Source organism: Acipenser ruthenus, chromosome 41 (genome assembly GCF_902713425.1).
Source record: "Acipenser ruthenus chromosome 41, fAciRut3.2 maternal haplotype, whole genome shotgun sequence".
Classification (NCBI taxonomy): domain Eukaryota; kingdom Metazoa; phylum Chordata; class Actinopteri; order Acipenseriformes; family Acipenseridae; genus Acipenser; species Acipenser ruthenus.
In genome coordinates this window covers 6,280,990-6,396,386 of record NC_081229.1, presented here as the reverse complement: position 1 = coordinate 6,396,386, position 115,397 = coordinate 6,280,990, and the positions used below count along the sequence as shown (strand labels likewise).

The following is a 115,397-nucleotide window of genomic DNA, read 5'->3' as shown; positions in this document are numbered from 1 at the left end:
TTCAGTCTGACTAGGATAGGAACAGACAGGGCTTGGTTCAGTCTGCAGTAAGACTAGGATGGGAACAGACAAGGCTCGGTTCAGTCTGACAAGGATGGGAACAGACAGGGCTTGGTTCAGTCTGCAGTAAGACTAGGATCGGAACAAACAGGGCTCGGTTCAGTCTGCAGTAAGACTAGGATGGGAACAAACAGGGTTCGGTTCAGTCTGCAGTAAGACTAGGATGGGAACAAACAGGGCTCTGTTCAGTCTGACTAGGATAGGAACAGACAGGGCTTGGTTCAGTCTGCAGTAAGACTAGGATGGGAACAGACAAGGCTCGGTTCAGTCTGACAAGGATGGGAACAGACAGGGCTTGGTTCAGTCTGCAGTAAGACTAGGATCGGAACAAACAGGGCTCGGTTCAGTCTGACTAAGATAGGAACAGACAGGGCTTGGTTCAGTCTGCAGTAAGACTAGGATGGGAACAGACTGGGATACTCCATCGACCCACTGTGTCAAGACCGCCCCCAGACCAACATCCGAAGTGTTGGTGTGGAGGAGGAATTCCTTATCAAAATCTGGTGTGATCAGGGCGGGGGCTTGGCAGAGTCATTGCTTAATGGTATCAAAGGCCCCCTGACATTCTCCTGTCCATTTAATTAAATTTGGTGCGCTCTTTTTAGTGAGGTTTACTAGGGGGTTCACTGTGGTGTACTCGGGGATGAATCGGCGGTAATAACCGGCCAACCCCAAGAGAGACCTCACCTGGGACTTGGTTTTCGGGATTGCCACATTCATCAAAGCCTGGACTTTGGTGGCGACGGGTTTCACCTGCCCATGTCCCATAATAAATCCTAAATATTGGGTTTCTTCTTTGGCAAATGCACATTTACCCAAGTTGGCTGTCAGCCGGGCTACCCTCAGAGACTGCAAGACGGCTGTGACCCTAGCCAAATGCTCCCGCCAGGTGGAGCTATAGATAACCACATCATCAATATACGCTGCTGCATATTCATGATGTGGGCGTAAAACCTGGTCCATTAGTCTCTGAAAGGCAGCGGGCACACCATGTGGCCCAAACGGCATGGTTGTGAAATGAAACAGACCATCAGGGGTAGAAAATGTAGTTTTCTCACGTGATCTGCGGGTTAAGGGGATCTGCCAGTATCCCTTTGTCAGGTCCAAAGTCGAAATGAACCTCGCCGTTCCCAGTCTGTTGTGAAGCTTGTCGACCCAAGGTATGGGATATGCATCGAACTTGGCAATAGCGTTTACCTTGTGGAAATCAACACAGAAGCGGTTGGTGCCGTCCTTTTTGGCCACTATCACAATTGGACTGCACCACTCGCCCCTGGAAGGCTCAATCACCCCAAGCTCGAGCATCGCCCGTACCTCTTTGCGAACGCCACCTCGTCGACTTTCCGGGATCCGATAGGGTCTCTCTCGCACTGTGACACCTGGGGGAGAGACAATGTCATATCCAACGAGATTAGTTCTGCCGGGCACATCAGAAAAAACATCAATGAATTCCTCAATTAACCTGCGCAGATCTCTCTGCTGATCTGGGAGTAACTGTTCCCCCATCGGAATGTTCTGTATGCTAGGAGCCTCTATACAGGGTCCAAAATCATCCTCTACCTCGCCTGGGGCTATAAATAAGGCTTCTCTTGCTTGCCAGGGCTTTAATAAATTTACATGGTAAATTTCCTGTTTGTTGCGGCGATCGGGCTGCCGAATTTCATAATTGACTTTCCCTATAGCCCGAATCACCTCATATGGTCCCTGCCATTTAGCATATAGCTTGGATTCCGACGTGGGAAGAAGCAGCATTACCTTATCTCCTGGCCGAAAGGTCCGAATCCGTGCATTTTGGTTGTAATGCTGCTGTTGCCGGTGCTGAGCCGATTTTAGATTGTCCTGGGCCAAACGACCGACCAAATCCAGGTGATCACGGAGTAGGAGCACATGCTGCACTACGTTTTTGGACGAGCCTTTGTGTTCTTCCCACCCCTCTCTCAACAGATCGAGGATGCCGCGAGGCTGTCGGCAGTACAAGAGTTCAAAGGGGGAGAACCCTGTTGAACTCTGCGGCTTCTCTCTCACTGCAAAAAGGAGGTAGGGGAGAAGCGATGACCAATGTTTCTGCTCCTGATTCACAAATCGTCTCAACATCTGCTTTAATGTTTGGTTAAAACGTTCCACCAAACCGTCCGACTGTTGATGATAAACAGATGTCCGGATGGGACGTATTTTTAACATTTTATATACCTGCTGTAGCGTTCAGGACAGAAAGTTAGTTCCATGATCAGTCAGTATCTCTTTGGGGATCCCTACTCTCGACATAACCTGCACTAGTTCTTTGGCTATTGCAGCGGCACTAGTGGACCTCAAAGGAACTGCCTCCGGGTATCGTGTTGCATAATCCACCACTACTAATATGTGCGTATACCCGGAGTCAGAAGGTAGCAAAGGGCCCACTATGTCCATTGCAATGCGCTCAAAGGGAGTGGAAATTATTGGCAGTGGGACCAAAGGGGCGGGGCGCACTCGCTGGCAGTCTGGGCATGTGCCTACATATTTCAACACATCACTATGAAGCCCTACCCAATAAAATCGAGCCAATATGCATTCCCTCATCTTGTCAGCTCCCAAGTGTCCTGCAAAGGGGATGTCATGTGCCAGCCTCATGACCTCGGGCCGACACGACGGGGGAACCATCAATTGTGTTACAGGCTGTCCTGTGCCCGTGGCAGGGTTTACCCTATACAGTAATTGCCCCTTGATAATGAAGTGCGGATATACCAGTACCCCAGTGCCTTCAACATCCTTACCTTCAGTAGACCGGACCTGTCCCCAAGCGTGCACCAGTGTGGGGTCATTTTTCTGGTCCCACACTAGGTCCGTGCTTGAGCCCCACATGTCCGGTACATTGAGAGGGGCTGGAGTCACATCTGCCCTGGATGGCCCAGTAACCTCACCTTTTCGATCACACTGCGTACCTACTCCCCTTGAGTGGTGTTTGATACCATCCGCGCTCTCTCCCACCAGTCACCAGCCTTGTTTCAGAGATGCACCTTCCCATTTTTCAATCCGTCTCTTCTTTGTTTTCCTAGGACAAAAAAGGGAAGCGAACAGGTCAGCTTGCAGGGGAAAAATCTCACCTGCTCTGTCTGCCACGTTTACGTGTGCGGTCGACCATTTCCCCGTTCCTTACCTGCTTCAGATGCCAGATAGCAAGTCGCCACGTTGCACTCCATTGCCGAGGGGCACATGCAGGCGATGTGTCCCGGTTCATGGCACCTAAAACAGATAATAGGGGCAGAAGGCACTGGGGTTAGCGATCTGTCCTGCTGCTGATAAGGCAGCGGGTCGGGGGTAGCAAATCTACCCCAGCTGGGGGCTAACTGCTGCCTCCATGTTGAGGAGGTGGGTCGGCCCATTGGGATCGGTGGTTTGGCCGGTCGGGGTCCCAGGGGAGGAGGAGGTGTTGGTGGTACTGCGGGTGCTGCTCCTCGGCTGGTGAGAGGAAGAAGAGGGGTCAGTAGTCCGGTTCTGATGGAGACCCGGGAGTCCTCAAAGTCCTCCGCCAGTTTGACGGCGGCCTCCAGGGTGTCTGGGTTGTGACGCCGTATCCAGTCCTGTGTCTCCGTGCCGACCATGGCAGAACTGCTCCAAGACCATTGCCTCGCCCATCTGTACACCGGTCTTTTGTGCAGGGCTAAGCCAGTGCACCATGTGGTCACACAGTTTCTGGGCGACCACCCTGGGACGGGTCTCCCGTGGTCCCCGGTATTCCCGGAAACGCAGCCGATGGGTTTCCCCCGTGATGTTGAGGCGTTGGAGGATGGCCCGCTTGACTAGGTCGTACTGGCTAGCCTCCTCGTCAGCCATGGCTTGGTATGCTGCCTGAGCCTCCCCGCTCAGACAGGGACCCAATTGACTGGCCCAGTACTCCTCTGGCCATTGCACAGTCGTGGCCAACTGCTCAAAGGCAACCAAGTACGCCTCGGTGTCATCTTCTGCGCCCGTGCCTTAGGGGGCGCCATCACGGGTACCGCTGGTGCCTGGCGTGCGTTCCCGAGCCCGACCCTCTCTATCAGCGCCGTGTATCTCTCCTCCCTTTGTCTCTCCTGTCTCCCGTCTCTGTTCCAGCGCTTCTAATAGCGCAGTGAGCGTGGCAACGTCCATCTCCCGTACTGACACCACGTGTGAACATGTGGGTTGCAGTGCGTAGTGAAAGTTCACGGTTCAAGTTCCTTTTTATTTCTTGAACAAAAATTAAATAATAAAGCTGGCTCTACCCAGCAAAGGGTATTTCCAGCACAAAATCGGGCTCAAATAATACAGCTGGCTCTACCCTATTGCCAGGGTTGCAGTCCCGAAATAATAAATCACAAAAACCACAAACACAACACAAACACAGACACGTCCCCGGACAGTGCATGCTCGTAGTGCAGGTGCGGTGCTGGAAACAGTGATGCTTGGTTAAATGCAGGTGCAGTGAAGTCCGGGTGAATCGCTGGCCCCAGGCTGCAGCTCCCAGATCCGTGCTTAATTATTCTGGCAATGATAAGACACACGGCTGCAAAACAAACACAAAACACTTAACTCTCGCTCCAAACAGTCCTCATTTCCTCCCATCAACCACAACAAAGGAACCAATTATGGCGTCACGTCCCCCTAAAGTACCCTCAGCCCCGCCCCCTCCGATAGTTAGTTCAATCACGTCTCCTCCAATTCATGAATGAAACTTTGCTTACCGTACTAGGGCGGGGACTCCTGGTACCGTGACGCCATCTCTTTCCTGAATGGCCGGCTTCCGACTGCCCTCGGAATGAACTGCCGAAACATTCAGTACGGGGCACACAATTCCTGCTGTACAGTGCTCTCACAGGTCGAGAGGGAGATTGTTGATTCAGATTCATTCGGTCTTTGTCACAGTGGTATAAAGTGTGGAAGCCAGCTCCCTTGTTGTACCGCCTGTGTGCAGCACATCATGTAATGCAGTAAAATTCTGAAATATAGGCGAGTGGGTATGCCATTTTGTTTGAAGTTTTGTATGTTTTTCCACTAAGCACCAAACAGTAATTAGGTGAGAGATTATGAGGCTGAAGTGTAACTTACATTGTTTGAGGGGAATGCCAGAATAGACTAAATCTTGAAGTCTATGTGGGAATACGAAATTTTCCTCTAGCTGAGACAGGAATATTATGATCAAACCAGACTGTGGCAGGTTGCAGGACAAATGACCAAAACAAATTTATGAAATTTGCCAACGACAATCCTCCTGCAGTTTTCTCACGATGTAGTGATTGATAGGAGACCACTTTAACCTCCATATATATTTAGATATCAGAGAGTGTAACTTATCCCAATAACCAGTAGGGGGGAAGTGGGAGCACTGAACTGAAGCAGTTGATTCGAGGCAGTACAGTCATTTTTATCATGGAGATGCTTGGAGCAAGCGTGGGAGGAGCGCCCACCTGTTAAAAATCTTATTAAAGTTATTAGTTGTGATGGAATGTAAAGAAGGGTACATTTCTACACCAAGATATGTAAAATGCTTGACGACTGCTATATTTGAGGGTAAGTCCCTCATTACACCATTCAAGGGCATCAGGGTAGATTTAGACCAGTTGATTTTGTACCCCGATAATAGGCTGAACTCATCGAAAATATCTAGTAGATGTGGAAGTGATTGGGAAACATTTTTAACAAATAGTAAAATATTATCAGCATAGATGGAAATGTGATGTTGCGTGTTCTTGACAGTGATAGGGGTAAAAGTAGGAGATAGGCAGACTGCTTGGGCGAGTGGATCGAGTGACAGGGCAAATAGTAGAGGGGAAAGCGGGGAGCCCTGGCAGGTCCCCCTGGAGATGAACCTGAGGAGCATCTACTGCCTGTGAAGCTCATCCGTTTCTTCATAAAGCTACTGTACATACAGTGCTGTGAATTCTTATTGCATTTTACCTAGCTAGAATTAATTTGCTGCAGCAACAATTTCTGTGTGAACAACTATAGTAATAATGGAGTTTTCTTTTGATCAAATTATTATTTATTATTTATTTCTTTCTTACCAGACACCCTTATCTTTGGCGACTTACACGTTACAAAATATCACAGTACAAAGCATCGCATTATAAAATATCACATTACAAGTTATCACATTATAAAATATTAAATTACAGAATATCATAATGCAGATAAGAGCAGTTATAAAGGTATGATAAGATCCAATTCAAGTAACAGCAAACTAAAGAATACAGTAAATAATTCTAAGTAAGAGCGAGATCAACTAAGAGCAGCTAAAACTTACAGCAAATATTATATGAGTAAAGTCCAGTAAGAACACATAGTAAGTATGACAAATGGATGAAAATGATTTCAAATAAGAGCAATTACAAAAAATGTAGATAAGGTTACCTATAAGTAAAATCAAATACAAGATACAGGAAGTGGTTATAGTTAGGAGCAGTAGTTGGATGCGGCAAGGTAAGGAGTAGTTCAGTGCCAGTACAGGCTGGATGCAAGTACTGGCACAATTGGGTGCCTCTAGTCCAGTATGGTTGAGAGTTGTGATGTTTCCAGATGTTGTCTGAACATGTGTGTTTTGAGGAGGCGTCGGAAGGTGGTCTGGAACTGAGCAGTCCTGATATTCGTGGGTAGGTCGTTCCACCGCTGAGGGGCCAGGGTGGAGAAGGAGAGGGCTCTGGAGGTGGGGGAGTGGAGGGGGGGGGGTACAGCTAGCCTGCTGGAGGTGGAGGAGCAGAGAGGGCGAGAAGGGGTGTAGGGAGAAATAATAGTCTAGAGATAGGAGGGAGCAGAAAGGTCAAGACAACGATAGGCGAGTACAAGAGTTTTGAATTGGATGCGAGCAGCAATAGGAAGCCAGTGCAGAGAGTGGAGCAGCGGTGTGGTGTGGGAGAAACGTGGAAGGGAGGAGACAAGGTGAGTAACAGAGTTTTGGATAGAGCTGGAGCGGACAGGTAGCAGAGGCAGGAAGTCCGGCCAGGAGGGAGTTGCAGTAGTCAAGGCAGGACAGTACCAGGGCCTGAACTAGGAGCTGTGTGGGGTAGTCATGAGGAAGGGGCGAATTCTGAGTATGTTGCTGATGAAGAAGCGACAGGTGCGTACCAGACTAGAGATGTGCTGACAGTAAGAGGGAGGGGTCAAGGGTGACGGTAAGGATCTTGGTGGATGAGGAAGGAGAGAGGGTGGTGGATTCAAGAATAGAGAGAGAGATCAAAAGACAAAAGACAAAATAAAAAAGCATTATTCACATTAACTGCTCGGGTACTTTCCCCAACCCTGTCTCCATCGCTAGGAATATGCTTTTCAATTGCCTGGAGATACAAGTGTGCCTTTACTAGTGCTGGGACAAATATCCAAATATTTGAATGCATATTTTTTTACATGTATTCGGATACAAAAATAAAGATGTTCATATTCGCTAGAAATGACAAAAATACCTTGCACTTATTTACCGCCTCACCAGAAATTGCCTGACAGTTCAAAAAATGACAAACGAAAAAGTGCTCTGTGTGACATGTGAGATTAATAAAAAAAAAATCACAGGATCAGCACAGCAGCTCTGGAGCCTCTATTTAAAAGTTTTAGATGGCAAAAAGTAAACAAACCAGATTATGTGTGTGCAAGCATAGTGATCTCTATGGAAAGCCATTTGGGTCAAAAAAGCGCTGTGCTGCTTTAGATCCACCTCGCATAAACAGTGCCCAACGTGCTGGAAATGTTGTGTAGTGATTTTTATATAGATTGTATATATTATATATATTTTTTGTTGTGACTTTGTTACGTGGAATGTAATGAACTAGAACCAAAACAGTGAGTTTTCCCCTTCATTTTACAACGCCATTCCCACGTGTTATTTGACGAGTTTAAAGTTACATTTCAGTTTTCGTTTGCTTGTTCAGCTACACAAAAGGCACTGCTATTAGAAAAGCACACTTCTAGTTCATTTTTATTTGCACTACTGTATTTCTTTCTTGAGCACAAATATTGGGTAAGGATTTAAAAAAGTTCATCTTAAATCCTAATGGTCCATCTTTAGTCATCACGTAATTATTACTGCTCCAGTGTTATACAATTACCACCAGTAGATTTTCTGCAAGGTGTGTATGTAAAGACAAAATATTTTTTAAATAATAAATTCAGAGTCTCCACCAGCTATATAATTTTTAACTACAATGACTGGGTGAGGGTTTAAACAGGGCAGTTTCAGCAGTTTCACCCATTCCAGGTTTTAAACAAGCTTGATTATACCCAGTGTATAGGTAACAAGTTCAGGTGATTTAATTAAACTCCCAGTGAAACCAGGAATGGATCAAACTGCTATACCACAGGATTCTTATTAAAATCTGAAATCCTCATGGTTATTAATTTGTTATTACTTCATTATTTACATATTTTTTTTACTGTGTAGTTTTTGCTCTTTGTTTTTTTCTTAGTCTGTTGATCAATCTACCAATTGTCTACCAATTAGTCTCTTACCACATGTCTTCTTGTAGATAATGAAACCGATCCCTGCAGCAGCAGCAAGACCAATCAGAATCAGAATCAGAATCACAATCCCAATCACAATCCCATTCGAGGTCCCCTCACCAGGCACGACTCCATCTTCACAAGACAAAACGCACAAAGAGGGTCAGTCAGTCACACACACTCCCTCATACAACTTTATTTTTGCACAATATTTTTGCACTTTTCCCATGCTTTTCCCATGGTTATACTACGCATTTACCATAGTTTATCATGGTCTGCTATGTTTATTAATATGCTTTACCATACCTCGCTATTCTGTACCATATTTTAACTGTGCTTTATTACACTTTGCTGTTACTATGAGAAACTTTTATAAGGGCTGTTACACCAACTGCAGTGTATGACACTGTACTGTCCAAACCTGTATGGACTGGAATACATTCACACATTCTGGGAAGTCACATGAAGAATAACACGTTTATATATTTTTGTTTACTATTTAAACTTTTTAAAATATTTTACTGGATGTTTAATTAATCAGAAATATTTTCTTCTGTGAGGATCTTGCATTTGACTTTTTGTTTCCAGGTTTAATCTTTTGTAGCATCCTGATACACTGTAGGGCAGCAGTGTGGAGTAGTGGTTAGGGCTCTGGACTCTTGACCGAAGGGTCGCGGGTTCAATCCCAGGTGGGGGAAACTGTTGCTATACCCTTGAGCAAGGTACTTTACCTAGATTGCTCCAGTAAAAACCCAACTGTATAAATGGGTAATTGTATGTAAAAATATTGTGTAAATAATAATGTAATTGTATATAAAAATAATGTGATATCTTGTAACAACTGTAAGTCGCCCTGGATAAGGGCGTCTGCTAAGAAATAAATAATAATAATAAATCACTGTAATTGGATGATGTCTGCAGAAAATAACTACATTTTAAAATGAACAAAACAGTAAAATATAATAAGTACAAATGTTTAATAGTTTAAATCGCACTGAGAATCAACGTCCCCGGTTGACAGTGACTGATAAAAGCACAGAAGCTAAACGTGATCGGTCACACACAACATTCTGAACTTGTGTTGCCTCACTTAAATTCTTTGACTAAAAGGATCAGTTCCTTCTATTTAAAATGCATTGCAACTCTAACTGTTGTCTCTTACCCCAGTGTGTAAAGAGCGGTTCTGGTAAGCTACCGTGCAGCACTTCACAGGAGTATCCCTTGCCCTCCACTGGGTCGATCTCCAAACTTGATCTCAGCTGGAAGGTGTTGTCGTTGTTAGGCAGGGCCCAAGTGGAATTCATCTCCTCACCCAGCCTCTGCTTGTCCTTGTACCAGTGAATGTGGATTGTCTTGGGGTAGAAGCCCGTAGCCATGCAGGTGAGAGTTAGGTTATTTTTATCTTTGTCTGGCTTCGCAAAAACTGTTACTGCAGGCTTGACTGTTCACCAAGAGAAAAAAAAAATCAATAACAATGTACAGGTTAGATTAACAATGTACAGGTTAGATTGCAACCCCACAGGCATACTGCCCAGGGTCCTTTGTAATAAGCACCAATCTAGAAGGCTAGGTGTTGCTGCAGGGTCAGTGTTAATTCAGGTTTTCACCTTTCTCTGGAGGTGGATCAATCTGGGAGGCTTGGTGGCACTAGTGGGTTATTATTATTTATTTTCTTAGCAGACGCCCTTATCCAGGATGACTTACAATTGTTACAAGATATCACATTATTTTTACATACAATTACATTATCATTTACACATTATTTTCACATACAATTACCCATTTATACAGTTGGGTTTTTACTGGAGCAATCTAGGTAAAGTACCTTGCTCAAGGGTACAGCAGCAGTTTCCCCCACCTGGGATTGAACCCACGACCCTCCAGTCAAGAGTCCAAAGCCCTAACCACTACTCCACACTGCTGGGTTAATGTTAAAAAGGCTCTTTTTGGTTTAACAAACTGACCCATGCTCCTAGGTCCACATACAAAAGCTCCCGTTGTTGCTGATGAATGATAATGGGAAAGATGGTGATAATAAATTTGAATTACTACACAACAGCAATCAAATTTGTTAAAAGTTTTCTTGGATTTTCACTTTGATTTCATTCTCTTCCGACTCCTGCTGCACACGAGGCCATGCTGTTGTCACGCAGGTAAGCGCACCCACCCTGTATACATGCTGGCACCTATTGCAGTGATTATACAGTAAAGATAACACACTATAGACTAGCCTTTCCCGTCCTCAGGAAGCCTGGGATCGCCTCTGTAGTGTTATGGATGACTGTGTGGTCTCTTACCAGAGCGATAGATATCCCTTTCTCCGTAGCGCAGGAACATCTTAAGCCAGTTGATGCACTCGTTCTCCAGGTAGCCCTTGGTGTACTGGTTCAGAATTTTCTCGCCGTCCCATTTCAGTTTGGTCGCGACGGCTGGCTGCATGGGGGCCACCCACTGCAGGTGATTCTTGTCGAAGGCCAGGAAGTCATTCCCATCGTAGCTGTACTGGTCGTACCCCTGAACCTCTTCATTGTTGTCCTCGTCCAGCGTACAGCCGTGCATCCACTGCAGAACGTGTGGTCCTGAAATCAGAGACAACAGGCTTGTCTGAGCATTAACACCTGACACATTCAATGTGCACTCTGAACTGTATTCATTCAAGCAAAAAACATGTTGTGCAGCCGGGCCCTTGTGCTGTGCGTAACATGACGATGCACTGCGGTAGATGCCCTGATGTCAGTGGTTAAAGTGGGGGGGCAAAAAAAAAAAAAAAAACATAATAAAAAAATATGAAGTTAGCCCATCAATACGATGCATTTCCCTGTCAGGAGTCCTGGCAGGGGAAATTCACAGGAAATACATACTACGAGGCTTACTGCGCCTTCAGAGGTCGTTCACTGTCTGTGCAAGTTGCCTATACACACTACATCTGTACTATACACACTACATCTATACTATACACACTACATCTATACTATACACACTACATCTGTACTATACATCACTACAATTTATCTGGAAAACCCTATTTTTGTTTTTCAGATCACTTTATATTTGTTGCTCACAGTGTATATTTCTGCTCAGTTTTTTTGAGGTTGTGAAAGGATTGGTCACACACGTGCGCCTAAAACAAAACTGATGTTCACATCAACAACTTTTTTGGTTGTATATGCGACCAAATTGGGCTAAATAAAAAAAAAAGAAAGTATCCTCTGTGTCTCTCACTTTTTGTTTCGTTGAACCTCTTCTCCAGAATCCCGACGTTGACTTTGAACCACTGCTCCTTGCTCTTGCGAGACTTCGTTCCTTTCTCCCAGTAATCCGGATCCATGTTTTCCTTCATCCAGGTCTGCTTGGACTCTTTCTTCTGATTGACGCTGTCGTAGTAATCAATCTGCATGTCATCCAGCAGACCCATGGCTGTGAATTCAGGAAACCCCTCCTCAGGTTTGGACATGGCCGTGTAGATGTACCTCAGAGTGTGGGTTCCTGAGAAAACGAAACACAAGACAGTGAAATAGGGAGACAGAAGGGTTACGTTTTTACAGGGATGAGGCAGAGTATTTATAATACTAGTTATGTGAAAGTGTTTGGCCACGTTCATGCATAGTGTTCAGTTCAGTACTTTGCTGACAGATATGAATGCCCTGTGTTTAGTCAGTACTGTTCTTGGTAAGTCCAGCATTCTCCCTGGTATCCATGAGACCAGGAAAGCAGAGCGCTCCACTTGTTGTTTTCTGATCTCTTCCTCTTATATTAGTTCATTGTTTATTAGGGGTGTAATGATTAAAAGTGCATCAATGAATCGAGATGCTTTCTTTACACAATATATTGTATTGCAATAGAGGTATGCATCGTCACCAAAGGCTTCTTAATGAAGAAATAAATGTGTTTTATAGTTTTACATTCTCTCACTATCTCATTACATTTTGTCTTTTAACACATGGTCCATCATTAAATGATCATTAGATCTTATTTTGCATCATACAGTAGCCCATCAGGACCATTAAATGCGATCCACAGCGTATCGCAACCTGCATCTCACGATATTATATACAGCGTTACATCCCTATTGTTCATTTCTCTATCTAGTAGAACTGGCCAGTTTTTAATAAAGAAAGATGGTGTTCTGAATAAAAGTCTTTTCAGAAGCAGCCCCAGCACGCTATGGAATGATATACTGTACTAGGAAAGAAAAAGGAAGTCATTCATTTTCCAGATAAATATTTTATTAAACATTTAGGCTAAATAAAATCGTTATTGTAAACTACTTTCCATTATTATACACAGGAGTCATTTCATATATTCAACAAAGCATTTTATGTTCACATTAATGGACCCAGGCCCTGTATGGATATATTAACCCCATAGCAGCCCTCATCGCTACACCCGATTCCTTTCGTTTGTTAGACTTCTATGTAATTCACAATTTTACGCACTCAGAATTCCAGTCTTCTTCAAACATATAACGTATTAACTTTTTCTAATTAATTCCCGGGCATTATCAAATCCTTTTTTTCATTTTATGTTCTAAATTACGTAAGAACATAAATTACAAATACATGTTCCCAACTTCAGCGGCAGCAAAATCTTTATCAAATCTGACTACTCTAAATTCTTGGCAACTTTGCTCTCATTTGACAGTATGGCTAATTGACAATCTTTTTTGAGTCATCGTTGAGCGCAAACGCGTCTTTATCAATCCCCCCCTCTTCCCCATTTGTTTTTAGTGTGCTGTGTTACAGTAAATATCTTTTCTAAAGAAAAATTATTTCGTAAATTTAAAAGAGGGTGTTTTAGATGTGGGTAGATACTCCATTCAGAAATAGGGTATTTTACTGGGTAAAAAAATACAAAATCTAATTCACAAAATGATGAACGGTATTAGAAACAATCGTGCTGTATATTTATATACAATCGCTTAACACCAACATTGCTGTAAGATTAAGAAACCTAAGACGGCAGATCCGAGTAGCCCAAATGTTCGACATATTAACACAATGAATAGCTTATGAATTCATTGAATTGTATTAATGGATTTGATTTACATTAGCCGCAACAACTGATTTGGTTTTAACATAAATCCATGACTATATGCATCAAACCAAAGCATGAGTATTTTTTAATCAACAACATGTGTTTATAAACTAGCAAAGATTAACTTTCGCGGCAAATGAAGAAGCTTGCGAACACGAAACCATTTTTCACAATGTATTGTTTTTGTTACCCGTGTGTCGACTTTTGCCCACATACCTTTTTGACTTGCTAAACAAAGCTGTCATTCATAACTGTGTAAAAGTGCGCTGTGACATGTTTGCTATCACTTTCCCACACGACACGCACCGTCTCTCCTGTGTTAGTAGTGCAGACCCAATGTTTGCTACTAAAAAAACTATAAAAAAAAACCAAAACATGTCTACTGGCGCCAGATTTTAATGTTGCTGGCGCTACAGACCAATAAGCCTGACTTCTATTCTATGTAAACTTATGGAAACTATAATAAGATCCAAACTGGAAAATTATCTATATGGTAACAATATCCTGGGAGACAGTCAGCGTGGTTTTAGGAAAGGGAGATCATTTTTAACTACTAACCTGCTTGAATACAACATTGACAATGGATAATTAATTGCAAAGCATACGACACGGTTTCTTTAGATTTCCAGAAAGCTTTTTGACAAAGTTCTGCATAAAAGATTAATTCTCAAACGTCTGAACGCAGTAGGGATTCAAGGAAATGCATGCACATGGATTAGGGAGTGGTTAACATGTAGAAAACAGAAAGTACTGATTAGAGGAGAAACCTCAAAATGGAGCGAGGTAACCAGTGGTGTACCACAGGGATCAGTATTAGGTCCTCTGCTATTCCTAATCTACATTAATGATTTAGATTCTGGTATAGTAAGCAAACTCGTTAAATTTGCAGACTACACAAAAATAGCAGGAGTGGCAGACACCGCTGAAGCAGCAAAGGTCATTCAAAATGATCTAGACAGCATTCAGAACTGGGCAGACACATGGCAAATGAAATTTAATAGAGAAAAGTGTAAAGTATTGCATGCGGGCAATAAAAATGTGCATTATAAATATCATATGGGAGATACTGAAATTGAAGAAGGGAACTATGAAAAAGGGATCAAGGGAAGTAATGTTAAAACTCTACAATGCATTAGTAAGACCTCACCTAGAATATTGTGTTCAGTTCTGGTCACCTCGTTACAAAAAGGATATTGCTGCTCTAGAAAGAGTGCAAAGAAGAGCAACCAGAATTATCCCGGGTTTAAAAGGCATGTCGTATCCAGACAGGCTAAAAGAATTGAATCTATTCAGTCTTGAACAAAGAAGACTATGCGGCGATCTGATTCAAACATTCAAAATTCTAAAAGGTATTGACAATGTCGACCCAGGGGACTTCTTTGACTTGAAAAAAGAAACAAGGACCAGGGGACACAAATGGAGATTGGATAAATGGGCATACCGAACAGAAAATAGGAGGCACTTTTTTACACACAGAATTGTGAGGGTCTGGAACCAACTCCCCAGTAATGTTGTTGAAGCTGACACCCTGGGATCCGTCAAGAAGCTGCTTGATGAGATTCTGGGATCAATAAGCTACTAACAAGAAGATGGGCTGAATGGCCTCCTCTCGTTTGTAAACTTTCTTATGTTTTTATGTTCTTATGTTTTAAAAGTGCATCTCATTTATAATACAGAAAGTTCACATTTTTAAAAAAATAACAGTGTAAGTAATCGCATGGAAAAAATGCAATGACCCACACTGACGCATGCGCACATCTCACAATAATCGCAATAGTACTTAATACAGCATGCAGATAGCATTCGGTACCTTGTGAGCACGTTCTGAATGGAAGAAAAAAATGATATATACATATATCAAAATGAAAATAATGATATATACATCTATCAAATTACTTCAGCCAATTTTCCTGTTTATTAGGTGTTTTTGTGTTAAGTTTGTTTTTAGGTGTGTATCCCTTTAAAAAAGACGGTCCACAGAGGTATGACACATGCCCGGTTTTTGGGATGGAACCGCATAACAGTCTCGCGTTTTGATTGGTCCAAGTCTGTTACATGAATATGTCGTCACACAAGTGGAAAAGCTTGCAGGCATTTTTAACATTGTGATCAGAGAGAGAGAGAGAGAGATAAAGATCTGCTTTCCACAACCTTGCCATTAAAATATAATGTGGTATTACGCTGTACTGATATAACAAACTATGGGCGATTACTTTATATGAATTATCATGTTATGCACGAATGTAAGAATTGGCTTTCTGTGGTGGTGTACTTTTTTCTTTCAAGTAGCATATATCTATAATCGGTTTTGCGATATAATTTAATATAAAATGTATACACTATTGCAGTTTTGTCAGAGGATACATTAGTTTATCTCTAATGTAATCACAGTTTTACATATAGACTGCCCCTGTTTTCATTTACGTCACAAATTCTGGGCCTGTTTGCTTTTCAGATAACGTCCCAAATTCTGGGCCTGTTTGCTTTTCAGATAACGTCCCAAATTCTGGGCCGCTTTGGTTTTTAGATAACGTCCCAAATTCTGGGCAGCTTTGGTTTTTAGATAACGTCCCAAATTCTGGGCAGCTTTGCATTTTCGAATTCAGCCCAGTTTTGGGGACTCAGCTGACAGCCGAGTTTCTAAGTCATCCATCCACAGTTTACCATAAACTGGATCGTGAATTCATTTGAGAGTAACCCTTAGTACATGAATCAAAGTTAATGTATTTTTTACTCTCCCCAGAAAACATTTAGGAACATGGTATACTAAAAAAAAAAAAAAGGTCATCTCATTTGCTTATGTAATGTCCATCAATATATAGTGAGGCGTAGGGGTTTATCAGAACTTCTGGGTTTAAGAGACCAGTGCCCTTCAACAACTTCAAATAAATCCTATTGTATTGTATTAGTCAAAATTTCCCTTATCTATTCCTGAAAGTTTATACTGTAGGTCAGGGGTTTTCAACCTTTTTCTTTTAAACTGTACCCCTTCTATCTGGAACACCCCCCCCCCCCCCCCTGTTTATTTATTAAATTTGGGTGACAAACTACTGGTTTAGGACTGAACAACAAACACTAGGCTTAATTCTTAAAACTTTTAACTACAAGTATTTGGATGCACAGAATTAAAAAGACAAGTATTGGGTTAGGAGCACACCTATTTTTTTGTAACTTTGACGGCCTTTTTTAAATTTTGACAGCCTTTTGTAAAAGTGAAGGCCTTTTGATACCCAGCATACACTGCAATACCCAGCAAAGTTATACACTGATATTCTGATAGCACAGCAATTCAAATGAAGTTTGTAATTGGTTGTGTTCCTCAAATACACAATAAAAAGTGATATTTATAGGGTATACAGTTATACAGTGGTTTCGGAAATCTAAGAACAGGTACTGCGAGCATCTGGATTCATATCCAGAGGTACTCTGTAGCCTCCTAGGACATTCACAGCTTGTTTGACACCCTCTTGTATTGCCCGTTTCTGCATATAAAGCAAAATGCTGTTTGTCAATCTCTCTTTTTTCTTATAAATCAGTCTTTGCAGGAATCATTCCAAAAACACTTGAATCAGTTAGGGACTACCAGTCTGACACTACAGGCCTTTAAATTGCAGTACTAATTTGCAAGTTGCTAAGTGGTTGCGTTCCTTAAATTTGCACTGCAAAGTGATATTTTAAAGAATAGAGTATATAGTGCTTTTTTTCGCCTCTGCTCGCTTCTGGTGCAAAACTGTGCTCCGATACACTCAAGCTGATACTGTGATCACAAAACACTTGGAATGGACTTAAATTGGTGCTTCTGTTGCATAAATACACTACAAAATGTGCACATTTCAGGTCTTATATATAATGGACATTTTTTGTATGTATTTTGCTATAGGAAATCACGGTCGGGGGGGGGGGGGGGGGGTGGGGGGGGTTTAAATCCTGGGCCAACAAACTCACTAGTACTCTCTTTAGGTGCACAACAGTCTTAGCTAAAGAAAATGGGTTCCTTCGAGTTCGTACGACCCACGACCGCCATTGGTCAAGCCTTACCCCGATGGTGTTTTTATAATGGGATTTGCCATAGGGAAGGGGGTGGTCTCTTATCGTACCCGTATCTCCACGACCCCTGGTCCAACGAACTCAGAAGGGCACTCTTTGCGTACACAAGAATCTTAGCTAAAGAAAGACATCGGCCACGGGTTCATACGCCACCCCACCGCCAGATGGGGTTTTATAATGGGATTTCCAATAGACATTTTTCAGGGTGCTATATCTCGGGTTCCGGGGGTCCCCGAGACTTGAAAATCGGTACGGAGATCCACCTCGGGGCCCCTGTCGAGCCCTCCAAGCTAGAAAGGATGCCAGTTTAGACTTTTTTTGCCAACCTGGAGCTCAAAGGCTATTGGAAATGCAACCTTGACATGCCATCATGCTGATGTGTAAATGTGTAAATTTGTTGAAAATGTAGCATTTGAAAACGGGTGGCTCCCTATGAGAGACATGACCCTAGGACATGACCCTGGCCCCTAGACATGACCCTAGGAAGTTCAACCCGGTTTCTAGGCTCTGGGGTCATGGAGATATGATCCTGAAAAGGGTAGTTTTTGGACATTTTTGACAGGGCATATCTCAGGTTCTGTGGGGGTTAGGAACTTGATTTTTTTTTTGCAGCTGGGCCCCATGGGGCCCCGCATAAGGAGTCACCATTTTCATGGTTCAGATGCCAGGACGGCTTGGCAAAGTGAATTTTTTCATCATGACATGAGTTTTTGGGTGAACCACCACACCTTTTTAGGGGGTGGTTTAGGGTGCTCCCCTGAGTCTATATCACTTTGAATGGTGGTTCTACGTGCTCGGGTTCGAGAGATATGCCTGAAATGTGTTTTTCAACCCTGCCATAGACATGAATGAGACTGACCACCCTGAACGCCCTGAAAATATTTTTTGCAAAGAATTGCTACAAAACTGGGCATGTTACATTCAAGCTGGTCTAGAACCCTTCGAACGGTGGTTATAGGTGCTCTGGTTAGAGAGATATGACTGAAAATGTGTTTTTTAACACTGCCATAGACATGAATGGGGCTGAATACCCGAAAATAAATTTTGCAAAGAATTGCTACAGTGGGTGTATGCATGCAGGGGTTGCATGGTGGTGTGCGCATGTAGGGGTTGCATGGTGGTGTGTGCATGTAGGGGTTGCATGGTGGTGTGTGCATGTAGGGGTTGCATGGTGGTGTGTGCATGTAGGGGTTGCATGGTGGGTGTATGCGTGCAGGGGTTGCATGGTGGTGTGTGCATGTAGAGGTTGCATGGTGGTGTCTGCATGCAGGGGTTGCATGGTGGTGTGCGCATGTAGGGGTTGCATGGTGGTGTGTGCATGTAGGGGTTGCATGGTGGTGTGCATGTAGGGGTTGCATGGTGGTGTGTGCATGTAGGGGTTGCATGGTGGTGTGTGCATGTAGAGGTTGCATGGTGGAATATGCGTGCAGGGGTTGCATGGTGGTGTGTGCCTGCAGGGGTTGCATGGTGGTGTATGCGTGCAGGGGTTGCATGGTGGTGTTTGCGTGCAGGGGTTGCATGGTGGTGTGTGCCTGCAGGGGTTGCATGGTGGTGTGTGCATGTAGGGGTTGCATGGTGGGTGTGTGCATGTAGGGGTTGCATGGTGGTGTGTGCCTGCAGGGGTTGCATGGTGGTACACGTGTGTGGAGGGGAATTGGAGTGCAGGTTTTGCGCAAAAGAGGGGCGGGGAAAAGACTGGGAAGGGTAGGGTAAAAGAAAAAAAAATGAGATGTCCTTTTTTCGGAATACCATGTTCCTTCCCAAAAATGTGTTTTAATATTAGCCTTTAATAAAGGAAAACGACTGCTTTAATTAATTTTCATGTATCTATTTCAGTCCAATGTAGTTTTTTTTTTAACATTTACATTTTATTTCTGTTTTTTCATAAAAAAAAAAAAGATTTCTAGGGAGAGAAAAAAATACATTAACTTTGATTCAGGTATTAAGGGTTACTCTCAAATGAATTCACGATCCAGTTTATGGTAAACTGTGCATGCATGACTTCGGCTCTCAGCTGAGTCCCCAAAACTGGGCTGAATTCGAAAATGCAAAGCGGACCAGAATTTGGTACGTTATCTAAAAACCAAGGCATACCAGAATTTGGGAAGTTATCTGAAAAGCAAAGAGGCCCAGAATTTGCGACGTAAATGAAAACAGGGCCAGTCTATATGTAAAACTGTGATTCATCAGAGATAAACTAATGTATCCCCTAAACAAAACTGCAATAGTGTATACATTTTATATTAAAATATATCGCAAAAACGATTATAGATATATGCTACTTGAAAGAAAAAAGTACACCACCACAGAAAGCCAATTCTTACATTCGTGCATAACATGATAATTCATATAAAGTAATCGCCCATAGTTTGTTATATCAGTACAGCGTAATACCACATTATATTTTAATGGTAAGGTTGTGGAAAGCAGATCTTTATCTCTCTCTCTCTCTCTCTCTCTCTCTCACTCTCTCTGATCACAATGTTAAAAACACCTGCAAGCGTTTCCACTTGTGTGACGACATATTCATGTGACAGACATGGACCAATCAAAACGCGAGACTGTTATGCGGTTCCATCCTATAAACCCGGCCTGTGTCATACCTCGGTTTTTTAATTAGCTGATGCGGACACTGAAAATAGGATATAGTTTCTGGTAAGGGATTGGCGGGTGAGAGGAAACAGGTGAAGTAACGGGAGTAGCGCATATGAGAGAGGGTACACTGGTTGTGGATTTGTTGTTTTTCTTGATTTATAGCTGTTGAATGTTTTAAATACATTTGTTAAATCGGGTTATTAGAAAAAGAAAAACGTCAATCAATGGAATAAAATGGTTCAATAATACGTTATGTGTGGTGTTTGCCTATGAGACTGAACATGACTGTGTTTGTATTTTCAGCAGTATTAGCATCAAAAAGTCTCTGCGATCGTTGTGATTCATGTTGCAGGTCTTAAGAATAAAGAATAACACACATTCTGTATGTTGTTTGGTTGGTGGTGATCACAGTAGTCTCACCATCATGAACATGGCCCAAAACATCTTGTCCTTCCTAGAATTAACTGCTTGTGTATATCTCAACAGACAACTTAGCCTCTTTTTTCTCCCCCAAAATCTGACACCGGCAAACTCTTCCACACCTCTTCCACTTCAGAGTTGATGCTCACACAGGCGGAACCCCTCTACGTCTCCCATATGTATTTATCCCGGCCTAAAACCCGAGTTTGATAGAAAAAGAGCGGGAAAACATGGCACAGACAGCGCATTCTAGCTGCTTATTCGCATAGAAATGTAACACAAATTGAACAACTGCGGTATTTCAAGGGTGAAATCGCTTTGAGCCACTTATTTCAAAGTTGATCATCACAGAGGGGGAACTTCTCTAAGTCATCCGTGGGTATTTATCCGGGCCCAAAACGGATTTTGATAAGAAAACAGCTGGCAAACGTGGCACATATGCGCATTTCAGCTTCTTATTCGCATTCCCGCAAATGTAACACAAATTGAATCAGTAACTGGGGTATTTCGGGGGTTAAATCGCTCTGGGCCACTGATTGCAAAGTGGGGATCCCCTCAATGTCACCTAACAAATGAACATTGTTTAGGAGCTGCTCCTCTATAAATATCCACAGAGAAATTAGCAACCAACGCGATTTAACCTCTTACATACAAAGCCGATCATTCAGTTTGGAGCAGATCAAAGTCTGAATAAGAAACGACCAAAAATAAACAAGCGAATAAGAAGCCAACTTCAGACTCGTTTCTGTTTTAATATTTTGCCTCATGTCTTCAGGTAACAATAGCAAAAAATGATTGTCAAAGTAACTTTGTTAAAGTCTGTATTTAGGTGTTCAATAGAATTAAATAACTGAAAAATTGTACATTTTCTTGTGGAGTTTATTGTAAAACTGTTTTTCTGCTTAATTGTGTTCATGTCCTAAAGCCACGTGGTTGTGGTGCTGCTTGATTTCCGCAGTAATTCTGAGAAACAGTATTAAACAACAACCCTTTATAAAGAACACAGAATACAATCATTCATTTTAAGAAACAGAAACAGAACCAGTACCTTCTGCAGTAGGGCCGGCATTACAACGGAATTATAAAACAGTACTGGAAAAGTACCACAGTACCACATTCTATTGTGTAGAAATGCTGTTGATATAATTATAATACTTACCGGAGCTGGCCGTCTCAAAAACACACAAAAACAACACAAAAATGATCCACATGATTGATATATTCTATCCAGTCGAAAACACCGTCAAAGTAACTTATCTGAATGCCATATTTTAGCACTTTCCGTCTCCCTGGCGCTCACAACGCAGCTTCACCCGGCCCTGCCAAACGTGCTGTCTATAGTAATGTCTGTACTTTCCGAGAACTTGGAAACAATCAGTATCCGAGCACCCCGCGCGTCATTGGTATGTAGGCAGTCATTCCACACAGGTTGTACAGAACCGTTCAGACAGGGGATTACGACTCAGAAATGCACAGCTAAAAATGAAAGTAAAAGAAAATAATGATCTTGCTTTATTTATTTATTTTTTAACGGTATTGTATATCTCTAAACCAATGTGCATAAATATTTCATTTTTGTTTAGCTTCGCAAATTTTACAGAGACTATATTCAGAGCGATGCGCAACCCCCTTGCAAAATGTGTGCCTCGCCAAAAATTGTGCTTTTGCACAAAAAATTATATTTTCCAGCACGGCACAAAACAGTTGCGCGAACTTGGAAAATAGCAGTTTTTTTTGGTCAATTCGCAAATGTGTTTGTGCCTCGCAAAACGACCTGCGCATTCAATACCAATATAGCAGAAATGAGAAGAGCTACGTGTGAATGCGCAGAATTGGAATACTACACGACAATGCACTGTTAACAATACCCTGCCAAGCAGCTATCACAGGTGTGAATAATTATTAATAATTATTTATTTATTTATTTCTTAGCAGACACCCTTATCCAGGGCGACCTACAATTGTTACAAGATATCACATTATTTTTTTTACATACAATTACTTTTTTTTTTTTTTACACATTATTTTGATATACAATCACCCATTTATACAGTTGGGTTTTTACTGGAGCAATCTAGGTAAAGTACCTTGCTCAAGGGTACAGCAGCAGTGTCCCTCTAACTGAGCATTTATTAAGTACACACACAAGTAGCACCAAATGGCAGATCCAGTTCCAGTTTCATTTCTGCACAATGCTGTACAGTACCTATAATTCCAACCTGCAGCTTATTAAAGGGAAGTGCTAAACAAACACAAACAATAACATGCACAACATGGCTTGTTTATTGATAGAGATATTGACATAACTATGTTAAGTAAAACTATTCCTTGCTCGGCTTTGTTTTAAATGTAGTGCTGGATGCTAGAGAATGTTTTTCACATTTTGTCATTAGACAATGCTGAGCTCAATTATCACAGCGAAACCTGGTGCTACAAGACTTTCAGAAAGTAAACCCTATTGCAGGACAATGCTTGGTGCTGATAGGTTGAAACAATAAGCACCTGCCCTCACATTGCAATGCTTAGTGCTAATTGATTGAAACACTAAACGCCAGCCCTCGCACAGCCGACTCATCCCACCACAAGAGTGTATAGCTGCAGACTGGAGACCTGTACTGCCAGTGGCTGTTCTGTGGGAGGGCGTGCGCACGCAGCTTAAACTACGTCATCACTGAAAGCTTTACACCCCTGTCACGTGACGATCTAGTACCACCCTGTTGCAAATGAGTCGGGCCTTGTAAACAAACAGTGTGCTCTCCCCTATCTATTTGTACCGTGGTTTTCTTAATGTCTGCTTTCAGCTCGCCTGCCGCGGATTCGGCCCTTGTGTCTCCCTGGTCTATGCTACACACACTGACCAGGTGTGTGACCACGAGGTTAGGGTAGACACCGTTGCATAAGATACTGAGGATTTAAAACAGAATTGTGGCGAAATCTACAAAAATGTGTACACACAAAAACCCCAGAAGAATGTTCCTGTGACCATAGGGATTTCGTTGTGGAAGACAGCAAAGGAAAGAAGGTACAACTTAAGTGTGCAAGTATTGTCGAGTTACTATACATATTTTGACAAAAAAAAAAAAAAACGCTCGAGCATTTTGGAAAGTAACTGAAAACACTTATTTCATACAGCATATCAAAAAACGAAAGCCCACCCAAAAAAACGACTTACATAAAATTCAGAAACAGCTCAAAATAAGCACCAAAAAATACAATTAATAAAACTCAAAAAGCCCTAAATATATTATAGCTCACAGTGCACTCAGTGCAAGCAGTGTTCGATGCACGCTGTGTTCATTCGGTGCAGAACACGCCAATATGATGTCGAGCAAGACCGGGTTCCACGCCTGTACATCCTGCAGGGCCAAGATCGCTCAGGAGGCCAGGCACACCCTCTGTGCGCAGTGCCTGGGCGTTCAGCATGCCAACTTGGCCCTCGAGAGAGAGGTGGCCTTCAGTATCTGCGTGGCTTTTCAGCCCCGGGTGAAGGAGAACAGGTTGGAGAGGGCCATGAGGGTGAGTTCTGCATCCTCAGCGGCCGGACCATCGGCGGCTCTTGGAGCCCCAGAGCCCCTCCTCCATTAACTGTCCGAGGACCCCCTACTGGACATCCCCAGCACACAGGCCCCCCATAGTCGCTCCCAATCCCCGCAGACGAGAAGGGTGAAGCGGTCTAAACAGGCCAGGGACATCTTGCCCCAAGTACCGGACCCTCCCTCCCCCTCAACCTAGCTTCATCACAATGCAGGGTGACGGATGTGCACCTTAAATGGGTGTACAGGTAACCCGCCTGGCAAACACGGTGGGTATACTGATAGCCTATATAGACGGTGTCCTGCATGAGTCCCCGCTCCCTGAGCCAGTGGCTATTGAACTACGCCTCCTGACCAGGGCCAAGCACTTGGCCGGAGCCTGGCTAGCCTAGTAGTGCCTCGTAGACAGCTGTGGCTGTCACAAGCCAGAGTTCCTGACGTGGATAAGGCCGCGCTGGTAGATACGCCAATATCCCCAGGACATACCTTTGGGCCAGCCGTAGAGGAGATCTTGGAGAGATCCCACCGGGAACGCGAGGCGTTCTGGCAGTGGCTGCATTGCTCCTGCGCGGGGCAGGTCTAACCGCAGACGAGCTCCTCAGACGTGGACTGTCACCAGGACAGTTCCGGTTCCCACGGCTCCGCTGGGTGACCTAAGGCATCGCCTACAGGGCACACCAGCAGACACCAGCACACCATGGAGTGGGTACTACTCGAGGTACTTTCTGGTGCCCAAAAAAGACGCCGGCTTCCGCCCCATCCTAGACCTGAGGCTTCTCAACTGGTTCTTAAAAGAAAGAGGTTCCAGATGCTGACTCACCATCACATTCTCCAGTCAGTCACCACCGTGGATGCGTATTTTCACGTTCGCATTCATCCAGAGCACAGGAAGTATCTCCGTTTCACCTTTCACGGATGCGTTTATGAGATCATTGTGCTGCCATTCGGCCTCTCCCTAGCTCTTTGTACGTTTTCAAAGTCTGTGAACGCTATCCTGGCTCCCCTGCAGCTCACCGTAATAAACTATCTCGACAACTGGTTGATCTGTTCCCAGTTGCGAGAAGGAGCAGTAGCCCACACGGTGGTCATGACAGAGCATCTGGCGAGGCTGGGCCTCACCATCAACAATGCAAAGAGTGAGCTTATACCGGTGCAGTGCACGACGTACTTGGGGCTTCGGCTGTACTCCACTACAGCTGGATCACAGGTCACTCAGGGATTTCAACAGGGATCACAGGTTACTCTCATATTGTGCCAGAAACTACTGGGTCTGATGGCCGCAGCCACATTAGTCATTCAGCTGGGTCTACTTCGCATGTGCCCGCTTCAAGCATGGCTCAATGCATTCCACCTCCATCCCAAGCATGACAGACACCATCGGCTGACTGTGTCTCATACGTGCTCGACAGCCCTACACTGGTAGAGGACGACCTCTCACCTGCACGTGGGTGTGTGGATGGGAGTAGTGTCAAACCGCCAAGTGGTGACGACAGACACCTCCAACTTGGGTTGGGGGGCGGTCTGGGAAGGCAGAGGAGTCCGTGGATCCTCGTCGGACCACTGGACGTCCCTGCATATAAACACGCTGGAGCTGCAGTCCCAGTGCTAAGAAGTACCCATGTGTTGCTCCGGACGGACAACACAACAGTGGTCCCTGGGGTTGCATCGCATTGCCTTCAGGCTTTTGATGTGAGCTCAGAGGAACTTGGGCAACGGACCTCTCAAGGGAGGGTCCCCTTCTGTCAGAGTGGTGACTCCACCCTCAGGTAGTGGAGCGTATTTGTGAACGATTCGGGAGGGCGCAGGTCGATCTCTTCACCTCGGTGAAGACAACACACTGCCCCCTATGGTACTCCCTCCACCGCTTAGGTGGTCCACTTGGCGTAGACAACCTAGCGCACGAATGGCCCAAAGCGTTTTTGTATGCTTTCCCATCTATACTGCTGCTCCCGGTCTTTCTCGAAAAGGTCCAGTTAAAGAAGGTGTCAGTTCTCCTAGTGGCCCCCAGGTGGTCCAGGAGAATCTGGTTCTCGACCCTGTGGATCTCCTCGGTGAGGCGAGAGGCACTCTTTGGCACGGCTAGAAGCCATGACCCAATTTCTTGTCCATTGACAGTTATCTTACAGTTTCTGCAAGAACGGCTATTTCTGCATGCCATGCCCCCGTAGATTCGGTATCTCCAGGTGCGCATTTTTTGGCTACCCATTTTCTTAAAGGCACGCGGCGATTACGTCCTCCCAGGAGGACTGTTCTCCCCGAATGGAGTCTTGATATTGTGCTGGAGGCTCTCATGAAGGCCCTGTATGTGCCCATATACTCCATAGAGTTGAAGTACCTGTCTATGAAGACAGCCTTCATCGTGGGTATCACCTCCGCTAAGCAGGTCAGTGAGCTACAAGCGCTGTCGGTGCATGGCTCCTGCATGCGTATTTGGGATCAGAATCAATCTGTGGAACTGGAGTCTTCCTATCCACCCCCTTTTTTTTCAGAGGAGAATAAGAAATTGAATTTCCTCTGCCCAGTGTGGGCATTGAGATGCTACGTGGACAGGACATGGGCTCTGCATCATTCTGACCAGCTCTTTGTCTGCCACAGGTTACGGACCCTAGGACAGCGCCTCTCAAAGCAGCGACTGTCGCATTGGATTACGGACAAAGTCTCGACTGCGTATGATGGTGCTGGCTTGCCCCTACCTGGGAGGGTAGCCGCACATTCCACTAGAGGGTTATCTACATATTGGGCCCTCTTCAGAGGGGCCTCGCTGTCTGATATCTGTACTGCTGCTAGCTGGGATACTCCGCATACTTTCTCCAGGTTCTACCGTCTTAATATGGTAGATCCTGCCTCGCCTTCAATAGGCACAAGGATCCTAGAGGTTGCACGCTCGCACTGCTAGCCTTCAGTTTACCCTCGGATGTGCGGTTATGAAGTGTCCCTCATATGCTGCCATTCCTTCTCCCTCACAACGGCTCTGGTATACTATCCCATAGTCATTTTGGTGGTTGTCTTTGAATTGAAAGGGAACGTTAGTTTACCTACCGTAACCCTGGTTCCCTGAAAGAGAAGACAACCAACTACAAGGTTGCATCGGTCGCGCTCACAGGTTTGATGGAAAAAGAGAAATGGCTTCCTCAGGATGACGGTTTTAACCCCTCAGTGGGCGGGACCGAATGCGTCATCCCAGGAAGGGGCCTATTGGGGCAAGTTGGCCAGCTCACAGGCAGTCCTCACCGTGTCGGCTATCCACTTGGACAGCCTCTGCCTAGACAGGGCTTGACCATAGGACTTCATCCCAGGGCAGACAACACATCATCCTGACTGCCTCCAACTTTTTGTCCTGTCAACATAGCATGCCAGGACCCTCACTGGGCAGAGTGTATGGAGCTGCAGCTCCCTGTCAGACTGGAAGGAGGTGGAAAGAAGCCTCCAATTCCACAGACTGGTTGACATGGAATGCCAAGCTAGTGTGGCAAAAGGCAGGATCGGTACGGAGCATAACCCTGGCCTCTGTAAAAACAAAGCAGGTTCTCACAAGGAGAAACTGTGCATCTTGCTCACCCGCTTTGCGAAGGGAATAGCAAGCAAGCAGTCACACGAATAATAATATTTCAGCTCAGCTGAATGCAGGGGCTTAACCCTTTGCGGTCCATTTATTAATCGCGCGTCAGGCACGCCAGGAATAATTAATTTTCACACGCGCAGTTAATTTTATACGCGCTGTTTAAAAGTATTTTTTTTCACAGTCAAACGGGTTTAAATGGCCCTGCATATCAACAAAGCACACACTAGGCATCTCCAGCCCCTCCCCAGCCTTTTGTTTGCTATAGCGTTCAGCTGTGTAAGAAATAAATAATAATAATAATAATAGTCGTACATACCGATCGATCATCTCCAGATCACTCGTTTTATCACCAAACTCCTCAATAATGCGATCAAAGTCATTATTTTATTACTATAACATCTGAAAAAAGCTCTGCAAATGTCCATGATAGTCTCAGTGCGCTGACGCACTTAGCCAGCTTGTTTATTATGGACGCCCATTATCTGATACCTGATACCATGTATGACTATTCATGAAATACGCCTTTTTTTTTTTTTTTTTTTTTTTTCCGACTTGTCTCGGCTCCTGTCGCTACCACTCGGCAATTGAATGGTTTTCTCGGCTTTTTCCGGAGAAAAAACGACTAAACACCCGTTTATTGCGTTGCTATAATGATGTCGGACCCAGTCCGACAAAGGACCTGTGAGGAATAATTGCAATGTCGGACCCAGTCCGACAATGGACCGCAAAGGGTTAAATGGAGGCTTCAAAAGTGTCAGGAAGGCCATAAGATCCCCTGTGCTTGACTGAGCAGGTCACGGCGCTTGGGAAGTCTCCATGGCTGGCCACTCAGGAGCTGCATCAGGGTTTAAACCAGAGTCTCCTGGGACAATAAGGGGCTACGGCCTGGTCCTGCCTGATTTTCTCCAGACACAGTGGGAAGGCAGATAACAGTTGCCTCGGCCACTGTTGTGCCAAGGCATCTACCGCTTGCGGGTCCCCATCTCCTCTTATGGAGAGCCAGAAGGGATAGTGGGTTGATTCCTGGGAGGCAAAAGATCTCTGCTGTCCCAAACCTCTCCCAAATCAGGCTACACCTCGGGGTTGTCTCCACTCTGAGGCACTGGGACCCTCCTTGAGAGGTCAGCTACCCAGTTTTTTACCCAGCAGTGAGAGTAGGTTTTCGTGTGCCCAGAGCAAAGCTTACGCAAGGTTAGTTAAACTGCCTGCAGTTCCAAAACATTTTTGTGGAGACCGTGCCAAGGAGGGTTACACACACCTGTGCCATTCACAGACTGGACGCGTCCGTGGTGACTATCTACCTTCTGGTGACACTACCCAAAACTACGCCGAGGGGCAGATATTCCAGCTGTTTGCACCAAGAGAGTGCCTTTAGACAGTGATGAAACACCATCAGTAGGCAGTCGTGGTTCAATGCGGGGTGAAAAAGCCCTGCTGTTGAACCAGGCTTGCAGAGGGTGCATGCACAGGAGACCCATAAGTTCTGGAACATCATTACCGTGAGCACTCTGTGGAGCCGAAATAGCTCTAAACAGGTGGCTATTCTCTGCACTCTGCCATCTGACAGAGTGGACAGCATGGACCTGGAGTCCAAGCACACTCCTAGATTGGAGGCTGTTTGGGAAGGTGTGAGCTGGCTTTTTGCATGATTCACCGTAAGACCCAAGCGTAGAAGGTGGCCGGTGACCATGTGAGCGTCTGAGGCCACCATCCCGCTTGGGCATGGAGTAGAACCCGTCCTCCACATGGAGGGGGTCTATCATGCAAACAGTCAATTTGTGCAACAGAGCTACTACCTCCTGAGACTCCACCACGGCGTCCTGTGGGTCAGTGACTGATGCTGCAGTCACGCCCCGAACTGCAGTAAGTAGCCTCTGTGCTGGACTGAACTTATAGCCTCCACGGCTAACAGACACAGCCGGTTCTTAATAACACCTCTGGCCGCAGGCTGTGCAGGTCCCTGAGGCTGCTGGCACAGGGATAAAACAAAATCATTCTTATCCATTTATAGTACTTACTACATCCTCTAATGAAATTTACTCTTATAAGAAAATAGTTTTACTATAAGTTTACTATTATTATTATTATTTATTTATTAACAGACGCCCTTATCCAGGGCGACTTACAATTGTTACAAGATATCACATTATTTTTACATACAGTTACATTATTTTTTACATACAATTACCTATTTATACAGTTGGGTTTTTACTGGAACAATCTAGGTAAAGTACCTTGCTCAAGGGTACAGCAGCAGTGTCCCCGTCTCACCTCTGACACTCTCCCGAGGGTAGAGAGCTGCAGGTTTATATACAGTGACCATTTCCCGATTAGCAACAATTAATCAATGAATTAACACAAAAACAATAACAAATAACAAATCGGCTTTCGCTGTAATAAACATAAATCATAATAAATGAATAATAAACAAAGGGGCGGGACGCTCCGCCACACATGCCCCCCCCCCCTTGTGCGCAGCACACATGGCCTTAAAAGGCCACCTCCCACCTTAGCCCCCAAAGTCCCGGTTTACAGTCCCGGTCCAGGAACGGGCAGCAGCAGGCCAAAGGTGGCGGCCACGGTGTGAGGTCCTCCTCCCACCCCAACAACTGTAGCGGACAGGCTGACTGTACACAGGCCGGCTCCTCCAGCCAAAGCAATCTTTTTTTTTTTTTTTTTTTTTTTTAAATTTAGTCGTTGCCAATTAGTTTTTATTATTTTCTCCCCAATTTGAAATGCCCAATTATTTTTATTATGCTCAGCTCACCACTACCACCCCTGCGCTGACTCGGGAGGGGCGAAGATGAACACACGCTGTCCTCTGAAGCGTGTGCCGTCAGCCGCCCGCTTCTTTACACACTGCGAACTCACCGTGCAGCCGCCTCAGAGCTACAGCGTCGGAGGACAACGCAGCTCTGGGCAGTTTACAGGCAAGCCCGCAGGCGCCCGGCCAGACTACAGGGGTTGCTGGTGCGCGGTGAGCCGAGGACACCCTGGCCGACCTAACCCTCCCTTCCCCCGGGCGACGCTCGGCCAATTGAGCGCTGCCCCCTGGAAGCTCCCGTCCACGGTCAGCTGTGGAATAGCCTGGGCTCGAACCGGCGACATCCAGGCTATAGAGCGCATCGTGCACTCTAGCGAGTGCTTTTACTGGATGTGCCACTCGGGAGCCCCCAGCCAAAGCAATCTTGCAACCGCCCCGGCGACCTGTGCGGGTGGCCTCCTGACCTTCCCCACCTACTCTCTGTAGCTGGCAGCTCCCTTTTCTGGGGCTCCGGCCACCGAATTTCCTGCAGCGAAACTGCTGCAGGGGAAGCTGGTCTCCTGACCTCTCCCCCCATCTTCATAGCCGGCAGCTCCCTCTTCTGGGGCTCCGGCCACCCAATTCCCTGCAGCGAAACTGCTGCGGGGGGAGCTGGTCTCCTGACATCCCCCCCCCCCCCTTCTTCATGGCCGGCAGCTTCCCAGGCGAAGCAGAGCCGGCGGCGACCCAATGTGAAGCAGATCTGGTTGCGACCCCAGGTGGCGACGGCAGCAGCAGACCCTTGGGAGGCGACGGCACCAGTGGACCCTCGGGAGGCGAGGGCAGCAGCGGACCCTCGGGAGGCAAACTCGGGAGGGGAGCCCCTGGAGGCGGCAGCGGGAGCTCCACTTCTCCCTCGTACCCTGCAACTGGTGGCTCCACAGGCGATGCGGAGCCACAGGCAGCCCCAGGCGATGCATGGTAGACATCCTTGGGCAGAGAGAGGCAGGCATCCTTGGGCGGTGCAAGGCAGGCATCCTTGGGCGGAGCGAGGCAGTGCAGGAGCAGTCCTTCCCACGGCAGTGGAGGTGGAACCAGCAGGTATTCACCCTCTGCTGGTGGAGGTAGGAGAGGCAAGCAGTCCTCCCACGGCGTTGGAGACAGAACCAGCAGGAACTCTCCCTCTGCTGGCGGAGGTGGGAGCGACACACAGTCCTCCCACGGAGGTGGAGATTGAACCAGCAAGTATTCTCCCTCTGCTGGCTGGTACCTGGGTTGTGGACGTTCGACTCCCTCCTCTTGGGCTGTGGATGCACCGACTCCACCCTCTTGGGCTGTGGACGTTCGGGCTCCTCCCACTCAGGCGCAGGATGTTCGGGCTCCTCCCACTCAGGCGCAGGATGTTCGGGCTCCTCCCACTCAGGCGCAGGATGTTCGGGCTCCTCCCACTCAGGCGCAGGACGTTCGGGCTCCTCCCACTCAGGCGCAGGACGTTCGGGCTCCTCCCACTCAGGCGCAGGATGTTCGGGCTCCTCCCACTCAGGCGCAGGACGTTCGGGCTCCTCCCACTCAGGCGCAGGACGTTCGGGCTCCTCCCACTCAGGCGCAGGACGTTCGGGCTCCTCCCACTCCAGGTCTGTGTCCCCGCGCTGCTGCTGTTGCTTTCTCCGGCCACTTACCTTTTTTTTTTTTTTTTTACAATTTTTTTTTTCCCCCCAAAACAAAAACACTATTTTTGAAAAAAACGAACAACAAAAAAAAACGCCCTTTGCTGTTCCTGGCCCGGCTCCTGGAGGCGTTGTTTATCCCACGCAGGACACCAACTGTGACCAAGTGCTGTTGCAGTGACATAAGAACATAAGAACATAAGAAAGTTTATAAACGAGAGGAGGCCATTCAGCCCATCTTGCTCGTTTGGTTGTTAGTAGCTTATTGATCCCAGAATCTCATCAAGCAGCTTCTTGAAGGATCCCAGGGTGTCAGTTTCAACAACATTACTGGAGAGTTGGTTCCAGACCCTCACAATTCTCTGTGTAAAAAAATGCCTCCTATTTTCTGTTCTGTTCTGTTCTGACGTGTAGGTAGTGATGTCACGGACCAGGAAGTAGCGCTACGATGCTCAGCTATTTTATTAAATATTAAAAAAATAAACAAAAGGTTTAAACAAACACAAAACACACTAAACAAAAAGGCGCGTTGGCCAAACAAATAAGGTTTAGCAGTTGTTTAGCTTTTAATATCTCTCTCTCTCTCTCTCTCTCTCTCTCTCTCTCTCAAAAACCCGTCTCGCCTCTCCCGAGGATAGAGAGCTACAGGTTTAGCAACAATTAATCAGTGAATTGACTTGGGAGATGGTCACCATCTGCACAAGTTTAATAAGGAGTTTAATAAGGTCAGTTAAATAAAACACTAGCTGATCAGTCACGCATCCTCACAAGGTTTTTTTTTTGTTTGTTTGTTTTTTTAAATTTAGTCGTTGCCAATTGTTTTTATTATTTTCTTCCAATTTGGAATGGCCAATTATGATTTGAAGCTCCGCTCACCGCTACCACCCCTGCTCTGACTTGGGAGGGCGAAGACGAACACACACTGTCCTCCGAAGCGTGTGCCGTCAGCCGACCGCTTTTTTTCACACTGCGGACTCACCATGCAGCCACCCAAGAGCTACAGCGTCAGAAGACAACGCAGCTCTCTGGCAGCTTACAGGCAAGCCCGCAGGCGCCCGGCCAGACTACAGGGGTCGCGTGGTGAGCTCCCATCCACGGTCGGCTGTGGAATAGCAGTTGTCTGCACGGGCAGATAAGAGCAAGTAAAGTGCATTTAAGGAAGGGTGATAAGTGTCCCAGGGGAAAAACAGAGGAGTTCTACAGGTGCTTTCTGAAGAGGTGAGTCTTGAGGAGGCTCCGGAATGTGGTCAGGGACTGGGCAGTCCTGACATCTGTAGGAAGGTCATTCCAGCACTGCGGGGTGAAGGTGGAGAAGGAGCGGGCTCTGGAGGCAGGGGAGCGTACAGGAGGTAGAGCCAGTGCTCTAGTGCAGGCAGAGCAGAGAGGTCGAGTGGGGGTGTAGGGAGAGATGAGGGTCTGGAGGTAGCTGGGTGCAGTCTGGTCAAGGCATCTGTAGGCTAGTACAAGAGTCTTGAACTGGATGCGAGCGGTGATCGGGAGCCAGTGGAGTGAGCAGAGTAGTGGAGTTGCGTGGGAGAAGCGAGGCAGAGAGAACACCAGGCGAGCAGTGGAGTTCTGGATGAGCTGGAGCGAACAGGTGGCGGACGCAGGGAGGCCAGCCAGGAGGGAGTTGCAGTAGTCTAGGTGGGAGAGTACCAAGGCCTGGACCATAAGCTGGGTCGCGTAGTTGGTGGGGAAGTGTCTGATTCTTCGGATGTTGCTCAGGAAGAATCGGCAAGTGCGTGCCAGAGTGGAGATGTGCTGGGAATAAGAGAGGCAGGGGTCCAGGGTGACTCCGAGGTTCTTAGCGGAGGAAGAGGGAGAGAGTGTGGTAGATACCAGAGGAACAGAGATAGAGAGATCAGAGGAGGGGGAGGAGGAGGGAAAGAAAAGGAGGTCAGATTTAGAGAGGTTGAGTTTGAGGTGATGTGAGTGCATCCAGGAGGAGATAGCAGACAGACAGGTAGAGATACGGGAGGGGATGGTGGAGTCAGAGGTGGGGAAGGAGAGGAAAATCTGAGCATCATCAGCATAGAAATGGTATGAGAAACCATTGGATGCGATGAGGGGGCCCTGGGAGCGGGTGTAGAGAGAACAGGAGTGGACCCAAGACTGACCCTTGGGGGACTCCTGTTGAGAGAGGGCGAGGTGTGGAGGTTGCTCCACGCCAGGTTACCTGGTAAGTGCGGTTGGAAAGGTAGGAGGAGAACCAGGCCAGAGCAGTGCCAGAGATCCCCAGGTCAGCAAGAGAGGATAGTAGAATAGAGTGATCGACAGTGTCAAAGGCAGCAGAGAGGTCGAGGAGAATTAGGACAGAGGAGAGAGAGGCAGCTCGGGCAGAGTTTAGTGAGTTGGTGACAGACAGGAATACACAAATGCCGAGTAATACGCAGATAAAAGTAACAAGTACTCATCTGTCAATGGCTCTCCCGCCAGGTTCAGTGCTCTGAAAGGAAAAATGATGCTGCTATCTATGTGTGTGCAGTGTTCCTTTTTTATTATGTACGAGTGTCTCTAGTTGCTGTAGCACTGCGGCCATAATTGCCTTGAAGAATACAAATACATTTTGATGGGCATTGCAGCAACTGAGAAGGGCACCCAGAGCAACGGAGAACCCTGCAGTGGGATATATAAAGGTAGTCCAACAATGTATGTACCTCCGCTGTCTGTATCAAAGACATTTTATTAAATCTTTAGCTCTGTCAGCGTTCCAAACCTGTAACCCTCCTGGATAAGGTTAAGAGGCCTGCTGGTACTTATTTTGAGGAGGTCATTATTTTTTGTCAAAAAAAAACAAAACTTAAAAGTTATTATTTTGTTGCCAAGAACCTCTGCTTTTATTTTAAAATGTTTTTTTTAAATCACACACATACTACGTTTTCAAGATGCATCAATAAAAAAAAGCACACTTTTTTTTTTACAAATCTTTCATCATACAAGTTTTTTTTTACTTTATCGACTTTACGTTACCTTAGAGCAGGCGTGTCAAACTCCCGTCCTCGAGGGCAGCAGGGTCTTCTGGTTTTAACTTAAGCTCTCAACTAACATTGATCTAATTATTTGTTCAGTTTGACATATTTCATATTTTTCAAGGTCTTTAACAGTTGATGGTTTTAAAAATGCACTTGATTAAAGGTACACGACCTGTGAAACATTTTGAGGCCTGAAGAGAAGTGTTAAATGTGTCCAGTTAATCAAATAATTAGACCAATTAAGTAATTGAGAGCTCGGGTGGAACGAAAGCCACAAGACACTGCGAGTTTGACACCCCTGCCTTAGGTAACAGTCCATGATTACTGCAGATCGGTGTCTGTGAACAAGCCCAGTACATGTTTACGCACTAGATTTGTGCAGCATACTTCAAATAATAATGGGAAATGATCCATGGCAACATTCTGATGACATCTCAAAACTGAAAATCAGCACAAAATGATAAATAACTTCAAACTGCAGACATGTCCTTTTTATTAAATAACTTCAAACTGCAGACATGTCCTTTTTATTAAATAACTTCAAACTGCAGACATGTCCTTTTTATTAAATAACTTCAAACTGCAGACATGTCCTTTTTATTTTGTCACACATGGATCAAAAGTTCATGTCCCTCAAAGTTTAATAATTGTAGATTTTCCAATTGATTGTCATTCTATTATATTTGAAGTGCGACACCCACATACTGAACAATACTGACTATTGGGTGCATGCGCGATCCTGCAGGAGGGGGTCGGAAGCCCTGTTTTGACCAGCCTGTCAATCACAGCATTGACACAAAGGTTGAACGAGGGTGTGTCGATCGGACCTTTGATTGGTTGAAGGGCGGTTCTGGGGGGGGGGGGGAGGGTTGGGGGGGGTAGGGCGGTAGACCTCCTAAAAAGGACACTCTCCTATTCCTTGGGGTGCTCCTAGCAGGATACCAGCCAGCGGAAGCTCTGGCCGGAGAACGGAATCAGAGAGAGTGAAAGTCTATGGACGACAAAGAAAGAAAAGAAACACTGCCTATTGCAGAGAAAGAGCCGGCTAAAGTTCACAGTAACAGCTTCAGGTCCTACGTGCCTACTGGTGACAGACAGTCCTGGGGACAGAATTTAGTTTTAATTCGGGGGGAATCTGGGCACCCCAATAAAGTGGTAAGGACTAGAACGTCAGTATCACTCGTACCTGCAGGTTAGCGGAGGCGGTGAGACACTGCATGAAGCAGCACTTTACTTGTACTTTTATTAGTGCTTTGTTTCCTGTTTTGATTTTCCCTTTTCAATATGGAGTATAATTGCAACACGCACAGTACCTCAGGGGGAAACCATTGTTGGTACTGAGGATTACTATAACCCTGTTGCTATCACTGTGGAATATAAACACATCGTGTGTGCTGGGGCCGCATCTCAAAGACATTCTCGTGTCCTCCGTGATCCACCCACACACCCTCACAGCACTGTGGAATATAAACACATCGTGTGTGCCGGGGCAGGGTCTCAAAGACATTCTCATGTCCTCCGTGATCCACCCACACACCCTCACAGCACTGTGGAATATAAACACATCGTGTGTGCCGGGGCAGGGTCTCAAAGACATTCTCATGTCCTCCGTGATCCACCCACACACCCTCACAGCACTGTGGAATATAAACACATCGTGTGTGCCGGGGTGGCATCTCAGACATTCTCGTGTCCCCAGTGATCCACCCACACACCCTCACAGGGCTTTAAACATTTTAAATTCTAATTTGTTTGTTAAACTTTACGGGTGGCCAAAGTTACCAGGCGTTTTAGGGTAACTTTAGCACCCATTTGTTGAGACTGAAGAGTTCTAATGAATTTGGATTGTACACTGCATGCTGAGGGTATGATGAAAATACAAAGCAACCAACCCAGGTAAAGAGACACACACTTCCTTTAATGGATATTTAAAGAAAATTGCTAAGGTTTTCATTTTTAAAATACATTTTATTAGAAGAAAATTAAATGTTACATGTTAGATATAATTTTTTGATTAGAAACTTAAATTCAATATATCCTTAACAACCCTAACAGTTTAGAACTACGAACACAAAGCTTGTTTGCTATGAAATGATTGCACTTTACAGACGTGCATCTGCAGGAGTATACACGGCATTAATGCTGCTTGTCTTGTATTATTACAGCTGTAATTCTCACATTAAATCTGATCTTCAAACAGAATTAAAAACACAGCTGTGCATTTACTGATCTAAACAGTTACCTTTCTTTACAATGTTAATATAGACCCAATCCTGGCATTTTAAATACTTGTATTGGCAAAATACATCACTAACAGTAATTGTAGTGATGAAGGCACCGGATATGCACAGTTTGATTTGGTGCCATCTTTTAATATGGTATACAGTAGTTAACCAAATGAAGGAATATGACGATGACTTTCGAGTTAAAGATTTTTGTAAGCCAATAGATAGAAAATGACAAATGGCAAAACTGTTTATCTGGAAACTCAAGAATTAAAACAAAAATCTTTCTAGTTGAATTATTTCTGTTAGATAGATCAACTGAGGTGTATGAAAGCAGTAACACTCCAGGGTGTTCAATACAGTTCAATGTCCGAATGCCTAGGGGTGTCGTTGTTACAACCATATCTGAACACCCTGGAGTGTGTTACTGTGCTATTAAAATGGCACCCCCTCCACCCCTCCCAGAGTGGACTGGTCCAGTGAAGTTCTGAGCTGTGCTGCCATGGTGACACATCAGCACAGGATGGAACACTGGTTAGCCAATGAGATTGCTTCCTCTATTCTTGCCATTTTATAAACATTTAAACCCATTTATAATTGGAAACAGAATACTTAGCCAGAGAGGAGGGTAATTTGTCTAGACAAGTTCAACATTGAGCAAAGACCAGTAAAGATGCCCTGGATCCATCATGCCAGTAGCAGACTGGGTCCTGGTTTTATCTGAGCAATTGCAATATGGATACACAATATGACTATATAGTGAATATATAGCACTCTTCTTCCACAATCAAGAAAACTGTTCAATATATATTGTTACGTTTTGGTCAGCTCCAGAAACTCACCTTATAGCCAATTATATACACAGCACTCCTCAAGACAAGATTTAAAAATTGGAAATATATTAAAACCAATCAAAGGGACATAGAAATTAAACAGCTGACCAATATTTAAAATAAAGAAACATTAAAACCACACACCGATCTACACATAATCATAAAAGTATATATATTTTAAAAACGAATACACTGAATAAACTCAAGAACCCTGATTAACAACAAACATCACATTATTCTGTAGATTTTGTGTAGAAAAAAATAAACAAAAATCATGCATCTATTGAATCCTTTTTTTTTTGTTTAAATGCTACCTTCAAAAAAAAAAAAAAAGAAAAAACATTATTATATAAAAGGATCATGCAAAAAACTTTGGTGCGGATTACGAGGGGTGATGTGTTAGTTTAATCTAAAGTGCCAAATTCACGACGGCTATGAGGGAGGAAGTTGGGTTCCTTTCAATTCCTGCCACTGCAGAACTCTCAGCATTGGAGCTGAAGCTCGTGTTACTGATCCTGCAGGGACTGCACCACTGGCACCATGTTATTTTATACTGGGCTTGTTGGATTCACAGAAACACCTGAAATAACAAAAACATAACATGTATATTAGTAACACACTCCCTACCAAGCACAAAAACACCTCATTAGGACAGGAGCGAGCCTGGATAGAACTCATGAAGGACACACTAATGAAATCATTATTATTAACATGCAGCCACCTTAATGGTAGAGCAAATAATATGGTATCAGACTCGCTGAAGCAGAGTTTGACCAGAAAAACGTACAATCCAATGCTTAATGATATTAAAGATTAAAATACAAAAAATGGACGGGTTTTTAAAAGAATAAATACATTTACAACAATAGCACATAGGGAGACAAACATTATATAATGAGAAAGGCTTTCATTTTGCACTTTTAATTGGACATACCAGAATCGCTGGATTTAACAGAGTCAGGATCGCTGATTTTAGAAGACTCGCTGGAGTTAGAATCGCTGGATTTAACAGACTCGCTGGAGTTACTGTGGCCAGAGTCACTGTGGCTAGAGTCACTGCCACGTTTCTGTGGATTTTCTGCCAAAGAAAGGGGGAAAAAAAAAAAAAACTTATTTCACATACTAAGTCAGTGTTGCAACACATTCAGGAATCTGTATAAATTCCTTTCCTCAATCAATGTAATGCCACAAACAGGAACACAGCTACTAGAGTTAGTACTAACTATGTGCCATTTGGATGTGTGCCGGGGTGAAATTCAACAAACAAGTGCGGTACCAATATGTGCAGCAGTTGTTTTTTTTTTTCCTACATGTAAACATTAATTTTTTTTTGACAAATTCAGTGCAAATTAATAAATTGTTCTAAAATATATAGATATTGGTACATGATACATTTTTTAATACAAAAAAGGCTTAAAAATACCTGATAAAGTATAACCAATTCACCATAAACAAGGAAGCTGAAAGCTGTGTACCCTTGCATGGATCACTCAGTCATGTACTGTAATACAGCGCTGCCCCTTTATAACGCTATAGTAGGGAGCCATAGTTACAAGACCGTGCTGTTTGTATTCTGCCTTATAATGAGTATAAAAGGGCAACTGTAACGGCATTATGGAGCAAACGGGACTATAACGGGGCGCGTTAGAACGGGTGAGCACTGTATAACACTTAAGTTAAACTTTAAATGATAAGTATTAAGAAATATGACATTATGCAGTAACAAGTCCAACAAGGTCATTTTAAACTCCATAGTATTCTGAAATTATTCTCATACTTTCCTTACCCTGGGTACTCACTTATCCTACAATAATATATTCTGTCTAGATTAATTACCAATCAGCTTTTGAAAAGGCTTCTCAAAGCTGAACAGGAAATGTGACTGAGTGATTTCACTGTTACACACACTGTACCCCTTCAGTGTTACACACACTGTACACCTTCAGTGTTACACACTGTACCCCTTCTTCAATTGATTCTTCATCATGGCTTGATCATATTCCCCAGCACACTTTCTGGTAATCGGCTTTGAGAAGTCTTTTCAACTTTTTAAAAACGGACGTGCTAGTCAGCACGGCAAATATTTAAATTATTTATAGAACTGAAAGTTCCAGTTTTTATAATGCTATTTCCAGATTTTCCCAATCTAATAAAATATGTTTTTAATATAGCTATAGACAATGTATACATAGTATAGTATTATATCAAATGAAGGGTAAGAGGGCAATTCTTTTGAAACACGTCTCCCTCCTCCGGTGCATGAGTGCAGAAACGGTAACGCTCTCCCACTCTACACTGTGAATCAGCATGAAGCCCTTTAAAATACAACAGGCTTAGTTTATTAAGAAGAGACAGTAGTGGGTGTGTTTAGCTACAGCCGTCACCAACATTCGATTGGTGAACTGAAATCAAGATTTATCGTAATCGAATGCTTTCAGATATTACACAACCGAAAATATATTAAAAAAAGATCATTAAGATCAACAATAGTGATTACCAATAGCAACAAAAGGTTGTTTGTTTAACAGCTGCTTGTAATTTTACAAATATTTTACACTCGTTCCAGCAAGACTTATCATATAATGAATTACTATAATTGGCATTTTTGGAATGTGTCAGAGTAGGGCAGCAGTGTGGAGTAGTGGTTAGGGCTCTGGACTCTTGACCAGAGGGTCGTGGATTCAATCCCAGGTGGGGGACACTGCTGCTGTACCCGAGCAAGGTACTTTACCTAGATTGCTCCAGTAAAAACCTGACTGTATAAATGGGTAATTGTATGTAAAAAAATAATGTGATATCTGTATAATGTGATAACTTGTAACAATTGTATAAGGGTGTCTGCCAAGAAATAAATACATAAATAATAATAATAGATGGAATGCAGGCACGTTGGATGAAAAGCAGATAAACTAAAGCCCCTTTCACACTGGCACTCCTACCCGGGTTCTGGCTACCCGGGTCACAATCCCGTGTAGTGTGAAAACACGTACCACCTCACTTCCGCAAGGAGTCATTCATAGAAGCACTGTCTGCTTCATCTTTTACTCAGCCAGGATCGGGTGAAGAGCCGGTGGAAAATGATAACGACATTCATAGAAGCACTGTCTGCTTCATCTTTTACTCAGCCAGGATCAGGTGAAGAGCCGGTGGAAAATGAGAACGACATTCATAGAAGCACTGTCTGCTTCATCTTTTACTCAGCCAGGATCAGGTGAAGAGCCGGTGGAAAATGAGAACGACATTCATAGAAGCACTGTCTGCTTCATCTTTTACTCAGCCAGGATCAGGTGAAGAGCCGGTGGAAAATGAGAACGACATTCATAGAAGCACTGTCTGCTTCATCTTTTACTCAGCCAGGATCAGGTGAAGAGCCGGTGGAAAATGAGAACGACATTCATAGAAGCACTGTCTGCTTCATCTTTTACTCAGCCAGGATCAGGTGAAGAGCCGGTGGAAAATGAGAACGATATTCTAACAAACAACTTTGATACTATTGCACCTTTCTAAAATGAATAAAGTGGGTACAGAAAGATTCTCCCCATGGTTTAACGACACAACGCGCATGAATAAACGCATGTGTCGCAAACTAGAACGTAGTTGGAGAGCTACTAGACTTCATTATTTGATTTGGAAAGATAATATTTTGAAATATTGGGCTGCACTATCCTCAGATCAGCGGGTTATTCAAATCTCATTGAAATAAACAAGAATAATCCTAAATTTATTTTTCAGTTTATAGTTAACTAATCCTCCTCCAGAGTCTGTCCAACCAAACGGTAAGTTGTAATGACTTCATGAATCACGTTAACAAAAAAGTTACTGACATTAGGAATCAGGTATAGCGTACCACATTAGGAATCAGGTAGATTCACATTTAGATGTCTCATCAAACTGCGCTAATCCACTGTGGCGGGGTGCCCCACCTAGGGATGTCACCATATGAAGATTGTCCGATGATTATTGTGTGGAGTATTATCATAATTGCAGTACAGCATGGTATTTTTAAAACATACATTTAAAGGGTACATAACAACCTTTTTATTTTATTGTTACATGTTCCCATGTGTTGCTACAACTGTTTACATAAGATGTGTGTATTGTTTTTTTTTTTTTTTACATTTTGACCACTTTTTTAAACTTTTAAATTGCATTCCCTGCCTCAAGATGGCTTCACATATATCTGCATGGACCTCTCAGAACTACATTTCCCATCATCCTCCTGCTCACATATGTAACTGAGATGGGTTTACCACTGAGCAGGAGGATGATGGGAAATGTAACACAATAAAATAAAAAGGTCTTTATGTACCCTTTAATAAATAGAAAATAATTCTTACAGATTTTAAATGTTAACTATTTAAGCTAAAATATGTTTTATAACTTTATAAACCTTCAAATTGAAAAAAAAAATATGGTGATTAATTATAATACAACAGATACTTACAAAATACTCAATATTTTAAATGCAGAACTCTCACAAGTTTCTAAACATCTACAAACATGGGTATCAATTACTGTAGGTACACAACTGACATTTTAATCAAGACTAGTCCAATTACAATATTAAACAGTTTAGTAACAGTCCAGCAATGTCATTTGAGAGTAATCATATGTACAGTACACAAATATGTTTTAGCGTTTTACTGGCATTACAATAACCAGGATAAAATATGAAACAGTTTGATTAAAAAAAAACAAAAACGTGTGACTTGTTGCTCTAAATAAGTTCACTGCTGTGCATTACCCGACTGTAATTTAAATAGCGTCCCTTTTAATGTAAACACATCATTTATCCTCACAATTGTTTCTTTGCTGATTCTGCCGTGTTATTTGAAGTGCGTCTCCAGACAGAATGTCTTTATGAAAAAAAAACAAACGGTGTGTAGTGTAGTGACTACATCCTTTACACAGTGAAGCAATTCATTTCCTTTAAGGAACTGTGAACAGGTGGGCTTGAGTGGCGTGTGGGTGGTGACGTCACAGACCAGGAAGTAAACAAAGGCAAAGGTACGGGGAACGAGACGCGTTTAATAAAATGAAATAATGAACAAAACACTTTGCAATACACAAAACAAAAGGGATCGGTGGCCAAAATAAATCAGCAAAACAAACCGTGTGGTACAGCGGTAGCAGTTGCTTCGGGTGTATTCTCTCGCTCTACACAGTACTCCCGTCTCTGGCTCAAAGAAAATACCCCGATCAGCCTGGAGCAGGTTCTTTTAAGCTGTGGCTGGAGCCTTAATTATCAATAAAACAATTACCTTGTTGAAGCTCCAGCCACATTCTCACAGGTTTTAAAATAAAAACAAACAATAAAAACACGGCTTTTCCACCGTCATAAATACAAATATACAAATAATAATACAGGGGCGGGGTGTACCCTGTCACAGGAACATATAGAAAAATAGCTTGTTTCTTCCTCGTCAGCTAATACAATGCAATTAAGAAATGGCCATGGTTTAACATTGCCAATTATAGCTTTATTAAAAGACAAGTACCGTGGAAAGAAATAAACTAAACAATAATTAAATAAGCAATTTATTCGGCTTATTTACTTTGGGAAAGCCCCGCTGAGCGCAGTTCCTTACTTAGGCTTATGTAACGGCCAGGTAAGTTTTATGAACAGTGGCCCCAGGGCCCTGACGACATGATACCACCGGACCACTGTTCAAAGAGCCCAAACCCAACCCACAATACACAACCACACCATACAACACACAAAAATATATATTAATATTACACCTCCCCAGCATAGACATACCAAAGTGGTCATACTCCTTTAATAAATATTGCAATGAATTACTGTGCCCCTGGTGCATTCCCACGATCCTACTGCCGTGCTCCACCTATCCAGCCCTAAGTTTCAGCCCTACTCCAGTACCAGTAACTGAGCATATGAAAATTAATACATGGAATACATGTGAATACTTACTACCTGCGGTGAACCTCTCCTTACAGCTTTTAAAAATGTTTCTCGTTCAGAACTTTCAAAATAATCTAGGCGATATAACTGAGTTAAGTTGTTAAGACAACAGATTTTAGGATCATAAACAACAATCTTGTTGATTTTGTGGCTATATAAAAAACCCAGTGAAAAGGTTCATTATCTCCATCTAATGGATGCCACTATTGTTTTTTTTCTGCATCCTGTCCAGTTGATGGGTTTTTCTCAGAGCAAAATCATAAATAAATTACAGCGATAATTAAAAATACTGATGATACGATAATCTTTAGAATTGATATCGCGATTATCTTTTTATCCTCATATCGCAACACCCCTAGCCCCGCCCCTGTGCCTACTTTGTGTTTTATGTTGTATGTGGTGTGTTATTGTTGGTGTGTATATATTGGTGCATGGGGTGGGAATTGGGCTATGTAGGACGAATGATTTAAAATGTATTTTTGTATTTATACACAGGGATTACACAATCACTTCACGTGCAGATAGTATTTGGGCACTGGTGTATCACAAAGTAGTTCACGTGCAGACTGTGCCGAGATTCAATTGAATGATTGATTAGCAACTGAGTCTCGGCACAGCTGCATAAAAGAGTCAGTGTTTGACCACACAGGGTTGGGTGTTCGCAGTGGAGAACAGGAGAAGGACAGAGTAAATATAATTGATACTTGTTTGGGGTTTGTCCACTGTTTTGTCTGTATTTATTTTGGCCACCGTACCATTTTGTTTGTTTTGTGCAGGTGTATAGTGTTTTGTTTAAATCTTTGTTTTATTTATAATAAACCGGCGCAGCAGCGCATTCACTCACTAAACTGTGTCCTGTCTCTTCCGGGTCTCACATCACCACACAAGCTATCCGTGACATCCACCAATCCACATTTTTGAGCATTTTTTCTTGGATTAGTCAGATAGATCTGGCTAATATAGTTAAGAAGATGAACTCCACACTACATGTGTATTAGATCCTATCCTTACTCCACTTTTTAAAGAAGTATTCTCCAAAATAAATACCACAGCATTAAATATTGTTAATAGCTCCCTTTTATCCGATATTGTTCCTAACTCTTTGAAGACTGAAATAGTAAAACACTGCTCAAGAAATCTACCTTAGATCACAATGTTCTTAATAACTACAGGCCCATTTCAAATCTTCTATTTCTGTCTAAAGTTTTAGAAAGAGTAGTTGCCGAGCAACTTAAATTAGAGTGGTTATACAGTTAGATTTAAGTGGTGCATTTGACACTTGATCATTCTGTTTGAACCCTTTGAGTAGTGAGTTCTAAAATGCCCTGCCGGCCCTACGGGAGTGAGGTTTTTTATGTCTTCTGCATGCGCTTGATTATTAAGAGTACAGCGTACAAACAAGCTGAAAGGTATATGTCTGTATGTCTGTAATGAATACTGACAAAATATTTACAGTGAATAAATAAAACAAATACATTTTTTTTTTATTTTGTCATACGGAAAGGTTTAGACTAAAAAATAACAGGTAGACAATAAACAACGGGGTGGAACAACCACAAGAACACGTCCTAACAAAAAAAAAGAGCTGAACTAGAGCGAGAGAGCGAGAGCGAGAGAGAGACATGAATAAATCATACCTGGGTAAACAGGTTGTCGGGGGGGGAGGGAGTGAGAGTGTCTAATGCTTCAGCGTATGATGCTCCTTGAAGCATGGAGCAATGCACATGAGCTTGGCGCCGCCTCTTCACTGTCACTTGATGTTAATGGTAAATATTCTTCACTTATGTCTTCACTAACACACTCGCTGACATCCGATTCAGTGGAAGAACTGTATGCATTTGAATTTTAAATTGGAATCTGAATTCAGTATTATTTCTAATACTTCTTTCTCACAGAGCAATTTTTGCCATCGGGTTTACAGATATCGTTGAAATTTTTGTGATGGTTTATTGTGTGTAATTCAGTCAATATGTGGCAGAGGGTGCAAGAGACCAATAAAAATTGTTACAGAAACCTAGTGTTACAATATCTTGTTATCAGGAGTTTTGAAGGCTCAGTAATTCAAGTTTAAAGTTGCAGAACGTACCAGTACGTTTGTACTCCCTGGAGACCAGAGAGCAGCGAACTTACTGGTACGTTCATACTACTCAAGGGGTTAATTAGGACAGTTAACTTCTGCGATTAACGCATTAATTCTTTTGCAGATAATTTTTTTTAAACGCATGTTAATCGCATTGCTGTGTCTCAGCCTTTCGGCACACCTGTAGCTACATATTTATAATTTTATTTGAAAAACTACTTTATTTCAGTACACAAATCACATGTAAAATAGATATCCTATTTAATCTATTTTATGATCTCTGTATGCTGCTGATCAGGCTTGAACTGCATGTTTTATTTTGTTGGTTGTACAGGACACCTTCGCTATGACGCCCTTTATTATAACAAACCTGGCCCCTGGACCCCAAATAAAAAAAAGATAATATAAACACACACTCAACATCCCGGTCTGTATGCAGGGGATGCACCTCCACAGTGCAGTCAACTCATCTTAATAAAAAGCACACACTGTGTAACTGCCTCCGAAACAAAAATCAATTTATATTGCAACAAAGCTGGAAACTATATTGATGGTTTGAAAAAAGGAGTAACACAGGCATAACTCTGCAGTGAATATAAGCTGTCAAAAAGCACTCTGTTTTTTGGCTTGTTCAGCAACCATGCTGCAAAGCATAACTGATTAAAGAAAAAAAACAACAAACAAAAAAAATAAACTTGAGGATCTGATGAACTTTTCCTGTCGGGTTGATTTGGAATAAAAGCTAATTTTGGGATTCTTGCATGTTGGATTAAGATTTGAAAAGATTACCGTCAGATTTGTACTGCCAGGGTTCGTACACTTCAAAGAATGTAGAATTCCATGACTTTCCATGACCTATTAATTTCCATGACCATTTGTGAAAAACATATTTTATTTTCCCGACTTTCCCGACTGAGTGTTAATTCTTTAATGAATGGGATAAAGCAAAGGCAGAATACTGCATACATGAGACGATCAGGTACATGTAATTCTGCTTGTATTCACAATCTCATCTCATTAATTCACTCCAACAGTATGTTTTGATTGTCCTTTCTCTAACAAACCCCTCGATATAATGAACAAATGGCTTGGACCTGAACAGGTTCGTTATAGCGAGGGTGTACATGTAGTTGTAATTTCTAAATTATTGACCCTACTAGATTTTGGTGACGGTCTCAATGGGTACATTTCCTAGTTAAATAAATACATTTTAATACGACTTTACTTATAGTTAAGGATAATAATAGCATCAGTAATAAAACACATTTACATTAGATGGAGGTAGTAATTGATTTGTGTAGATTAACAAAGATTTTTTTTTTTTACTCACGAGTTTTAACCGTGATTCATTTTTTTAAATCGCTTGACAGACCTAGTTTTAATGTTTTGCCTTGAAAATCTGGTAGGACTGTCAGTTTGCGTTCTGTCTTGGTTTCGATCCTATCTCTCAAACAGGTTGCAATTTGTTGAAATAGAGGAGGATACTTCTTTTTTGTCAAAGGTTACAGGCGGGGTCCCACAGAGCTCAATTCTTAGCCCCTCGGTTTACTTTGTATATGCTGGCTATGGGCAATATTATGCATAGCTATTTTAATTGTTACGCTGACAATACACCGCTATATTTATCCCTGAAACAGGGGGACACCTCAGCTGTAAATATTTTGAGCTCCTGTTTTGCCGACATAAAGAAATGGGTGCTTGAAAACTTTTCAATGATAAAATAGAAGTGATGCTTGTGATTTACTCTTGGTGGCTTCTCTTCTGAACTTATGAAATGAGGAATGTGGGTGTGATCTTCAACCCAAATCTTTCTTTTGAGACACACATCAGGAAAATTACTGAAATGTATTTTTATCATCTAAGAAATATCACCAAATTGAGAAGTATTCTTTCCCCCTCAGATATGAGAGATTGGTGCATGCTTTTGTATCTTCCAGAATTGATTACTGTAATACCCTATTCTCTGGTATTCCTAGCCATGTTATATCTCGACTGCAACTTATACAAAATGCTGCAGCTAGAATTAAGACTATGAGACAAGATCACATGACTCCTGTGCTAGCATCTCTGCACTGGCTTCCGGGCTGATTCAGGATAGATTTTAAGGTGTTGCTTTTAATTAAATGGCCTTGCACCATATTTAAATTATCTTTTAATACCATATATTCCTAGACACCCACTCAGATCACAGAATGCCAGGTTGCTTACTGTCCCACAAATTAAAAAAACAAATAAAAAGAATAAACACAGGTGGGAGAGCATTCAATTATAGGGCCCAAAAATTCTAAGATGATGTTTTTATTCACGTAAAGGCACAATATTAAATTACTATATAAATTACTATACTATATTTTATATAAATTTGTTAAAGAATTAGAAGAAAAAAAAACATATTTGAACGATGAGATCGATCTCCTGAATATAATAAATGAAATATGAATTTACTTTACACCTTGTAACAGGAGAGATCTGTGCTGACTGTCTGGCGCATGCATGGTTCTGCAGGAAGAGGGCAGAAGCCCCGTAAGATCTGCCTGTCAGTCATGGCAATGACATGGAGAGGTTGGGAGAAGGTGTGGTCTCTCCCTCTCTCTGAACGGTTGGGAGGCGGGCCTTGGGGGATTGCTGGGCCTATAAAATAACGCTCTGTTGTTCCCTTAGGCCGGCCCCTATAGGACGACAAATGAGCAAGCGGAATTCCAATTGCCGGACCGAGAACAGCCGGAGAAAAAACCAAAGAAAAGAAATATAGGAGTAGCGGAGAAACCGTGGGCAGGCCCCCAAAGTATAGACCGTAGTCTGAGGGAACGGTGGAGTGTAGGACGGAGACCCGAACCGTGTGGGTAGCAGCACCTTTATTTTGAAGTTTTGTTAGTAGTGTTTTGTTTTCCCTTTTTCTTTCATTATTATTTTGAGCACTTGTATGTGCACTGGACTGTACACCAGTATTAGTAACCTTGTGGTCCTGATTACTACTGTCAGTATTCAGGCCACGGAAAACAGCGCCCTCTGCAGGTAAAAATAAATCAGTGCGCCTGAGCAGCGTTACAAATAAGTTTTGTCTCATGTGTGTCAGTGAACTGCCCACCACCATTCCACACACCTAGATAGATAAACAAACAAAGCGCCCTTTGTTTATGTATTTGAAAAATAACTAATGATGTTTCGGTCCTGTAATCTTCATTGAATTTCCATCGAACCCTCCCCTTTTTCCCCATGACAACGGCATTAAAATAAGTCTTAAAATGAGTACCGACAGCATTTCACCACTGGATGTGTTTTAAGGAATATTTTAACATTTATCTATTTACAATAAAATAGAAAAAAAAAAGTGATAACAGTTATTGGACTGAATCAACTTGATCAGTTTATCCTCATAATACAGATGTAATTGAAAGTCTGTAATTGAAAACAACAAACACGACCGTGACACTTACCATTGGCAAGCAAAGGCTGGGCTGTGAAGACAAAACAGGAGTTTTTAAACATTAACGCAAAATGTTGGTTCACACGCCCTTTGTTTATGTATTTGAAAAATAACTAATGATGTTTCGGTCCTGTCATCTTCATTGAATTTCCATCGAACCCTCCCCTTTTTCCCCATGACAACGGTATTAAAATAAGTCTTAAAATGAGTACTGGCAGCATTTTACCACTGGATGTGTTTTAAGGAATATTTTAACATTTATCTATTTTCAATAAAAAAAGTGATAACAGTTATTGGACTGAAGCAACTTGATCAGTTTATCCTCATAATACAGATGTAATTGAAGATCTGTAATTGAAAGCAACACTGTGATACTTACCATTGGCAAGCAAAGTCTGGGCTGTGAAGACAAAACAGAAGTTTTTAAACATTAACGCAAAATGTTTGCTCACAACAACTTAATTTCTTATTTCATTCAGGAATCAATGTAAATATCTTCCCAGTCAATGTAATGCCGCAACCAGGACCTATTTGTGTATTAATCTATTTCCAGTAAAATAAAAATGGTAAAATCAATAATAATCACCCAAATCAATCATATTCTCCCCCAATAACATTTTTTACAGTAATAATTGATCCCCAGCGCTGGACACTGATCCCCAGCGCTGGACACTGAACAACAAGCCTGTCAGTGACACTGATCACCCTGCCATTCACCTCTGCATGCTTTCAATAGAGCAATCACCCCACCGTTCATCTCTGCATGCTTTCAATAGAGCAATCACCCTGCCATTCACCTCTGCATGCTTTCAATAGAGCAATCACCCCACCGTTCATCTCTGCATGCTTTCAATAGAGCAATCACCCTGCCGTTCATCTCTGCATGCTTTCAATAGAGCAATCACCCTGCCGTTCATCTCTGCATGCTTTCAATAGAGCACCACACCCCACCGTTCATCTCTGCATGCTTTCAATAGAGCAATCACCCCACCGTTCATCTCTGCATGCTTTCAATAGAGCAATCACCCCACCGTTCATCTCTGCATGCTTTCAATAGAGTAATCACCCCACCGTTCATCTCTGCATGCTTTCAATAGAGTAATCACCCCGCTGTTCATCTCTGCATGCTTTCAATAGAGCAATCACCCCGCTGTTCATCTCTGCATGCTTTCAATAGAGCAATCACCCCACCGTTCATCTCTGCATGCTTTCAATAGAGCAATCACCCCGCCATTCACCTCTGCATGCTTTCAATAGAGCAATCACCCCGCCGTTCATCTCTGCATGCTTTCAATAGAGCACCACACCCCACTGTTCATCTCTGCATGCTTTCAATAGAGCAGTCACCCCACCGTTCATCTCTGCATGCTTTCAATAGAGCAATCACCCCGCCATTCACCTCTGCATGCTTTCAATAGAGCAATCACCCCGCCGTTCATCTCTGCATGCTTTCAATAGAGCAATCACCCCACCGTTCATCTCTGCATGCTTTCAATAGAGCAATCACCCCACTGTTCATCTCTGCATGCTTTCAATAGAGCAGTCACCCCACCGTTCATCTCTGCATGCTTTCAATAGAGCACCACACCCCGCCGTTCACCTCTGCATGCTTTCAATAGAGCAATCTCCCCACAGTTCATCTCTGCATGCTTTCAATAGAGCAATCACCCCGCTGTTCATCTCTGCATGCTTTCAATAGAGCAGTCACCCCACTGTTCATCTCTGCATGCTTTCAATAGAGCAATCACCCCACCGTTCATCTCTGCATCTCAGAACCACTCGTCATATTATTCTTGTCAAAAAGAAATATTTTTTATTGTTCATTAAAAATAAATACATATCAAGTGTGTGTCTTGCTTATTGTACTGTTTTACTGGCAAACAGGGGTGTAACAGGTTCATGGAGTTATATATATTATTGATTTATGATTTATTTTCTTTCTAATAGTATTATTTTTTTTTTTTAACAATTTCAGGGGTAAAAATAGCAATTAATTATGGGTACCTTCACTTTTACATCTGGAGTTGAAGTGGTTAATATGCTTTGCTATGCCTCACTATTCTTTCACTGTGCTTTATTACATGTTGCTAGGCTTTTACTATAGTAAACTCTTACAAGGGTTAGTTTTGTCTTCAGTCTTCAGTCTTCAGTCTTAATCCAAAAACCTGACTCTGGTGTTTTTTTTCTCTAAATAAGAATTGTGCTTGTGATACTTCAGAGAAACCACTCTGGTGTTTTTTTTCTCTAAATAAGAATTGTGCTTGTGATACTTCAGAGAAACCACCGCCCTTTTTTTCTTATTGACATATTTCTTACATTTCCATCAATCAAACTTGGAGAGGTTATGTGATTTAAACCTTGTAACAACTCTAATGAGCAAACCCACAAGTGTAGTATGGGATATTTATATTTTAAGAAGAAAAAAAACACAACACTTAAGATACAATATTCCTGGTAATGAAGACACACACATGACTGCATACTTACTATTAGGATCCACGGGGACAGCCACATCTGTAAAGAGACAACAAGCCTGTCAGTGACACTGAACAACAAGCCTGTCAATGACACTGATCCCCAGCGCTGGACACTGAACAACAAGCCTGTCAGTGACACTGATCCCTAGCGCTGAACATTGAAACAATCAACCCAGGTAGAGCATGCCAGTGTGAAAGGGGCTTTAGTCTTGGGATCAAGGACCTGTGTCACAGGAAATTGGTAGAGCTTGAAAAAAATATCCCCTATACTGTGCACAAATTTAAAAGGGAGGGTTCACACACATCAATTGCCATTTTCTATCTGTGAACTTTAATTGTTGAACACTCTGTATATTAATATATTGATATTTGTCAATGTTTTTATTCATGTGAAGGACTTTGCAGCAATTTTTTTTATTGTCAAAGGCGCTATATTAATTACTATTATTTATTATTATTGTTATCAGTAAAAAAATATAACTAAAAAATATATAGCAGCTGTAGTGCCTCAGTAAAATATGTACTGAATATCTAGTGTACAAGACAGTGCAAGAGAAGTGCTATGGTAGAATATGTTTGAAACATACAAAATATACACTAACATTAATCAGTTTAATTTAGAAAACTGAGCACCATCCACCCCTCCCCCCTCCAGCTCGTGTTATCCAGAGGCAAAGCTTTAATTTCTTCATTCGCCATCTCGACAGCAAAGCATTGTATAGTGTAAGCTGTATTGAAAGAAATGTCCTGAAACCCTTCTGCTGACGACCAAAACAAAAAGTTGAATGCAGACTGTGCAAGTGACTGTTGACGTACCAAGGCGGTACATCCAATCTCCGGGTCACTTGACAAGCGTAAGTTCGTATTGTAATGAACCGCGGTTCCCGCAGGCAGAGTGGCTTCATGTTTTAGATTCCGTCACCTGCCTACCGCTGCAGTTCTTTTAAATGGCCACAATAAGGTGATGCTGCAATGCAAGCTTACTGTATTTATTGCAAGCAGCATCAATTATGTGCACATAAACAACATGTATATTTATTTAAATTATAAAAACATGATTACTGTACATGTGAATGTTTTATTCCATTTATATGGATTACCCGTAAAATAGGATTTTCAATCAAATATAAAGTATTTATGGTGACGTCAACAGTAAATTATGCAAATGAGTACCATCGAAGGTTCGAACCTTCCTTCGGTAATGTGTTCAGAACCTTCGAAGGTCAAAATGTACCCTTCGTTGCAGCCCTACTACTAATACAGTTCTGGACACTCATGGCAAGCACACATGATCTGCTATTAGAAAAGCACACTTCTAGTCCATTTTATTTGTTCTAGTGTACTTTCTTTATTTAAAATTGTACTAAAGTTCATCTTAACCCCTTGCTGCCGACGCGCTTTAAAATCGATCATAACTGTGGTATTTTCTGGGATACTGTCGCCACCTTGCAAAGGACCATACGGACAGCTGGAAATAAATAATCTAAATGCATGGCTGAAATCGTGGTGCACACAGGAAGGCTTCATCTTCCTTGAACATTGGAGCACATTCTACAACAAGGACTATCTATATAGGCGGGACGGACTGCACTTAAATAAAAAGGGAACCAATCTACTCTGAAAAAGGATCCTCAAGGAGCTTCAGAAGCATTTAAACAAGAAAGGAAGGGGGGAGAAAACAAAAAAACAGAAGGGAGACCACATCAAAACAAGGGCAACAACTCAGGTAAGATAGCCATTAAATGTATTTATCTAAATGCTAGAAGTCTCAGAAACAAAATGTTAGAACCTGAAGCTACTGCACCAACAAGTAACTACGATGTGATAGGTGTTACAAAACCTGGTTATCTGAGAGTGATGGAGATGAATATAATATTAGTGGGTATACACTATATAGGAAAGACAGAAGAGGCAGAGGGGTAGCGCTATACATCAAAAATATTCTTGAAGTCCAGGTGTTAAATATGGAAGAAAAAACAACGCAGAATCAATATGGGTCAGAATAATGGACAAAAATTCAAAGGGCATAATAATAGGGGCATGCTATAGACCGCCAAATTCAGGCACCGAGCAAAATAATCTGTTATACAATATCAGAAATGTGTGTAGAAAAGGAGAAGCCATACTAATGGGGGATTTCAACTTCCCCCACATGAAATGGGAAAACCTGGTGGGGAGCAAGACAGACGAAATTGAAATGGTTGAAATGACAAATGACTGCTTCCTAACGCAATTTGTCAATACACCGACTAGAGGGGGATTTTTAAAACCCAAAAAGTAATGACTAAAGCGAAGGTTTACAAAGGCCAACTGTGAGGGCATGAAAGAGAGACTAACAGAAGTAGATTGGAGTAAAATAGAGAAAACATCCACAGAAAAAGAATGGCTATTTTTCATAAATGTTGTACTAGAGGCGCAAAACATTATAACAGCAAGAGAACATTCAAAGAGGTTAAATGTCTAAGAGACACAAATGGCAAAATCATAGGCAAAGAAAAAAAATTGCAAATATATTAAATGATTACTTTTCAAAGGTTTTTACAAAGAAGGGCACGGACAACATGCCCCACATGTCGACCTGTTCCTATCCAGTTTTAAATAACTTTAGCATAACAGAGGCAGAAGTGTTAAAGGGACTAGGAACTCTTAAAATAAACAAATCCCCTGGGCCGGATGAGATCCTCCCAATAGTACTCAAAGTAATGAAAGAAGTTATTTACAAACCGCTAACCAAGATCATGCAAGTCTCTTGACACAGGGGTTGTACCGACAGACTGGAAAATTGCAAACGTAATACCAATCCACAAAAAGGGAGACAAAACCGAACCAGGTAACTACAGACCAATAAGCCTGACTTCTATTCTATGTGAACTTATCGAAACTATAATAAGATCCAAAATGGAAAATTACCTATATGGTAACAATATCCTGGGAGACAGTCAGCATGGTTTTAGGAAAGGGAGATCGTGTCTAACTAACCTGCTTGATTTTTTTGAGGATGCAACATCGACAATGGATAATTGCAAAGCATACGACATAGTTTATTTAGATTTCCAGAAAGCTTTTGACAAAGTCCTGCATAAAAGATTAATTCTCAAACTGAGGGATTTAAGGAAATGCATGCACATGGATTAGGGAGTAGTTAACATGTAGAAAACAGAAAGTACTGATTAGAGGAGAAACTTCAAAATGGAGCGAAGTAACCAGTGGTGTACCACAGGGATCAGTATTAGGTCCTCTGCTATTCCTAATCTACATTAATGATTTAGATTCTGGTATAGTAAGCAAACTTATTAAATTTGCAGACGACACAAAAATAGTGTAAGGTACTGCACGCAGGCAATAAAAATGTGCATTATAAATATCATATGGGAGATACTGAAATTGAAGAAGGAATCTATGAAAAAGACCTAGGATGACGTAAAGACACCTATAAAACCTGCTGGATAGTGGCTCTCCAGGACCAGGGTTAGAGACCCCTAATCTAGGCAATGTGAGGAAGCTATAAAAAAAGGCCAACAAAATGCTCGGATATATGGTGTAAAGTGTTGAATTAAAATCAAGAGAAGTAATGTTAAAACTTTACAATTAATTAGTAAGACCTAATCTAGGGTATTGTGTTCAATTCTGGTCACATCACTACAAAAAGGATATTGCTGCTCTAGAAAGAGTGCAAAGAAGAGCGACCAGAATTATCCCGGGTTTAAAAGTCATATGTAGACAGGCTACAATAATCTAATCTATTCAGTCTTGAACAAAGAAGACTACGTGGCGATTTGACTCAAGCATTAAAAATTCTAAAAGGTATTGACAATGTTGACCCAGGAGACTTTTTTGACCTCAAAAAAGAAACAAGGACCAGGGGTCACAAATGGAGATTAGATAAAAGGGCATTCAGAACAGAAAATAGGAGGCACTTTTTTACACAGAGAATTGTGAGGGTCTGGAACCAACTCCCCAGTAATGTTGTTGAAGCTGACACCCTGGGATCCCTCAAGAAGCTGCTTGATGAGATTCTGGGATCAATAAGCTACCAACCAGCAATCTTGTTTTTTGTGTGGGTCGTAGCCATGTCATTGGTTTAGGGCTAGGGTGGGTGGGACATGAAATATTTTGATTACAAGGATGAGTCACTGCCAGCGCCATTATGACTGAGTGCACAGGTGAGTCGAATGTCCTGTATCTCCGGTTTTACAATTCCAAGAGTGCTAATCAACACATCATATAAACTGTAAGTACTTGAAATAATTAGCCATGTTTTTAAATTTTATTTTAAACTTTATATTATTATTATTAAATCTGCAGTGTTTTTTCTCTCTTGCTGTGTCGTGTGTTTGCTGAGAAGGGCTAACTTTTATAAGACTGTAGGGACAAGTAACTACTGTAACAGCATCCATTTTCTTTTTTTTTATTTCTTATGGTTAGTTTTATTTATATACTTGCTATTTTAGATTTTTTTTCCTTTTTTGAACTTGCTTCTCCTCAGGAGATTGACTGGGGCAAATACCGCATGTGATGCATAATTAGATATTGAATATTTATTAGCTATGTATTTTATTATTCGTTTACATTTTCCTATGTTTTCGGACAAAGATTCATTATTTAGCTGTAGTTATTATTATTATTATTATTATTATTATTATTATTATTATTATTATTATTATTTAGCTATGTATTTTATTATTAGTTTACTTTTACTTTGTGTATGTGTGTAAAGGACAGAGATGTTATTTAGCTTTAGTCATTATTATTAGTTTACTTTTACTTTCTTTGTGTATGTGTCATTATTTAGCTGTAGCCAGTATTATTATTTAGCTATGTATTTTATCATTAGTTTAACTTTTATTTTTTTATTATTATTTTTAATTTACTTTCTTTCTGTGTGTGTGAAAATGGATAGACAATTATTATTATTAATTGGTATTTATACCAGGATATGGATGGAGACAAGAATCAGTTCCAGCATCTGATGCAGTCACTGAAGAGGAGGGCCCTGCCTGAGGAGGAGATCGAGATCCTCCTTGTGGAGGACCACTAAGGCATGGATGCCATGGAAGAGGACCTCGAGGAGCCCCAGCCCAGCACTTCAACTGCAGGGTAAGTATACGACACAACACTATACATCGGTATCCTGTTCTGCAAGTGTTTTCTTACCCCCAATTTCCCTTTACAGCTGCTCCTGTTCCCTCTACTTTTTGCATGTCCCTGACCTCTGGACACATTTCTAACTATTTTTTGGTGGTTAGCTTCTCTTTTACAGCTCCTGCACCTGCGTATCCTTTCATGAAGAAATGTCGTCACTGCATGCGTCCCTCTGTACCTTCTATACCTTCTGTTTCTAATCCACTGCATGCTCCTAATGCCGCACTCTTTTCTTATTGCATAAAACGTTATTTGTTGTGTTTATAAAATATAAATCTGGGATCAATAAGCTACTAACAACCAAACGAGCAAGACGGACCGAATGGTCTCCTCTCGTTTGAAAACGCTCTTATGTTCTTCTTATGTTCTAAATGTTTTGCAATAAAAGGTTTTCAGTCTGAAAAAAACTTCATATCAAAGTTGTGTCTAATTTGTTTCTTTTTTAAATAAATATTTTTTTACTTAATATCTTGTGTTGTTTCTTTATTTTTATACTTAAATAAATATAATTGTATCTCAAACAGGGTTAAAAATATTTGATATTTTACATTTTTTGGGAGGTGTAGCTCATATGAAAAATATAACAGATGCCACAACAAAATAAATTATATCACTGGAAAGATCTACATAATGCCTACATAATATGATGTATTGGGGTTTAAGGTTCCAAAACTAGAAGCACTTAAACACAAAGTGTTCATAGTCACTTAGCAAAGGGTTAAATCCCAATGGTCCATCTTTAGTCATCACGTAATTATTACTGCTCCAGTGCTATATAGTTTCCACCAGTAGATTTTCTGCAAGGTGTGTATGTAAAGACAAAATATTTTTTAAATAATAAATTCAGAGTCTCCACCAGCTACTTATCTCTTTTTTATCTATATAACCTTTTACTACAATGACTGGGTTAAGAGTTTAAACACTAATGAGAGAAAAAATGAAACATTTTTTTAGATCGCAGGGATGGAAATAAGACTCCTATTGCCCAGCAGTTTCACCCATTCCAGGTTTTAATACAAGCTTGATTTAATTAAATTAAACTAAATTAAACTCAGTGAATCCAGGAATGAATCAAACTGCTATTTCCATCTGAAATCCTAATGGTTATTATTTTATTATTACTTCATTATTTTAAAATGTTTTATTGTGTCAGTCTTTGTTCTTATTGATCAATGTTTTTCTCTCTCCCTTCTATTTCTGTCTACCAATTACTCTTACCAGATCTCCTCTTGTAGATGAAGACGGCCACACTAACAACAACAGCAACAACAACAAGAACAATCAAAACTCCCAAGATTATCCCAATCGAGGTCCCCTCACCAGGCACGACTCCATCTTCGAAAAACAAAACGCACAAAGAGGGACAAGGTCAGTCAGTCACACACACACACACACACACACACACACACACACACACACTCCCTTTAGAACTTTACCGCTGTATTTCTGCAAATTATTTTCAGTTTTCCCATACTTTTCCTGTGGTTATACTATGCATTTACCATAGTTTACCATGGTTTGTTATGCTTATTAATATGCTTTACCATACCTCGCTATTCTGTACCATGTTTTAACTGTGCTTTATTATCCTTTGCTGTTACTATGGGAAACTTTTATAAGGGCTGTTACGCCAACTGCAGTATATGACACTGTACTGTCCAAACATATATGGACTGGGCTACATTCACACATTCTGGGACACCAAGTCACACAAAGAACAACTGGTTTAAACAGTTTAAATGGCAAACAATTATACAATATTTTACTAGGTGTTTAATTAATCAAAAATATCTAAAGTGCGAATTTTGCATTTAACTTTTTTTTTTTCCAGGTTTCATCTTTTGTAGAATACAGTACTGATACACTGTAAACCACTACAACTGGATGACGTATGCAGAAACAATTTTAAAATAAACAAAACAGTAAAATATAAAATTAAGAAGAATGGTTTAATAGTTTAAAACCGCAGTAAGAAGCCATGTCCCCGGTTGACAGTGACTGATAAAAGCACAGAAGCTAAATGGTTGATCAGTCACACACAGCGTTCTGAACTTCGCTGCCTCACTTACAGTTTTCATCTATTTAAAATGCATTGCAACTCTAACTGTTGTCTCTTACCCCAGTGTGTAAAGAGCGGTTCTGGTAAGCTGCCGTGCAGCACTTCACAGGAGTATCCCTTGCCCTCCACTGGGTCGATCTCCAAACTTGATCTCAGCTGGAAGGTGTTGTCGTTGTTAGGCAGGGCCCAACTGGAATTCATCTTCTCACCCACCCTCTGCTTGTCCTTGTACCAGTGAATGTGGATTGTCTTGGGGTAGAAGCCCGTAGCCATGCAGGTGAGAGTTAGACTCTCTTTATTTTTGCCTGGTTTCGCAAAAACTGTTACTGCAGGCTTGACTGTTCATCAAGAGAAAAACAATGCAGAGGTTAGATTAAAAATGCACAGGTTAGATTAACAATGCACAGGTTAGATTAACAATGCACAGGTTAGATCAACAATGCACAGGTTAGATTAGCAATGCACAGGTTAGATTAGCAATGCACAGGTTATATTAGCAATGCACAGGATAGATTAGCAATGCACAGGTTAGATTAGCAATGCACAGGTTAGATTAGCAATGCACAGGTTAGATTCCTAAAAATATGCATAAATTATGCTGGCGGTGTTTGAGCCACATATTTGCAAGAAATTGATCATTCTAAGCACGTTTACCTAGACGCACCCAAACCGATCATTTCAATTTCAATACATACAAATATGCTATTTCAAAACTTATTTATTCTGTCCATGGTGTTTCTGCTATGATGTTCATAAATAAAACTTTTGAGATTTATACAATCGTTTGTCTTTCATTATTATATTACAGCTGTTTAAAAAGCTACCGGTTAAAATTACCGGTTTGGAACTTCTAGGTGGTTCGAAATTCCAGTGCTTCTAGTGTTAATGCACAGGTTAGATTAGCAATGCACAGGTTAGATTGCAACCCCCACAGGCATACTGCTCAGGGTTCTTTGTAGTAGGCTCCAAATTGAAGGTCATTTTTTTTTATTTTTATTTAGTAGTCGCCAATTATTTATTATTTTCTCCCAATTTGGCATATCCAATTATTTTTAGGCTCAGCTCTCCTCTACCACCCCCGCGCTGACTTGGGAGCGGCGAAGACGAACACACGCTGTCCTCCGAAGCGTGTGCCGTCAGCCGACCGCTTCTTTTCACACTGGAGACTCACCGTGCAGCCAGCTCAGAACTACAGCGTCGGAGGACAACGCAGCTCTGGGAATCTTACAGGCAAGCCCGCAGGCGCCCGGCCACACTGCAGGGGTCGCTGATGCGCAGTGAGCCGAGGACACCCTGGCCGACCTAACCCTCCCACCCACGGGCAGCTTCCTGGGTTCCTGGGGGGCTAGGTGGTGTTAGTGGGTTACCGTATATCACTATATAAAAGGTTCCTTTTGGTTTAACAAATTATATATATATATATATATATATATATATATATATATATATATATATATATATATATATATATATATATATATATAATAAAAAATCAATAACACAAAATAAATCACAAAGCATGAAAAAAAAAAACAGCATGAAAATTTAATTTTTGTTGGATTTTCACTTTGATTTCATTCTCTTCCGACTCCTGCTGCACACGAGGCCATGCTGTTGTCACGCAGGTAAGCGCACCCACCCTGTATACATGCTGGCACCTATTGCAGTGATTATACAGTAAAGATAACACACTATAGACTAGCCTTTCCCCTTTCCTCAGGAAGCCTGGGATCGCCTCTGTAGTGTTATGCATGACTGCGTGGTCTCTTACCAGAGCGATAGATATCCCTTTCTCCGTAGCCCAGGAACTTCTTAAGCCAGTCGATGCACTCGTTCTCCAGGTAGCCCTTGGTGTACTGGTTCAGAATTTTCTCGCCGTCCCATTTTTGTTTGGTCGCGAAGGCTGGCTGCATGGGGGCCACCCACTGCAGGTCATTCTTGTTGAAGGACAGGAAGTCATTCCCATCGTAGCTGTACTGGTCGTACCCCTGAACCTCTTCATTGTTGTCCTCGTCCAGCGTACAGCCGTGCATCCACTGCAGAACGTGTGGTCCTGAAATCAGAGACAACAGGCTTGTCTGAGCATTAACACCCGACGCAGTGTGCACTCACAAGCAAAAAACATGCAGCCGGGCTCTTGTGTTGTATGTAACAAGATGATGCACTGCGGTAGATGCCCTGACGTACAGTATTAATGTCGCGGGTGGTGTGCAGCAGAAGGATGAAAAAAATAACTCTATATACAGAACATGTACTATAACATGTACATGAATTGAATGATAAAAGTGTACTGCAGTGATATATTTTAGGATGCGACTATGAATGAGGAAATAACTATTTTTTTTTGTTTTTTTTTAACAAACAAACACCAAAAAACCAGCTCTCAACAACACTGTCGTCACTCCTCTTCATCAGATTAGCCATGCAGCTCCTGACACCAACAATAAGGCATGAAACCTGCAAGCAGATGAGAACTTGAGCCTTAACGGGAGCTGCTGTAAATCAAGAAACAAAAATGCTATCCGTCTTCCTTAAAGTCCAATATTCGTTCAAAGGAGGAAAATTAATGAACTGGAAAACAGATGGGGTTGAGTCATCATCAGGGATCCTAGGAATTAGTGTGCTGGTGGGTGGGCTCAATTTTAGCCTTTTATTTTAAATGCGGAATAACGCAGATTGTTATTGTTTTTTAATGGAAAATGTTTTTTTTTTATTTTTATTGAGGAAAACTAGGATCCCTGGTCATCATGAATACAAGCACTAGTTAAATGTTCCAACAGGATAATCACCATTGTGGACGATGTCAATGCATAGGCTCTAGAAACCCGTATCAGTTACTGCAAGTTTCAAGAATCTAAAATCTGGTTAGATTTTGAGATGCAAAATCATGTTTTCAGAGAGTTCTACAATTCCTACTCAACGTGTTGGGGGGGAATCAGTTGTTTTTTATAGTTACCATCAGAATTAGTACTTTGGGCAAATAAAATCGTGTCTTTAAATAAAAGATTTATAAAAAAAAAAAGGTGAATAAATGAATTGGTAGTATGTCCTATTCCCCTATAGACTTTCTTCAAAGATGTGTAACGATCAATAATGTGACATGTTATTGTGTTTAATATAGATTAACAGTAAAGTGAACCGTCACTGATTGAATCAAGCAGCCCATTCTAGTTAATGGGTCTTACAAACCATAAGAAACTGATCACTGATCAAAGCACAAAGTGTGGGATTTGTAGTTTATAAAGCCTTGCTAGAATATAAATAATGATACAACGGACTACAATCCCAGGGACACAGTGATAAAAACACTTCTTATCTGGAAAACCTTGTTTTTCAAATCAGTTTATATTTAAATATAAATAAATAAAAAAGTATCCTCTGTGTCTCTCACTTTTTGTTTCGTTGAACCTCTTCTCCAGAATCCCGACGTTGACTTTGAACCACTGCTCCTTGCTCTTGCGAGACTTCGTTCCTTTCTCCCAGTAATCCGGATCCATGTTTTCCTTCATCCAGGTCTGCTTGGACTCTTTCTTCTGATTGATGCTGTCGTAGTAATCAATCTGCATGTCATCCAGCAGACCCATGGCTGTGAATTCAGGAAACCCATCCTCAGGTTTGGACATGGCCGTGTAGATGTACCTCAGAGTGTGGGTTTCTGTGAAAACCAAACACAAGACAGTGAAATAGGGAGACAGAAGGGTTACGTTTTTACAGGGATGAGGCAGAGTATTTATAATACTAGTTATGTGAAAGTGTTTGGCCTCGTTCATGCATAGTGTTCAGTTCAGTACTTTGCTGACAGATATGAATGCCCTGTGTTTAGTCAGTACTGTTCTTAGTAAGTCTAGCATTCTCCCTGGTATCCATGAGACCAGGAAAGCAGAGTGCTCCACTTGTTGTTTTCTGATCTCTTCCTCTTATATTAGTTAATTGTTTATTAGGGGTGTAATGATTAAAAGTGCATCAATGAATCAAGATGCTTTCTTTATTGCAATAGAGGTATGCATCGTCACCAAAGGCTTCTTAATGAAGAAATGTGTGTTTTATAGTTTTAAATTCTCTCACTATCTCATTACGGGTGTCGCAATTGACAAACGGGAGGCTGTGTGGTCCAGTGATTAAAGAAATGGGCTTGTAACCAGGAGGTCCCCGGTTCAAATCCCACCTCAGCCACTGACTCATTGTGTGACCCTGAGCAAGTCACTTAACCTCCCTGTGCTCTGTCTTTCAGGTGAGACGTAATTGTAAGTGACTCTGCAGCTGATGCATAGTTCACACACCCTAGTCTCTGTAAGTCGCCTTGGATAAAGGCGTCTGCTAAATAAACAAAAAATAATAAATCAGAAATAAAGTCAAAGGTAGCAGCTGTCAGACTGTCAGTGTCTCGCTCATGCAGAGATTACCACAGAAAAAAAATCTACATCAACGAGAATTTAATTATTAAAGTCGAAAAATATAATTTTCTTTACGATACCAGTGCCTATGGTTATAAAGACAAAAATGACGCACATGGCAAGAAATAGCAGAACAATTGGAAATTGATGGTATGTCTATCTCTCTTTATTTCACATTAATTTTAGTCAGTGATGCGGAACATAAGAGCATAAGAACGCCACACACTGGTTTCGTATTTCTGTAAAATGATGCTTCTTTGTTTTAATAATGTTGAGCAATAATAATAATCACATTAGCTCTTTTATAAGCCGGTGGTATTCCCTAAACTGTTTCCTTTTTTTAGTGTGTGCTGTTCCCATGCTCTTCTGTGTTTTATTTATTTTATTTTGTCTCCACAAAAGGAGCAAAAGGAGACAGTCCTTTTCTTTTCATGACTGGCTACATTGTTTTATACTCGTGCTGTATTCGTGTCGTTTGCTTCGCTCCCGATGTGCATAATGTATTTTGTGAAAACCTCAGATTTAATTGCTGAACGATAATGTTTTTTCAGATGTGTGTGTCAAGTAACTGTTGAATCGCCAAATTTAAACAAAACAAACAAAAAAAGTTAAGTTACATGTATTTTTTCACGGATTTACTTGTTAGAAATGTTAGCTAAATGTTGACTTGCCAAGTGTAAATATTTAAATTCATTGATTTATTTGTTAGAAACCCGGGTTTAACATGTCAAAATGTTCACTCGAAGTGTAAAAAAAAAAAAAGATTTCTAGACTGATTTTAAATGTTGAATTTGTGATACGCATATGTATTTAGCTAAATCTGTCATTTTTTTGTGGTTAAGAAAAAAATATGCAATTTACACAAAATCGGGGGAAAAAAACTGTTAAAATATAAATTTATGGTGTAACGTTTTAATATGCGCAACACTGCTTTAGGCGAGAGGTCCCGGGTTCGCGCCCACGCTCCGCCTGTGTGTGGATTGCCTCGCCCTGTGTGATACTCCTGTCTGCGTTAACCGAGATCGCTACAGTATTTTCAGAAGCAGCCCCAGTTGTTGAAAAGATGTATTTTCAGTTAGTAAGGTGATGATCCAGGTTAAAACACCAATAGAGAGGCTATAATAAAAAATAATCTGGACAAACATTACAATTGCTATTCATAATTGCATTAACATTATTTAAACACTAGTCACATGTATACTGTTTAACAATAATGTAATAAATGTTAGCCTGCGAGGTTCGGGGGGCGTGGAGCTGGGGGGGCCGCTAATCTTTAATCTTTCAATTTTCTAATCTCCCGTTAATTAGTATCTATTTACTATTTAAGACCTGATCACCTGCACCTTTTCTGTCTAGTGTTTCGTTTTCCTCCTCCTCCCCTCCTCCACCTTCTACATGCCTTCGCATCGGTCATCTCTGGGGGGCAAGTGAGGCTCACTTCCCCGACCTCAGGGCTAGGCAGCCGCCTCCCTTACCTTCAGGGGTTCTCACCGCGTGAGTCAGAGCGGACCCCCGGCCAAACTCTGTCCTGTCGCAGCTCCTGCGCTCATCTCACTCGAGGCTCTCTTCTATTCTGCCTCTCTTCAGGACGTGGTCACTCGTGCCGAGTCCTATACTAACCTCAATGCTTTGTCCTTATTTTCAGGTCCCAGGCAGCGTGATGTCTCGGCCAATCAGGGGTTCTACGAGCGCCCCTTACAGAAGCCTCAGATGCTGGGTACCTCTCTCATCTCCTCCCGAGGGGCGGCTTTCCAAGTCATAACCCTCATGTGTTTTCAGGTCGCCGGGTCCTCCGCCCCTGGGATGTCGACAGCGTCGGCCCCAGTCGGTGACCTCTTTTCTATCCTGTTTCCGGTTGCCGGGTCCTCCGCCCCTGGGATGTTGACAGCGTCGGCCCCAGTCGGTGACCTCTTTTCTATCCTGTTTCCGGTTGCCGGGTCCTCCGCCCCTGAGATGTCGACAGCGTCGGCCCCAGTCGGTGACTTCTTTTCTATCCTGTTTCCGGTTGCCGGGTCTTCCGCCCCTGGGATGTCGACAGCGTCGGCCCCAGTCGGTGACCTCTTTTCTATCCTGTTTCCGGTTGCCGGGTCCTCCGCCCCTGAGATGTCGACAGCGTCGGCCCCAGTCGGTGACCTCTTTTCTATCCTGTTTCCGGTTGCCGGGTCCTCCGCCCCTGGGATGTCGACAGCGTCGGCCCCAGTCGGTGACCTCTTTTCTATCCTGTTTCCGGTTGCCGGGTCCTCCGCCCCTGGGATGTCGACAGCGTCGGCCCCAGTCGGTGACCACATTCTGTCCTACTAACTGCTCCTTGCTGCTTCTTCTGCCTTATCTTTCCCCCCAGCTCACGCCCAGTGAATAACAGTAAAACCTGGTTCATTTACAGGGTTTTGATGTGAACAATTAAAATAACAGAAACAGAGTTAGTTTAATAGTGGAAGAGTTAGTTTATGGTATAGGTTTAGGGGTTATGGGGAAAAAAGCTTTTAAAAATATGATTTACCGCATTTGCAAGATATCCAGTTTGACAGATAGTTACTGTTTTTTTGTTTTTTGTTTGAATGCTTAAAATGCTGTATGTATTATAATGGCACAGCTGTATGTATTTTGTTTTACTATATTTGTGTAAATAAGTGCAGAATTGTTTTATTTTCACCCTTTAATTTAATATAATTAAAGTCAAGGATGAGAAATGTATTAGAATGTTATGTTTTTGAGTGCACCGTACCCATAATTATGGAAATGAGTTTGCTGAATGATTAGGAGGTAGGGGTGACGCTATAAGCGCTCATTGTATTTAATTAATTTACCTATGACGTTTTCATTACAGCTGTTTACTGTTTTAACTTTATCTCTTCATATAAAAGGCATCCAAAGGTCGTCGTCTGGCTTTATCTCGAGGTGCTGCTGTGTCGCTTTATAACAAACTGAACTGTGAGATTATGAAGGCAGGTCTGCACACACTCATGGGATCGGAGATGTCGCTCTGCACTAACACTGTAATAAATGACGCGTAGCTGCTGACTCTTCAGCTCTCCTCACTTTCCGTTTCTTTCTTTCTTTCCCCGCATACTGTTACCACCATGTACATTGTTGACTGTTGATATGCCATGTTCTTTGTATATTAAAAACCGATAAACAAAGTTTAACTGTAATTCTGAATGAATGAAGGCATTTCGCATTAGTTAATGAAAAAAACACTTCATATTACAAAAAGAATAAGTAGGCTAATTTAAAAAATAATAAGTTTTCAAAAATGTAAATCATAACCATATTGATAAAGCAGAATGCATATAAAAACAGCAACAAATAACCACAAACATTTCATTAAAAAAAGAACTACTGTCGAAACCAGTGACGGGCAAATTACTGAGAACAAATAGGTAAAAAAAAAAAAAAAAAAAAAAGTGCAAGTAAACAAAATACTGTGTGTGTCCATAGAGGGCGCGTTACGGTAATACTAGTTTTACAAAAAACGAAACAAAGCAGATACATACATACATACTTACGTAAATAAACAATAAAGCACATATTGAATACCAAATTATAAACGAGAAATGTGAAATTAATAAATATAACTTCTCGTCTGTGAAAACCTAGCAACAAACGAACAAAACCCAAGATTATCGTTGGGTGTAATAAAGACATACCGTATAATACAAGGATATGATTTAATCAGTTAACAATTAGAAATATATAAACCGTAGGATATTATGCATCATCGTACAATAAACATATTAATAAATTGTACATATTAGTTTAAATACTTTATGATTTTTCTTCAGTTATAATAATTTACTTTCACTTTCTATTATGACTTCCAATGATATAGAATTATAATACTTACCAGAGCTGACCGTCTCAAAAATACTCAAAAACGACACAAAAATAATCCACAACATGATGGATATACTATATCCGGCCGAAAACACCGTCAAATTTACTGTGAATGTCTTATTTTACACTTTCCGTCACAGCTTCACCCAGCCCTGCTAACCCTACTAGTAACTGCTGTACTTTCCTAAATGAGAACTTTGCACCAATCAGTATCCGAGCATCCCGCGCGTCACTGTATCCAGGCAAAGTCATTCCACACAGGTTGAGCTGTTCTGTTGTGATTCTTTCAGGCAGGGTTCCAACCGGAGGTATGTTTAAAGGGTATATAAGGACCTGTTTATTTTATTGTGTTACAATGTTCCCATGTGTTGCTACAACTGTTTATGTAAGATGTGTGTTTTGTTTTATTTTTTTTATTTTTTTACATTCTTACCACTTTATTAAAACTTTTAAATTGCATTCCCTGCTTTAAGATGGCTTCACATGTACCTTCACGGACCTCTCAGAACTATATTTCCCATCATCCTCCTGCTCACATATGTAACCGAGATGGATTTACCAGTGAGCAGGAGGATGATGGGAAATGCAGTTCTGAGAGGTCCATGCAGGTACATGTGAAGCCATCTTGAGGCAGGGAATGCAATTTAAAAATGTAAAAAAAGTGGTCAAAATGTAAAAAAAACACAAAAACAAAAAAATAAAACACACACACCTTACTTAAACAGCTGTAGCAACACATGGGAACATGTAACACAATAAAATAAAAAGGTCCTTATGCACCCTTTAAGGGTCACATTAGCCGGGGACGACTCAGAAATGCACAAATACAAATGAAAGTAAAAGAAAAGAATGATTTTTTTAACGGTATTGTATATCTCTAAACCAATGTACACAAATATTTCATTTTTGTTCAGCAGCTCACAGTTTACAGTCTATAGTTTCTAAGCTATCATCACGTGTACACACGCACGCCCGCGTCATTTCGATTGATCAGGTTTCACTCTGATAGGCGCGGCTGTATTTTAGTGACAGGAATAGCGGCTGTTGAATTTGTTTTCGGTGTTTGATAAGAGTGGATCCACATTATCCTGTGTGTTGTTTCTCTGGTCAAAAATCGCTACATTTCTAACATGCAAAAGAAAAACTAAGGAAGAAAACAAAAGAGTCTACAGAATCACTTGTAATTAAAAGTTGTACATGGGAAACAGTGTTAAACAGATTATTCTTCCTTTTATGCACCCGTGGTTCCATTCAGTAGAGCGAACACTGGAAATGGTACTTGTGCTGAAACCTCCAGCACAGAAGAGTACACTTATTTTTTTTTTTTTTAAGGTTGAAACAGCTGCTGTTTTTGTTTATTACCAATGGCAGCTCTGGGGCAGGCAGATGTTTTACATATTAAAATGCTCACAAGTATATTTTGTAAAATGCCAATTTCATACTTGCCACCATTTTTAATGTGTTCAGCAGGACACACACGCAAGCACTCATTATCATACAGTCAAGGCCACAAAAAAAGAAAAAAAACACAACTCGTGGTTTTCACTCACTCTACTGCGCAGAATAAATGAATATGTTTTACTCCAGTCACTGTTAAACACTTTCTTTTTTGTTGCTTTGACAGATGCCATTTCATTTGTGCCTCTTTTTTGTGTTTTAAAATGCCATGCATTCGTATCGCAGACGCGCACGTCCTCTTAATGGTAATGCTGAATCCTTATTGGTTGTATGTAACTTTACTCCCCCCACTGTGCTTTGGTTAGCCACACGAGACTCGACTTCTAAATCACGTTTTCGTGCGCCATCGCAGCGGTTTGCTAACGCTGTCATTTTTGCCCTAGCGAAAGTGGCTGCGCAGATATTTTTTATTTATTTATTTATTTATTTATTTAATTTTATTTATATAGTGCCTTTCATACCATGGTATCTCAAAGTGCTTTACAGACAGTATGTATCATGATCAGGAAACAAGACCGAATATAATCACACAATTAAAAAACACAATGATATTAATAATAACAATAAATAGCAAATATCAAGATAGAACAAAATAAAATTAATAAGAATGACAAATAAAATACAAAGTTAGCAGATAAAAATAGATAACAGAAACTTTATATCTAGATTAGGTTAAAAAAGCTGATCTATAAAAATAAGTCGTTAATCTTGATTTAGAAATCCTGACCGAAGCAGCATCTCTAATAGAGGAAGGCAAAGAGTTCCACAGCTTGGGAGCATTAAAACAAAACGCACTTTCTCCTCTCCTTTTCAATTTTACCATTGGGAGGCACAAAAGTCCAGCGTTAGCAGACCTTAAAGTGTGCAGTGGTTTATATGGGGACAGAATCTCTCTTAGGTAGTCTGGTGCTGAGCTATTTAGTGCTTTATAATTTAATAGTAAGATTTTAAAATCAATTCTAAAATGTATTGTGAGCCAGTGCAATGAGGCCAGCACAGGAGTTATATGAGCCTGTTTTTTGGTTCTAGTCAGAACCCTGCTGCTGCATTCTGAACAAGCTGTAAACGTGATGAGACATGATGTGGAAGTCCAGCAAATAAAGCATTGCAATAATCAAGTCTTACTGAAACGAAAGCATGACTTAGTTTCTCAGCATCAGCCAAAGAAAGAAAATACCTAATTTTAGCAATGTTACGTAGGTGATAAAAAGACACTTTTATAATTTTTCAAATATGTGTCTCAAAACTCAAACCAGAATCAAATATAACCCCCAAGTTTCTTACATCAGGTTTTATATTAGAGGTCAGGTTGCCCAAATCATTTTTTAGGGAGTTTGCAAGCTCTAGTTTCACTATCATCGGCATAACAGTGAAAGTTTATACTATGTTTCCGAATGATTTCCCCCAGTGGCAGCATATACAAAGAAAATAATACTGGACCAAGAATAGAGCCCTGGGGGACACCTCAAGTAATATTGGATAACCCCGGTACAGACTCCCCTAAAGAAACAAAATACTGTCTGCTAGTTAGAAATGACTTAAACCAGTTGAGAACAGTTCCAGTCAGGCCAACCCAGCTTTTCAGACGATCAATTAGAATAGCATGATCCACAGTATCAAATGCAGCAGTGAGGTCTAAAAGAACTAGAATGGATATGGAGTTAAGAGTCAGTACTCATCAGCAAGTCATTCACCACTCTGACAAGGGCAGGCTCTGTACTACGAGCAGATCGAAACCCTGACTGAAATCTTTCAAGGACATTGCTACTGTCCAGATATATGTTAAGTTGTTTGACTACTAACTTTTCAAGAACTTTAGCTAAGAAAGGCAAGTTAGAAATGGGTCTAAAATTCAAGTCAGTAGAATCTAAGTTAGATTTTTTGAGTAAAGGCTTAACCAAAGCAGTTTTGAAGAGATCTGTTTATTATAATAAGAATATCATTACACAAAAAACTAAATACATCTTTAAGGAATCGAGTGGGAATTGGATCCAATGAACAGGTTGAGGATTTCCTCTGCATTACTAATGTATTCAAATCATTCAGAGTAATCACAGAGAATGAGTCTAAAACAGAGTTTAGGGGCTCATTTAAATAAGAACCACCCTGAGGAATTAGATCCATAATATTAACATTTGCTCAATGTGGCCCTTAAGATTTTTGTTTTTTTTTCACTTTTTTACATTTAGTGATCTTACAAAGAAGGTGTTTTGTTATGAAAATGTAGTCGTGGGTTTTTAACACTCCTGTCTCAAGTTTTTTTTTATTTTTTTTAACCCACTTTAAGACTGTGGTAAAAACGCTTGGCTGAAAGAGGTGAATGCAGAGTACACTGGACTATTGTACTTATTACACTGGCTGTTCTTTTCTTTTTCAACTTTATCTCTTCATATAAAAGGTATCCAAAGGTCGTCGTCTGGCTTTATCTCGAGGTGCTGCTGTGTCGCTTTATAACAAACTGAACTGTGAGATTATGAAGGCAGGTCTGCACACACTCATGGGATCGGAGTGTCGCTCTGCACTAACACTGTAATAAATGACGCGTAGCTGCTGACTCTTCAGCTCTCCTCACTTTCCCGTTTCTTTCTTTCTTTCTTTCCCCGCATACTCTTACCACCATGTACATTGTTGACTGTTGATATGCAATGTTCTTTGTATATTAAAAACCGATAAACAAAGTTTAACTGTAATTCTGAATGAATGAAGGCATTTAGCATTAGTTGATGAAAAAAAACTATTCATATTATAAAAAGAATAAGTAGGCTAATCATTTCAATAAATAATCGTTGTTTTAAATTAAAACAATAGCCATATTGATAAAGCATAATTTATATAAAACAACAACTAATAACAACCACAAACATTTAATTCAAAAGAAATGCTGTCAAACCAGTGACTGCGGCAAAATGCTGAAAACGAAAGCAAATACATACATACGTATGAAAATAAATAATAAACCACATATGGCATACCAAATTATAAACGATACATGTTAAATTAATAAATACAACATCTAATTGTCGTCAGTGAAAACTTAGCAACAAACAACAAACGGGCGCTCTACAGCGCGCTTATCACCGCTCGAGCTCATCTCGGCATTACTAAAGACGCTTCAGTTTAGGCAGATAAATCAACAAAGAAAATGTCTGCCGGGTTATGGGCTGGGCATAAGAACATAAGAACATAAGAACATAAGAAAGTTTACAAACGAGAGGAGGCCATTCGGCCCATCTTGCTCGTTTGGTTGTTAGTAGCTTATTGATCCCAGAATCTCATCAAGCAGCTTCTTGAAGGATCCCAGGGTGTCAGCTTCAACAACATTACTGGGGAGTTGGTTCCAGACCCTCACAATTCTCTGTGTAAAAAAGTGCCTCCTATTTTCTGTTCTGAATGCCCCTTTATCTAATCTCCATTTATGACCCCTGGTCCTTTTTTCTTTTTTCAAGTCAAAGAAGTCCCCCGGGTTGACATTGTCTATACCTTTTAGGATTTTGAATGTTTGAATCAGATCGCCGCGTAGTCTTCTTTGTTCAAGACTGAATAGATTCAATTCTTTTAGCCTGTCTGCATATGACATGCCTTTTAAACCCGGGATAATTCTGGTTGCTCTTCTTTGCACTCTTTCTAGAGCAGCAATATCCTTTTTGTAACGAGGTGACCAGAACTGAACACAATATTCTAGGTGAGGTCTTACTAATGCATTGTAGAGTTTTAACATTACTTCCCTTGATTTAAATTCAACACTTCTCACAATATATCCAAGCATCTTGTTAGCCTTTTTTATAGCTTCCCCACATTGTCTAGACGAAGACATTTCTGAGTCAACATAAACTCCTAGGTCTTTTTTATAGTTCCCTTCTTCAATTTCACTATCTCCCATATGATATTTATAATGCGCATTTTTATTGCCCGCATGCAATACTTTACACTTTTCTCTATTAAATTTCATTTGCCATGTGTCTGCCCAATTTTGAATGCGGTCTAGATCATTTTGAATGACCTTTGCTGCTTCAACAGTGTCTGCCACTCCTCCTATTTTTGTGTCATCTGCAAATTTAACGAGTTTGCTTACTATATCAGAGTCTAAATCATTAATGTAGATTAGGAATAGCAGAGGATCTATTATTATTATTATTATTATTTATTTCTTAGCAGACGCCCTTATCCAGGGCGACTTACAATCGCAAGCAAATACAAATACATTCAAGTGTTACAATATAAGTCATACAATAAGAACAAGAAATACAATAATTCTCAAGTGTGATAAACCACAATTCAATAATACAGCAGATAATAGTGAAAGTTACATCAGGATATGATTAAGTAGTGATAGTTACATCAGGATATGATTAAGTACAAAATACTACAGATTAAACACTTGGGAGATTACAATATTCTGAGGTACAGGATTAAATGCAGTAAAATAGGGGGCAGATAAGAGCAAAATAAAGCATATTTAAATGAAGGGTGATAGTGTCCCAGGATACAACAGAGGAGTTCTACAGGTGCTGTTTGAAGAGGTGAGTCTTAAGGAGGCGCCGGAATGTGGTCAGGGACTGGGCAGTCCTGACATCTGTAGGAAGGTCGTTCCACCACTGCGGAGCAAGGGTGGAGAAGGAGCGGGCTCGGGAGGCAGGGGAGCGTAGCGGAGGTAGAGCCAGTCTTCTAGTGCAGGCGGAGCGGAGAGGTCGAGTGGGGGTGTAGGGAGAGATGAGGGTCTGGAGGTAGCTGGGTGCAGTCTGATCAAGGCATCTGTAGGCTAGTACAAGAGTCTTGAACTGGATGCGAGCGGTGATCGGGAGCCAGTGGAGCGAGCGGAGTAGTGGAGTAGCGTGGGCGAAGCGAGGTAGAGAGAACACCAGGCGAGCAGCAGAGTTCTGGATGAGCTGGAGCGGACGGGTGGCGGACGCAGGGAGGCCAGCCAGGAGGGAGTTGCAGTAGTCTAGGCGGGAGAGTACCAGGGCCTGGACCAGGAGCTGGGTAGCATAGTTGGTGAGGAAGGGTCGGATTCTTCGGATGTTGCTCAGGAAGAATCTGCAAGTGCGTGCCAGAGTGGAGATGTGCTGGGAATAAGAGAGGCAGGGGTCCAGGGTGACTCCAAGGTTCTTAGCTGAGGAAGAGGGAGAGAGTGTGGTAGATTCCAGAGGAACAGAGATAGAGAGATCAGAGGAGGGGGAGGAGGAGGGAAAGAAAAGGAGGTCAGATTTAGAGAGGTTGAGTTTGAGGTGATGCGAGTGCATCCAGGAGGAAATAGCAGACAGACAGGTAGAGATACGGGAGGAGATGGTGGAGTCAGAGGTGGGGAAGGAGAGGAAAATCTGAGCATCATCAGCATAGAAATGGTATGAGAAACCATAGGATGCGATGAGGGGGCCCAGGGAGCGGGTGTAGAGAGAGAACAGGAGAGGACCCAAGACTGACCCTTGGGGGACTCCAGTCAAGAGAGGGTGAGGTGTGGAGGTTGCTCCACGCCAGGTTACCTGGTAAGTGCGGTTGGAGAGGTAGGAGGAGAACCAGGCCAGAGCAGTGCCAGAGATCCCCAGGTCAGCAAGAGATGATAGTAGAATAGAGTGATCAACAGTGTCAAAGGCAGCAGAGAGGTCGAGGAGAATTAGGACAGAGGAGAGAGAGGCAGCTCGGGCACACTTAAGTGAGTTGGTGACAGAGAGAAGGGCGGTTTCAGTGGAGTGAGCAGAGCGGAAGCCAGATTGGAGAGGGTCAAGCAGAGAGTGGTTGGACAGGAAAGCAGAGAGCTGGCGGTGTACAGTCCGCTCGAGGGTTTTGGAGAGGAAGGGTAGGAGGGAGACAGGACGGTAGCTCTGGAGGGAGGTGGGGTCGAGGGTAGGTTTTTTGAGGAGGGGAGTGATAGAGGCTTTTTTGAAGGCAGAGGGGAAGATGCCAGAAAGTAGAGAGGTGTTGAGGAGGGAGGAGATGAAGGGGAGTAGAGCAGGAGCAGCAGCTTGAAAGAGGTGAGTGGGGAGGGGGTCCAAGGCACACGTGGTGGGTTTGTGACCCTGGAGCAGGGAGGAGAGGTCAGAGTCTGAGAGGGGCAAGAAGGTGGAGAGGGAGGGCGAGTTAGTAGGGGATGTAGTGGGTGTAGGGGTTGGAGCAGGAGGGGGTGCGGGGGAGGGAGAGGTGTTAAAGAGTTTGCGGATATCTGAGATTTTAGAAGAGAAGAAGGAGGCAAAGTCGTCAGGGGAGATAGAGGAGGGAGGAGGAGGGGGGGGAGGGTTTAGGAGGGAGGAGAAGGTAGAGAATAGTTTACGTGGGTTGTTAGTGGAGGCTTGGATTACAGATTGGAAATAAGCACATTTAGCAGAGGAGAGAGTAGAGGAGAAGGAGGAGAGAAGAGTGCGGTAAAGGTCTAGATCAGTACTGAGGAGAGAAGAGTGCGGTAAAGGTCTAGATCAGTACTGATCCCTGTGGTACACCTCACTCCATTTCGAGGTTTCTCCTCTAATCAGTACTTTCTGTTTTCTACATGTTAACCACTCCCTAATCCATGTGCATGCATTTCCTTGAATCCCTACTGCGTTCAGTTTGAGAATTAATCTTTTATGCGGTGGTATCGTCTCATCCACAATAATAATAATAAAACAGGTGCAACTACATATACTACCATAGTGCCGTGTAACCTTATTCATACAATACCAGTTTTAATTAAATGTAGAAATATTATCAGGCACACATTTCCAAATGTGAAATATACATTTACAAACAAAAGTGCGCAATTGAAGACTATCGTTGGGTGTAATAAAGACAGACCGTATAATACAAGGATATGATATTAAACACTTAACAATTATAAATATATAAACCGTAGGATAGTATGCATCATTGTACAATAATCATATTAAGAAACATTAAACTATGTGTTAATTTAAATACTTTATGATTTTTCTTCAGTTATAATAATTTACTTTCTATTATGACTTCCTATTAGATATAATTATAATACTTACCGGAGCTGACCGTCTCAAAACAGAGAAACGACACAAAAATGAGCCACAACATGATGGATATATTATATCCAGCCGAAAACAGCGTCAAATTATCTAATCTGAATGCCTTATTTTAGCACTTTCCGTCTCCCTGGCGCTCACAACGCAGCTTCACCCGGCCCAGCTAACCTTACTGTCTAACTTCTGTACTTTCCAAAATGAGAACTTTACACCAATCAGTATCCGAGCATCCCGCGCGTCACTGGTATCCAGTTGTATTTATTAATTAATATATTTATTTATTTATTATTAACAGTATATACAAATCAATAAGGCATCTTATAACAATGGTAGCATTACAGACCACCTGGAAGTTGGTTACTTATTCCCGGTTCCTTATTTGCGATGTAGTTGACAAAGCAGCGCGTCCTTTTTCTGTGTGTTTTAACTCACTTACACATCTTGCTCAATTAATATATTGCTACTATTTAAAAAAATAATCGCTCCTTCTTTAAAAAAAACACAAAAACGAAAATATTAATAACAAATCTGTATCAGCAGCATAGCGGTACCCTATATTAAACGCTTGTTTTGCCACATTTACCACCAGGCTTGCTCACTAAATATCCAGCTATCCCTACATAGGTTATCACCCCCTCTTTGCAAAACCACTAAAGATTTTAATGAGCAAGCCGTACCCCACGAGCAGCAGCACCCCAAAGTGTAGCCCATTATAACCTATACAGAACGCATGGGGGCACGTCTTTTGATGCCTCAATTACCCCCATAGACGGCTTGCTCACTAAATATCGAGGTATCCCTAGATAGGTTATCATCTCCTCTTTTTAAAAAACACTAACGATTTTAGTGAGCAAGCCGTCTAAGGGGGTAAATGGGTCATCAAAAGACGTGCCCCCATGCGTTCTGTATAGGTTATAATGGGCTACACTTTGGGGTGCTGCTGCTCGTGGGGTACGGCTTGCTCACTAAAATCTTTAGTGTTTTTTTAAATAGTGGCAATATATTAATTGAGGAAGATGTGAAAAAGGACGCGCTGCTTTGTCAACTACAGGAACCGGGAATAAGTAACCATCTTCCAGGTGGTGCATTACCGTATATTCAAGGGTCTAGGAATTTTACAATGTGTGTGTGTGTATAAACAAATCAGTTCAACTAAACCTGTAGAAATTAAAAGTATTCAGAAGTTTTTCAGCATATATTAATTTACATATTTTCAATGAACTGATATATAGACATGGGACGAATGGTAATAATTCCTTTATTGTAGGGGGGCTGGGTGACGAATGGTCCCCTCTGGAAAATGGTCCCCCGGACTAAAATTTTCATAGATTATCCTAGGTAAAATGGTCTCTAGTGGGACAAATGGTCCCACCCGCCGAAATAATTATCATAGGGGTACTCAAAAACATTTCTGTGAACTAAGGCCGAATTTTCCAGAAAAAAAAAAGAAAGTTCTCGAGCTGCACATACACAAACATATTTCTTCAATTTGGCAATGGTCCTTTACAAATGCCGAGTACATTCGAACAACTACAGTATGTGAAAATAACTACAGTATGTTCAAATAACATTAGGTTACTTACAGTAACCCTGGTTCCCTGAAAGAGAAGACGACCGCCAAAGATATTACGTATGGGATATGCCTGCCCATTGGGTAGGTATCACTGAACTCTCTACCAGAGCTGCCAATAGACCCCTTCCTAGGATGATGCACTCGGTCCCGCCCATCGAGGGGATAAAACTACTATCCAGAGGAAGCCATTTCTCTTTTTCCTTCTGTGGCGGAGTGTCATGAATCTATTTATTATTATTTGTATTTTTGTTTGCGGCGCGGATAAAAGCGCTGCGTCTTTTGTTATTGTTATTTATAATTTAAAACCCGTGAGGATGCATGACTGATCAGCTACTGATTATTTAATTAGCTGACAGAGTATAAGAACCTGCAGCTGTCCGTGCTGCGGGTGGAGTTGAGTGTACAGAGGAGAGTACGGGAGAACACGGGCGAAAGAAAGAAAGAAAGAAGGAAGCAAGCTATATTTAAAAATATACTTGTTTCTGTTTGTTTGGCCATCGCGCCTTTTTGTTTTGTGTTTTGTTATTGTTTAAATCTTTTGTTTATTTATTTATTAAACACGCTGAGTGCCGTAGCATTCAGCTTCACCCGCCCATCCACTGTTTTGGTTCAGTTACTTCCTGGTCTGTGACGTCACCACACCGCACCACTGCATGCCATCCTGCCACACCTTCTCAAGACGGTACTGTAAGTCCTGTGTGTTGAGCTGAGCGTATTGATAGAAAAGAGCTTTTCGAGTCGGTTGTATTTCCCTTGCATTCATGCTGAAAGCTGGCTTGCCGCTTTCCCAGAATCAACAACTTGAAAAAGGCTGAGCCTTTTTTGTCTTCATGTCTTTCATCGGCCTCCTCGCTTGCGTAGTAGACCGCTCTTTGTATCTGTGCATCATCCAAGGAAGGGGCCTATTGGCAGCTCTGGTATAGAGAGCTCAGAGATACCTACCCAATGGGCAGGGATATGCCATATGTAATGTCTTTGGTGGTCGTCTTCGAATTGAAAGGGAACTACAGTCTTTTTCTGATGACAAACTGAAACTCGGAACAGCTGATTCAAATTCAGCGCCGTTCTGAGACAAGGGGAAGGGGCGGAGCTACCAGCACAACAGAACACAGCAAAGCGAGGCAGTTCTTCCAGCGACAGCGTGTCAGAAGTGCATCGTTGAAAAGTGCAGAGCAGTTAGAAGCAGTTTGAAAGCAGATTGACAGCTGCAGACACTAAAATAAATAAATAACATGGACTTCAAGCCAGTAATCTGTGACACCTGCATGATGTGGGAAATCCGAGAAATCCTAGCATAGCTTAACCAAGTGTGTGTAAAGTGCCACGCGATCCAGGACTTGGAGCAATGTAATCAGTGGAGTACCACAGGGATCAGTATTAGGTCCTCTGCTATTCCTAATCAACGTTAATGACTTAGATTCCGGTATAGTAAGCAAACTTGTTAAATTTGCAGACAACACAAAAATAGGAGGAGTGGCAAACACTGTTGAAGCAGCAAAGGTCATTCAAAATGATCTAGACAACATTCAGAACTGGGCAGACACATGGCAAATGACACTTAATAGAGAAAAGTGTAAGGTACTGCACGCAGGTGATAAAAATGTGCATTATAAATATTATTTGGGAGATACTGAAATTGAAGAAGGAATCTATGAAGAAGACCTAGGAGTTTATGTTGACTCAGAAATGTCTTCTAGACAATGTGGGGAGGCTATAAAAAAGGCCAACAAGATGCTCGGATATATTGTGAAAAGTGTTGAATTTAAATCAATGGAAGTAATGTTAAAACTTTACAATGCATTAGTAAGACCTCACCTAGAATATTGTGTTCAGTTCTGGTCACGTCGCTACAAAAAGGATATTGCTGCTTTACAAAGAGTGCAAAGAAGAGCAACTGTCTGTGTGATTCTATCTTTGTGAGGACTGTATTGTGTAGTACTGTAGGACTGTGTCTTGCTGTGTGTACAGACTGTGTGTTTGTATGTGTATATGCATGTGTGTGGGTCTATGTAAAATACGTGACAGTTGATAAAGACACAATGGTTGTTTGCTGTGTGTGTGTGAAGCAGACATGACTGTTTACAAACCACAGAGACCACTTCACATATCTGGCGAGTTACACTCGCTGTTTCACTTTTACATTTCAAGATGCAACTTAAAGGAACACGGACACTCAATTATAGCTTACTGTAACCAGTGCACATGCATACAGAGGGCCTCTCTTTAAATTCAAGTTTGAGAAATCAGTATGATATAACAGCTTATTACAAACATTAGACCCAAGGCCAGGGTTGTATGATACAAGTCTGGTGGAGATTCAAGGCAAATATTATGGTGATTGTGACAGACATGCGGCTCCACATTTGAAATGAGGAGCCTAAGTGTTTTAATCATGTTAGTTCCTGAGCCCAGCCTGTTAGCTACAGCACCCAGCTCACTTCCCTATGGTTTCATCCATTCCCAATTAGCGCCACTCTTCAAGATTGGTGCTAATCAGGGTCTGAAGCCAGCCTTAGCTACCTAGTTCTGTGCCTTCCTGTGTGTCTCTTCATAAGAAAATCTGATCAATTCAAACTACCCAGCTCTAATTGCATTTAAAACAGCAATTAGCAGTGACCGTCCTTTAAAATGCTTTCAGAAAGGCTGTGGTTCACTTGGAAACACACAAACGCACACACACACACAGCTATATTAATCCCATAATATTACTTTTTTTATTTCATCCCTGAGGCCCCCCCCCCCCAAAAAACAATGTTTGACTATAATGCCAAACAGATTTTAGGTTTGATTTTTAAGGATCCCTTAACCTAAATAAATATTGCTGACTTATATAAAAACATGGTTACATATTAGAGGTGTAATCAAATCAGCAACTAGTTTGCCAATGAAGAATCAGGTGCAAATCCACATTGATCGCTGCATTGAGGACACTATCATTCAAAAGAAAGACTCTTCAAACACTCCTGAAAACATGTGTGCGTATTACACACTTATTACACACTAATATGATTTATGCATTGAGAAAGCTTATATAAACAAGCTAAATAACATCCCATTTTCTCATAAGCTTCTGTTATTTATTCTGTTAAAACTTTACAATGCATTAGTAAAACTTTACAATGCATTAGTAAGACTTCATCTAGAATATTGTGTTCAGTTCTGGTCATCTCATTACAAAAAGGATATTGCTGCTCTAGAAAGAGTGCAAAGAAGAGCAACCAGAATTATCCCGGGTTTAAAAGGCATGTTGTATCCAGACAGGCTAAAAGAATGGAATCTGTTCAGTTTTGAACAAAGAAGACTACGCGGTCATCTGATTCAAGCATTCAAAATTCTAAAAGGTATAGACAATGTCGACGCAAGGGACTTTTTTGACCTGAAAAAAGAAACAATGACCAGGGGTCACAAATGGAGATTAGATAAAGGGGCATTCAGAACAGAAAATAGGAGGCACTTTTTTACACAGAGAATTGTGAGGGGCTGGAACCAACTCCCCAGTAATGTTGAAGCTGACACCCTGGGATCCTTCAAGAAGGTGCTTGATGAGATTCTGGGATCAATAAACTACTAACAACCAAACGAGCAAGATGGGCCGAATGGCCTCCTCTCGTTTGTATGATATCTGATACCAGCTTTCCACTCAAGAAATGTGTTACTGTTCTGCTTCCTAGGTAATTTCCCCTCAGCAGTGTCTCTTTGGAGTCATGTTACTGGCTGTAAAGTATGTCAGTCAACAGGGGCAGGAGGAAGTTGTTGAAAGGGGGTGGGGACATTTTCACTCTCCTGAGTACCTCATTCATACACAACACAACACAACGCATTGTATCCACTTCCACTGGTGCACTTATTGATTTAAGTGACATAAGGCCTAGTAAAACACAATAACACCGGGTGTGCAAGGAGTAAGGGTTACATTTGCTACATCTTATGGCCTTGCTTGACTCTAGCATGATCCTTGTGTTTATTTTATGGTACAGGGAACTATACAGGTTGATTCAGAATTTGTAGCACTTTGCTGTTTTGCACGGTTTTCAATTCTACTTAAACGTTGACATTTTTAAACAGCCCTCTGGTGGCCATATGGTGCGTCACAGAGCACATCTGTCACAGACGTTTTTCCTTTGCCTGGCATTCTCCACGTACCCTCCCGCTCTCACAAGGCTCCCACAATTTATTCTGAATCACCCTGGCATTATTCTTTGGTTTACTCAAAGTTTTTTGGTGTTGTAAATTCCAGTAAAGAATTTTAGGTTAAGATTTTGAATTTTGTCTTCAGGATACAAAAGATTTTTGATGTAGATGTTTAATGGGTGTGTGACTTATAATATTGTTCATGTGAAACAAAAGGATATGTGTAGCGTTCTGGATCTGTGCAGACACTACACTGATAAAGCAGACTGCACGAGGAGAGGACAGTCTATTCAATACCTTTATTATTGTCTGTATCTGTTACGGTAAAAGTAAGAATATTGGCAAATCTTAAGATTTACTGGTAAATGTCTGAAATAAACACCACAGCGCTCTACTTCAGACATGTACATGTAAATCTCAATAACCACCAAATGCCTTTATCATTAAATGTTTGGAAAGCTAAATATTTCTTCAGAATTCCAGACATTTACCACCTTACTTAATATATTACAAAAAAGATCATATCTCATATGGCAAATACATAGTCAAATAAATGAACACGGAGTCAAAGCAAACTTTGCATTTGAAATTTTCAGATGTTTTATTTTATTTTAACCTCAGTCTGCTCGCTTCTTCCCAAATCGGAACCCGAACCCTCCCTTCTGCCTGTTGAAAGACTGCAGTCCGCCTGCGATGGAGGTCAGGGCTTGGTTCCTCTCATTCTCCTCCCCTTCCTGCTCCCCCCAGGTTTCCCTTTTCTCCTCCTCCTCTTCAGTCTTTCTCAGGATAAGCTTGGCTGAGCGCTCCTGGGCTCCTGTCATCCTCCCCCCTTCCCAGGCTCTCTCTGAAACCCTGAGCCCAGGCTTCGCCAGGTCCTCCAGGTTGCTAGGCCTCAGTCTCCATGGCAATGCGTTGGGGACTGGTGAAGCCTGCTGTTGGAGTAGCCCAGTCTCCAAGCTCTGAGATGGAGAAGCTGGGTCTGGGTTGGAGTTGAGAAGGTAACGCGGGAGGTCTTGGGAGCCGGATGCAGCGATGATGCAGAGGCTGAAGGAAGCCAGTAAGGTGTACAAGTGGAGTGCGCTCAACTTCATCTAGAAAACAAAGAGAGGTCAAACACACACAACAGATACCGTACAGGGCTGGTGTATATACTGAACACACACACACACACACAACAGATACCGTACAGGGCTGGTGTATATACTGCACACACACACACACACACACACACAACAGATACCGTACAGGGCTGGTGTATATACTGCACACACACACACACACACACACACACACAACAGATACCATACAGGGCTGGTGTATATACTGCACACACACACACACACAACAGATACCGTACAGGGCTGGTGTATATACTGCACACACACACACACACAACAGATACCGTACAGGGCTGGTGTATATACTGCACACACACACACACACCAGATACCGTACAGGGCTGGTGTATATACTGCACACACACACACACACACACAACAGATACCGTACAGGGCTGGTGTATATACTGCACACACACACACACCAGATACCGTACAGGGCTGGTGTATATACTGCACACACACACACACACACACACACACAACAGATACCGTACAGGGCTGGTGTATATACTGCACACACGCACACACACACAACAGATACCGTACAGGGCTGGTGTATATACTGCACACACACACACACACAACAGATACCGTACAGGGCTGGTGTATATACTGCACACACACACACACACACAACAGATACCGTACAGGGCTGGTGTATATACTGCACACACACACACACACAACAGATACCGTACAGGGCTGGTGTATATACTGCACACACACACACACAACAGATACAGTACAGGGCTGGTGTATGTACTGCACACACACACACACACACACAACAGATACAGTACAGGGCTGGTGTATGTACTGCACACACACACAGGGCTGGTGTATATGCTGCACACACACACACACACACACGGCTGGTGTATATACTGCACACACACATACAGAGACTGAGTGATTAATCCATCACCATGGCTTTTATTTGGCCTCAGTTAAACATTCATAGATGGGTTAATCACTCTGGTGCCCAATTTGGAGGGTCACGTAGCCAGCTGCCTATAACTGCTGTCCAAGACTGAGGAACGCTAAAAATTGAAGAAGGTACAGTCAAAACACTGTCTACTTGAGCCAGGCAAGGTGTAAAGAAACATCTCTGTTTTCTTATCATACTCTCAGCAAGTCTGTTACTGCCTTAAAAAGCTCATTTGTATGGTAATTGGCAGTGTCCTCTTATGGTTATACCACACTGTGCATTAACAGTTTATCATGGTTTGTCATGTTTTTTAATAAGCTTTACCATGCCTCTCTGGGCTTTACATTGCTTACCTATGGCGTATTACAGTTTGCTATGCTTTCACTGGAGAAACCTCTTTAAGGGCTGTTCCACTTCCCAGGTAATTTCCCTCCAGCAGTGTCTTCAGGGTCATGGCAAAGCTGCAAAGCATGTCAGTCAATCGGGAGCCAGCAGGAGGGATGACGACAGGAAAGAAGCTGTTAAAGGGGAGTGGAGGTGATTTTACCAATGAACACCATCTCCCCACACACCCAACTACCCCACACAGCCTGCTATAAAGAGGCTCTGTGCCACTAACCACATCATAGCTTCTATACCCATCTACTCAGAATAGTATATTTTCCATGCTGAATTACACAATCCCTTCTAAAAAAAAGACAGAGAGACAGGCAGACAGGTGTACTTGCTTGAACCAAAGTTATTGTATTTATCTTGCTCTTAATTGTATTACTTGTACTGTGATTCGGAAATGTATTTGCTTGAGATTGTAAGTCGCCCTGGATAAGGGCGTCTGCTAAGAAATAAATAATAATAATAAATAATAATAATAATAATAATAATAATAATAATAATAATAATAATAATAACAGAGAGACAGGCAGACAGGTGAACACACAGAGAGACAGGCAGACAGGTGAACACACAAACAGAGAGACAGACAGACAGGTGAACACAGATAGAGAGACAGACAGGTGAACACAGATAGAGAGACAGACAGACAGGTGAACACAGACAGAGAGACAGGCAGACAGGTGAACACACAGACAGAGAGACAGGCAGACAGGTGAACACACAGACAGAGAGACAGGCAAACAGGTGAACACACAGAGAGGCAGACAGGTGAATACACAGAGACAGGCAGACAGGTGAACACACAGACAGAGAGACAGACAGATGAACACAGACAGAGAGAAAGGCAGACAGAACACACAGACAGAGAGACAGGCAGACAGGTGAACACACAGACAGAGAGACAGGCAGACAGGTGAACACACAGGCAGACAGGTGAACACATAGACAGACAGACAGGTGAACACACAGACAGAGAGACAGACAGACAGGTGAACACAGACAGAGAGAAAGGCAGACAGAACACACAGACAGAGAGACAGGCAGACAGGTGAACACACAGACAGAGAGACAGGCAGACAGGTGAACACACAGACAGAGAGACAGGCAGACAGGTGAACACACAGGCAGACAGGTGAACACAGAGACAGACAGACAGGTGAACACACAGACAGAGAGACAGACAGACAGGTGAACACAGACAGAGAGAAAGGCAGACAGAACACACAGACAGAGAGACAGGCAGACAGGTGAACACACAGACAGAGAGACAGGAAGAAAAAACAGACACTAAGACAGGCAGGCGAACACACAGAGAGACAGGCAGACAGAGATACATAAAGTTAAACTCACTATACACACACAATAACAAATAGACAGGTTAACTGGCACACAGACATACAGATACACACAGAAACAAAAACAGACAGACAGACAGGCTGTGTGGTCCAGTGGTTAAAGAAAAGGGCTTGTAACCAGGAGGTCCCCGGTTCAAATCCCACCTCAGTCAGTGACTCATTGTGTAACCCTGAGCAAGTAACTTAACCTCCTTGTGCTCCGTCTTTCGGATGAGATGTAATTGTAAGTGACTCTGCAGCTGATGCATAGTTCACACACCCTAGTCTCTGTAAGTCGCCTTGGATAAAGACGTCTGATAAATAAACAAGTAATAATAATAATAACAGACAGACACATAATCAGACAGACATTCATAAAGATAAACTCGCTATCAGATACACAGGCAGATAGACAGACACACACACACACACACACACACACCTCACCTTTGCCTCTTGCGAGTTGAACACTGGTGTTTCTTCTGTTTGCACAGAGACTCCCAGCGTTTTTAAACTCTGCGACACATTGAATCCGATTGGGCCTTCAGCTTCCGAGCTGGCGTGTCATTGGCTCAGAGGGACAGACGCACAGCGAGGCTGGAGCAGTCACTTGTTTACATATTTCCGGCACTGGGAGATTCCTGTGTCTTGGATCCCTGAGCCAGCAAATTGGGGTCAGTAGTTTTGAATTGTTTTTAATGATTGTCAATGTGTTTCCAAGCAGAAGCAGAGGAGGTGAGAAGAATGAAGCGGGGAGCTAACCACAGAGTGCCCTATTTGAAGAGCTTGTTGTGTAGATAAAGGGATTGTAACAAACAGAAGCATTCGAATGATCCTCCCTGCGGTGCTCTTCCATTCACTACACCGTCTCAGACATGCACTTTTGAAAGAGGCACATGCTGCAGCACACGTCTATTCTCATTTTAGAACAAGATATCTGGAACTGCATTTTGTTCAGACTAAACAGGAGAGATGCAACGAGACTGGGCTGGTATCAGCAGTTATCATCACAATCGCATCTACGCTGAATTGCATATTTGGAACAGCTACAGATACACACACGCAGTTTGTAGTTTCAGAGTCAAACTGGTTATTTTAATCCTTGTGGTTTTGCCTTAGATTGCCTTCAGAGAAACTACAACAGTATGCAAGGAAGTCACAGTTTATTGTATAAAAAAACATGCTACACTCTTTAAATTCCAGCTCCTACTAACAAAAGAACACACGCCTGTCCGTTATGAGACCAGTTAACTGGAAACCCCACCCTCTCAAACAACAAGCCACACCCTTACCCACCAGCTTTCAGAGATAAGCCCCACTCCCAAGAAGCAAAGCCACATCCATTGTCTATAAATTTAAAAAAGTACCACCTACTAAACCAGAACCACACCCTCTTTAATAACAAACCACGCCCACTAAACTAGACCCTCTCCACTCAAATAAGCCCAACCTCTTGTCCTACCACATTAACATACAAGCCTCACCTCTTATGATAAGCCACACCACTGTCACTTTAAGACAGAAGCCCCACCCATTAAACTAGAACCCCACACCCTCAAAGAACTCTTTGCTTGTCATTTTTTAATACAACTCATAAAAACTAGAAGCCACACCTCCCACATACTACTACTACTAATAATAATAATAATAATAATAATAATAATAATAATAATAATAATAATAATAATAATAATAATAATAATAATCTTTATTTATAGAGTGCATTTCATACACAATGGTTCAAGCTCTTTACAGACAGTTAAAAACAGAGCAGTATATTTTAAAAATACAATAAAAAATAGAATAAAATACAAATACAAATAAGCTTAAAAAGTGGGAATTAAAAGGCTAAGTTATACAGATTTGTCTTGAGCCTGGATTTGAACATTTCCAGGGAGGGATCTCTTCTAACTGACTCAGCAGGGAGTTCCAGAGTCGAGGGGCTTGAACACACAAGGCTGCTGCTCCCTTCCTCTTTAGCCTCGCCCTTGGAACACAGAGAAGGGCACAACTAGCAGACCTCAATACCTGTCGAGGCTCATAGGGAGTCAACATCTCTGTCAAATAATCTGGAGCCATCCCATTTAGAGCTTTATATGTTACATTAAAATCTTAAAATCAATCCTGCATACTAAGCCACGCCCCTTCCATGTCATTTTTCAATAAACCCTCCCCATTCTCCTCTCTAGACAGGAAGTCCTGGTCGAGGGAGGGCCCTGACCAGGAAGGGGCGGGCCTTGAGCACGATGCCGGCCTGTCCAGTGAGGTCTGGGGGGCCCTGGCCGTGCGGGGGAAGGAATTTGAAGTCACGCAGCAGGTGTGCGGTGAAGAGGAAGAGCTCCATCCTGGCTACAGCCTCGCCCAGGCAGAGCCTCGCTCCCACGCCAAAGGGGAGCAGACACTGCAGGGGCACCCGCGGGGCAAGACTGCTCACAAAGCGCTCTGAGAGGAGAAGAGAGAGGGCTGAACAAAACTGGCTGTTTGGTTCTAGTTCTGTAAAATTAATAGCCGTTTTACCTCCTTATAAAAATAGGCGTTAATTAAAAACTGGAGGAAGCGTTTTGAAAGTACAGCGCACTGACTGGAACAGATCCTGACTGCATGTCTTACCAGGTCTGAAGCTGTGTGGATCAGTCCATTCCCTGGGGTGGTGGTGTGCTGCGTACAGGTTTGGGATCACGACTGTGTCTTTAGGGATGAAGTACCCGGCGATGCTGCAGAAAACAAGAGGAGCAGCCAGGGCCAGCTTCACAACAGCAGGGTGCAATGGGTTTGTTTTGTTTGCTTCATCAGCACTTGACAAAAAACGTGTGTCTGCGTCACAAGGATGGCTTGTGGTGACGTCAGGCCAGGGAGAGACAGACGACAATACTGCGAGTGAAGCGCTGATGCACGTTTTAATACGAAAATAAAAGGTTTAAACAAACAAAACGGTGCACAGAAAACATAACGGCACGATGGCCAAAACAAATACTCAGAGACACACAAACAAACAAGTATTGTGCTGTTTAAACCCAGCACGAGTAGCAACTGTTATGTTTCTTTATTTCTTAAGTTCTTACAATCTCGCTCTCTCGTTCCACTGAACACCCAACCCAGAGTGAGAAATCCGTGACTCTTTTATGCAGCTGGGCCTGGACTCGCTTGCTAATCAATCATTCAATTAGTCCAGGCACAGTCTGCATGTGAACTATTTGTGACTTCCCCGTGCCCACACACCAATATACATTTTATCTCACCCGTGCACAACCCAAACTATACGAAATAACCCAAAATACACCCAGGGGCGGGCAGCACCCCGTCACAGTCCTCCTGACAGTTTCTTATAGTTTTAACCTTACAATTCCGATTGACGCTATGGATAAAATGATCTCTGTCACATGCTAGTCGCCTGGTGGCGCTGTGTGGTACTGCAAGCTAAGGGCCATATTCAGAAACAACACTGAGTGGGCATGTTCACTGCCAAGTTAATGCTTTTTTACAATGAGAAAGTGCACGCATTTCTCTCTCAAATGTTGTTTGTAAATATTGCTGTGTGCTTCACCTGCTGTCCCTAGTGGCCCTGTGCGGTACTGCAAGGGGCGCCACTGGTCTGAGTCTCAGCACCTCGTTGATGGTGGCGGTGAGGAAGGGCAGCCGGTCTCGGTCGCTGTACAGAGGGTAGCGCTGGGAGCCCAGCACATCACACAGCTCAGAGTACACCTGCTCCTGCACCTGGGAAACAGCACAGCACAGTGTAGAGACATTGCAAACAGCACAGCACAGTGCTGAGACATTGCAAACAGCACAGCACAGCGTAGAGACATTGCAAACAGCACAGCAGTGTAGAGACATTGCAAACAGCACAGTGCAGAGACATTGCAAACAGCACAGCACAGTGTAGAGAGGGAGGAGGGAGGGAGGGATGGAGGGTGTGTGAGAGGGAGGAGGTTAGAGGGAGGGAGGGTGTATGAGAGGGTGCGAGGGAGGGAGGAGGGAGGGTCTGTGAGAGGGTTGGAGAAGGGAGGGTGCAAGAGGGAGTAGGGAGAAGGTTGTGTGAGAGGGAGGAGGGAGGGAGGTTGTGTGAGTAGGAGTATGGAGGAGGGAGGAAGTATGTGGCAGGGTGGGTGTGTGGGAAGGTGTGTGAGAGGGAGGGAGGGTGTGCAGGAAGGAGGGTGTGTGAGAAGGAGTAGGGAGGGTGTGTGAGGGAGGGAGTGAGGGAGGGTGTGTGCGAAGGAGGAGGGAGGAGGGAGGGTGTTTGAGAGGGTAGGTGTGTGAGAAGGAGGGAGGAGGGAGGGTGTGTGAGAAGGTGGGTGTGTGGGAGGGAAAAGGGTGAGAGGGTGTGTGTGTGGGAGGGAGGAGGGTGGGATGGTGTGTGAGAGGGAGGAGGGAGGGTGTGTGTGTGTGTGTGTGGGAGGGAGGAGGGAGGGTGAGTGAGAAGGAGGAGGGAGGAGGGAGGAGGGAAGGTGGGTGTGTGAGAGGGAGGAGGGTGGGATGGTGTGTGAGAGGGAGGAGGGAGGGAGGGTGGGTGTGTGAGAGGGAGGAGGGAGGGAGGGTGGGTGTGTGAGAGGGAGGAGGGAGGGACGGTGGGTGTGTGAGAGGGAGGAGGGAAGGATGGGTGTTTGGCTCACCTCTGGCCGGTGCAGCAGGAAGGCTATAGCCCAGCACAGCCAGGCTGCGGTGGTCTCAGTGCCTCCGATGAACAGGTCCACGATGCTCATGTGGATGTGCTGCTCTGTCACTTGCTCCTGGCTCTCCATCACCTCCGCAGGCTGGGACAGGGACTGCAGCAGGGCATCGGTGATGTCAGCTGCATCGTCATACCCAGCCCTGTCCTAAATCACAATACAGTGAGATAGAATACTATAAACACAACACAATACGATACAATGAGATAAAACACAGTACAACAACACATACAATACAACACAGCAGTGTGTGTGTGTAGCAGAGCAGCTGTATGTGTGTGTGTCTCTCACCTTGTGCTGCTGGGTGTGATTGCTCACCTTGTGCTGCTGGGTGTGATTGCTCACCTTGTGCTGCTGGGTGTGATTGCTCACCTTGTGCTGCTGGGTGTGATTGCTCACCTTGTGCTGCTGGGTGTGATTGCTCACCTTGTGCTGCTGGGTGTGATTGCTCACCTTGTGCTGCTGGGTGTGATTGCTCACCTTGTGCTGCTGGGTGTGATTGCTCACCTTGTGCTGCTGGGTGTGTCTCTCACCTTGTGCTGCTGGGTGTGATTGCTCACCTTGTGCTGCTGGGTGTGATTGCTCACCTTGTGCTGCTGGGTGTGATTGCTCACCTTGTGCTGCTGGGTGTGATTGCTCACCTTGTGCTGCTGGGTGTGTCTCTCACCTTGTGCTGCTGGGTGTGATTGCTCACCTTGTGCTGCTGGGTGTGATTGCTCACCTTGTGCTGCTGGGTGCGATTGCTCACCTTGTGCTGCTGGGTGTGATTGCTCACCTTGTGCTGCTGGGTGTGATTGCTCACCTTGTGCTGCTGGATGTGATTGCTCACAATCTCGTCTCTGCGGCTCACAGCATGCAGCAGCCTGGAGAATGCAGGGTTCGGAAGCTTCTGATTAAACAACCAGGGGGGAGAGGAAATGAATAACAACAAGAGCAAATGAATGAGAACAATACTGCTATTACTACTACGACTACTACTACTACGACTACTACTACTACTACTACTACTACTACTAATAATAATAATAATAATTTATTTCATATGATATTTAATTCATTTTAAATAAATTGATGGCTTCCAGACAAAATAGTAGTCCTGCAGTGAGTGTGTGTGTAGAGGTGGAGTGACTCTTCCTCTCAGTGAGTGTAGCAGCGGAGTGACTCTTCCTCTCAGTAAGTGTGTGTGTAGCAGTGGAGTGTCTCTTCCTCTCAGTGAGTGTGTGTGTAGAGGCGGAGTGACCCTTCCTCTCAGTGTGTGTAGCAGTGGAGTGACTCTTCCTCTCAGTGTGTGTAGAGGTGGAGTGACTCTTCCTCTCAGTGAGTGTAGCAGCGGAGTGACTCTTCCTCTCAGTAAGTGTGTGTGTAGCAGTGGAGTGGCTCTTCCTCTCAGTGAGTGTGTGTGTAGAGGTGGAGTGACCCTTCCTCTCAGTGTGTGTAGCAGTGGAGTGACTCTTCCTCTGAGTGAGTGTGTGTGTAGCAGTGGAGTGGCTCTTACTCTGAGAACAGGGAAGGAGTCGAGTGCGTTGATCAGAGGAGACCCCCACAGCGCCACAATCTCATTGAGACACGCGTGGATACCAACAAACTCACTGTCCTCCTTCTCAAACTGACAGGGAGCGACAAAGATACAGTCAGAATCAGAGACACAGTCAGAATCAGAGATACAGTCAGAATCAGACACAATCATACACACAGACGTTACTCAACAGTCAGTCAGCATGGCCCCCCCTCTCCCCTCTCCCCTCTCCCCTCTCCCCTCTCCCCTCTCCCCTCTCCCCTCTCTCTCTCCTCTCCGACTCTCACCCGGGTTCCGAAGGTGAGGGTACAGATGATGTTGCAGGAGCACATGGAGAAATCAGAGGACAGGTCCACTGCACGGCCGGCATAGCGGGACAACTCCTGGAGACAGGGGGGACAAGAGGGAGGGAGGGGAGACAAGAAGGATGGAAGGGGAAGAGGAGACAGGGAGAGGGACAGGAGGGAGGAAGGGGTGGGGGAGTTTATTTTAGTATTATTGATATTATATTATAATGATAAATATGGGCCACAGACTGAAAAACTTTGCTGATCACTGGTTAAGATAAACTGACTACACAGAGTTTCATTCTCTATCACTCTCGCTCTGCCTCTACTCTCTCCCTCACTATCTTCACTCTCCCTCTCTCCCCTCACTCTCTCCCTCTTCACTCTCCCTCTTTCACATTGCTCTCTCCCTCACACTCTCACTCTTCACTCCCCCTCTCTCTCACTCTTCACCCCCTCTCTCTCTCCTCTCTCACTGTGTCCCTCTTCACACTCTCTCACTCTTCACTCTCCCCTCACTCTCCCACTCTCACTCTCTCCCTCTTCCTCTCCCTCTTTCACACTCTGCTCTCTCCCTCACACTCTCTCACTCTTCACTCCCCCTCTTCACTCTCCCTCTTTCACACTCTGCTCGCTCTCTCCCTCACACTCTCTCACTCTTCACTCTCACTCTTCACTCTCCCTCTTTCACACTCTGCTCGCTCTCTGCCTCACACTCTCTCCCTCTTCACTCCCCCTCTTCACTCTCCCTCTTTCACACTCTGCTCTCTACCTCACTCTGACCTGACTCAATTGTCTGGCTTCTCTGGTCACCACACTCTCCAGGTTTGTGGCTCGGCAGCGCTGCAGTGCACCGTGGACCAGCCTTCTCTGAGCTCGCCACAAGGGGGAGTAATCACCCAGGGACAGGTCCTTCCCTCCGAACGAGATGCACTCCGCTGAAACACAGTAATGCACAAGACCCTACACTGAGGCACACAGCAATGCACAGACCCTACAGTGAGACACACAGCAATGCACAAGACCCTACACTGAGACACACAGCAATGCACAGACCCTACACTGAGACACACAGCAATGCACAGACCCTACACTGAGACACACAGCAATGCACAAGACCCTACAGTGAGACACACAGCAATGCACAGACCCTACACTGAGACACACAGCAATGCACAGACCCTACACTGAGACACACAGCAATGCACAAGACCCTACACTGAGACACACAACAATGCACAGACCCTACACTGAGACATACAGCAATGCACAGACCCTACACTGAGACACACAGCAATGCACAGACCCTACAGTGAGGTACACAGCAATGCACAGACCCTACACTGAGACACACAGCAATGCACAGACCCTACAGTGAGACACACAGCAATGCACAGACCCTACACTGAGACACACAGCAATGCACAAGACCCTACACTGAGACACACAGCAATGCACAGACCCTACACTGAGGTACACAGCAATGCACAGACCCTACACTGAGACACACAGCAATGCACAGACCCTACAGTGAGACACACAGCAATGCACAGACCCTACACTGAGACACACAGCAATGCACAAGTCCCTACACTGAGACACACAGCAATGCACAGACCCTACAGTGAGACACACAGCAATGCACAAGACCCTACACTGAGACACACAGCAATGCACAAGTCCCTACAGTGAGACACACAGCAATGCACAGACCCTACACTGAGACACACAGCAATGCACAAGTCCCTACACTGAGACACACAGCAATGCACAGACCCTACAGTGAGACACACAGCAATGCACAAGACCCTACACTGAGGTACACAGCAATGCACAAGACCCTACACTGAGCCACACAGCAATGCACAGACCCTACACTGAGACACACAGCAATGCACAAGACCCTACACTGAGACACACAGCAATGCACAGACCCTACACTGAGGCACACAGCAATGCACAAGACCCTACACTGAGCCACACAGCAATGCACAGACCCTACACTGAGACACACAGCAATGCACAAGACCCTACACTGAGCCACACAGCAATGCACAAGACCCTACACTGAGACACACAGCAATGCACAGACCCTACACTGAGACACACAGCAATGCACAAGACCCTACACTGATGCATTACCAGAGTTAACCCTAGTTTTCCCTGTTTATTAATATGCTTTACCATACCTCGCTGGTCTTTACAATGCTTGCCTATGCTTTACCTCATTGTGCTTCATTGCACTTTGCTGTGCTTTTATTAAGGGACATTTTCATAAGGGACAGTGTATGGAACACTGTCTGTCTGTAGTGACCAGCGGCTCATCGAACATGAACACACACCTCTGCTGATTTCCAGGCGGTGTGGATCATTTACTGGACTTGACCACAAGAAACAATCGTCTTTGCTGAAGGTACAGTCACAATGCAGCACAACGAATACGTTATGGGTGCATTCTGACACTTCAGATTGAATTTGTGTTGGTGATTGTCTGGATCACGAGCGCTATATTAATACTGCAGCGTCAAACTGAGCAGGACTGTGGGACTCTGTCTGTCTGTCTGAAACTAAACTCTGGCCGAGTGTAGTAAACCAGCTCATGGACCACCAAAACCTCTTTAATTAAATGCGCAGTCCAGTGATGCCTCGATAATTCACTGTTTTAGTAATTTAAAAAAAAATCGTGAAAAAGGGAGTTCGTTCAAATCCCTTGTTCAGTAAAGCAGTCTTTATTTTCAGCATGTTTCAGCTTTAGTACCCTTTACAATGTTCACTCTACTAAATGGTACCACAGTTGCAATAAAAGTCAGAATAATCTGATTAACAAATACATCTCCCCGTTTATTTACTATATCATTTATGTGAACCGTTTGGGACTGAAGAACTGCTGGTTCAGGACAGAATAGCAAACAGTAATTCTTCAAACTTTTAAATTTCAAGTGTTTGGATGCACAGAATCAAAAGACAATATTGGGGAATCTCTTCAGAAACACTCGTATTCGCTTTCAAAACTGTCTGCAGTGTAAGTGTTTATCACGTTACCATTTACTTCCCATCTCAGCTTAATTACATGTGCAACTTAAAATGTTTACAATAGCAAAACAATAACCTTGTGATAATTATTAACATGATAAACTTGTTATTAAAGCCAACACACACATGTCCCAAAGGGACTCGGTATAGCATTATGTGTTTTCTTCCTTCGTTTTTCTTTTACAAGTAGGAAATGTATCCATTTTTGAAAAAAAAAATCAATTCAAGATTTTCTTGTACTTTTATTTTCGACCTTGGCACCCGCATGACCCTGAGACGTATCCCCGGTTGAAACCCCTGCAGTAAAGTATAGCACGTGTACAATCCACGGACAACAGTTCTCGTGTGAATCCCCTCTCCTCCCTACCTGTATAAGAGTGCGGGCGTCCAGCGAAGTCGGACCATTTCTTGAGCAGAGCTTCACGGATCAGTTCAGTGCTGTTCAACACCACGATATCTGCACAGAAATACACACGCTGCAGTACCGGCCGCGTACCACTAGAGGGAGCGTCAGGATTTCACAGATCAATGTCATCACGCACACACTCCACACGCACACAACAATTTAACAACGTTTAGGACGAGAAGAGGCCGTTCGGCGCATCAGAGCTCGTCCGGTTCTCAGTAGCTGATTCATCTAAAAACTTTGTCAAGTCGGGTCTTGAAGATCCCAGTGATTCTGTCTCAACAACATGACCAGGCAGTCCATTCCATACCCTGTGTGAAGAAGTGTCTCCTTCGCTCTGTCCTAAATCTATCTACCAGACCCCGATCAGCACTAAGCGTGTACTGCTAATGTTACCTCCGGTCAGGCAGTCCAAGATTAGTGCTAATCAGGGTCTGTGAAAGCAAATGAAAATGTCTAACTGTGTTATAGTTTATTATGTTAGTTTAATGAGAGACAGCAGTGTATCATAAACTGTAGCAATACAATTCGATGTTCATTTATAAGTAAACGTATGCAATAATAATAATAATAATAATAATAATAATAATAATAATAATAATAATAATAATAATAATAATAATGTACCAGTGTTTCCGCTGCGCAGCCGGTAGATGTCGCCGTACCGCCTCGCTAGTCTGTTGAGATGCTCCGGCAGGTCTCTTCGCCCCAGATCGAGCAGGTTGCCGAGACCCGGCAGAGCCCACGGTCCGGGCATGCGGGCTGCTGGAGAGGCGGCGCAGGGGATGCGCAGAGTCTTCCCGACACCCCGCCGAAGAACCAAGCTGAGAAAGAGCGCTGAGCCCAGGACGAGGAGAGCGAGGGACACCAGCATCGCTGCGGGACTGGGAGGGAGAGTGAGAGCGACTGTGTGTGTGTGTAATACCGGCTGGGACGGTTTGTATTAAAGTTTGCTTGTGCGCCTGTCTATCTCTCTGTCTGTCAGTCTATCTCTGTGTCTGTCAGTCTATCTCTCTGTCTGTCAGTCTATCTCTCTGTCTGTCAGTCTATCTCTCTGTCTGTCAGTCTATCTCTGTATTTCTGGGCGTCTATCAGTCTGTTGCTGATTGTGCAAACGCGTCTGTCTGCGTGGCTGTCTAGCTCTGTCGCAGATTGTGTCTTGCTCTCAAATCAGAGTAGCTGTCTGTCCCTCAGCTACCCTGCCGGTGTTATAACGTTCTGTTCTTGTACGCACCTTCCTAGAAACGTGTTTGCTGTGGGAGTCTTGTTTTCTCTCTGTGTTAATGGGTCCTATAACGAGTCCGAGGAGCCTCCCACACGGGCGTGCGTCTTTTCAAGGGCTGGTGTTTGAGGGGCGTTCCTCGGCTGCTCGACCCTGAGAATGTTTCTGTTCCTGGAACGTTCCGCGACCATCCTAAATGGTTTACTTGAAATCACCAGGTGTTCCCGGGAACACAGACCCGACACGATGTATTACATGATAAAACATGTTTCAGTGTTAGGAATTAAGCAACTACTTTGCTTTTACTATGGGAAAAAGTAAATATTATTTTTTTACTGATTAGCAAAATACCAGGACTAAAGAAAAATAACATATTTTATCAGGGTTCATAAAATTTCTTGAGATTAGGCACCCTGATGAGGACCCCCCTCTGTTTTTGATCCCTCGGTGAGAGAGGGTGCTTGTTTGTACCACTGCTTTCATTATGTTCAGTGTCTTTACTCAGGCATTTGAGAAACTAATTCAGACCTGAACTCAGCGCTACACTGTGACTGTTCAGACCTGAACTCAGCGCTACACTGTGACTGTTCATACCTGAACTCAGCGCTGCACTGTGACTGTTCAGACCTGAACTCAGCGCTACACTGTGACTGTTCAGACCTGAACTCAGCACTGCATTGTGACTGTTCAGACCTGAACTCAGCGCTACACTGTGACTGTTCAGACCTGAACTCAGCGCTACACTGTGACTTTTCAGACCTGAACTCAGCGCTACACTGTGACTGTTCCTACCTGAACTCAGCGCTACACTGTGACTGTTCAGACCTGAACTCAGCGCTACACTGTGACTGTTCAGACCTGAACTCAGCGCTACACTGTGACTGTTCAGACCTGAACTCAGCGCTACACTGTGACTGTTCATACCTGAACTCAGCACTACACTGTGACTGTTCAGACCTGAACTCAGCAGGCAGTGTTACTTCATCAGGGTCATGCAGGAGATATTTTATTCTGAGGTCCTGCATTGAAACACAGCCTTGAAACACAGAGATGTTTGTTTTTGACAGCCTTGTGATCCAGCCATGCTGGGTTATATTACTGTGAGAAGGGTAAGAAAACACTGGAGCAGTGATTATTGAGCACTCCATGTGAACTGACATTCGTCATTTACAAGGCTATCAACACAGACCCTCCGACCACAACAGCACACCATCCATCAGCCATCTTTACACAACATTGATTTATTTAGAATGAGCTGCTCTCTCCCCCCTCCCTCCCTAAGAGAAAGGGTGCTCCCTGCAGTCCAGGGCAGGCTTGAGGCATGGAGACTGAACTGCTCCCTCCCTCCCTCACCCCCTAAGAGAAAGGGTGCTCCCTGCAGTCCAGGGCAGGCTTGAGGCATGGAGACTGAACTGCTCCCTCCCTCCCTCCCTAAGAGAAAGGGTGCTCCCTGCAGTCCAGGGCAGGCTTGAGGCATGGAGACTGAACTGCTCCCTCCCTCCCTCACCCCCTAAGAGAAAGGGTGCTCCCTGCAGTCCAGGGCAGGCTTGAGGCATGGAGACTGAACTGCTCCCTCCCTCCCTCCCTCCCTAAGAGAAAGGGTGCTCCCTACAGTTCAGGGCAGGCTTGAGGCATGGAGACTGAACTGCTCCCTCCCTCCCTCCCTAAGAGAAAGGGTGCTCCCTGCAGTCCAGGGCAGGCTTGAGGCATGGAGACCTAACTGCACCCTCACTGACCTCTAAATATACGTAAAAATAATAAATACAAACATGTGTTTCCAAACCTGTTTTATTTTCAGTGTTGTTAGAAGACAGACAGCCCCTTCTTGTATTACAGGCTAGCTTAGCTGAATCTACAGAGTGGTGCTGATTTCTTTTAAAACACTGAACAGACCCTAATAAAAGTTTTCCACAGTCACTTCCCACATGCTTTCCTTATGGTTATACATGCATTTACCGGTTTGCATTGTTTTAGCATGCTTTACAATAGCTCTTAGTGCTTTACCATGCTTTCACTGTGCTTAATTACACCTTGCTGTGCTTTTACTATGGGAAGCTTTACTAGGTAACTTTACCACGCATTCACTGTGTTTATAACACTCTTGTGCTTTTACTGTGGGAAACTCTTACAAGGATACCCGCCTGTAATCCAAGGAATTGACATTTAAAGCGTACACGCAAACAAGCAGGTTCTCTCTTCAGTGTCACCTCTTCACCGTATAAAAATCCTTCAGAACTCTCACAGCACACATGCATTCCAGTGTCAGAACTCTCAGAGCACACATGCATTCCAGTGTCAGAACTCTCACAGCACACATGCATTCCAGTGTCAGAACTCTCACAGCACACATGCATTCCAGTGTCAGAACTCTCACAGCACACATGCATTCCAGTGTCAGAACTCTCAGAGCACACATGCATTCCAGTGTCAGAACTCTCAGAGCACACATGCATTCCAGTGTCAGAACTCTCACAGCACACATGCATTCCAGTGTCAGAACTCTCACAGCACACATGCATTCCAGTGTCAGAACTCTCACAGCACACATGCATTCCAGTGTCAGAACTCTCAGAGCACACATGCATTCCAGTGTCAGAACTCTCAGAGCACACATGCATTCCAGTGTCAGAACTCTCAGAGCACACATGCATTCCAGTGTCAGAACTCTCAGAGCACACATGCATTCCAGTGTCAGAACTCTCACAGCACACATGCATTCCAGTGTCAGAACTCTCACAGCACACATGTATTCAGGAGCTGCTCTGATCAGTCTGTGTTGCTCTGGCTGTGAGTTCAGGAGCTGCTCTGATCAATCTGTGTTGCTCTGGATGTGAGTTCAGGAGCTGCTCTGATCAATCTGTGTTGCTCTGGATGTGAGTTCAGGAGCTGCTCTGATCAGTCTGTGTTGCTCTGGCTGTGAGTTCAGGAGCTGCTCTGATCAATCTGTGTTGCTCTGGCTGTGAGCTCAGGAGCTGCTCTGATCAGTCTGTGTTGCTCTGGCTGTGAGTTCAGGAGCTGCTCTGATCAGTCTGTGTTGCTCTGGCTGTGAGTTCAGGAGCTGCTCTGATCAGTCTGTGTTGCTCTGGCTGTGAGTTCAGGAGCTGCTCTGATCAATCTGTGTTGCTCTGGCTGTGAGTTCAGGAGCTGCTCTGATCAGTCTGTGTTGCTCTGGCTGTGAGTTCAGGAGCTGCTCTGATCAGTCTGTGTTGCTCTGGCTGTGAGCTCAGGAGCTGCTCTGATCAGTCTGTGTTGCTCTGGCTGTGACTTCAGGAGCTGCTCTGATCAATCTGTGTTGCTCTGGCTGTGAGTTCAGGAGCTGCTCTGATCAATCTGTGTTGCTCTGGCTGTGAGTTCAGGAGCTGCTCTGATCAGTCTGTGTTGCTCTGGATGTGAGTTCAGGAGCTGCTCTGATCAATCTGTGTTGCTCTGGCTGTGAGTTCAGGAGCTGCTCTGATCAGTCTGTGTTGCTCTGGCTGTGAGTTCAGGAGCTGCTCTGATCAGTTTGTGTTGCTCTGGCTGTGAGCTCAGGAGCTGCTCTTCAGTTCTAGTTCTCTGCCGTAGACGTGTAATGCAGGCTAGATCAGCCAAAGAGTCTTTACAGAAGTAAGAGCCAGCGCCATCTAGTGATCTGCCACTTTGGATCAAGTTGGTTTTGCTGGCAATACACTGGCTGTGCACTAGATGGTCCTGGCTCATAATATAAGACAGTTTGGCCTATCTAGCCTACATTACAGTACATATGTGTAGAACTGAAGATCAGCTCCTGAACTCAAAGCACCTTCACACAGACTTATCAAATATGAAAACGCACAGCATCTGAGTGATGGGAATAATTGCACAAAGCAGCACTCAGATTGACTGCTCACATCATACTGAGCTCAGGGGGCAGTGAAAGAACGAGAAAACGGGTACAAAACAAACAGCACTCATTGTTATCATTTTTTACAAACATAATAATACATATTAAAATAAGGGCAGCATTCACAATTTCTTAAGGAATGATTTGTTTAGGGAATGTTTTTTTAGAAATGATTTATTTTTAAAAGTGACTCCAGATACTCTCAGGTGTAACAGTGCTTTGAAAAATGAGATAAAAAATAATAATCTAACAGCTGAAAAAGGTAAAACTGCAAACTTGACTAATTAATTCAAATCCTGAACGTTCTGTGAACAAACATCCCAAACAGACGAGGCCTGGTCCAGCTCCAACTTCTTGGATTGCAAAATCGACATAAAAAAATAAATACGGGTTTTACTTACATTTATTTCTAACTGCATTTTGAATAAGCACACAGCGCCACCGCAAGTAAAAGTGGCCAAAAGATGTAACCACAGTCCGAATCACTGAAACAGCAATAGTGTATAAAATACATCAAACTGCAGGAAGACTATCCTCTGTTACAATAAGTTACATAGTGTGGTCTCGCCAGCATTGCCCTGGTACAGCACAGCGAGGCTGTGCACAGCACACAGCAGACAATGCCAGCGCACTATACTTTCTATAGACACCATGTTGGGTAGCTGCTGTAGTTCTGTACAGGGTGTTATAGTGTTATATAGACACCATGCTGGGTAGCTGCTGTAGTTCTGTACAGGGTGTTATTTAGACACCATGCTGGGTATCTGCTGTAGTTCTGTACAGGGTGTTATAGTGTTATATAGACACCATGCTGGGTATCTGCTGTAGTTCTGTACAGGGTGTTATAGTGTTATATAGACACCATGTTGGGTAGCTGCTGTAGTTCTGTACAGGGTGTTATAGTGTTATATAGACACCATGCTGGGTAGCTGCTGTAGTTCTGTACAGGGTGTTATAGTGTTATTTAGACACCATGCTGGGTATCTGCTGTAGTTCTGTACAGGGTGTTATAGTGTTATATAGACACCATGCTGGGTATCTGCTGTAGTTCTGTACAGGGTGTTATAGTGTTATATAGACACCATGCTGGGTATCTGCTGTAGTTCTGTACAGGGTGTTATAGTGTTATATAGACACCATGCTGGGTAGCTGCTGTAGTTCTGTACAGGGTGTTATAGTGTTATATAGACACCATGCTGGGTAGCTGCTGTAGTTCTGTACAGGGTGTTATAGTGTTATATAGACACCATGCTGGGTAGCTGCTGTAGTTCTGTACAGGGTGTTATATAGACACCATGCTGGGTAGCTGCTGTAGTTCTGTCCAGGGTGTTATAGTGTTATATAGACACCATGCTGGGTAGCTGCTGTAGTTCTGTACAGGGTGTTATAGTGTTATATAGTGTGGTCCCTCCAGCACTGTTCTGAGTACAGTACTATGTTTGGTAGCTGCTGTAGTCAGTCCCCAGTTTTTTTTTTCTTTATTTTTTTCACTCAAAAGAAACTCGCTGGACCAGAATCCTCCACACTGCTGGTGGTCGACTCCCCAAGGTCAAAGTTCAGGAATATGGGGGCCATGATGGGGCCAGGCTGTGTGATGTAACTTCCTGAGAACTCTGGAAAGGAGAGGAAGGGGCTGGGTGCTCTGCTTGGCTGGGCAGAGGGTTCCGAGGCTGGGGTGGGTGGGTCCATGGGGGGCATGGTTGTGAGGGAGAGCTGAGATTGGTCGATGGTGGTGGTTGCCGTGTCGTCGGCCCCCTCTCCTTCGATTGGCTCGTCTGTGGTCAGGGTCTTGCGCAGTTTAGCCCGGGCATTCTGAAACCAAACCTATGAACAGTTTTACATAATAAAAACCCATCCTGCTTGTTGTTGCTTTAGAATTATAAACACCCCAAACTGCTCTCTGTCCTCTCTGCTAATTTCTTTTTTGTTTGTTTTTTCTACCTTCTGTTTTTTTTGTACCTGTGAAATATTGGACTTTTATTGCAGTTTTCTATTTTTGACTCCTTTTAACTCAAAGCATAGGTAAGCATTGTAAAGCGCAGAGAGGTATGAAGAATATTAAGAAATATGGCTAACCAATGGTTTGCCCCGCCCCTACCTGCAGCACTCTCTAGGGCAGCCCTGTCCTCTCTGTAGCCCCGCCCCTACCTGCAGCACTCTCTAGGGCAGCCCTGTCCTCTCTGTAGCCCCGCCCCTACCTGCAGCACTCTCTTGGGCAACCTTGTCCTCTCTGTAGCCCCGCCCCTACCTGCAGCACTCTCTTGGGCAGCCCTGTCCTCTCTGTAGCCCCGCCCCTACCTGCAGCACTCTCTTGGGCAGCCCTGTCCTCTCTGTAGCCCCGCCCCTACCTGCAGCACTCTCTTGGGCAACCCAGTCCTCTCTGTAGCCCTGCCCCGCCCCTACCTGCAGCACTCTTTTGGGCAACCTTGTCCTCTCTATAGCCCCGCCCCTACCTGCAGCACTCTCTTGGGCAGCCCTGTCCTCTCTGTAGCCCCGCCCCTACCTGCAGCACTCTCTAGGGCAGCCCTGTCCTCTCTGTAGCCCCGCCCCTACCTGCAGCACTCTCTAGGGCAGCCCTGTCCTCTCTGTAGCCCCGCCCCTACCTGCAGCACTCTCTTGGGCAGCCCTGTCCTCTCTGTAGCCCTGCCCCGCCCCTACCTGCAGCACTCTCTTGGGCAGCCCTGTCCTCTCTGTAGCCCTGCCCCGCCCCTACCTGCAGCACTCTCTTGGGCAGCCCTGTCCTCTCTGTAGCCCCGCCCCTACCTGCAGCACTCTCTTGGGCAGCCCTGTCCTCTCTGTAGCCCTGCCCCGCCCCTACCTGCAGCACTCTCTTGGGCAGCCCTGTCCTCTCTGTAGCCCTGCCCCGCCCCTACCTGCAGCACTCTCTTGGGCAGCCCTGTCCTCTCTGTAGCCCTGCCCCGCCCCTACCTGCAGCACTCTTTTGGGCAGCCCTGTCCTCTTGGCCAGCTGCTCCCAGTCCTTCCCGTCAGGGTTGTGCTTCACTGCGAAGTAGGACTCCATGGTGCGCAGCTGGTGGTTCTTGAAGCATGTCCTGATTCGCTTAGTCTTCGACACGGACATGCCCTCCTGCTGCTGCCCAGCCAATTGGGGCTCGGGGCCGCCCAGAAACCCCTCCCCCTCCTCCAAGGGAAGGAGGCCTGCGGAGAAACATGGCAGGGCTGGTGTCACAGGAAATCGGAAGACCGTGAAAAAAGTAGACATTGCCTTTACTGCGCAGGCACGAATTCCTCAAATTAAAGGGAGGGTTCCCGGCGCAAGTTGGTATTTTCTATCTGTGAACTTTAAATCGCTGAACACCCTGTATGTCGCTGTTTTTGTTTTAAATTGGTTACCATGCAATTGTAAAATTGGTAAACTTTACCTCCTGCCCTGTTTACAAAGGCTGGAAGGTAAAGATACATTTCTAAACGCCCGGGACTGTATATTATTATTTGTCATGCTACAAATATTCAAATACAATTAATACATGCATTATTTTGTATATGTGACTAATCATGCATTCATCGTGTGATGTATTTGTATGTGCAATTAGATTCATGTTAAAATGTGTTATCTTTTTATAAAAATTGAACAGGAATTTGTGTGACCCCTTCTCCATACAGCTGAGTGGAAATGATCTTTTTTTTAAAGTTGTAATATTATAGTCTACATATCAATATGAATTATTTTCATCACTATACTACCCACCCCAGCTGAATTATTATTTATTGAACACGACCACAGTAACAGTTAGCACAGCTAAACGTTTACCATAGAACGATGTACTGCAAACTTAATGCTGCATGTTGAAGCAGTGAGATAAGGTACAGCGTATTAAACATGGTAAATGCACAGGATAACTAGTCGAAAACTGCAAATTTACCATGGTAACTGAAAGCTCACACACTCTCACACACTCACACACTCCTAGTCCTCAGTATCTGTCATGTCTCTCCCTCCTTCCCTCTCTCACACACTCCCAGTCCTCAGTATCTGTCGTGTCTCTCCCTCCTTCCCTGTCACTCTCTCACACACTCTCCCAGTCCTCAGTATCTGTCGTGTCTCTCCCTCCTTCCCTCTCTCACACTCTCCCAGTCCTCAGTATCTGTCGTGTCTCTCCCTCCTTCCCTGTCGCTCTCTCACACACTCTCCCAGTCCTTAGTACTTGTCATGTCTCTCCCTCCTTCCCTCTCTCACACACTCTCCCAGTCCTCGGTATCTGTCGTGTCTCTCCCTCCTTCCTTCTCTCACACACTCTCCCAGTCCTCAGTATCTGTCGTGTCTCTCCCTCCTTCCCTCTCTCACACACTCCCAGTCCTCGGTATCTGTCGTGTCTCTCCCTCCTTCCCTCTCTCACACACTCCCAGTCGTCAGTACCTGCTGTGTTTCTTTCTCTCTCAGTGGGCGTGGCCCTACGCTTGCGGAGGCGTGGTTTTGGGGTGTGTCCATGGGTGGAGTGTCTCTGGCAGTATAGGTCACCACCCCTCATGGTGAAGAGGTCGCCGGGTCGCAGCGCGGCTCCGCAGGGCAGGCAGGTGAAGCAGCGCAGGTGAAACACAGAGTCCCGCGCGCGCATCACCAGAGAGGAGGCGGGAACCCCGAGCCCACAGCGAGCACAGCACTGCACACAGAACCGGCTGCAGAGAGAGAGAAACAGAGAGTCAAACACAGAGAGTAACACAGAGAAACACAAGAGAAACAGAGAGAAACACAAAATCAAACACAGAGAGAAACACAGAGTCAAACACAGAGAGAAACACAGAGTCAAACACAGAGTCAAACACAGAGAAACACAGAGTCAAACACAGAGTCAAACACAGAAACACAGAGTCAAACACAGAGAGAAACACAGAGTCAAACACAGAGAGAAACACAGAGTCAAACACAGAAACACAGAGTCAAACACAGAGAAACAGAGTCAAACACAGAGAAACAGAGTCAAACACAGAGAGAAACACAGAGTCAAACACAGAAACACAGAGTCAAACACAGAGAGAAACACAGAGTCAAACACAGAGAGAAACACAGAGTCAAACACAGAAACACAGTCAAACACAGAGAAACAGAGTCAAACACAGAGAGAAACACAGAGTCAAACACAGAAACACAGAGTCAAACACAGAAACACAGAGTCAAACACAGAGAAACACAGAGTCAAACACAGAGAAACACAAAATCAAACACAGAGAGAAACACAGAGTCAAACACAGAGAAACACAGTCAAACACAAAGAAACACAGAGTCAATCACAGAGTCAAACACAGAAACACAGAGTCAAACACAGAAACACAGAGTCAAACACAGAGAAACACAGAGTCAAACACAGAGAGAAACAGAGTCAAACACAGAGTCAAACACAGAGAAACACAGTCAAACACAAGAGAAACAGAGAAAAACAAAGTCAAACACAGAGTTAAACACAGAGAAACACAAGAGAAACAGAGAGAAACACATTTCAAGCTAAAATACTGTTTTTGATAAAGAGAGGATCTGTCTCCCCGCTCTCCCTGGGTTTACCTGTAGTAGTCCTCCTTGCAGTAGATGGCGCCGTCCTTTGAGAAACAGGTGAGCTGGGCATCGAGGGCGCACTGGCACAGGCTGCAGCGCAGACACCCTGCATGCCACTGCCTGTCCACCGCCAGCAGGAAGTACCGGTCATAGACACGCCCCCCACATCCTGCACAGACCACACACCTCTCCCCATGCACCTCCTGCAACACAGCAAACACAGGGACAGTCCGGAACAGAACTCAAACACACTCTGAGACACACACGAGACACTCACACACACACTGTGACACACTCACACACCGAGACACACACAAACACAGAGACACCCACACTGAAGCACACACACTGTGACACACTCACACACCGAGACACCTACACTGAAGCACACACACAAGACACACACACACACACTGAGACACACACAAACACAAACAGGGTTCGCTGTTGTGTGATGAGGAGGAGTCTCCCCCACCCCGGGAGCGTCAGAGCCAATGTGGCGCCCCCTTCGGAGTCCCCAGCAAAGTGCAGCTCTGTACTCACACTGTGTCCCTGTATCTGTGCAGTGAGGCTGGGCTCTGTACTCACACTGTGTCCCTGTATCTGTGCAGTGAGGCTGGGCTCTGTACTCACACTGTGTCCCTGTATCTGTGCAGTGATGCTGGGCTCTGTACTCACACTGTGTCCCTGTATCTGTGCAGTGATGCTGGGCTCTGTACTCACACTGTGTCCCTGTATCTGTGCAGTGAGGCTGGGCTCTGTACTCACACTGTGTCCCTGTATCTGTGCAGTGAGGCTGGGCTCTGTACTCACACTGTGTCCCTGTATCTGTGCAGTGAGGCTGGGCTCTGTACTCACACTGTGTCCCTGTATCTGTGCAGTGAGGCTGGGCTCTGTACTCACACTGACACCCTGTATCTGTGCAGTGAGGCTGGCTGGGGGTTTGAAAGCCCCTCTCCTCTGTACTCACACGGTGTCCCTGTATCTGTTTGAAAGCCCCTCTGCTCTGGGGGGTTGGTATCTCAGAGAGGGGGTCTCCTCCAAATCCTTGTAGAAGCATTGCCGTGAAACTGCCGCCCTCTGCCATGCTGGGTCAAAGGACACTGTGTGAGAGAGAGAGAGAGAGAGAGAGAGAGAGAGAGAGAGAGAGAGAGAGAGAGAGAGAGAGAGAGAGAGAGAGAGAGAGAGAGAGAGAGAGAGAGAGAGAGAGAGAGAGAGAGAGAGAGAGAGAGAGAGAGAGAGAGAGAGAGAGAGAGAGAGAGAGAGAGAGATGATCTGTAGAGATCTGAACGCCAGGTCAGGCATTCCACACCCATCAGCTCCCACAGAGACAGTTATGCCCGGGAGATAAATAAAAATGGGAGACAATTACTGCAGTTCTGTCAAGGCCTGGGCCTGTACATTGTTCACGGTAGGATCCGAGGGGACTCTTTGGGAAGATACACCTACAGCTTGGCTATTGGCAGGAGTGTAGTAGATCACACCATTACTGACCTAGACCTTCCTCTATTCATGCATTCACTGTCAGGCCTCAATCCCCTCTGTCAGATCACAGCAAACCACTGCGTAGCGAAACAGCAACACGCAGACACAGCCCAGCAAGCTGAACAACCTCAATCACTCCTACAGATGGACTCCAAACAGTGCAGAACAATACCAGAAAGCAATCGAAAACCCAGAAATCCAGTCATTAATAGACACCTTTCTGGTCACCGCATACCCACACAGTAACGAAGGAGTAAATCTGGCTGTACACAATCTGAATAATATATTTAAACAGACAACTTTAAAAATAATGAGGAACACTAAAAGAAAAAACTGAAAGAAGACAATTGGTTTGACAAAGATTGAAAGAATATAAGAAAACAACTCCAGCAATTATCAAATCATAAACACAGACAACCAGACAACCAAGAGTTTCACCTCAGATACTGTGAGACATTAAATAAACAAACACATCAATAAACAACTGACAGATTTCTGCAAAAGTATCCTGCAAATACAAAGGAAAACTCCAAACAATGCATGCAGGGCTGAATTAGGCCAATACCCACTATTGATTAATATTCAAAAACGAGCAATTACATTTTGGCTTCATCTAAAAGATAGCAACCCAGACTCTTACCACCATAAAGCCCTGCAATGCCAAGTGCACAGCCCAGAGAAGAGTCCCCTCAGCCAGCTGGTCCTGAAGCTCACTGCACTAACACCAACCAGCTTCAGGACAGCACCACTCCAACACACACAATCAGAGTAAACCAAATTACAGCACAACCCAAACAAGATATCTCACCCATTGGGGGACACACAAGAAAACACAAAGCAAACTGGAATGCTATCGGGCCCTAAAAAAACACGACACCCAGGCTGAATACCTGAACAGGGTGAAAAACAGTAAACAGAGACAGACCTTAACAAAGTACAGGCTCAGTGAGCACAGCCTGGCCATGGAGACCGGCCGACACAGGCAGACATGGCTGCTCAAAGAGGACAGGCTGCAGTGCACTAAATATAATTAAATAAGGGAAGCCTTCTTCCCAAAAATAAAACATCTCTGCACAGAATTCCCATACCTGCCAGACCCAGAAAAACTCCCCATCCTCTTAGTAGAGAAGACAAGCTGTGTAGAAGAGGCAGCCCAGCCCACAAGTGCATGTCACAGCCTGAGGGGCAGAGTGAACACTGAGGCTCCTCACACAGGGAGGGAAGACAAAATAGTATAAAATACTATTATAACTGTTATGCTTTGGCAATACTATGTACTTGGTCATGACAATAAAGCACTTTGAATTGAATGTAATGTGACACACAGACAGGCAGACAGCCTCCAGATTCTGATCCTCTCAATAAACATGCTAAAGAAGGTCCTTAGCAAGCATCATCACAATCACACAAGCGATTCTGTACATAGATGTAAATGTGTAAGAGTGATCTAGTCTGACACAGACAGCCTCCATACACCCCCAGACTGCTACACTTAATACTTGAGCTTGAGAATGTCCTGACTAAGTTTCATCACAATCGCACAATCGCTTCTCTCAATATATATATATATGAAAATGCAAGTGTGATATAAAGGCGGTCTGACACACACACTGTTTCCATTTAGACATGAGTAAGAGGTCCCCCTAAATAAACAGCTGTAGTCAAAAGTCTGCACACCCGATGGAAATGTATAATTTCTAGAACTTTATCAAAAACAAAGAATTATAGGAAAAATCTTGTGTAGCAAAAGTTTTGCTATTGTGGATAAGGAAAAAACGTTTCAAGAAATAGATTATAATTATTACAATTATTTATTTCAGCAATTTTTTTTGCAAAACTCCTAAAATGCTAATTCAAAAGTATTCATACCCTGATGAGGAATATAAAATGTATCGCTAGTTGAGGCACCTTTAGCAATAATAACCTCTTTTAAACGACTATAGGATATTTGTCAATAATCTTTTAGCATGATTCTTTAGTGATCTTTTTGACCGTTCTTCAACGCAAAATTGTTCCAGTTTATTCAAATTCTGAAGATTTCTCTTGTGCACAGCCTTCTTCGACTCATACCAAAGATTCTCAATCGGATTTAGATCTGGACTTTGACTAGGCCATTCCAGAACCTTGATTTTATTCTTTAACCATTCTGAAGTAGATTTTGACGTGTGCTTTGGATCTTGTTGCGTTGGAACATCCAGTTGTGCTTTAAACCAAGTTTTGTAGCGGAGGGTTTCAGATGATTGGCCAATATCTTTTGGTATGCTGTGGAATCCATTTTACCATGAATTGGATTCCTGTGCCATTAGAGGAAAAACAGCCCCATAGAAGGATATTACCACCTCCATGCTCGACAGTAGGTATGGTGTTCTTTTCTTCGTACGCCTCACCACACTTTCTCCAAACTTAACGACATGCAGCATGACCAAATAACTTGATTTTTGTTTCACCACTCCACAAAACCTTTGACCAGAACTCGTATCCATCATTCAAATGCCATTTTGCAAACTTTTTAAGCTATTGTCCTTCTGATGTTTTCCTAAGAGTGCCTTTTTCCTTGGCCTGCGACCATTGAGACCTTCTACTTGTTCTTGGTGAAACAACCTTCTTTCTTCCAGAATGAGGGAGCGTTGTGACAGTACCATGAGTCTTGTACTTCTTGATAATAGAAACAGTAGTTGAAATTAGGATACTCAAATGATTGGAATTTTTCTTCTATCCTTCTACAGCTTTATGACAATAAATAATTGTCTGCCTGTTTCAGATAGCTCTTTACGTTTTCCCCATATTGACTTATTGGTAATGACAGCAATCATCCTATGACCAACCCTTTTATACTCTCTAAGAATGTTCTTGATTAGCCAGTGTATAGGTAACAAGCTCAGGTGTGTCTTTAAGCTCATAGTAAAACCAGGAATAGAGCAAACCGCTATGCAATGGGAGTCTTATTTCCTACCCCTCTCTGAGATCTACTAATAAGATCCACTTGGGAACTCCAGCATGGAACAGCTACGGTACGCGAGCGCATTGTTCTGAGCTCCTTCACTGTGGAACTCCAGGTTATATTCGGAAAGTCAAACACAACTTTTTAAAGGTACAGAACATTTCTTGATCTGGCCTTTTACCAGCAGTTCATAGCTTATTTTCAGTTTGTTTTTTATTACATCATAATACGACATGCACAGTATCAGATTACATGAGGCGCACTATGTGAATGGTTAATATGTTGAAAATCATCTCTGAAGAGAAACTGCCTTACCTTGAGTGAGTTTCTGCAGGAGACAGGTCTGGAGTCCAGTCTGAAGATGCCTCTCTCTCTCTCTCTCTCTCTCTCTCTCTTCTTCGCTGAGTGCAGGTGTGTTTGTGTCTCACCTGTTTGATCTGCTTGTGAGGGGAGAGGAAGGGAGGTGCAGGAGAGGTGCAGCTAATTCGGGGGGGGGGGGTTCGATTGGGGGAGGGCTCGTGTCTATTCCTCTGTGGTTGCTCTCTGCTAGATAATGAGATTGTGTCTTCCTGCAGTAAAATAATTGACTGCGCAGGGACCAATTTAAAATATATTGGAAATGAATGAGCAGGATTCACACACACGGACACATAGAAACACAGTCAGACACACATACACACAGAGACAGACATACTGATATACACACAGAGACTGACATGTACAGATACATACATACAGACACACACGCTGCAGTTACACCCAACTTTGGTGTATGTAAACAAACTGGAAAGCCAACAAGGTCTCATTGCGGATGGAGTTCAGACTCACAGAAGGTTGACCCGTGAATGCTGTCTGCAGTAAAACGCAGGAACCAAGACAGAAAGGGATCATATTTTAGTGCAATGGAGCTTGGAAGCCCAGAAGGCTGGACTTTGTAACCAGTGTGACACTGATTCAGTCTCTCCACTGTCTGTGTGTTTTGTTCAGTGGAGGATGAAGTGTGTCTCTGATTCAGTCTCTCTACTGTCTGGTCACACTGGTTACAAAGTCCCAGCCTTCTGGGCTTCCAAGCTCCATTGCACTAAAATATGATCCCTTTCTGTCTTGGTTCCTGCGTTTTACTGCAGACAGCATTCACGGTGTCAACCTTCTGTGAGTCTGAACTCCATCCGCAATGAGACCTTGTTGGCTTTCCAGTTTGTTTACATACACCAAAGTTGGGTGTAACTGCAGCGTGTGTGTCTGTATGTATGTATCTGTACATGTCAGTCTGTGTGTATATCAGTATGTCTGTCTCTGTGTGTATGTGTGTCTGACTGTGTTTCTATGTGGTCCGTGTGTGTGAATCCTGCTCATATCATTTCCAATATATTTTAAATTGGTCCCTGCGATGAGTTATTGCTTATTCTACAAAGATATTCTAAAATGGCTTGGACACATTTGTTGGTACCCCTTAGAAAAGATAATAAATAATTGGATTATAGTGATATTTCAAACTAATTAGTTTCTTTAATTAGTATCACACATGTCTCCAATCTTGTAATCAGTCATTCAGCCTATTTAAATGGAGAAAAGTAGCCACTGTGCTGTTTGGTATCATTGTGTGCACCACACTGAACATGGACCAGAGAAAGCAAAGGAGAGAGTTGTCTGAGGAGATCAGAAAGAAAATAATAGACAAGCATGGTAAAGGTAAAGGCTACAAGACCATCTCCAAGCAGCTTGATGTTCCTGTGACAACAGTTGCAAATATTATTAAGAAGTTTAAGGTCCATGGAACTGTAGCCAACCTCCCTGGGCGCGGCTGCAAGAGGAAAATCGACCCCAGATTGAATAGAAGGATAGTGCGAATGGTAGAAAAAGAACCAAGGATAACTGCCAAAGAGATACAAGCTGAACTCCAAGGTGAAGGTACGTCAGTTTCTGATCGCACCATCCGTCGCTTTTTGAGCGAAATTGGGCTCCATCGAAGAAGACCCAGGAGGACTCCACTTTTGACAGAAAAACATAAAAAAGCCAGACTGGAATTTGCTAAAATGCATATTGACAAGCCACAATCCTTCTGGGAGAATGTCCTTTGGACAGATGAGTCAAAACTGGAGCTTTTTGGCAAGTCACATCAGCTCTATGTTCACAGACGAAAAATGAAGCTTTTAAAGAAAAGAACACCATACCTACAGTGAAACATGGAGGAGGCTCGGTTATGTTTTGGGGCTGCTTTGCTGCACCTGGCACAGGGTGCCTTGAATCTGTGCAGGGCACAATGAAATCTCAAGACTATCAAGGCATTCTGGAGCAAAACGTACTGCCCAGTGTCAGAAAGCTATGTCTCAGTCGCAGGTCATGGGTCCTCCAACAGGATAATGACCCAAAACACACAGCTAAAAGCACCCAAGAATGGATAAGAACAAAACATTGGACTATTCTGAAGTGGCCTTCTATGAGTCCTGATCTGAATCCTATCGAACATCTATGGAAAGAGCTAAAACTTGCAGTCTGGAGAAGGCACCCATCAAACCTGAGACAGCTGGAGCAGTCTGCTCAGGAAGAGTTGGCCAAACTACCTGTTAACAGGTGCAGAAGTCTCATTGAGAGCTACAGAAAACGTTTGATTGCAGTGATTGCCTCTAAAGGTTGTGCAACAAAATATTAGGTTAGCGGTCCCATCATTTTTGTCCATGCCATTTTCATTTGTTTTATTATTTACAATATTATGTTGAATAAAAAATCAAAAGCAAAGTCTGATTTCTATTAAATATGGAATAAACAATGGTGGATGCCAATTACTTTTGTCAGTTTCAAGTTATTTCAGAGAAAATTGTGCATTCTTCGTTTTTTGTGGAGGGGTACCAACAAATTTGAGCACGTCTGTATGTATAGATCAATAGACAGACATTTTTTAAAACATATTTCAGTACATTTGATGCACTAACTTTGCCAATGCTTGTATGACTTGTCATGCCAATGAAGCCCATTCTGAATTTCAATGCAAGAGAGATTCGAGGGAAATGTGACTTGGCAGAAAAGATAATTGGCCCCATGGGAACGGCTTGTTTTGTGCTTGTTGGAGTCATCTGTTTTTTTCAAACCATCCCAGACCACAAACCCCAAGGAGTAATTATGCATAGAGTTCTTTACAGTGCAAGCAAGTTCACTGTCTGTAAACCCCCACCCAACCCCCTCCACACACACACACAATATCACACACAGACCAATATACACACACTATCACTCACAGACTAATACAGACACGCAATCCAATAAATAAACAAATAATAATAATCCCTCAGACTGAAAATGAAACACACAATTACAGACTGAAAGATAGATTGAAACAGTTACTCACAGACTGAGATAGAAACATACATTCATTCACACAAACTGAAAGGCAGATACACACACACATGTTTTTTTCAATGTCTTCAGATTAGTTTTAGTATACTGAGCATCAAAAGAAATTTATCACATATTTGAGCATCAAATGAAACTTATCATTTATATTTGGATAAAATTCACTAGATGTGATCAAAAAATGACAAACACTGTTTTAGAGCAGGTCCAGTGACTTTTTATTGTGCTGATTAACAATTGACATTTTACTGTCTAAAGTTATGGGGGGACAGGGGATACTGTGAAAGTCACAGGCTAGTCGCGTGTGTGGCAGCGTTGGAAGCAATACAAGCAGTACATCTGCGACGCATGCTTTGCACCAGGTTTCGGATGCTGTCTTGTGGAATCCTGACCCATTCCTCTTGTAGTGCCTGGATAAGCATCTGTCTGTTCAGTGGTCTCCCAGTTCATGGCCTGTCATTGACAGAGTGTGTCTGGTTATAGTCTCACCAGGTTTGAAATTGCTGGCTGTGAGCACCCAAGACGGCGAGCCACAGTACGCTGCCCTAGTCCAGCCTCCAACATGCCGATTACACGAAGGCACTGCTCTCTCGACAAACGTGGCATATTGGTGTTTTTCTGTGATTTTCTTTATTGCTTTTATTCAAGCTTGCAATTCAATTGCACTCCATACCCAGTGTCCAATCAACTGTCTCACTAATTAGGTGATTAAGTGCATGTGCTTCAGTCATAGTCACTCAAGCGTGTCGTGGTCAAGTAATCGAGTGATTAAAAGAAACCAAAAACATTTCGTCAATGTCCATCATTTATATACTTATTTCTTTTCGAAAATAAATGTGTTAATAGTGATACGTTTCTTTTGATGCTTGGTATATAATTTAGGATGATACACACACTGACAGGAGACAGACAAAGACACTGAGTTCAGGAGCTGCTCTTCAGTTCTAGTTGCCTACCACAGACACCATGTAATACAGGCTAGATCAGGTAAAGTGTCCATCAGTCAGTGTATTCCAGAAAGAAACGAAACTAGTGTTACGCTCCTAAAGACACTTTAGTCTACAACATTAAATATAAGGGGACAATAATATATATATATATATATATATATATATATATATATATATATTTAAAGGATGATGCTTGGATTAAATGAGCAAAAATGCAAAAGTGGGTCTGCATGGGATTCAAACACACAAAAAACTTTAATGTGGCAACAGATAAGTTCTACAGATATCTCCCCACTGAGGCAGAGGTGAAACAACTGGTTTCAGTTTTGGTCGTCACTTGTAGGCAAAATTCCATCTTAGACCCCCCTGTCCTTTGAATGTTTGCATTATTTATTTTTTAAAGCGAGCTACCTTGTGATTTCATCACCAAGTCACTTGAAAATATTTTACATAATTGCAAAATGATGGTGCCACCAGCCGTTAAACAGAAAGACTGAGGCGGTGGGGCAGTTACTGCCTGTTTCATCCCACTGAGACCCCTTACTCACTGAATGGGTGAAACTGCTGTGTAATTGGGGTCTTACTTCCATCCCAGGATTTTGGACCAGTCACCGCTGCAAGTTTGTTTTAGTGTAATACAAAGAACAGTGGTGACTTCAATCTGCTTCTTTAAGCAGATCCCAACACGAGCTGCTCCGGCAGACAGGGGAATAAAGAAAGGGTTTGTTGTAAACCATTTTAACATTAATCAGACCCCCGGGACAAGGGGGAGGGGATAACACCTCAAGACTGAGTAATTATTCTACAGGGAGGGGAGGGGT

At 43.2% G+C, this 115,397-nt stretch overlaps 4 protein-coding genes across 8 annotated transcripts; all 4 read right to left on the bottom strand.

Moving 5' to 3' along the window:
- Window positions 1–6,017: 6,017 nt before the first annotated feature.
- On the bottom strand, window positions 6,018–21,932 carry LOC131709048 (class I histocompatibility antigen, F10 alpha chain-like). Its single transcript, XM_059010677.1, has 6 exons — window positions 21,740–21,932; window positions 11,707–11,970; window positions 10,782–11,063; window positions 9,647–9,925; window positions 8,494–8,619; window positions 6,018–7,174 (listed from the first exon to the last, which is right to left on the bottom strand). Exons 1-6 carry the CDS (start codon window positions 21,789–21,791, stop codon window positions 7,155–7,157), a joined length of 1,023 nt encoding a protein of 340 aa, XP_058866660.1. The 5' UTR covers window positions 21,792–21,932; the 3' UTR covers window positions 6,018–7,154.
- A 15,024-nt stretch (window positions 21,933–36,956) lies between these two features.
- On the bottom strand, window positions 36,957–76,059 carry LOC117964934 (class I histocompatibility antigen, F10 alpha chain-like). 2 transcript variants are annotated; one of them, XM_059010676.1, is made up of 10 exons: window positions 75,872–76,059; window positions 62,615–62,878; window positions 60,995–61,276; window positions 59,283–59,561; window positions 58,383–58,499; window positions 52,033–52,059; window positions 49,925–49,945; window positions 49,556–49,576; window positions 39,050–39,193; window positions 36,957–38,695 (listed from the first exon to the last, which is right to left on the bottom strand). In XM_059010676.1, exons 1-10 carry the CDS (start codon window positions 75,921–75,923, stop codon window positions 38,664–38,666), a joined length of 1,239 nt encoding a protein of 412 aa, XP_058866659.1. In that variant the 5' UTR covers window positions 75,924–76,059; the 3' UTR covers window positions 36,957–38,663. The 2 variants fall into 2 exon arrangements, with proteins under 2 accessions (XP_058866659.1, XP_058866657.1); XM_059010674.1 differs by lacking the exon at window positions 75,872–76,059 and adding an exon at window positions 67,462–67,635.
- Window positions 76,060–87,041: 10,982 nt separating this feature from the next.
- On the bottom strand, window positions 87,042–96,627 carry LOC117433933 (steroid 21-hydroxylase). Of its 4 annotated transcripts, none has more exons than XM_059010986.1 (10): window positions 95,888–96,627; window positions 95,222–95,311; window positions 92,605–92,759; window positions 91,822–91,917; window positions 91,514–91,624; window positions 90,821–90,907; window positions 89,962–90,165; window positions 88,896–89,059; window positions 87,962–88,065; window positions 87,042–87,793 (listed from the first exon to the last, which is right to left on the bottom strand). In XM_059010986.1, the coding sequence occupies exons 1-10, from the start codon at window positions 96,132–96,134 to the stop codon at window positions 87,537–87,539; spliced, it is 1,515 nt and encodes a 504-aa protein (XP_058866969.1). In that variant the 5' UTR covers window positions 96,135–96,627; the 3' UTR covers window positions 87,042–87,536. The 4 variants fall into 4 exon arrangements, 3 of the variants coding, with proteins under 3 accessions (XP_058866969.1, XP_058866968.1, XP_058866970.1); XM_059010985.1 differs by having other exon boundaries at window positions 88,896–89,065; window positions 95,888–96,625; XR_009311378.1 differs by having other exon boundaries at window positions 87,660–87,793; window positions 88,958–89,065; window positions 95,888–96,626.
- Window positions 96,628–101,832: 5,205 nt separating this feature from the next.
- Window positions 101,833–110,703, bottom strand: LOC131709032 (LIM/homeobox protein Lhx2-like). Its single transcript, XM_059010639.1, has 6 exons — window positions 110,591–110,703; window positions 106,820–106,952; window positions 105,859–106,052; window positions 104,719–104,978; window positions 103,270–103,499; window positions 101,833–102,153 (listed from the first exon to the last, which is right to left on the bottom strand). The coding sequence occupies exons 2-6, from the start codon at window positions 106,934–106,936 to the stop codon at window positions 101,833–101,835; spliced, it is 1,122 nt and encodes a 373-aa protein (XP_058866622.1). The 5' UTR covers window positions 106,937–106,952; window positions 110,591–110,703.
- Window positions 110,704–115,397: the final 4,694 nt, after the last annotated feature.

Excerpts from the sequence above, each read along its gene's own strand:
- LOC117964934 (XM_059010674.1), bottom strand. The coding sequence starts at position 67,516 with ATGTTGTGGATTATTTTTGTGTCGTTTTTGAGTATTTTTGAGACGGTC. Across the intron at positions 49,946-52,032 it reads TGTCCCCGTGGATCCTAATA|CCCAGACTTTGCTTGCCAAT; the intron begins GTAAGTATGCAG and ends TTGTCTTCACAG. Across the intron at positions 49,577-49,924 it reads CCAGACTTTGCTTGCCAATG|CCCAGCCTTTGCTTGCCAAT; the intron begins GTAAGTATCACA and ends TTGTCTTCACAG.
- LOC131709032 (XM_059010639.1), bottom strand. The coding sequence starts at position 106,936 with ATGGCAGAGGGCGGCAGTTTCACGGCAATGCTTCTACAAGGATTTGGA. Across the intron at positions 106,053-106,819 it reads AACAGATACAGGGACACCGT|GAGGTGCATGGGGAGAGGTG; the intron begins GTGAGTACAGAG and ends GCTGTGTTGCAG. Across the intron at positions 104,979-105,858 it reads TGCAAGGAGGACTACTACAG|CCGGTTCTGTGTGCAGTGCT; the intron begins GTAAACCCAGGG and ends CTCTCTCTGCAG.
- LOC117433933 (XM_059010985.1), bottom strand. The coding sequence starts at position 96,134 with ATGCTGGTGTCCCTCGCTCTCCTCGTCCTGGGCTCAGCGCTCTTTCTC. Across the intron at positions 89,066-89,961 it reads TCCTGCTGCACCGGCCAGAG|GTGCAGGAGCAGGTGTACTC; the intron begins GTGAGCCAAACA and ends GCTGTTTCCCAG. Across the intron at positions 87,794-87,961 it reads TCCACACAGCTTCAGACCTG|AGCGCTTTGTGAGCAGTCTT; the intron begins GTAAGACATGCA and ends TTCTCCTCTCAG.
- LOC131709048 (XM_059010677.1), bottom strand. The coding sequence starts at position 21,791 with ATGTGGATCATTTTTGTGTTGTTTTTGTGTGTTTTTGAGACGGCCAGC. Across the intron at positions 11,064-11,706 it reads GAGGTTCAACGAAACAAAAA|GACCACACGTTCTGCAGTGG; the intron begins GTGAGAGACACA and ends CTCTGATTTCAG. Across the intron at positions 9,926-10,781 it reads AAGGGATATCTATCGCTCTG|TCAAGCCTGCAGTAACAGTT; the intron begins GTAAGAGACCAC and ends CTTGGTGAACAG.